This window comes from Schistocerca nitens, chromosome 1 (genome assembly GCF_023898315.1).
Source record: "Schistocerca nitens isolate TAMUIC-IGC-003100 chromosome 1, iqSchNite1.1, whole genome shotgun sequence".
NCBI lineage: Eukaryota > Metazoa > Arthropoda > Insecta > Orthoptera > Acrididae > Schistocerca > Schistocerca nitens.
The window spans coordinates 1,265,344,735-1,265,488,913 of NC_064614.1; the positions used below are offsets into that span (position 1 = coordinate 1,265,344,735).

A 144,179-nucleotide genomic window follows, 5' to 3' on the forward strand; every position below is an offset into this window, starting at 1 on the left:
GAAGAGGAGGACACAGACAGATGTGGGAGGATGAGGTGGACAGAGTGACGAAGGAAGAGGTGGAAACAGAGAAACGATGGAGGGTGGGCAGTAATATTGTGTCAAATACATATGTGGGCGAAGCTACAGGGAAAAGGCTAGTAATGAAATAAAGTTTGTCAAATCCGGAAAAAGTGACCCTGTACTATACAGGATAAACGCTTGAGAAAAGAAAGGTAGAAGCCTCTATTTTCGGCACTTGTGCATGAGTTTGATATTTAAATTACCACCAGCTGATAGCATACGCGTTCCTGCCCCAACCTAAGTGAAGCCATAGGGACATGCTCTAGCTTCATTGACCCCAATACTGTCTCTCTGCCATAGATCGACTTGCCCCCTGCAGCTCCCATCACAGATTTTTATTTAATTAATTCGTTTTTACATTATTTATTATTATTGTCAGTAATAAAACTACATAACCCACCACCAAAAATAATTAATGGGTGCTATTTTATAGAATTTTGATTTTGATTGCAACTATTCTATGCGCAGTGATACTACACTACTGGCCATTAAAGTTGCTACACAACGAAGATGATGTGCTACAGACGCGTAATTTAACCAACAGGAAGAAGATGCTGTGATATGCAAATGATTAGCTTTTCAGAGCATTCACACAAGGGTGACGCCGGTGATGACACCTACAACGTGCTGATATGAGGAAAATTTCCAACATATTTCTCATACACAAATAGCAGCTGACCGGCGTTGCCTGGTGAAACGTTGTTGTGATGCCTCGTGTAATGAGGAGAAATGCATACCATCACGTTTCCAATTTTGATAAAGGTCGGATTGCAGCCTTTCCCGATTGAGGTTTATCGTGTCGGGACATTGCTGCTCGCGTTGGTCGAGATCCAATGACTGTTAGCAGGATATGGAATCGGTGGATTCCGGAGGGTGATACGGAACGCCACGCTGGATCCCAACGGCCTCGTATCACTAGCAGTCGAGATGACAGGCATCTTATAAGCATGGCTGTAATGGCTCGTGCAGCCACGTCTCGATCCCTGAGTCAACACATGGGGACGTATCCAAGACAACAAACATCTGCACGAACAGTTCGACGACGTTTGCAGCAGCGTAGACTATGAGCTCGGAGGCCAGGGCTGCGGCTACCCTTGACCCCCTCAGCGTCTGCGATGGTGTACTCAGCGACGAACCTGGGTGCACGAATGGCAAAACGTCATTTTTTCGGATGAATACAGGTTCTGTTTACAGCATCATGATGGTCGCATCCGTGTTTGGCGGCATCGCGATGAACGCACATTGGAAGCGTGTATTCGTCATCGCTACACTGGCGTATCACCCGGCGTGATGGTATGGGGTGCCATTGGTTACACGTCTCGGTCACCTCCTGTTCGCATTGACGGCAGTTTGAACAGTGGACGTTACATTCCAGATGTATTACGACCCGTGGTTCTACCCTTCATTCGATCCCTGCGAAACCCTACATTTCAGCAGGATAATACACAACCGCAGGTCCTGTATGGGCCCTCCTGGATACAGAAAAAGTTCGACTGCTGCCCTGGCCAGCACATTCTCCAGATCTCTCGCCAATTGAAAACGTCTGCTCAATGGTGGTCGAGCAACTGGCTCGTCACAATACGCCAGTCACTACCCTCGAAGAACTGTGGTATCATGTTGGAGCTGTATGGGCAGCTGTACCTGTACACACCATCCAATCTCTGTTTAACTCAATGCCCAGTTGAATCAAGGCCGTTATTACGGCCAGAGATGGCTGTTCTGGGTACTGATTTCTCAGGATCTATGCACCCAAATTGCGTGAAAATGTAATCACATGTTAGTTCTAGTATAATATATTTGTGCAATGAATACCCGTTTATCATCTGCATTTCTACTTGGCGTAGCAATTTAAATGGCCAGTAGTGCACATTGAAGTCTACAATGGGCAGGCTACTACTATCATTCCTTTACTATTTTACTGTACTGAAACTACCGCGATTCTACTAGCACTACAGTCCCTGCAGCGTTCGAGGTTGGGCCAGGGTTCTTACAAACCGTCGCACTCCGCTTTTTCTTCCGAGTTTGCGGTCCCGGCGTGAAAGGCGGCTGATATCGCGGGCCGGTGTTTACCCGTCATTTGTCAAAGCTCGTGGCTAAGTGTGCGTCCCCACCACTGCTTACAAAGGCCGCCTGGAACGGCAAGAGTGGCCGAGGGAACAGGGCGGTAGCAGGTAAATGCGGTGCGGGGAATGGCACTTACGGAAGGTGGCAGCACTGCTGTGAATGCAAAAGCGGCGACCATTAGCGGGGCCATCAATAACAGAAACGTCAGGCCGCGGCAAGTTGCCGGCTTGGCGACCTGTTATATCGCTGCGGGGGGAGCGGGGCAGCCCAACTGCCGAGCGGCTGCTGTACGGCGGGCTGCGTGCCAGGCGCTGCTGTACCCCTCCCTCCCCCCCCGTCCACCACCCCCACCCATCCCCACCCCACCCCACCCACCGACACCACTTAGCCATCCGGCATGCTGTTAAACCGTCGCTGCCACCCTGCAGATCCTAATTAGCGGAGGAGACAGGTGCTCGCAAAACTTGCAAACACTACGGTTCGCCGCTTTATCTTCGGATCAAAACACCAGCACGAGCCTGCAGGATTCCTTCGTGCCATTTTCCACGTGCAATCCCACCACTTAGTTAGTAGCTTCCCTTTCTGACTGACCTCGACAGCGAATAGGTTGTCATTAATTTTCAGTGCAAAATGCAGCCGGTTTTCTCCAGCTGAACGTCATACAACGACTGAAAAATCTTCAACACGCACGTCTGGAATTGTCATTGCTTTGTTCCACTCTTTACTTGCTTCTCTTGAAGAATACAAGCGGACTGATATGAATGTCATAAAACATTTTTGAATACTTAAATTTTTTAATAAAGCAACATGTTTCATCTTTAGGCTACAATATGAATGCACAACATTCAACAAAAATACACATACATACTGAAGTTGTTCTTCAATCTATTTCTTCATATGAAACGGCTGTGTTCTCGTGCTGTGTTTGGGTACCCTCCATTGCTATGGTTCCTTGGTCATCTTAACCACTGTTCATGAACTTGCAATAGACATTTAAAACATGTCACAACAATCAACTCTACTCTGACGTAGGAACAGAGAGGCGGTCAAAACAAAGCTTGTTTCGATTCAAGTATCGATGTGCCGATCGTGGTGTTACGTCACTGGCAATGTCTTCTGCACATCTTGTTGCATATCCAAATGTTGGTCAACGAAGTACATACAACAAGAGAGACTGTGACAATTTAATGTTGGTAACCAGGGTAATAAAATTATTTTAATGTGATATGAACCCAATTTAATCGAATTTCAACCTAAAATCGGTTCAGTAATAGCGTGTGGCTCTTAAAGTACTTGAACACAACGGATAAAAAATTGTCGCCATTAGAGACATCAAGTTAATACCTCAATCATTGATGATGACCTTAGTTCGAAGACGAACAGAGTCCAAAATTTTCTCCAGGTGTGCCATACGCCATCGAAACTATTCACTGATTATTCAATGTGATTAAAGTAGAGTGTGATCCGGCAGCCACTGTGAATCAAAACACAAAGTAGTTAAAGACATTAGCTGCCAGTGAACATTGATTTATATCAATGAGACTAGGTGAAAACTTGTGCCGGACCAGGATTCGAACGCCCAGGGCTCCTGATTAATAGGCACAAGCGGTCACCACTACGCCATCTGGAAACAGTGGCCACCACAACTGCATGAACTACCCTAGCGTGCCTCCCGTCAAATTCAAATCGTAAACTTTTAGCACTCAGTACTGACGTGGTGCCCCTGCTCGTTACCCTCGTTACTCGCGGCGTCTCGCCGATTCCGGTAAGAGTTCGAACTTGGTGTGCGACTGCACTGAAGGGATCATTGGCCATCATCGCCATAATTATATATGTGGTATCTGTTGTTTCAGACAACTGAAATCTCACTTGCCAGGTGAAAGATTTGCTTCGAGAAACCTTCAGTATCGTCACATTGTCTCTAGACAATTTTTAAGACGTGTTACCTTCCAGACCCCCGTCCTAAATCCAAGTAACTGAGGATATCTGAAAGATCGTGTCTCTCAGTGACGTATCCAGACTCTTCCTGATCTGAGGGACAGCAGGGGAGAATGTATTGCTCAGTTTACACCAGTTATGGTGCGAGCAACTGTCGACCATGCCATGTTGCTGAGTCCGGAGACCACACTGAACATATGTTGTAACTTGTGACCATATCCTAACAAGATGCATCAGAACCACCATCATCACTTGTTTGATCGTTCTTCCATTTTTCCTGCACCAACACCACATTTTCACTGCTTATGGTGCCGCATTTTCACCTAGTGACAAAAAATGGAACTATTTTTTCAGCATTGATGAATGTACCTGCGATGTTTCAACGTCCTGCCATGTATATAATGTACACTGCAGCCACTCGGAACACCGTCAGTTTGATTATGATGAGGTCCCATACTCCGAGGAACGTAGGGTACGATGCGGGAGACCCGCACAGCTGTACTAGGCAAGTCTTAGTGGAGGTGGTTTTCCATTGCCTTTCTCCGACCGTAACGGGGATGAATGATGATGAAGACGACACAACACCCTGTCATCTCGAGGCAAGAAAACCTCCTGACCCCGCCGGAAATCGAATCAGGGACCCCGTGCGCGAGACCAAGAACTGCGGACAGTGTGGTTATAGTCACCGTCTATAATTTTATAGATACTGCAGCTGCACAGTGGACAGTGAATTGGTTTGAAAAATTGGTTATATAAGCGAAACTGGACCAAAAAATGAGATAAATCACCGTACAGATGCAGAATGGCTGCTAGTCAGGATTGTCAAGCACGAGGGAGTTATGTGAGGTAAAAGAAAGACTTTGAAAGAAAATAATGCGTGTATTGCAGATTCGGATTAAATCGAAACCTCAATGAAAGATATGGATTTCGCATATGCCAGTCACATCGGCGATATGGGAGGGTGGCCACAACTTTAGACGATTTTAAAGAAAAAGTGATACTGAGAGGGCGAAAGTTCAGTAGCACATCATCGAGGTTTAAGTGTCAGGAAGTCGTTTTTGAAAGTATTTTTATGGAGCGTAGCCATGTATGGAAATGAAACATGGACGATAAATGGTGTGGACAAGATGAGAATAGAAGCTTTCAAAACGTGGTGCTACAGAAGAATGCTGAAGATCAGATGGGTAGATCACATAACTAATGAGGAGGTATTGAATAGGATTGGGGAGAAGAGGAGTTTGTGGCATAAGTTGACTAGAAGAAGGGATCGGTTGGTAGGACATGTTCTGAGGCATCAAGGGCTCACCAATTTAGTATTGGAGGGCAGCGTGGAGGGTAAAAATCGTAGAGGGAGATTAAGAGATGAATACACTAAGCAGATTCAGAAGGATGTACGTTGCAGTAGGTACTGGGAGATGAAGAAGCTTGTACAGGATAGAGTAGCATGGAGAGCTGTATCAAACCAGTCTCAGGACTGAAGACTGCAACAACAACATGTAATATAAATTGAATAATATGGCCGGTGAAGAAAAATATATAAATTAAAAATTAGGTTTGAGGAGAAGTGGACCGTACCTTTATAAACGTCTGTCATATGAAGTTCAAACGCTAACCTGACTACCGTAAATCTAATATCTGGTACCTACGTATAGATCCATCTGTTACGTAATAGACTAAACAATATGGCCAGGCTCAAGTACTGCAAGGAGGCCATGTTTAACGCTTCTGTGACAGTGACGTTCCCAGTTATTCACCCATTGCCTATACTACTTCTGGGAAGTGTTTTCTTGAAGAGTCGCTTTGGAACACTTTGTGTTAAACAGCATTCGGCACGTTGAGAGTAGAAAACGGAGTCAATCTTAGAAGAGTGTAATATTTTTGCTGTCCGGGAGGCCGGCTGCTGAGTGATGTGCCGTATTCCGGGCTTGTTTATCGGCCGGGCTCGCAGTCGTGTGGTCGCACTAAACGTCTCGGAGGCGTCGTGACGGACAGAGATGGAGCGCCCGCCGACGTGAGCCCGGGCGCGGCGTCGCGTGCCGGAAGACCAGCCAGCGACTGGCTGCACGGCGCTACACGGCGGCAGCGTAGTGCTCCAACAGCAAGTGGCTCTGTCTCACTTCTTAGGCAACACTTTGTCTTCGCCAACGCCTTCCTTATCAGTATCAACAAAATTAAATTCTGTAGTATGAGATGTGTTCTGAAAATTCCAGAATGTTGTCCACAAAATTTGTCTACGCTTACCTTTCACTTATTGTGCATGGTCTCTTTCGACATACTCGCCTCCACAACTGGTACACCGTTCCCAACGCCGTTCCCGCTTCCGAAAGCAGGCTTGGTATGCCTTTTGCCGGATCGCGAGGAGCACCGTCTGCGAATTTTCTTTTATCTCGTATGTCGTTGCACATCTTCGTCCTTTCAACGAGTTTTTCAACTTTGGAAATAAAAAAAATGGCTGCCGGGGCCAGGTCTGGAGAGTACAGAGGATGAGGCAGCACAGTGTTTTCGTTTTCCGTGCAATAACAACGCTCCAACAGGGGTGAATGTACGGGTGCGTCATCGAGATGCAAGAGCCACGAATTGACTCGCCACATTTCAGGCCGTTTCCTTCTCACATTTTCCCCACACGTCCCGATAGTACCATCGCATGAACCGTGAATTTACTTTCAAAATCTTTTCTTAAAGAATTTACTTTAATTACTAGCGGTTCATCAAGAACATTAACACATTTAATCACACTATGTGAGCGTGGAAGTAGTTGCCAGTGGGTAACTGATGAAAACAAATTTCTTCCAACAAATGAAAATTTTATTCCTAAAAACCTTTTCTTTTTTTAAAAAAAAAAGAAAAAAAACCAGATTTAAAAATTATAATCAGAAAGCAGCCTCTAAATATCAAGTTACAATTTATTCAGGGGTATAAATATTTTTTATTTTTTTACAGTATGAGGTTTCGGGCTGAGAAGCTTGCCGCTCCCTTTTAACACGGCCGTAGTCATAACAACCTCTGAAAGACTACACTGGTGCAAATCTTTAAACACACCACATTACTTTAAACTAAAAATTTTAACAACTCACACAAACACATAAACTATGCACCACGTAAGAGGGATGGAGATGGTACAAAACACTCACATTAAAAATTATTTGCCACCGAAACTGCAACTTGTTTTTAAAAGAACTCTTACGGTGGAAGGGTGGCAACTTTATATACTAAAATGACCATTTAAATAAAATCCATGAAATGCAGTTTTACATAAAATGTACCAATATGCTCTATATTACACATATACCACCTCGCAAGATGATAAGGCAAGATAAAAACTTATTTCAGGAATTCGGCCTTTACACCTTAAGCGATAAATTCGTTAACACCGAATCCGACAAACATGACAGAGGCAGCTATTAACGTACGGCAGACCGACAGACAGACAAACTGCCTAACAAATGCGGACGAGAGACAAACGAGCAAGTTGGGGACGAGAGACTGACCAAGAAAACAAGTAGAATTTAACAACTAAATGAAACAACATATCAGCAATCACATAACTTCTAATAAACTGCGATGTCTGGCGAAGACCTGGCGCCGCACCCCCAACGCTCTCCCGAAACGTCCGCTGCCAGCCGCTCCAACGGACGCAGGAAGGCGCGCCGATCTCCCGTCTCACGGCGTCGCAGCTTACACCGGCCAGACCGATGTCGTGGGTTGACTCATGTTGCTCTCGTGTCGGCCGCGAAGTCAATACTCCTCGCTATACGGCGCGGCCCACTGGACTGACGTGGCAGCCTCACATGCGCCGACACTCAAGACGGACAAGTCATCTTGTGTCTCAATGCGCGACCGACCAACCGATCGATCCAACCGCCAATGACCATTGCCTAAACAAACTCGAGCAGACTGGTGGCCTAACCCATACTAGCACTCCAGACGACAGACAGACACTGACTTCCCCACATTGACCCGGCTGACCAACTGACTAGACTCGCCCTTATTGACCAACTGACCAAACTCGCCGCCTAGCGAGCTCATAGCGCCCCTTAGATGCACGTGAACAGGCTACCTTTCCCCTTTCCCACCAGAGGGAGACACCAAAGCTGCGGTTGCCACAGCGGCGCCACCGCCAGAAACGGAGGGCGACTGCTTCACCCTACGCGCTGCGGCGCGCTCTTGAAAACAGCGATCTTTACCACGGCTCAACCTCCGCAAGCGATACACTCGGTCGGATCCACGCCTGCAGAGGAAACATGCCCTCAGGTTACCCGACATCCCTGCCCCGGGAAGAGACCGACCTAAGACCAACAAGACGACCAACTCACAGCCATTGCTAAGCCAGCAACGAAGATAGCGAGATACACCCTCGAACTTCAACCATGCAGAAGAAACATGCCCCAGGCAATCCGACGTCTCTACACAGTAGAAGGCACCGAGCTAAGCCTCACAAGATGACCAAGGTAGAAGGGACTATTCGAAGCTGACAACCAATGAGCTACCAGAAGTTTAAGACCAGAGGGTAATGCCTGAACCTAACGGACTCGGTTGATCAACACAAAACCAGTCTAAATGTTTTTGGAACTCACCGACCTTTCCTGCCGCCGCTGCCATGTCTGTCGGAAAGGAACCAATAACTTCCGGTGAAATTTGGACCGGATAGAGCAAGGCGTCTTTTAAGTCCGCAAGCAACTCAGGAACAGTGCCTTGTTTGTTCATATTACGAATACGCAACAGGCCTATACCTGGACATTCTCTGGCCGCCATGACAACCTGAAACATGCAGCTAAACAGTCGCTTCGCCAAAGCGAAATATTACAAAATTATAAAATATGTACAACTATAATTCCATCAGTTACTCAAAGAGCAGCAGCAAGAACGCTAACCACGCTCTGCTACCAGTAATGAGCTAACCCTGCGAACTCAAAGAAAGCTATCAACATTGCTTTGACATTTGACCTGACCCGACGAGCTTCTTTTGGTCTCGGAGAACTATTTCCAAGCCATTTTGAAGACTGAACCTTGGTCTCAACATCATAAACGCAGAATCACGTCTCATCGCCACTTAAGGTTCTTTTATGGAACATACGAGGTGCGATAGTAAAGTAATGAGCCTGATGTGGGAAAAAAATATTGCTTACCGTTTTAGTCAAGTTTAGTGTTATCTCCTTCAAAGTAGATCCCTTCTGATCGCACACACTTTTCCCAGCGCTTCTGCCATTGATGGTAACATTTCTGGAACACATCTTGTCTAATATCCTCCAAGACCCTCGTCACAGCTTTTTGGACATCTTGTATTGTTTGAAAATGGTGTCCCTTCACCGCCGTTTTGAATCTTTCAAATAGAAAAAAATCGTACGGAGCGATATCTGGTGAATAACGTGGCTTTGGTACTACTGAAATTTGTTTCGAGGTTAAAAATTGCTGTACTGACAGAGCAGTATGGGATGGCGCATTATAGTGATGCAGGTATCCAATTATCAACAATGTTGGCACGGACACAAAGAACTCTTTTACGAGGTCTTTCTAAAATTTCTTTGTAGTAATATTGGTTAACTGTTTGTCCAGGAGCCACCCACTCTTTATGAACAATTCCCTTGGACACAAACACTTGTTACCTTATTACAGCACAACCCACTTATTACAGTACAGCTCACGACTGAGCAGTTGCATCGATGTGCCGCTTGGACTAGAAGCAGCTTATAGACCAAGGTCAAAGGTATTGTGCCTATGCAAGCCTGCAGGATTGCCAATCTTGCATAGAAAATCAGTCTCATTACTTTATTGTCGCACCTTGTATCGTTCTCATTTGCGCAATTCAAAAACTCTTCAAAGATGGCGGGGCGAAGGTCTTTCTGGTCTTGGCTCACGAGGCGTGGGACGAACTTGACGGCAACATGATGCATTCCAAGATACTGTGTCAGGATTTCATGACGTGATCCAACTTCTCCAATCTCTCGGTCAATCAGTCTTCGAATTCCAGACACAGTTTCGTTCACGTTCCTGACATGAACGTCATCGGTACACATCGAAGGGGTCATCTTTGACTTACGCCGGGCTATTTTTAAAGCATGCGAACAATTCTTAACACCGAGTACGGCTTAACACTAAACACTGTAAGCGTCCTGCATCATTTGGTTTGTCTCTGTAAAGGTTTTCTAGAGTTTCACGCAAAATTTAATGCAGACGCTCTGCCATCTCGAAATTCGCAAACTGTGCGACACAGCATTCTTCTCAATACAGCACTGAACAATACCTGACAGACATACAACAGTGAAGCTTCCGGTGGTTACACTTTAAACACAGGCGTGTGCAGGGATGCCAACCGCATTTCGCTTCTACACACCATTGGCGCAAAATTACGAAAGCTCCCGAATTTTTGAACAGACTTCGTATCATTATTTGTTCAGAGCCTCTTTGAACATTACATTGTGATGTGTTTTGGTATCGGTATAGTCGTAAAATCTCACATACCTTTGGAAAATAATCTATGCACAGCTATGAAATCTCGCTGAAGTTGTGTGGACTATCTGTTTCAGTTATCGATGGCGTGAGAAGCCCACAGCTAGATCATAATTAACTATTAAGTAAATATCACTGTGAAACGTTAATACTGTGCATTTAAATTTTAAATATGTCTATGTTTCTGCAAGAACCAACGCAATATTCCGTAAATTACATTAACAGTTATTTACAATGTCTTTCTGAAGCAATGGATAACATGCTGATCTTTCTTTTGTCGTTGGGTCGAGTCTCCTCAGTATGTTAACATACTTTTAATTTTCAGGGAAATTTTTCTTTGCAGTAGCTAGTTGGCATTTTATACCGTCTTAATTCAGCTACCGTCAGTTATTTGACTCTTGCGAGACTCGTCCACTCTTGTCAATGTCTGATTTCATAATCTAAATCGCTCATCATCACCAGATTTAATTTAACTACATTGCATTAGTCTAATTTTACTTTTGTCGGAGTTCATCATATGAACTCTTTTCAAGACACTGTCCACTCCACTCCACTGAACTGATCTTATTAAGTCCATTGCTGTCTCCGTCAGAATTATAATCTCTTCAGGAAAACTTAAAGTTGTCATTTCTTCTCTCTGACCTTTTCCTCCCTAGGTTTCATCAGCACTTCCTATTTCTGCTGAACGACTAATGTCCGATATAGTACGACTCCCCCATTGTAATCAAGGATCGCGACACATCATGTCTGCCTAGAGATACCTAGAACTTGGCTCTTCAGTAGCTCGTAGACACTCACTGAAGAGCGACTGAAAACCGCTATTCAACTCATTGATCTTTTAAACGTCATTTATCCACGATTTGTTTAAGTTTTCTACGGCACATGTTTCAAGTCTTTGCTTTATTTTTGAGCACTGCTGCCGTCATGTTCTGTTTTGCCATCTGTTACTGATTCCTCCATTCGAACATTTCTTGTTTTATGTAAACCCAATTAGAGCATCTGTCTAAATTTACTTCCGTTACTTATGTCTTCTTCTTCTACTTTTGCCTTTGCGAGATCGACACTTCTCGTAACCACTTTGGGTCGGATTTAAATTTCAGTAAGTTGAAATTTCCTTTTATTAATTTTCCGTCGTCCCTCCTTAATAAATATCCATAAAAATGTAGCCACCTATTTTTCATCAGTGTTGTCTGTCCTTGCTGGCTTCTGGTACATTTCTTTGTTTGACCAAACATCTTCTCTCCCTTTATTTTACAGGTCCGCCTTGATCACACAAACTTTTACACTTCAATATTACTCGTTTCGGCTACTGCCGTCTTCAGATAATAAAATATTCGGATGTAGTATCATCGCCAAACTAAACATGTAGGTACACAGTAAGTGTTGATACTACATCAGAATATTTTATGATCTGATGATGGCAGTAGCCGAAATCGGTAATAGTGATGTGTAAAAGTTTGTGTGACCAAGACGGACCTGTAAAATAATGTGCCAAATATATGATCACGGACTCATTTGATATCTTCTTCTCCATTTCTGATATGACGGAAAAACGATTGTCCGGGTATTTTCGATCATATTTTTATAATATCCTCCAATATTCTGTTTCTCGAAACAAGAACATTCTCTCCTGCATACAAGCACTTGACAACATACAAGTACTTGACTTATCACACTACAACACACTACTTGATAACTGCCAGTTAATTAATTCTGTAATTTTGATGTAATTTCTTGGACATATATGTACTTCGTTAATTCTGTTAACGTTCATTACACAAAAAATTATAATGTAATTACATAAAACTACTGGAAAACATTGTTGTGAAGCTTTGTGGTAAAAAGCGCTAGTCAAGTCAGGGAAATTCGTATTGCACAAAATCCAAAGAAAACATTTTCAACTATAGCAATAATATCATAGGGGGCGAGTGTTCGCAGAAAGAGATGGGCGGAAGGGATTTCTGGACTTTCTGGTAACTGGTGGTGAAGTATGTACGCAGTGTGGCAGCGCTCAAGGGCATAATGGAGTATGTACTGTCGAAATCGTGTTTTAAGTGTGGCAAGGTTTTCTAAATGGCTGAACGAGCACATACATGGTCACAGTACAGAGCTTGCAAGATGAACACAGTGAGGCCAAAGTCATTAGAAGTTGCTCGTTGTTGAAAGGCCTGTTGCCATGAACTATTACCACATAGTGCACTACGTGGCATCTGAAATTAAGACCGACCTAGTTAGTTTATTATTAACGTATATGCCTTGTCAGCGTCGTATATGCATTATTTGAACATTAAAGTGTTTATAGTTAAACTGTAATGAACTAGAGTATTGTTCATTACTCTACTTCACTGACTATCAGCAGCTTCATATTCTTTCACCACTAGCGTCTAGCGAGACACAAGCGAAAAAGATAAATTTTGCTGCATTTGCCAGTTAATTTAAAAACAGCCAGTTCATAAAATCATGTGCAGCAACAATCGAATGACGCTATCTGTCAGTCGTAGTGCACACATTGGTACTTATTATCAAATAAGTAAAACCAGGGTAAAGTAAAAGTAACTTTGTGCTGCAGGTAAATTAGAGTGAATATTCAATTTTTACAAAAATGTGCTTGCAAATATTACGTGTCTTTCAATTCCCACAACAATGGCGTTACCAAGGTGTTATTCCACTTGTTCCGACCTACGCTCTTGTAATTAGCACATAAGTTCATTTTATGTCAGTAGTTAACAATTATCAAGTTTGGCTCACTTTTGAGATGGCAACCGCAATTTATAACCTATAATCAGATTTCATATAATTTCATTTACGTTTTAAAAATAATGGTCAGGTTACACACAACTTCAGTTATGTTTTCACAATTATAGTGAATTACAGTTAATTATTTAATTCCTTACGAAATTTCTTTTCGATCGTTGCCATACAAGACAAGTTACAATCTTTCTTGCGTTCTTTCGGCTAGCATTATTCTTTGAAATCGACGCCTTTTCTGTAAAATACGTAACAGTAGTTAACACTGGTCATTAAATCATGCAATTACTGGAGGCGTGCTGCTGGGTTATGTACACATAATGACAAATCAGTAACCTGGTGAGGAGTTCACTGCCTTCATTATTCTTTACTTATAGTTTACCTTTATCATTCTCAAAACCGTAGACTGCTAGCTGCCTGGAACCTCCGAACCGTTGACTTAATAGTTTTATCAAAATTTCCAGTGCCAGTTTTCAGGAAACATTCAGAAATTTCTTCAGCTTGTCTCTTTCCTATTTCCTTTGTGCTCGCCTGGAAGTCAGTACCATTAATTTTCACCGGTTTCTGAAATCGAATACGTCGCAGTTTCTCTTCGTTAAATTCGTTTTCCTCAACTCTGTCAAACATTTGAGTGCATCGTCACAGTCTCTGTCTCAACATTTCTTACATTTCGTGTCTTTGATTTTGTGCAGCACGTAATCCCATTTTCCGTCCTTTCTTGGTACTGTTGATTTATTATCTCACTAAGATTCAACTTTTCCATGTCCCATTTTGATATTTTTTGTCCTCTTCGACTTTTCTTGGCTGCTGAATCTTAGTTCTTATTTTGAATTAGAGACTGTATTCACCCCATAGAAACAATCAGCTAACTTGCACTGGATGCTCGCACATAGTTCTTAGTGGGTATCTACAATTTAAATGTGTGACAACCAAAATGATTACCGATACGGCACTAGAGATTCTGTGTACTGGTAAATTTATCGATGTACTAGCTGAATACCTGGCATTGCCTTGTTATGTATTTATTCCAGTCTTCTGTTAGTCAATCCCCTCGTTCCCACTTTCTTTGACCATTTCCTCCAGCCCCCCTCTCTCCATCACCTCCAACCCCTCTCTCTATCCATCTGTTCTTCCCCTCTGTCTTTCTGCTCCTTCCCGCTCTATCCATTTCCTCATCCCCCCCTCTAAGTAATCTAAGTAAGTCTCCTCCTCCCCCTCTACCTCCTCATGACCCCCTTGAAGTCCATCTACTGCCCCCCTCTCTTTATTCATCTCCTGCACCTCCTCTCTCGTTCCATCTCCCCCTCTCTCTCTCTCTATCCATATCCTCCTCCCCACTTTCGCTGTCAGTCTCCTCCCCTCTCTCCCTATCCTCTCCTGTCTCCTTCCTCTGTCCTCTTTCTTTCCCCTGTCCCTGTTCATGTTCTCCTCTTCGCTCTCCCTGTCCATTTCATGCTCCCTCTCACTGTCCATCTCCTCTTCTTCTGTCTCATGTTGGTCTCCTCCTATTACCTATTACCTTTAACTCTCCATTTTCCCATCCCTCTCCCTGTCAGTGTCCTCCTTCCTTGTCTCTCTCTGTATCTCCTCCTCCTTCATATCCCTCTGTATCTCCTCCTCCTCCATCTCCTTATCTCCTTTGTGGTGTCACCGCTAGACACCACACTTGCTAGGTGGTAACTTAAATCGGCCGCGGTCCTGTAGTACATGTCGGACCCGCGTGTCGCCACTGGGTAATCGCAAACCTAGCGCCACCACATGGCAGGTCACAAGACACGGACATGACCTCGCCCCAGTTGTACGGACGACATTGCTTGCGACCAGAAGTACGACGCCTTCCTCTCATTTGCCGAGAGACAGATAGAATAGCCTTCAGCTTAGTCCATAGCTACTACCTAGCAAGGCGCAATTTGTATCAGTGCTTATAGCTTACTACTATTCAAGAGATGTATTCCAACAAGAGAATAAAAGTTAAGTAACATCTACGTACTTTTCTTCTTATTCATTAATAAGTCTCATGTTCCAGAACTTCAAGCCCGTCTGCGTTAGTTTAGCGTGCACCTAGCTACCTCATTGTGTCTATGCTGTAGGAGCTAGACACAACATCCTTCTCTTTCCATTCTATGTTCATCTCCTCCTCTACCCTCTCGCTTTCAATCTCCTCCTCCACCCTCTCTCTGTCATTTCCACCTACCCTCTCTTTGTGCATCTACTACTCCCCACTATCTGTGACCATAATTCATGTAGACCGTGACTCGGGGAGAAGGTCCGAGCATTTGATTTATTGTTTGAAAGATATGAAACTGGCGGTATACGCTAACTTTTGGGGAAAAAATGAAGTTTTCAGAATGAAGTGCTTCAGCGTATTCTTAAAAGCAGCAAGCATATGGCAACTTGTTACAGTAGCAGACGGCAGCAACATAAAGGAGTTTGCGAATGTTTTTATTTCATGGATGGGCACAGATAGGGTACTAGATAAGTGAGACATTGTGTTTCGATTGTCAGGGGCTGGAAGGTGCTCGATCTCTGATGGGAGGTTTCGGGGTCCACCACACAGCTGGCCACCTTACAACAGGCCAAGTATAATGATAATATAACGCTCTTAAATGTTGCTAAACCCTGCATCAACTTAGGTTTTGAGTATCTGTAGATATTTCCTGGCAATCTATCGGTTTAGAAAATATTGTGGACGAATTTAATATTATTTAATAACAACAGTTTACGCTGAAACTTTGTGACCTGTTGAGGCCTAGCATTACATCTTGCCTTTAGTCTCCCCCGTGGAGAAGAAACACCTCCTTCTCTGGACACCGAATACAATCTTAGGACAGTTTACCGGTTGTAGAGCTCCTTCCGATTTTTCTTTCAAGCACTTTTGTGGAGGCTAAATGGTGCAACAACTCTCATTTTACTGTCATTAGTGATATTACTTTCGACGTAATTGTTCTCATTCTCGTCTCAGCATCTGTTTACTTAAATTCTGTCGGATGATACTTGAATTTTTATTTTTCACTACATGGTGACAATAGACTGGTTAGTAAAACTAGCTCTATTTAGTTCTCAGAAATTTATAAGACTATTCTCGGGCTAATGCAGTCTCATTTGAACGGAAGCTGGAAGTCTCAAAGAACTACATCTACACCTACATATACATTCTGCAAACCACCATAACGTGCATGGCAGAGAGATACCCCCCACTGTACCAGTTATTAGGGTTTCTTCCTGTTCCATTCACGCATGGAGTGCGGGAAGAACGATTGTTTGAATGCCTCTGTGCGCGCAGTAATTATTGTAATCTTATCGTCACGATCTCTATGTGACAGTACGTAGAGGTTGTAGTACATTCCTAGAATCATCATTTAAAGCCGGTTCCTGAAACTTTGTTAGTAGACTTTCTCGGGACATTTTACGTCTATATTCAAGAGTCTCCCAGTTCAGTTCCTTCAGTGTCTCTGAGACACTCTCACACGGAAAAACAAAACTGTAACCATTCGTGCTGCCCTTCTCTGTATACGTTCAATATCCCTTGTTAGTCCTATCTAGTACACGTCCCACACAGTTGAGCAGTGTTCTAGAACCAGTCTCACAAGTGAATTGTGAGTAATCTCCTTCGTAGACTGATTGCACTTCTCCAGTATGCTACCAATAAACCGAAATATATCACCTGCTTTACCCACGACTGAACCTTTGTGGTCATTCCATTTCATATCCCTTCAAAGTGTTACACCCAGAGATTTGTATGAGTTGGCCGCTTCCAACAGTTACTAATTGATACTATAGTTGCAGGATATTACAATTTTTTTCGTTTTGTGAAGCGAATGATTTTGAATTTCTGAATATTTAGATCAATTTGCCAATCTCTGTACGACTTTGAAATCTCATCAAGATCGCACTGAATATTTATGCAGCTTCTTTCAGATAGTACTTTATTATAGTTAAGTTGATCATCTGCAGGTAGCACGATTTTACTGATTTTTGATTTCTGCTAAGTTCATATGGCACCAAACCGCTGAGGCCATCGTTCTCTAGGCTTACGTACTACTTAATCTAACTTAAACTGACTTACGCTAAGGATAACACACACACATGCGCGAGAGAGGACTCGAATCTCCAACGGGGGGGGGGGGGGGGCGAACAACTATGGCAAGGCGCCTCAGACAGCACGGCTACCCCGCGCGGCCCTCATTTTACTATTAATATTGTCTGCGAAGTCATTTATATGCAGCATGAGCAGCAACGGTCCCAACACACTTCCCTGGGGCACACCCGAAATTATTTCTACATCTGACGATGACTCTCCTTCCAAGATAACATGTTGCGTCCTCCCTACCAAACAGTCCTCAATATAGTCACGAATTTCACTTCATACCCCATATGATCTTACTTTTGACAATAAGCGTAGTTACGGTACTGAGTCAAATGCTTTTCGGAAATCGATTAGTACTGCATCAGCCTGATTGTCCTGATCGAAAGCATGTCATGTGAGAAAATTGCGCGTTGGGTTTCACATGATCGAAGTTTTCGAAATCCATACTTCCGTACTGGTTGCCATTGAGGAGGTCATTCTGTTCACGACACCTCATTACGTTTGAGCTCAGAATACGTTCTATGATTCTGCGACAAATCGATGTCAAAGATACTCGACGACAGTTTTGTAGATCACGTCCACTACCCTTCGTGTAGATGGGTGTGACCTGTGCCTTATTCCAAGAACTGGGCATGGTTTTTTGTTAGATGGCTGTATGATAGATTATAGTTATAAGAGGGTATAACTCACTAGCAAATTCAGTATAGAATTAACTATTTCAGCTGTTTCTCACCACTGACACTTATACTTATTTCATTTATCTTTTCAGTGGTACGGGGTTAAGTTGGGGCAATTCTCCTGGCTTTTGCTTTGTAAACGAACATTTGAAAATGTGAAAATGGAATTAAGTATTTCAGCTTTCCGTTTGCTACCCTCAATATCAGTTCCTATCTCGTTCGCTAGGGACTGGACACTAACTTGGTGCCACTAACAGTCATTACATACGACCAGAATACCTTTGGGTTCTGTGAAAGATTATTTGACAACATTCTGCTACGGTTGTCATGGAAGGCATCACGCATTCCATCTTTGTGAGATTATTGGATTGCGATTACACACACCCTGTTCTAACTTTAGTTCTTATTCCATCTTGCTGCCAGTCAAAGTATTATTCTGTATTTATTTTACGTAGGATGTATGTAACTTCGAGGTCCTGACCAAATATATCCAAATAACGTGATTTCAGCAGTTCCTGTATGCCACTGTAAACTACTGTTGACTTTTTTTCTCTAAAATACTACGGTTATACATTATTTTGACTTGATCAATTCAGGTCCAGTCGGTTATCTCAACAACAGCCAGAGTAAAAAAAAAAAAAAAAAGGTACAACGAACACAGATCTACAACCTATGTGTCAAGTGCCGATACGTGTATTATTATTTTTTTTATTTATACGATGCGATTGACGAATAAAATGAATACCTAAATTCCGAAAGGGGATCAAGAGATACAGCTGAAATTCACAGCCGAATCGTATAGTATGATTCAGGCAATTCCGCATGTATATAAATTATGGCATGTCACTAAAAAAATGTAATGAAGTCTTAAAAGTCATCCAAAGAGACATGTGACGTTTTATGAATGACCAGGAGACTACCAGACTGCTGTTGAGGGTAAATATATATTGATTGACACATTTTTATGTACATCGAACGTGAGAAAAAGTTTCCTGAAACGTTTGTTTCAACGTAGAATGTTAATTCTAGTGTGACCCAACAAAACTCACATGTTTTGGCTTATTTCCTCTGAATTAGTTATGAAATATCGTTTATGCACTAGAAAATTTTACTATTGTCTGAGAATATATAGAAAGATTCAAGTGCGACTGTTGCCGGTCGCAGTGGCCGAGTGGTTCTAGGCGCGTCAGTCTGGAACCGCTCTGCTGCTACTGTCGCAGGTTCGAATCCTGCCTCGGGCATGGATGTGTGTGAAGTCCTTAGGTTAGTTAGGTTTAAGTAGTTCTAAGTTCTAGGGGACTGATGACCCCAGATGTTAAGTCCCATAGTGCTCAGAGCCATTTGAACCATTTTTTTGAACTGACTGTTTGTTAATGGAAAAAAATTTCCTTGAAAAAAAGCTTTTCATACAAGCCATGCTAAATGAAGATAAGGGAACACTAGAAAGGTGACGCTTTTGCCGTACAGATTTGTAGGAGCAGCTCATGGAGTGAAAATGTACCAAAGAAATCACGGTCCTCGTGAAATAAGATCCATCTTTAGAGTCCAAAATCATTACAGAAGAACCATGGGCGTAATTGAGCAGTGACTGGAGTATATTTAAGGATAATTTTGGCAGGGGTTCTTTATTGACATCCTAGCCAACTAAAAATCTAGAGGCTTGTTTATTATCATCACTCACGGAAGAGGCTGCGTCCACTGACTCAGAGAGGTTAGAGTGTGGTGTTGCGCTTGAAGTTCACGCTCGGTAGCATCTCAGGTATGTGTAATAGGAGAGTCGTGAGACGACTTTTTATGATAGGTAAATATTTACGTACCTGTGGGTTGTTGATCAAACCATTTTCTGTTAATTCAAGCAAAATATTGTAGCAAATTGTGAAGCTCAACGAGAAGCTCTCCAGGACACATTGTATGTGGGGTAACGTTATTTGCCAGAAGCCTACTTTAGCAGTCTGATTGACTAAACTGTATTTCGGTTCTCGGCACTCCCTTACTGTACCATCGGCACGTACCACTTGTTTCGAAAGTTGTGTGCCGAGGCGATTATTCTCAAGCTTAATGTAATTACTATATATTGGGGCCTAGTGACGCGCAGCTGTAACAGGTTCTTGCGAGAAATGTTGACTTTTATACAGCGAAAAGGCGGTTCTGAGTGTCTTTCTTATTCCAGAATGAGATTTTCACTCTGCAGCGGTGTGTGAGCTGATATGAAACTTCCTGGCAGATTAAAACTGTGTGCCGGACTGAGACACGGACTCGGGACCTTTGCCTTTCGCAGGCAAGTGCTCCACCGACTGAGCTCCCCAAGCACGACCCACGCCCCGTCCTCAGAGCTTCAATTCTGCCAGTACCTTCCCCCCCCCCCTCTCTCTCTCTCTTTCTCTCTCTCCTCCTGCACAGGCCATGAAAGCCCAAAGGTACCGACTGGCCGCCGTGTCATCCTCAGCCCATAGGCGTCACTGGATGCGGATATGGAGGGGCATGTGGTCAGCATACCGCTCTCCCGGTTATGTGTCAGTTTCCGAGACCGGAGCCGCTGCTTCTCAGTCAAGTAGCTCCTCAGTTTGCCTCACAAGAGCTGTGTGCACCCCGCTTGCCAACAGCGCTCGGCAGACCAGATGGTCACCCATCTATGTGCTAGCCCAGCCCGACAGCGCTTAACTGCGGTGATCTGACGGGAACCGGTGTTACCACTGCGGCAAAGCCGTTGGCACCTTGTCTCCTACCTTCCAGATTTCACAGCAACTCTTCTGCGAACCTTGCAGAACTAGCACTCCTGGAGGAAAGGATATTGCGGAGACATGGCTTATCCACATCCTGGGGGATGTTTTCAGGATGACATTTTTTTTCTCTTTGAAGCGGAGTGTGCGCATATATGAGCTCGAGTCTTGGTCCGGCACACAGTTTTAATCTGCCTTCCTTACTGTCAGTTCCTTCCCCAAAAGGGGGGGATAAGAGCTGGCAGCATGATGTAGCTGCTCTTGCTGATTTTAAGATTGAAAATATACAAATGTTATTACTGAAACAGGTGGTCTATAGTTTCTAAAGTTTATATTGTGGCGTAAATCTTATGCTGGGTGATGATGGTGGTGCTCCGGAAGGGCAGCGTGAGGTTGACCACGAGAGTGATATTTGCGATTGGAGAATGCAATATATTAGGTTTTATTCCGAGGATCAGTTTGTGTGTCTGCTGAGGTATGGTAACAGACTACGGAGGACTTAGATGTGATGCTGATGTTATGACTGATGTCCTGTCAAATAAGGGTTTCAGAGCGGGAGAAAGAGGTATTATACTTGCTTGTGACAATGGCAGTGGCATTGGCATTTAGCCGAAGCACAGAAAGGGCAGTCAGCGTTAACTGCATAGGATGCTGAATGGTGGTAGAGGGTAGTTTGTAGGGCACTCATGATAAAACAGATTATACACTCCTGGAAATGGAAAAAAGAACACATTGACACCGGTGTGTCAGACCCACCATACTTGCTCCGGACACTGCGAGAGGGCTGTACAAGCAATAATCACACGCACGGCACAGCGGACACACCAGGAACCGCGGTGTTGGCCGTCGAATGGCGCTAGCTGCGCAGCATTTGTGCACCGCCGCCGTCAGTGTCAGCCAGTTTGCCGTGGCATACGGAGCTCCATCGCAGTCTTTAACACTGGTAGCATGCCGCGACAGCGTGGACGTGAACCGTATGTGCAGTTGACGGACTTTGAGCGAGGGCGTATAGTGGGCATGCGGGAGGCCGGGTGGACGTACCGCCGAATTGCTCAACACGTGGGGCGTGAGGTCTCCACAGTACATCGATGTTGTCGCCAGTGGTCGGCGGAAGGTGCACGTGCCCGTCGACCTGGGACCGGACCGCAGCGACGCACGGATGCACGCCAAGACCGTAGGATCCTACGCAGTGCCGTAGGGGACCGCACCGCCACTTCCCAGCAAATTAGGGACACTGTTGCTCCTGGGGTATCGGCGAGGACCATTCGCAACCGTCTCCATGAAGCTGGGCTACGGTCCCGCACACCGTTAGGCCGTCTTCCGCTCACGCCCCAACATCGTGCAGCCCGCCTCCAGTGGTGTCGCGACAGGCGTGAATGGCGGGACGAATGGAGACGTGTCGTCTTCAGTGATGAGAGTCGCTTCTGCCTTGGTGCCAATGATGGTCGTATGCGTGTTTGGCGCCGTGCAGGTGAGCGCCACAATCAGGACTGCATACGACCGAGGCACACAGGGCCAACACCCGGCATCATGGTGTGGGGAGCGATCTCCTACACTGGCCGTACACCACTGGTGATCGTCGAGGGGACACTGAATAGTGAACGGTACATCCAAACCGTCATCGAACCCATCGTTCTACCATTCCTAGAACGGCAAGGGGACTTGCTGTTCCAACAGGACAATGCACGTCCGCATGTATCCCGTGCCACCCAACGTGCTCTAGAAGGTGTAAGTCAACTACCCTGGCCAGCAAGATCTCCGGATCTGTCCCCCATTGAGCACGTTTGGGACTGGAAGAAGCGTCGTCTCACGCGGTCTACACGTCCAGCACGAACGCTGGTCCAACTGAGGCGCCAGGTGGAAATGGCATGGCAAGCCGTTCCACAGGACTACATCCAGCATCTCTACGATCGTCTCCATGGGAGAATAGCAGCCTGCATTGCTGCGAAAGGTGGATATACACTGTACTAGTGCCGACATTGTGCATGCTCTGTTGCCTGTGTCTATGTGCCTGTGGTTCTGTCAGTGTGATCATGTGATGTATCTGACCCCAGGAATGTGTCAATAAAGTTTTCCCTTCCTGGGACAATGAATTCACGGTGTTCTTATTTCAATTTCCAGGAGTGTATTTTCAGAGATAGGGGGAGGTACATTGGAACTTGATTGTATGGAGAGATATGTTGATGGGTGGATTGATAGTTACTTCAGGTTTTGTAAGATGTAGTGCATGGCTGCTCCGAGATACACAAACTCGGCGTAGAAGAGGAGGAAGCAGGATGTCATTGGTAATAAGGTAATCAGCGGGTGCTGGAAATTGATTAAATACACAAAGTTGGAATGTTGGGTCTAGGTCAGGGTCATCCAAGAATTGCGCCCTGCGGGCGCCATGCAGTGTAGTTGAGCGCCCCGTCCGGAACCGTGTGTCGCTAGTGTCGCCATAGGACAGAGAGAGAGAGAGAGAGAGAGAGAGAGAGAGAGAGAGAGAGCTGCGGAGCGAGTGAGACCGCACAGCACTGCTGAGCGCTGGGCTGTCGCGCGGTCAGATCCAACGCAAACAAAATAACAGAGGAGGCGCACCTCTGTAAAAGAGGCCGATGAGCGGTAAAACAAGCAAACCATTTACCGTTTAGGTAACAACTAGTGTTCGTGTGGCAGAATTACTACGAAAAGCTTTAGACAACAATATCCAAAACAAGAATCGAAGAACATCTTAGTTGTTTTCTGACCCACAGGTTCATTCTATTAGTACTGCACATGCACACTCGTCATATGTGCAATAGGCGTCTTCTGAAAAATACATGTTTCTTAAGTGAACTAGATTCATAAATATTCTATTTTAGAAATAACTTTATGTAAGCGATATAGAGTCTCATTCTTACTGTTAGCAGTTACAAGTAAATATTTTTTGTTATACTTCGAGCTACATCTTTTTGTATCCCTTTTCAGAGTTTAGAAATCGGATCCTTAGTTTGCTGTTTTGTACGTAATAATTTTAAACAACCAAGTTTGAAAACTTATTAAAAAATAGAATTAAGGTTATAAAGTTCTTTAACTCTTACAGTCAACATTGTTAAAGAAGACAATTAAAATTTTTCTTTTTCGAGGAAACGGTTTTGTCTACGTTTGGTTCAATATTCCCTGAGACTGATAACCTCAAAGAATTAGTCAAATTTTTATCGCCAAGTAAGGAACGGTTCTTAGTTTTAGCAAGCTTTAAAAGAGAGGAAAAGTGCTCACAGATATACGTGGAACCAAACATTGAGACAACTTCGGCCGCGTGCTTGTGCAAAAGAGGATATTTCTCTCGTGGAAGACAGCTGTAAAAGTCATCCAAAGTTTCACACATGAGAAAGCTGTCCTTCAGGCGGATATCGCACTGCAGGTCAATCAGTTATAGTTGACGCACTTGTGAGACGTTCTCTGCCGAAGGGAAAACGGGCGAACAAATATATCTAAGGCCGATTGAAGCTCACTTACCTCCAAAAATCGGTTTTCAAACCGTTCTTGTAATTTGCAAATGATTTCGGCGTAATCTGAAAAATCCGCATCTTCTTTAACGTTGTCTAGTGCAGGAAAGTGTCCACAATTCTTCTTGCGCAATTGTTTTTCCTGCAAAATAAGTTTTTTTTAAATGCTTGAATCGTCTGCACTAAATCAACAACACAGTGATTTTCGCGTTGGAGTGAAATTTTCAAAGTATTTAAATGACCAGTAAGGACACTCAATAACGCCAATTTCGCCACACACTTAGGATCACAAAGTAATTCTCCAGGACGTAATTTCATTTCCGAAAAGCTATTTATTTCGCCCCTCAAGGAGAAAAACCGATGAAACACCTTTCCTCTGCTCAGCCATCTTACTTCGGCGTGGTAGGGGACATCCGGGTATTCCGCTTCGATATCAACCAGAAATTCCTTTAATTGGCGATGTGTGGATCCATGCGAGCGAATATAATTAACCGTTCGAAGAACTGTGTCCATAACGTTTTTTTTATGTTGACAGTCTTCGCACAAAGTGCCTCCTGGTGTATCAGACAATGGCCTGTCGCGAATAAGGACCACCCAACCGTCGTAACCCAGGAATCCAGTGCGTATCCCTCGTAGCGCAGGGGCTCCATCCGTTGTTACACTGCTCAGGCGTTCCCATTTTAAGCCCATTGACTCTATCACGTTTTCCACGGCTAGAAAAATATCCAAGCCCGTGGTTGTGTCTTTTAATGGTACAAGATCGAGAAATTCTTCGGTGATACGCAGATTGTCGTCGACACCTCGAGTGAATATAACGAGCTGAGATATGTCCGCAACGTCCGCGGACTCGTCAAGAGCGATAGAAAGTGAAATGAAGTTTGCCGCTCTCTCCATTAATTGCTGCTCCATATCTGAGACCATATCTTCGACTCTGTGAGCACGAAGCGCTCGTACAGCGGCATGGCGAGGCTCGGCGGGCGGTCCGCACGGCCAGCTATAAAGGTACGTTGTCCAAAAGACGCGACGCACACTAGCGACTGCGAAGGGTCGCTACGTGACGTCAGAAGTTGCCCGCTGGCGCATGTGCAGTTCAGGTTTGGGATGCGACGCGCGACTGTTGCGGCAGCTGCCGCAGCACTGCACCAGTGAGCAGTGTTGCGACGGAAGTCGGACGACACAAAGACGTACGGCTGCCAGAAAGATTTCGAGCCAGTCAAGGAAAACTGAAATGAGCCACTCACAGGATGTGAAGCTCTGTGAGCTGGTCTCGCAACATCCTTGCCTTTACGATTTGAAGAACCCTAAATATAGGGACACTTTGTTCGGAGACAGAATTTGGGAAGAAATTGGTGCACAATCGAAACTGGCAGGTGAGTGAAATACACTCCTGGAAATTGAAATAAGAACACCGTGAATTCATTGTCCCAGGAAGGGGAAACTTTATTGACACATTCCTGGGGTCAGATACATCACATGATCACACTGACAGAACCACAGGCACATAGACACAGGCAACAGAGCGTGCACAATGTCGGCACTAGTACAGTGTATATCCACCTTTCGCAGCAATGCAGGCTGCTATTCTCCCATGGAGACGATCGTAGAGATGCTGGATGTAGTCCTGTGGAACGGCTTGCCATGCCATTTCCACCTGGCGCCTCAGTTGGACCAGCGTTCGTGCTGGACGTGCAGACCGCGTGAGACGACGCTTCATCCAGTCCCAAACATGCTCAATGGGGGACAGATCCGGAGATCTTGCTGGCCAGGGTAGTTGACTTACACCTTCTAGAGCACGTTGGGTGGCACGGGATACATGCGGACGTGCATTGTCCTGTTGGAACAGCAAGTTCCCTTGCCGGTCTAGGAATGGTAGAACGATGGGGTCGATGACGGTTTGGATGTACCGTGCACTATTCAGTGTCCCCTCGACGATCACCAGTGGTGTACGGCCAGTGTAGGAGATCGCTCCCCACACCATGATGCCGGGTGTTGGCCCTGTGTGCCTCGGTCGTATGCAGTCCTGATTGTGGCGCTCACCTGCACGGCGCCAAACACGCATACGACCATCATTGGCACCAAGGCAGAAGCGACTCTCATCGCTGAAGACGACACGTCTCCATTCGTCCCTCCATTCATGCCTGTCGCGACACCACTGGAGGCGGGCTGCACGATGTTGGGGCGTGAGCGGAAGACGGCCTAACGGTGTGCGGGACCGTAGCCCAGCTTCATGGAGACGGTTGCGAATGGTCCTCGCCGATACCCCAGGAGCAACAGTGTCCCTAATTTGCTGGGAAGTGGCGGTGCGGTCCCCTACGGCACTGCGTAGGATCCTACGGTCTTGGCGTGCATCCGTGCGTCGCTGCACATACGGTTCACGTCCACGCTGTCGCGGCATGCTACCAGTGTTAAAGACTGCGATGGAGCTCCGTATGCCACGGCAAACTGGCTGACACTGACGGCGGCGGTGCACAAATGCTGCGCAGCTAGCGCCATTCGACGGCCAACACCGCGGGTCCTGGTGTGTCCGCTGTGCCGTGCGTGTGATCATTGCTTGTACAGCCCTCTCGCAGTGTCCGGAGCAAGTATGGTGGGTTTGACACACCGGTGTCAATGTGTTCTTTTTTCCATTTCCAGGAGTGTAGATATTATTTTCCCATTAATGCAAATTTTTCAGTTCTGTTATGAAAATCAGTATAATCCATGCAGATGTAGAATTAGAATGACGAAAATGAACTAGCAGGTCAATTTTCGCATTACTCTTTTTTTGTGACGATAAAAATTGAAAACGGCAAGTACATTATAAAATGAACAATCTAAAGGACATGGAGAAAGTTACATTGTACAATACCTTCACTTTGAAAGTAAACGGTAGATTGGTGTCTTGATGATACCTTCCAGTTGTGAAAAACCACCACCAGATTGTTGTACAGCTTTCTGTAATCAATAGGTGTTCGTTTTTTAGGAAGGTGTTTCTCAGCAGATTGCGCAAACAGTATCCTGCAGTAAATAATTTGCCACATTCACTTCAATTCACTGGTAGAAGATGGTGCTCAAAAAACTTGTACCAAAAGTGCACAATTGTTTTACAAGGCGCTTCTGGTCCGACACAGTCCACAATTGAAATTCGTATTTTGTAAATCCAGGAGTCATCTTCTGAGTTCAGCTTGGCAAGATTAAATGTTCATGTCATCCATAACGACGAAAAACGTAAATTTTTGACATTTGTTGATTTTGTTAGGGCGTCTACTTCTACTTGGGTATCCTTGTCCAGGTTCAGAATAAAATACTAGAGGTGAGTGATTTATCCTCTTCCCAAGAATGAGAAGAAAATATATTGAAGGCAGCATGTCATTACTTTTAAGAAACCTAAATTTCGTGGCATTTTAAATGAAATTGTCAAGAGCATATGGAGAAATATTAGTAACTCATACCGGAGAAATATAAGACATAAAATGGTTTCATTAGGTCCAAATGTGTCAGCGAAACAAAACAAATGCATTCTCTATCGTGTGATGACCACGCGATTCACGTTGCGCGTCGACAGAACTGACGGCTAGTCGCGACGCTCTCGGAGATACTCGTATATGGGCCCAAATCTCGGAAACGGAGATCGATATCATTCTGATATCAACTTTAAAAATAATTTCGATATGTTAGCTTCTTTTCATTGGCAACGATGTATGACCTAACGTGGAACCATACGCAAAGTAGCCAGCGACCACATTTTTTACTGTACACTATTCAAATTTTATGCAGTACGTTACTTGTAAATTAAGTATCGGAATAACTGTGACGAATATCGGAAAAACAGACAGCTCATTTTCAAGCTGTGATGTGAAACTGTAAGATACGCAAACATCAATTTTTTTGTGCCTTTTACTTTCCTCACAATCGATAGAGAAGTAATATACAGCGAAAAAAACACGCAAAACCGGAAGAGATACTTTTCAATTTTTTAAAGTAAAAGGAGAATCTGTACCGAAAAACTAACTCTGGGAGCTGATGAAACTTTGTTCCATTAACATACAGTATTTTTTTACAGCAAGAAAATCGGAATTCTTATTTTTCTTATGTATTTGAATCCGCCGCCACCGACCAGAGCTTGGGAAACAGCGACGACTCCTGTCGTGTTGCGGCCGTGTCGCCGTCTGCCAGGGATAGAAAATTCAGAAGTATTTGTAAATGTGTGTAGCGTGGCTGGTGTTTAAAAATAACGGATGGAAATGTAAAAGTCATGCTAGCTGCTAAAAGAGGGAAGCATAGAAATAATCAGTAGCATGAAACATAATGGGTATATTTTATGGTATGAGTATAAAAGAAACATGTTTGTGTGATAATGAGTGTTGTGGTCTCGGAAATCTTCACTACTGTTTATCTGGAACACCTGTGTGAGAAGGCGACAGCAGAAAGACCGGGGAAGAGATGAAAGAAGGTCTAGGCGGACGCGGATGAGAAACAGTGACAGTGCAGTGGGCGCAAATGATAGCGACGACAGGTAGGGCGCCCCTGCCAACGGTAGCTGGCGAGGAAAGCGGGCAGCGACGCGCCCTGCAATCCGGGTGATGGCGGCGAAGGTGGTAGGCGGCGACAAGGAGAACACAGGTGAAAAATGAGTCCCCAGTGAGCGTGGAAATTTTAGCTCGTCATGAACAGTAGACCAGGAGTTCCAACTGTCGGATGGTGGTCGCTTGGTTGCTCATTTATCGATTATGCCCAGCATTAATTTAGTGTTATGCTACGTTATCGTCGCTCTCCACTGTTACAGTCTGAGTTACAAGAGCTACTAAGAAATAACTCGTCTATTGAATATCTGCAGTAAACGTAATAAGTGATTACCTGCATTAGAGATCTATTTTAAAAACCGCCAATACTGCGCGTTACTGGGAGGCCGGACCGTCATGACGTTTCATAGCAACAAGATAAATGTAAGAGTTCCATATAAATGAAGTGAATTCCAAGTAAGGCAGTTAATTTGGGAAAGGATTGAATTCGTATTCAGAATGGTGTGTCTTTAGATTTCACTACCTGCATCCTCAAACTGGAGGGTGTGAGAGGATGAAATAGTGGTCAAGAACGCGGAAAGTTTCCTCCAGTGCCTCCGTCCGGCTTAGTTAGTGTTTTATCGCTAACATTTCGACATCTGAGTCCATGTTAAACCAAGCGAGACAAATTTCAGGTGACTAGTTACATTATGACGGACAAATTTCTACAATGCAATGCACTGGTAAATAGTCGCAACACTTTGATAAGATTGTTATTTTACATGATTTTGGTGTCAGCCTCTACCTTAGTTCTTCTTTGCTTTGAGGAACAGATCTGTCTCTTATAGTCTTGCACTAGGGATGATGTCCTACTGCGTGGGTTATTCAAAGTGTACTTACTTTACAAGTCAACAAAAATGGGATATGAAGGCTTGGGAGACCAGGCATAGGTAGTAAAATAGGGAGTGTGTGAAAAGGAGAGGGAGAGAACCATAAAGACAGAGAGAGAGGGGTGAGGGAAGAGCTAGATAGATATTGAGAGAGAGAGAGAGAGAGAGAGAGAGAGAGAGAGAGGGAGGGAGGAAGGGAGGGTGGGAGGGAGGGCGAGAGAGCGAGAGAGATATATATTCAGTGGAGACGGAAACTTCAAATTGATGGATGACATGCACACTGTCTGCATTTTATTCCTCTAATGCTCTTTTCGGTTTATTACACCATCGTGAAATCATAATGACTGTGGTCTACAAAAATGATAGCGTATAATAAAACCAGCTGTAGAAACTAAAGAATACTAAGTGCATTAATGTAAGCTATTACTGTACTGTATCCTAGCATTTTTGTGGACGTTGGTCAGTTTTTATCTGGTGAAGGCGTACAAAAAAAAAAGGTTCAAATGGCTCTGAGCACTATGGGACTTAACATCTATGGTCATCAGTCCCCTAGAACTTAGAACTACTTAAACCTAACTAACCTAGGGACAGCACACAACACCCAGTCATCACGAGGCAGAGAAAATCCCTGACCCCGCCGGGAATCGAACCCGGGAACCCGGGCGTGGGAAGCGAGAACGCTACGGCACGACCACGAGCTGCGGACAAGACGTACAAAAAGCCGAAAACCTATTTGCTGGAAATAAATATTAGCAAATCAAAATGCAGGTTTTGAGCTTTCTGTATATGAATATTAAATTGTTCTACGAACGAAGGGAGTATCTATCAGCAGAAACTTAAGCTAGTACAACAGTCATCTCTGGATTATAAATTAAAAATCATAAGCTTAGAGTGATGATGAAAATGAGAATTTTATTCTTGATCGGTAATGAGTAGAGCAAAGCTATGCAAATTTCTGAAGTAATCCCGCGCTATCTCATAAAATTAACACATGTTCGCATCATGGTGCATGGCGAAATTACTGTGAACTGACCCACAATAACCTCTACGGGGATCTCCTAATAGGCTGGTGGGTCGAGTAAGATGTTTTGTGCAGTCGGCACCTTCGTCAGGCTAGCTTGGTTGATGTTTACTTCCATGAGCAGCCATACAAATAAAGTTTTATCAGAAGTTAAATCCTACCGTTCAAAGTATTCGTCAAGGTATGCAAGGTGGCAACCAACAAAATAGGCAGAAATATGATCTTCTACATTTGCTTCGACACTCTACATTACTTGTAAAGTTATGCGGTAAGGGGTACTATTTAATGAGAAGTACATTAACATTAGTGAAAATCGCAACAGTAACAAATCTATATTTGACGTAAAAGACCTTCATGCTGCAGTTTAGATACGCAACAAAACAAAATACATTAGGATTTCGGAACTATTTATACCTGTGACTTCAAAAAATCACTACGGTTTAGAACTAGTTGCTTCAATAGAAGGTATAAACTTAATACCGGAGAATCAAAGACATGTTCCTGAGGATCCTCTGTCCACACGATTGGCATGCAAGCGCACAAATCAGCAGTAGTGTTCTTTGCCGAAGACCGCAGCCAACAAACTGTCGATCAACCATATCTGATTCACACATGAAGCTAGTCCTTCAGTTTCAATAACCTACCACTGGATGTTGTTGTTGTTGTCGTCTTCAGTCCTGAGACTGGTTTGATGCAACTCTCCATGCTAATCTATCCTGTGCAAGCTCCTTCATCTCCCAGTACCTACTGCAACCTACATATTTCTGAATCTGCTTAGTGTATTCATCTCATTGTCTCCCTCTACGATTTTTACCCTCCACAATGCCCTCCAATGCTAAATTTGTGATCCCTTGATGCCTCAGGACATGTCCTACCAGCCGATCCCTTCTTCTAGTCAAGTTGTGCCGCAAACTTATCTTCTCCCCACTCCTATTCAATACCTCCTCATTAGTTACGTGATCTACCCACCTAATCTTCAACATTCTTCTGTAGCACCACATTTCAAAAGCTTCTATTCTCTTCTTGTCCAAACTATTTATCGTCCATGTTTCACTTCCATACATGGCTACACTCCATACAAATACTTTCAGAAACGACTTCCTGACACTTACATCTATACTCGATGTTAACAAATTTCTCTTCTTCATAAACGCTTTCCTTGCCATTGCCAGTCTACATTTTCTATCCTCTCTACTTCGATCATCATCAGTTATTTTGCTCCCCAAATAGCAAAACAACTGCTCTTCCAAGTCCTTTGCTGTCTCTGACAGAATTACAATGTCATCGGCGAACCTCAAAGTTTTTATTTCTTCTCCCTGGATTTTAATACCTACTCCAAATTTTTCTTTTGTTTCCTTTACTGCTTGCTCAATATACAGATTGAATAACATCGGGGAGAGGCTACAACCCTGTCTTACTCCCTTCCCAACCACTGCTTTCCTTTCATGCCTCTCGACTCTTATAACTGCCATCTGGTTTCTGTACAAATTGTAAATAGCCTTTCGCTCCCTGTATTTTACCCCTGCCACCTTTAGAATTTGAAAGAGAGTATTCCAGTCAACATTGTCAAAAGCTTTCTCTAAGTCTACAAATGCTAGAAACGTAGGTTTCCCTTTCCTTAATCTTCCTTCTAAGATAAGTCGTAAGGTCAGTTTTGCCTTACGTGTTCCAACATTTCTACGGAATCCAAACTGATCTTCCCCGAGGTCGGCTTCTACCAGTTTTTCCATTCGTCTGTAAATAATTCGCGTTAGTATTTTGCAGCTGTGACTTATTAAACTGATAGTTCGGTAATTTTCACATCTGTCAGCACCTGCTTTCTTTGGGATTGGAATTATTATATTCTTCTTGAAGTCTGAGGGTATTTCGCCTGTCTCGTACATCTTGCCCACCAGATGGTAGAGTTTTGTCAGGACTGGCTCTCTCAAGGCTGTCAGTAGTTCTAATGGAATGTCGTCTACTCCCGGGGCCTTGTTTCGACTCAGGTCTTTCAGTCCTCTGTAAAACTCTTCACGCAGTATCGTATCTCCCATTTCATCTTCATCTACATCCTCTTCCATTTTCATAATATTGTCCTCAAGAACATCGCCATTGTATAGACCCTCTATATACTCCTTCCACCTTTCTGCTTTCCCCTCTTTGCTTAGAACTGGGTTTCCAGCTGAGCTCTTAACATTCATACAAGTGGCTCTCTTTTCTCCAAAGGTCTCTTTAATTTTCCTGTAGGCTGTATCTATCTTACCCCTAGTGAAATAAGTCTCTGCATCCTTACATTTGTCCTCTAGCCATGCCTGCTTAGCCATTTTGCACTTCCCGTCGATCTCATTTTTGAGACGTTTGTATTCATTTTTGCCTGCTTCATTTACTGCATTTTTATATTTTCTCCTTTCGCACAATTAAATTCAATATTTCTTCTGTTACCCAAGGATTTCTACTAGCCCTCGTCTTTTTTCCTACTTGATCCTCTGCTGCCTTCACTACTTCATCCCTCAGAGCTACCCATTCGTCTTCAACTGTATTTCTTTCCGCCATTCCTGTCAATTGTTGCCTTACGCTCTCCTTGAAAGTCTGTACAACCTGTGGTTCTTTCAGTTTATCCAGGTCCCATCTCCTTAAATCCCCACCTTTTTGCAGTTTCTTCAGTTTTAATCTACAGTTCATAACCAATAGATTGTGGTCAGAGTCCTCATCTGCCCCTGGAAATGTCTTACAGTTTAAAACCTGGTTCCTAAATCTCTGTCTTACCATTATATAATCTATCTGATACCTTTTAGTATCTCTAGGATTCTCCCATGTATACAACCTTCTTTTATGATTCTTGAACCAAGTGTTAGCCATGATTAAGTTATGCTCTGTGCAAAATTCTACCAGAGGGCTTCCTCTTTCATTTCTTAGCCGTAATCCATATTCACCTACTATGTTTTCTTCTCTCCCTTTTCCTACTGTCGATTTCCAGCGAAGTTTGGCGTCACTACTGTTTTGAAAATTTTTCACTTGTTATTGTTAAAAAAAAGGGTAACTCAGGAATTAGCCGAAAGGTTCGTTTCTAGTAAGCGTTTAAAAGAAATAGTGTTGCGAAAAAAATGAAGTTACAAATGGTTCAAATGGCTCTGAGCACTATGGGCCTTAACTTCTGAGGTCATCTGTCCCCCAGAACTTAGAACTACTTAAACCTAACTAACCTAAGGACATCACACACATCCATGCCCGAGGCAGGATTCGAATCTGCTGCGACCGTAGCGGTCTTGCGGTTCCAGACTGTAGCGCCTAGAACCGGTCGGCCACCCCGGCCGGCATGTAGTTACAGTTGAAGGTCTTAGTTGGATAACATTTTACGATTTTCGTAAATGTGTGATTCGTCAGTAATACCTTGAATTCCTTCGTTCAACTTTCAGTACTCAGTGATCTCCAGCAATTGTCCACAGTTGTTCTGCAGAATTTCGTGATAGTGGTGCTACTGTCAGAGATGATTTTCGCGAAGGTCGACCAAAATTGCTCTATAACCGAACTCTCCGATTTGCCGTATGACGGATCCGCAAAATTTTTACGGAACAGATAGTGTGCAGCTGAACATATACATTTTTCGTAAACGGAAGTCTACTTTTTAATTACGAAAACATCAAGCGTGAATTAATTTGTATCCACTGCTTTTAGTTGCAGCAATGTTTATATTGTATTGTATTGAACCGAGGACCTAGAAACGATGGAAAGGCTTCGTCCTGCGGTAGCCCTCGGTGGTACACAACCCGACAACAGGCCGCAACATTCGATCCACCTCACCGCCACCCCCACATTGAACAGAGTTATTGTGCGGCTCGGCCCCCAGTGCATCCCCCCTCCCCCCCCCCCCCCCCCCCTCCGCACCGGGAACGTCTCATACCCGACGAGTGTAATCCCAGTACTTTGCGTGGTAGAGTAACTATGGTGTACGCGAACGTGAAGACAGTGTTTGCGCAGCAATCGCCGACGTAGCGTAACTGAGGCGGAATAAGGGGAATCTGCCCGCATTCGCCGAAGCAGATGGAAAACCGCCTTAAAAACCATCCACAGGCTGGATGACATACCGAACCTTGACAGTAATCCGCCGGACGCATTCGTGCCGGGGACCGGCACGCCTTCCCGCTCGGAAAGCAGCGCGTTAGACCGCGCGGCTAGCCGGGCGGGCAATGTTTAGATACTAACTGTAGAATGAAACTGTTAAAGTGTGGAAAGGACAGTTGGGGTTCCTGGCTGTTGTGTGGAAACTGGCCGCTGGACCGTCCGTTTCTGTACCTAGACGGTCCGTGTGTTGTCTGCGCATGTGTGGCCACAAAAAACTACCGGCCGCGACACATACTGTTCTCAAGAACGCTAGTACTTTCACTCACTCAGTTAAGTATTTAAGTACTGGCGTTTATGCTGCACTTTACAGACACTTTCTAATTCTGTCCAAAATATTAGTACGTAATTATTGACCCTAAGAACGTTAGTCATGTCGCGCGGAGTGGCCGCACGGTTTGAGGCGCCATGTCACGGATTACACGGCCCCTCCCGCCGGAGTTTCGAGTCCTCCCTCGGGCACGGGAGTGTGTGTAGTTCTTGGCATAAGTTGGTTTAAGTAGCGTGTAAGTGTAGGGACCGATTTCCTCAGCAGTTTGGTCCCTTAACAATTAACACACATCTGAACATTTGAATGTTAGTCATATTTAGTACACTGAACATTCGTAATAATCATATTACTGTTATTAACAAATAGCTATTTATGTACCTTCATTTAGATGCTATCAGAGAACTGAAACTTTTGCGTTTGGTTGATATTTCGTTATCGAGTTTTGTGGTTTTTAAAATTTTTGTAAATTTGAGACTCACTTTAAGCTGTTACGTTACACGTTGTCCAAAACACATTGAAGCCGTCCACTACATCATTAACTTCTACTCTATAGATGCATCAATAGGCATATCCAAGACTGCAGTGGAACATTCAACTGTGCGAAAGATCTTTACTGGACGGATTCCGCACGATTTGACCAAAGATTGATACTTGTATGTGAAGTACGTTAGCGGCAAGAAACTCAATGCCATCTCTGCTCGATAACAATGGAGATACTACGGAACACAGTGCTGCCAAAGCAGAATTACTAAACACAGCCTTCCGAAATGCATTCACAAAAGAAGACGAAGTAATTATTCCAGAATTTGAATCGCGAACAGCTGCCAACGTGAGTATCGTAGAAGTAAATATCCTCGGAGTAGTGAAGCAACTTAAATAACTTAATAAAAGCAAGTCTTCTGGTCCAGACTGAATATCAATTAGGTTTCTTTCGGAGTAAGCTGATGCACTAGCTCCATACTTAACAATCATATACAACCGTTTGCTCGACGAAAGATCCGTACCCATAGACCGGAAAGTTGCACAGATCACACTAATAATAAAGAAAGGTAGTAGGATTTTGGAACATATATTGTGTTCGAACATTATGAATTACCTCGAAGAAAACTGTCTAGTGACACACAGTCAATATGAGTTTAGAAAACATCGTTCCTGTGAAACACAACTAGCTCTTTATTCGTATAAAGTGTTGAGTGCTTGACAAGGGATTCCATATTTCTGGATTTCCGAAAGGCTTTTGACACAAGCAGCTTGTAGTCAAATTGCTTATGGAATATCGTCTCAGTTATGTGACTGGATTTGTGATTTCCCGTCAGAGAGGTCACAGTTGGTACTAATTGACGGAAAGTCATCGAGTAAAACAGAACCAATTTCTGGCGTTCCCCAAGGTAGTGTTATAGGTCCTTTGCTGTTCCTTATCTATATAGACGACTTGCGAGACAATCTGAGCAGCCGTCTTAGGTTGTTTGCAGATGACGCTGTCGTTTACCGACTAATAAAGTCATCAGAAGATCAAAACAAATTGCAAAACGATCTTAATGGTGCGAAAAGTGGCAGTTGACCCTAAATAACCAAAAGTGTGAGGTCATCCACATGAGTGCTAAACTGAAGCTTAGGTTACACGATAAACGAGTCTAATCTAAAACCCGGAAATTCATCTAAACACATAGGTATTACAATTCTGAACAAGTGAAATTGGAAGGAACACACAGAAAATGTTGTGGGGAAGAATAACCAAATACTGCGTTTTGTTGGCAGGACACTTGGAAAATGTAACAGATCTATTAAGGAGACTGCTTACACTACGCTTGTCTGCCTCTTTTAGAATACTGCTGCGCGGTGTGGAATCCGTACCAGATACTACTGACGGAGTACATCGAAAAAGTTCGAAGAATGGCAGCAAGTTTCGTATTATCGCGAAATATGGGAGAGAGTGTCACAGAAATGATACAGGATTTGGGCTGAACCTCATTAAAAGAAAGACTTTTTCGTTGCGACCGAATCTTATCACGAAATTCCAATCACCAACTTTCTCCTCAGAATGCGGAAATATTTTGTTGACACCGACCTACATAGGGAGAAATCATCACCATGATAAAATAAGGGAAATCAGAGCTCTTACGCAAAAATGTAAGTGTTCGTTCATACCGCGCGCTATACGAAATTGGAACAATAGAGAATTGTGAAGGTGGTTCGATGAACCCTCTCCCAGGCACTTAAATGTAGATGTAAATATAGATGTACATGTGGAAGTACAGTCGGCAGAAAACGCATGTTCTCCTGTTCGGTTAGTGTTTGTTGTAGGAAGTGTGGTCCAATTATGCAGTCTCCGAGCAGTCCTACCCATCCTGCCCAGATGTTCAACGAATAACGCTGCCGACGTCGAGATACGTGTGTTGCATTAGTGTGAGTTATGGTAGGTAAAAGCACCGTCACGGGTAAATCCAACCTCATCTACGAAGAGAATACTGCTTAAAAACAGGGGATTCAGCGTACAATGTTGTTGCACCCATTGGCAGAAATGCCTCTAGCAGGGACGTCTGCATTGTTGAGGGTGTAACCTCCCCCTCAATTATCGACCTCAATGACCGTGAAAAATTAAACCGTGTGTACCTAATGGAAATTTGAGAAAAGCAATCGTCACCGAACTTAATCTGTCGGCAAAGAGGGAGGAAAGGGTTACATCTAAATGAAAGGAAAAATGGAAATGAAATTGGTGGAAATTAATTTTGAAAAGGGGTAAAGTTAATAAAGAAAGTAGAGGTGCGGTCGTTACGTTAACAATTAACTGGCGTTAATTAGATATTTGAGATTTGGGGAAAATTACGGTCGCCAGTCCTATGGACAACTACTATAATAACTGAAAAAGAAAGGTTATTGCACATATAATTGCTGGCGTTTGAATTTTAAAGACACTTGGGTTCATTCCGGAAAAGGAAGGGACCTGCTTGGTAATGCAATTGGGACAATGAGCAAGAAAGGTTCATGCTAAGTTTCTGTAATTTTGTGAGGCAAATGCATCAATTTTAAAAGCTAAGGTCTGCCATACAGTTCTAAACCTTTACGTGCTTCCAATATTCCTTGTTGGTTGATCGAAGGTTTGAAGTCGTCGGTCGAGGAGGTGGCGACAATCACTCATTGTCGGCCGTAGCTGTTGCAGAAGCTGGATGTTGGCGCGCCTTATTCTCGACACGGTCTCCAACCGAAACGGGCTCTTGATGTGTGCCAGCTAACGCTTCCCGTCCGCGGCACCATGTCAGAAACTAACATAGCAAGTCGAGCGCAATTACATGCTGCCAAACCCCGAAAGCGCGGCAACTCGCGGGAGCGTCACACAACACACCTGCTCCACCGCTCTACTCCAGCCAGACCCCGCTCTGCTCCGGCTCCACGCGGCAGAGTCAACACTACCAAAGATCCTAAACACTGTGGTTCTCCACACCACTTATCGATGTAATCGTTCGATAGCATAGCTTTCCCTAGGAAAGACCCAGCGTAAATATAAAAATAATATTTACAAAACAAACCAATTATACATCGACATAAATGCATAAATATATATACACAAATAGTAAAACAATTACAATATATAAAGACACAGAAATGTCATATCTTCAGGTAAAAAAATAAGGAATAAATTTATAATACAATAGATGGAAATAGGAGGATATGAATTTCCGGCGTTACACGTGCCCCACTGTCTGAGGATGTTCGTGTAACCTAAACAGACTCAGAAAATGTCCAAAAAAGTGCCGGCCGCGGTGGTCTCGCGGTTCTAGGCGCGCAGTCCGGAACCGTGCGACTGCTACGGTCGCAGGTTCGAATCCTGCCTCGGGCATGGATGTGTGTGATGTCCTTAGGTTAGTTAGGTTTAAGTAGTTCTAAGTTCTAGGGGACTAATGACCACAGCAGTTAAGTCCCATAGTGCTCAGAGCCATTTGAACCATTTTGTCCAAAAAAGGAAAAAAAAACAGCGGAAATGTAGATGCTCAAAACATCAAGAAAATTTAGCATTAGGGTAATTAACCATAAACCAATTTTTAGACCATAATAATTGAGTGGAGACACTCCTAACTTTATTCCACTCTGTCATCTTACACAAAAGAAAACAGGTTGACAACATAAAAAATTCATAGAAAACATAGAAAATGGTTTAGCTATTCTAAAATCAGGAAAATTCCTGAGAGTATCAAGAAATGGAATACTATTTACAAAATTAATCAGAGGGCATGGTCATAAAAACAGGTAGATTAAAATACGCAAATTAATAATTAATTACATAGAATACACATTTCTATATAACCTTTTCATAATTATTGTTCTTGTCATGAGAGTCTACTGAACACTAAACAAAAAAAATAATATACAGCAGATCGAAAAAACACATAAATATTGACAGCAGAATTCTTTAACATCAGCTGTCCGGGAAGAAGAACAACTCCGCCTTCCGTACTCGCAAGTACAAAGAATGCCGAGAGCGGCACAAGAGCCGACAGCGGCTCCGCCTCGCCACTATTGTTGCGCCCGCCTGTGCGGCACGCTTGATCTCACTCGCCTGTGTAACGGCATTTCCAGAAAGGCCGTTTCACTGAATTCTTTCGGTAAAACTCACTCCCGAGTAATCTCAAGGAGTCCATTAACACTATCACAGTGGATAACTCAACACTGTCCATCATCACACGCATGTACTAGCCTGAAACTTAAAACACCGTCTAAGTACATCGGCAATGTCTAGTAAAACACATATTCATGAAATCTTACAGCTAGTTACAAAATCATATTTATATTCCTTAATCTACTGTGACTCAGCTGAAAACTTAAACTAGCAGCTTGGATTTTTCAATTGATTAATAATCAGTTACTCTTAAATCATTTAGTCAAAATTAATTACTTATTAATTACAACTTCTTTCGTGTCCTCTTGGTCAGGCAAAGCATGTAAATCTAGCAAATCGTTAGATCTTGCACTCTATATTTACATACTGAACAAATTACCCATTCTGTGTTATTAATCAATCCTAGGATGGTACAATTTCAAGTCTACAATGTTCCGTATACGTAATAGTTGTCACCGAGCGAGGTGGCGCAGTGGTTAGCACACTGGACTCGCATTCGGGAGGACGACGGTTCAATCCCGTCTCCGGCCATCCTGATTTAGGTTTTCCGTGATTTCCCTAAATAGTCTCAGGCAAATGCCGGGATGGTTCCTTTGAAAGGGCACGGCCGATTTCCTTCCCAATCCTTCCCTAACCCCGAGCTTGCGCTCCGTCTCTAATGACCTCGTTGTCGACGGGACGTTAAACACTAACCACCACCACCACCACCTAATAGTTTTCCAGAGCTTGGATACTCTAAGCAATAAGCATTTGCGTGAGGTATACCAATGACTTTATATGGTCCATTATAAACAAACATAAATTTCATTGGCTATCTCGCTCGATTTCTCATGAGCTTTTACAAGTACTAAGTCTCCGATTGCAAACTTAGCAAAAGGCGCTTTAGCGTCATGACGACGTATGCGAGCATCGGCTTTTAGCTTCATTATTTCTCGCAAACGATTTTTTTTTCACACCAGTATTAATGTCAATCCGTGGAGGGAATTTGATTATCTCTTCCACAAGTCCCGGTTTGTCTGAAAACACACTCTTATTCCTCATTATTACTTCATACAGGCCTCGTCTTTGTTCGTGTGTTACGTTTGACACACCGTCTACACTACTTTCCAATTCACTTTCTACACTATTGTCACTGCCGAGATTCCTGACGTTACAGCAGTTCAAATCCATGCCTACGTCAATGGCATCCGGCCAGTTAACAACGTGTATAGGCTGGTATTGCCTATGCACCCCGTCTTCTGACTCGTCAAAACTAACTACTATTGCTTTGTCTTGTGATGTACATGTCAACGTTTTGCTTTCGCAATTAATCACTGCACGGTACTTTAATAGCCAATCTAACCCGATAATTGCCGTGCGGTTCTAGGCGCTGAAGTCTGGAACCGTGAGACCGCTCCGGTCGCAGGTTCGAATCCTGCCTCGGGCATGGATGTGTGTGATGTCCTTAGGTTAGTTAGGTGTAAGTAGTTCTAAGTTCTAGGGGACTGATGACCACAGATGTTAAGTCCCATAGTGCTCAGAGCCATTTGAACCATTTAACCCGATAATTACTTTCGTAGTTAAGTCTGGCATGACGACAAACACTTGTTCAAATCGTGCCCCACGTATCTCGAAGTTGACAAAAATCTGTTTTGTGACCGGTTTACTGGCCTTCCCAGTAGCACCGATAACTTTCACTCCTGTTACTGGCATAACTACGATACCAGGTCTGTCTTTCAGTAAGTCAAATATTTTCCCACATACAGCACTCAATTCTGCACCAGTGTCAATCAACACGTTCAGTTGTAGGCCGTGCATATTAACAGACACTACTATCTGTCTACACATATCCCCGACCTTTTCTTTATTTTCCCACAATAAATCCTCGTCTATATCCAGGTCATTGCAGAAAAAACCATCCGGCTTTGATCCAAAATCCGGCTTATGTGGCGGGTTTTTCAGTCTCTGTTCACATACAGTTTTAATTTCAACACGTTTGTCCTGAGATGGCAGTTATAAGAGTCGAGGGGCATGAAAGGGAAGCAGTGGTTGGGAAGGGAGTGAGACAGGGCTGTAGCCTCTCCCCGATGTTATTCAATCTGTATATTGAGCAAGCAGTAAAGGAAACAAAAGAAAAATTCGGAGTAGGTATTAAAGTCCATGGAGAAAAAATAAAAACTTTGAGGTTCGCCGATAACATTGTAATTCTGTCAGAGACAGCAAAGGACTTGGAAGAGCAGTTGAACGGAATGGACAGTGTCTTGAAAGGAGGATATAAGATGAACATCAACAAAAGCAAAATGAGGATAATGGAATGTAGTCGAATTAAGTCGGGTGATGCTGAGGGAATTAGATTAGGAAATGAGACACTTTAAGTAGTAAAGGAGTTTTGCTATTTGGGGAGCAAAATAACTGATGATGGTCGAAGTAGAGAGGATATAAAATGTAGACTGTCAATGGCAAGGAAAGCATTTCTAAAGAAGAGAAATTTGTTAACATTGAGTATAGATTTAAGTGTCAGGAAGTCGTTTCTGAAAGTATTTGTATGGAGTGTAGCCATGTATGGAAGTGAATCGTGGACGATAAATAGTTTGGACAAGAAGAGAATAGAAGCTTTCGAAATGTGGTGCTACAGAAGAATGCTGAAGATTAGATGGTAGATCACATAACTAATGAGAAGGTATTGAATAGAACTGGGGAGAAGAGGAGTTTGTGGCACAAGTTGACTAGAAGAAGGGATCGGTTGGTAGGACATGTTCTGAGGCATTGAGGGATCACAAATTTAGCATTGGAGGGCAGCGTGGAGGGTAAAAATCGTAGAGGGAGACCAAGAGATGAATACACTAACCAGATTCAGAAGGATATAGGTTGCAATAAGTACTGGGAGATGAAGAAGCTTGCACAGGATTGAGTAGCATGGAGAGCTGCATCAAACCAGTCTCAGGACTGAAGACAACAACAACAACAACGTCCTGAGGCTTAGTCTGTAGCTTCGCCTCCAATACCGAAACCTTTTCCTGTAACTCGTCAACTAGTGAATGTTGCTTTGCTATAAATTCACTTATTGTCACTTTCGTTGATTCCTCTTTGGTCAGATTGATCCCATCTGCCAATCTACCTGGAGGAATGTGCCCAGTAGTATGTGCAATTACTTCCTCTGGATCTGCTTAACCCACACTGCTACCGTTCGACCGTATAACGTCAGCTCTAACATCATACGCGCTGTAATCTACGTGCTTTCCTACCAATCGTATCCGGCTATAACTAATATTGTCGTAATCTTTCTCCTTAATACTCTCGCAATGTTTAAACTGGAGTTTTGCGTCGGATGGGTCGGCTACTTCTACCACTATAACTTTCGGTAAGGTCTGCAGGTTAGGGCCGGAACATTCCGTTACTACTTCAACATCCAACTCCTGCGGGACGAAACACGACGAATCTTGCTCGTGCTCCCCATTAACATAAATTATTTCTGGTAAAGTCTGCCAGTTAGGGCCAGAACTTTCTATCACTTCACAAACACTATCTTCCTGCGGGACGAGATGCGGCAAATCCTGCCCGCGTTCCCCATAAACACGTCTCCCGCACAGGCCCCTATAATCTCTTAGTTCGTCGTATAAGCGACCGAACTGCCTTAACCAGACCTCATCCCTCTCTGCATACCCTCGCTCGATGACGAACGTGTTATCCGACAGCTGATCTTCTCTCAACAACTGCAAATCATTCTTAAACTCAATCTCCAGTTCCGCTGTGGGTGTTAAAGTTGCCACTTTATAATCGATTTCCGAAACACTACTTAAATTGTTCTCACTTACAGTGAATGTTTTTTCTACTACCATGTCTACAGCTGATCTACTACTTGTGGGCGCACTCCTTTCTCTTAACACTGGCACACTCTCCCGCCGTTGATTATTCCATACGGAATTTTCATAACGACGACACCTGGGTTTTCACCTGTTATTGGCCCGCCAAAATTTCTCCACGCCCGGTCGGCCCCTCACCGGCGCGGCTAATGGTTTCCCTGTCTCTTCCCAGCAGATACGCTCCCCGGATTCTGCTGAGGCGGCTGGTCACAGCCTCTGGCGTTATTACTATTCTGTGAAGCCCGAATCACGTTAGTATGACACTGGTTTCCGTCATTCCTGTTATTATTTGCATTGTCCGATTGTTATTACGGTCCGAACCATTATTGTTATTGCTGCCATGGTTGCGGTATGCATTATTCCCATGGTTATCGTTGTTGTGGTACCAGTTGTTGTTACCACGGCCTCTACCACTGTCGCGATTATTGCATTGTCCTCGTCGTCAACTCTTTCCAGGAAATCATTGATTGTCTTGTAATTGCTTCCTACGTAGCGTTTTGTATCATCTGGAAGCTTCTTGCAGAGTTCCCAGACTATTTCGGATTCCGTGCGGCGATCACGCAAATATTCCAACTTGCGGATCCAGCCCTCACAAAACTCCTTCATCGAGCCACGCGAATTCGCATCGAAAGGCTCCAATACGACAAATTCGCGTCAGGCACTTTGTTGTTTTTGATCTGACCAGTATTCAGCCAGAAACAAATTTTTAATCTCGTCAAAATTCAGGTTCGTGATGTTGAGGTTTAAGCCCCAACGCTTGACATCACCAACCAACAGCCCGCATCTCGTGGTCGTGCGGTAGCGTTCTCGCTTCCCACGCCCGGGTTCCCGGGTTCGATTCCCGGCGGGGTCAGGGATTTTCTCTGCCTCGTGATGGCTGGGTGTTGTGTGCTGTCCTTAGGTTAGTTAGGTTTAAGTAGTTCTAAGTTCTAGGGGACTTATGACCACAGCAGTTGAGTCCCATAGTGCTCAGAGCCAGCCACCAACCAACACGTCAATAACCGCATTAATTTTTCTTTCATTAGTCCATGATATGGGTAAAACTCTTTCAAAATTTTTAATAAAATCCGTTGCGTGTATACCGCCTTTTTTCAAGAGGTCGAACCGCTCCTCATTCGTCAACAATTCCGAACTATGTGCACAGATAGGCACGTAGCTCTGTTTTTCGTCAAGTTTCTTTTCTAATTCCGACACTCTCGTAGTTACTTGGCAAGTGGTTGTCGCAAGCGTTACCACTTCCCTCTTTTTCTCTTCGCAGGTATTAGCCTGCTTCCTCACTTTAGTATCTACTTCGTATATTAATGCCTTTAAAGTTTCCACCTTCTGTTGATCCTATTTTTCAATAATTGAATTTGTTCCGTCACCTTATTCTCGATGATCGGAGCAACTGCTTCTCCTACACTTCTCTCGATTCTGCTAATTTCGGAATCAAAACGAGTATTTATGCTCGCAATTTCCGCCTGAACGCCTATCATTTCCTGTTTAAGATTACCGATTTCGGTATTAATCACAACAATATCTTCTTTGATTTTATCAACTTTTGTGTTAACAACTCCAACAATGTTGTTAACAACATTAATAGCTTTGTTCTGATTGTCTAGCTTCCTGTCAATTTGTTCAAACTGAGCTTTAATTTCTGCCGATTGACTCTTGATTCTACCGGTTTTACTTCCTCTTCAATTGTCCCCCCCCCCCCTTTTCGTCATCAAGTGGTTCAGATTTGATTTTCACTTCCGATTCCGAAACATTTTCTAAAGTTTGGAATTACATTTCTGCTCTTTGTTGCGTTTCGGCGGTCGCGTCTTTCATGCTAGCCGCCTGCCCCTGAACAATGGGTTCTGCGTTGCGCGTTTCCCACTGTTCGACCGATTGTTCCGTACCCAAGTCTACCAAATTCTGGTAACTGTTGCCTTCACTCATTTTACAAATTTTCAATATAAATGACAAATCTCAAATCTAATTAGGATTCCTCCCCCTACTTATTCTCGCTGACGTAACGAACTGTTCGTAACCAGTACTTTGTTACGAGATTGCACAATGCAAAATTAGTGTCCAGAACAACCTCAAATCAGAAAATTGTCCTGTCACCAGGTCGCCACGTGTAACCTCCACCTCAATTATCAACCTTAATGACAATGAAAATTAAACCGCGTGTACCTAATGTAAATTTGGGAAAAGCAATCGTCACCGAAGTTAATCTGTCGGTAAAGAGGGAGGAAAGGGTTACATCTAAATGAAAGGAAAAAATGGAAATGAAATTGGTGGAAATTAATTTTGAAAAGGGGTAAAGTTAATAATGAAAGTAGAGGTGCGGTCGTTACGTTAGCAATTAACTGGCGTTAATTATATATTTGAGATTTGGGGAAAATTACGGTCGCCAGTCCTATGGACAACTACTATAATTTTCAAACAGCTGAGCAGGAACTGAACGTACTCAGACATTTTGCTCTTTACCTTTTCTGATCAACACTAAACTGACACACAGTATTTTTAGCGCAACGCAATCTGACTTTCAAAAATCCCCACAAAAGAATGGCCCTGACTAACAATAACCTATACCTTTCATGAATCACTTACCTCACAAAAATCTTCGTTACTCGAACTACTGCAATATAGCGAGCGCCACTACTGCCAGCTGAATCCTATACCTTTCATGAATCACTTACCTCACAAAAATCTTCGTTACTCGAACTACTGCAATACAGCGAGCGCCACTACTGCCAGCTGAATAAAAGATGCAAACTACTGAAGGCACTAACTACTGATAGGTATAATCAACAAATGAAAGATTTTGGTAGAGAAAAAACAATGTATTTACCTTAATAATGTTCCAAAGTCATCAGTTCATGATATCCAATATTACAAATTTACTGTTTCTGATGGACACACGTCCAGATCTTCCGCTCTCAAAATTCTGCCATTTCTCTCCCCACATCCACCACTGCTGGCGGCTCACCTCCAACTGCGCAACGCTACGCGCTGTTCACATCCAACTGCCCAACACTACAATGGCGAATATACCAACAATGCCAACCAGCCACAGACTGCACACAGCACAGCCAGTGATTTTCATACAGAACGCTACGTGGCGCTACCAATATAAAAACCTAAACAGCCTGTTTACAATACGTAAACAAACAGATGGACGACCCCAAACTTTGAGATACAAACGTAAATACAGCGGTGCCCAGGGGCATTTACCTAACTAGAATTAATGCGATACCTCGATAACGGTTCATTTGCCGACTTTTGTTTATAAGAGCTTTTCACCTACTTTTGGCCTGTACTTTCCATGTGTGAATTCTTGACCATCGCTCTGAAACACCCTGTACAGACGTGAGTCGGAGACTGCGACCGGGCACGCCAGTACCCAACATCAAGGTGCCTCATCTTAAATGTTTGGGGTCATGGCAACGCACAACGTACAGCGGCAGACAATTATCGAAGGCTGCTACGACAGGTTTGTGCTTCAGTGTGGTAACATGTGCTGCTTGCCACGAATATGCTACTGAGAGATACTTATAGATTTTTTGAACGATTTTTGAAGATCTATTTGACACTAAAATTGGTCAGCTCGCATACTTACTGCCCTTTCTCACTACGATCGCCTCGAGGTTACAAAAATTTTCAAATGGTTCAAATGGCTCTGAGCACTATGGGACTCAACTGCTGAGGTTATTAGTCCCCTAGAACTTAGAACTAGTTAAACCTAACTAACCTAAGGACATCACAAACATCCATGCCCGAGGCAGGATTCGAACCTGCGACCGGAGTGGTCTCACGGTTCCAGACTGCAGCGCCTACAACCGCACGGCAATTAACGGGTTAGATTGGCTATTAAAGTACCGTGCAGTGATTAATTGCGAAAGCAAAACTTTGACATGTACATCACAAGACAAAGCAATAGTAGTTAGTTTTGACGAGTCAGAAGACGGCGGTCCTGCGGTTCCAGACTGCAGCGCCTTTAACCGCACGGCCACTTCGGCCGGCAAAAATTTTTTCAAATGTGTGTGAATTCCTAAGGGACCAAACTGCTGAGGTCATCGGTCCCTAGACTTACACACTACTTAAACTAACTTAAATTATGCTAAGCACAGCACACACACACACACACACACACACACACACACACACACACACACACACACACACACACCCATGCCCGAGGGGGACTCGAACCTCCGGCTGGAGGGGCCGCACAATCCGTGACAGGGCGCCTCAAACCGCAAGGCCACTCCGCGCGGCTCGAGGTTACAACCGGCCTGAGGTTACAACCGGCCTTCGGACATTTTTTGAGTGCTGGCCTGCTATCCAAATGCGATTCGTTGACGCTACCGCCTTGGGAAAGACGCACTGGACTTGTCGACGTGCCGGGCAGAGAGCGGCGGTATTTCTTAATGCAGTGTATCTTTTGGAGGAGCGTGTGCGTTACTTTAGTGGGTGTGGTGTCACCGCCAGACACCACACTTGCTAGGTAGTAGCCTTTAAATCGGCCGCGGTCCATTAGTATACGTCGGACCCGCGTGTCGCCACTGTCAGTGATTGCAGACCGAGCGCCACCACACGGCAGGTCTAGAGAGACTTACTAGCACTCGCCCCAGTTGTACAGCCGACTTTGCTAGCGAAGCTACACTGACCAATACGCTCTCATTTGCCGAGACGATAGTTAGCTTAGCCTTCAGCTACGTCATTTGCTACGACCTAGCAAGGCGTCATTACCAGTTTATATTCAGTGTAATAATGTCTAAACAAGAGCGATGTTCTCCAATTGTGGAATGAAGTTAAGTATTCCAAGAACTACGTTCTTTTCTTTATAGGATAATTACTTTACCTTGTTCCAGACCTCACGCCAATCTGCGTGAGCTTAACGCGTGCCTTTCGGCTACCTCCGAGTGGCTTGGCTGTCTTGCTACGCCACTACAGTGGGCACAGTGACAGTCGATGCCGTCCCGCTATCCATTCGCCCAGCATTTAACATCGGCCGCATTTCATAGCCGTTCGCTTATGTCCGGGGCATAATTTTTTGTTTTGGGAATTACTTCTTCCATAAAGAATATGTTATTCAACGTTATTTATCTTTCAGTATTCCATCTAAAGAAAGTGACATGTAATGAAATTTCACCATACCACCAAGCCACGGTCGACTAACTTCCAATCGACAATCAAACCGGAAACAATTCAAAGCGCCTGAGATACTTCCTTTTGCCTCTTGCGCATGGTGGTAACTTCCGTAGGTGTTCCAACTCTGTCGTTTACAAATGCTATCTACCGTCGTAAAACTTTAAAGCATTTATGTTGTGCTCGTTAGAAGACACTATCATACATATACCAGCATACAAGGCATGTACCCATCTTTTGGTGATTCATTCTTCAGTAACAAAATGTCTAAATGAGAAACTTACAGGGTGACATTTATTGATAAAAGAAAATTAGTTACAAACTAAGGCGTACAAACACTTTATTCAACATGTAAACGTCTCTAAAGGTATTCGAATTTATGCTATGACATGTTCGATATGCCTGCCGTCATTGGCCATGATGTGGCGCAGAGGAATAGCGAAATTCAGCATAACCCGCTGAAGTGTCGGAACATCAATGCTGTCGATGACCCCTGAACGGTTGTTTTCATCTCAGCAATGGTTTTGGGGCTATTTCTTACACCTTGTATTTAATACAGCCCCACAAAAACAAGTCGCATGTGTTCAAATCCGGAGAATATGGTGGCCAATCGAGGCCCATACCATGGGCCTCTGGGTACGCCCTAGCCAGAATGCGGTCCCCGAAGTGCTCCTCCAGGACATCAAACACTCTCCTGCTTCGGTAGGGTCGAGCTCCGCCTTGCACGAATCGCATATCGTCCAAATCAGGGTCACTTTGGATAATGGAGATGAAATTGTCTTCCAAAACCTTCACGTACCGTTCGGTAGTCACAGTGTGATCAAGGAACATCGCACCGATTATTACGTGACTGGACATTGCACACCACACAGTCACCTGTTAAGAATGAAGCGACTTCTCGATCGCGAAATGCTGATTTTCAGTCCCACAAATGCTCAAATTTTCCTTATTAACGAACCCATCCAAATGAAAGTGGGCTTCGTCGCTAAACCAAACAATACAGCGCTTGCTATTTCCCATCACGTCTCGGGGCCAACGGTGCAACTTGAACGTCCCATCGCAAACTTTCAGAAGTTATCACGATATTATTTTATATAGTTCAATAATTGTCACCCTGTACATTAAAGACGTCGTCATTCGTGACAAAATAAAGTTCTGCCTGTGCAAATGTGTGACGTAAACACATACACGCACACACACAAACTGCTTACCGATTCTTTGATGTGTCAAATCTCATTCTGAACGGAGTGATCCTTCAGTAGAAAAAAAAAAAATTAATTAATGTACACGGGTTATGCATCATGTCACAGAATCTCAGGATACCGATTTTGTGGATAAGGTGTTTTCATTGTAAATCCATCATTTGCAACCAGTGACATACTTACACTGTCTCTACTCCATAACTGTGATAACATCACGCGTGACGGAAGGAGCTGTTTAACTTGAACGAATTTATGTTTCCAGCGTGTGCTGTGTTATCCTGTTTATACATGCAGATAATTTTAACTTCCTGCCGCAAGGCATTGTTGCTGTCTTGCTGCATTATGCGACAGCACGCGTCGACGCAACTCACGCGATCGTCAGCGGTTGCAGCAAATTTTACAAGACGTAATTTGCCAGACGGCGGATACGCTTTATCTCGGTAGACTGTTAGAGACGTTGCGTGCTGATCAGAAATCGACATTCATTCCGTCGAAGAGGCAGAGTCGAGCAACATCGTTAATTCATTCGTCTTACGATAAAGCTTAGCTCATTAGTTGTACCTAAATCCTGAATACCAACCAGTCACGTAACATCAAAACTGATGTCGGAAAACTGCACGAAGGTAGCGAATTACAGTACCTACTTGAAGGTGACACGTTGCACGAGCTATGCTGTAAATGTTCCTCTTCTACGTTTCGTCTATTACACGCATAACCTGAGCGATCTGCCATTCTACCTGGGTGGGAGTGTTTTGTTTGCCGAACGTAACTGGTTACCGACAGACCTAGTGATAGAAACAACCATGGATGCCATCTTTTGTTATCATTACCATCTAAACATGCATTCGGCAGTTATCCTCGGCCTCCTTATGTGCAGTGTATCACGCTGTTTCTTTAATAGCTAATGTAAGAAAGTACACTGCGGAAAGAAGGAAGGTGTTACGTATCAGGTCCGGTTCACGACGAGGTCATTAGAGATGGGTTGAATAGCTCAGGGACGGGGATGGAAATCGGCCGTGACCAACATCAAGGGACTTGAACAGTCTCTAAGGGTCTCTGCAGTCATGCAACCTACAGCGTTTTCCATAGTTTTTTAGGACTCGAGGCAGAAGATTGATCAGCTAAATAAGGAAGTACAAAAATGCTCAGGAAAAGACAGTATTCATCAACAGATATCAGTTAGGGATCAAGTAAATAGGACGTGCAGGGGAGGTAAGACGAAATGGCTTCAGGAAAAATGTGAATAAATCGAAAATGAAATGTTCGTCGGAGGGGCTGATTCAGGATTGGTTAGGTGATTTAGCAGCTGATTTGCTCGGGGGTGAACAAATTCAGTTGCAATGCGACAAAATGCGAGAATGTTGTGTGAGAACAATCCCCTCTTGCCCCTGTCTCTCCATCTTCTCTGCCCTCCACTCTCCCTGTCCTTCTCTTTCTCCTCCCCATTCACATTCTATCCATCTTCTTCTCCCTTTTCCCTCTTCCATTTCCTCTTCCTCTCTCTCAGTTCTTCCCCTCTCTCTGTCCAGCCTATATGGAAAGGGCTGGGAAACCATTGTGTGCCCCTAAGGTGTATGCCACAACACTGCAACGCAGGGTGGTAAAGCATGCCAATACTGTTCCCAAATAATCTGTGGGCTCTGGAGCGCAGCCTATATACCAGGGGCTGAAAAAAAGCACGGTCTTTCCCATACCTCCACCCTTGCTGTTATTCCCACAGTGCTGATACTCATCAGGCATTCTATTTCTGTGCCAAATTTGGTTGAAATGGATCCAGTGGTATGTGAGGAGATCCTGGATACACACACACACAAACACACACACACACACACACACACACACACACAGATATATATATATATATATATATATATATATATATATATATATATATGGCTCCGTGGTCACTTCGCTCATCACACACACACACACACACACACACACACACGTGTGTGTGTGTGTGTGTGTGTGTGTGTGTGTGTGTGTGTGATGAGCGAAGTGATCAAGGAGCCATGTGTATCTGGTTTCTTCACATCCTGGAAATATTTTTCAGTTCATTTGCAAACTATCTCTTGCAATTGGGTGTAATTTGAACATAGGACTCAAATCACCCAGTAAATGTGAGCACGCTTTCCAGCCAGATTTAAAGCTTCATGTTGTCACAGAGGCGGCTCCTTTTGGTCTTCAAAATCTGCATGCTCAGACAGCATAGGTGGTAGAACACTGGCAGTGAAACTCAAAAGAAAGGAAGACTAACTGTTTATCATCCCATCGACGACTAGGTCATTACAGGCAGAGCAGAAGCTCGGTTAGGAAAGTATGGAGAAGGATATCAGACATTTACCTTCGAAGGAACCGACCTAGCACTTGCTATAAGATATATGGGGAAACTACAGGGAAACCTAATTCGGGATGGCTGGTTGGGGAACTGTAACAGTCACCTTCCCGAATGCAAGTCAAATCTGACCACTGCGCCACGTCACTCGGTCCACGAAACGGACGTAACTGGGTTCAAATTCCGGTCCGTGACAGAACCTTCTCTGCATACGCTCTTGTCAGAGCTAGACAATTACTTTTCATGAGCCCAGTAGGACAAAGAATTTTTTTCTCCGCTGTTGATCGTTCCGTTGATCATCAGTTTGTGAATAAGACACATAGCCTCCAACATCAGCGTCACAAAGACGTGGAGGTAAAACCAGATGCGGAAAATTTGAGCCCTCTCAGTATTAACTCCAACCATACGGTACCGCAGCAAAGAGCGGCGGATTTAGTCCATAGTGGTTTCATTAATGCTAATCCGTCAAACAATGCGCTGAGTATATAAGCAGTGTTTTCAGGCCAAGCAACTGGATGCAATAAGCGTTGGAATTTATCTGTTCCGGCACTTGAAATAACATGGCGGATTCAGGTCGTAAACATAACGCTCCGCATGACGGGAATCTCTAGCTTTCCTTCATTCTCGATCCCCCGCACACCTTTCTGTCTCTCTCTTCTCTCCCCTCCCCACAAACACACGCACTCTAGAATCAATACCATCCCCCTTGTAACTACCTCGCTCCTTCCCCACCAAATGCGAATGAGCGAATGTTAAGTACTAATTAAATTGCAATTTCAGTTAGTTTTTGATGAAGGGACGTAGCACAAACATTTTTTATGACTTTTACTTGCTTCCAAACAGAAATAACAATCTAGATATATGTGACTCAGTCCAGAGTCTTACGTGTTGTGGATAAATATTCCAGACAGATGGTTCATATAAACGACTGCAAAATAATTATAATTTTGCAAGTCGTCCAAAACTAAAATTGACTTTCGGCATTTTAACAGAGTATCGCTGAATGTTCAGAGACTACAATCGCATAGTGCAGTTTATACAGAAGATTAAAATACAGCTTATTACATATTCAAAATATTAATTTAAGGAATTGTTGTAGGCAACGCTTTTACACAATTGGGAAGGAAGTCATTCCGTATAGTTAGTGACTATGTGTCTAACAAGTAGCTATGAAATAAAGTTCTACTTTTATGGGTAGAATCTTGGTTGCATAAAAATTTTTCCACTTGTTCTTGCAGACCGCCAAGAATACTCTGGACAACAAATTTTTACATTTGAGATATATCCTTAGCTAACAGGCTTTCTTAATAATATGGTAAATTTCTGGGCACAGAAAGTCCAGTTGTACGAAATAATAAAACAGAAGTTTTGAAAAGACTACAATTTAAACATTCTGTAATCCTTATGGAAACAATAATTCTGAATGAAGATGTTTCCCAAATTACATAAATTCTTCTTCACATAGAAGGAAATGGGGGCGTTCAAGAAAGGTATGTCGATCCTAAAGTAAATAGTTATTGGGGAGGCCTAAATTTTATGTGTACGTGTTATTGTAGAATCTAAATATCTGAGTAACTGCTCAAATACGTAAACACTACGCATGATTGTCACCAGTTAACTATAAACTACACTTTGAATACTGAATATTAAGTAAATACAGCTTCTGACCATTTGGTGTTATATACAGGGTACCTTACGTGAAAAATATTTGTTTGTTTTAAGTTGACTAATTGGCTGAAATGGACTAACTGCAGACAAAAAAGGTTAATCAGATTAGAGATCCTGTATTATGCATCGCACAATACTCTTGGGAAGTACTATACGAAAGACTTCATTTTATACTCACACGATCCAAAACATGACACTCAAGAAAACCTCTGTATTCTCTAAGTTACATAAGCTTCTTTTACGTGGCTGGTATCAAGCGGAATGTGGTACAATGTTCGCTCGATTATGTAGGTAATGGTTGCCATGGATTTAATTTCAAATTAATTGTGTAGGTAAAAATGCAATTAAACTCGTCACAGACTGCAGGTTCTCGATATCGCCCCGCCATTAGCTTCCAACACGAGCCAAGCCAAATAGGTTTTATCCTGAAATGAAAAACAGTTACTCTTCCAATTTGAAAATAAACACGTGGTCGGTATAATACAGGGTTAAGTTTCACCACAAACCAGTACAGACATTTATTTCGATTATAATCCAGAAATCACGATATAAGTTTTGAATAATAATTACGACCATCACTCAGTCCACGCTTATACACTTACAGAGTCCCAATACTTCATTTCTTGCTAAGAGAAATTGTCAACAGCGAGCACAATACGCATTGGCCGCAGGAAAAGATCACTGATACACAGACAATAAGATCTCTCGTCAACAGGAAAGCATTACCTCCTAATACAACACGCTATGCTGTGAAATCATACATAGCGCCACAGTTACCAAACTCGTCCATACTTTTATTTCTGTGGTCGATTGCCATACTGACAATAGGCCATAATTTATCATACGAGAGGAAGTGTGGTGCCATCTGTCTATGAGCAATTTGTTCTGTGTGTCATCGTGTTTTAACTATTGTATGTCACGTTTCTGAGGTGAGGGAAGGGAATCAGTTGGGTGTCGACCTAGATCACGGGTGCTCAACCTTTCTAGGCTTAAGACCTACTACACGAAATTTGGTCCATTTAAAGATATACTGACTCAAAAATTCGTACAGGTTTAACCATAAAACAAATGGTTCAAATGGCTCTGAGCACTATGGGACTTAACATCTGAGGTCACAGTCCCCTAGAACTTAGGAGTACTCAAACCTAACTAACATACAGGGTGTTTCAAAAATGACCGGTATATTTGAAACGGCAATAAAAACTAAACGAGCAGCGATAGAAATACACCGTTTGTTGCAATATGCTTGGGACAACAGTACATTTTCAGGCAGACAAACTTTCGAAATTACAGTAGTTACAATTTTCTACAACAGATGGCGCTGCGGTCTGGGAAACTCTATAGTACGATATTTTCCACATATCCACCATGCGTAGCAATAATATGGCGTAGTCTCTGAATGAAATTACCCGAAACCTTTGACAACGTGTCTGGCGGAATGGCTTCACATGCAGATGAGATGTACTGCTTCAGCTGTTCAATTGTTTCTGGATTCTGGCGGTACACCTGGTCTTTCAAGTGTCCCCACAGAAAGAAGTCACAGGGGTTCATGTCTGGCGAATAGGGAGGCCAATCCACGCCGCCTCATGTATGTTTCGGATAGCCCAAAGCAATCACACGATCATCGAAATATTCATTCAGGAAATTAAAGACGTCGGCCGTGCGATGTGGCCGGGCACCATCTTGCATAAACCACGAGGTGTTCGCAGTGTCGTCTAAGGCAGTTTGTACCGCCACAAATTCACGAAGAATGTCCAGATAGCGTGATGCAGTAATCGTTTCGGATCTGAAAAATGGGCCAATGATTCCTTTGGAAGAAATGGCGGCCCAGACCAGTACTTTTTGAGGATGCAGGGACGATGGGACTGCAACATGGGGCTTTTCGGTTCCCCATATGCGCCAGTTCTGTTTGTTGACGAAGCCGTCCAGGTAAAAATAAGCTTCGTCAGTAAACCAAATGCTGCCCACATGCATATCGCCGTCATCAATCCTGTGCACTATATCGTTAGCGAATGTCTCTCGTGCAGCAATGGTAGCGGCGCTGAGGGGTTGCCGCGTTTGAATTTTGTATGGATAGAGGTGTAAACTCTGGCGCATGAGACGATACGTGGACGTTGGCGTCATTTGGACCGCAGCTGCAACACGGCGAACGGAAACCCGAGGCCGCTGTTGGATCACCTGCTGCACTAGCTGCGCGTTGCCCTCTGTGGTTGCCGTACGCGGTCGCCCTACCTTTCCAGCACGTTCATCCGTCACGTTCCCAGTCCGTTGAAATTTTTCAAACAGATCCTTTATTGTATCGCTTTTCGTTCCTTTGGTTACATTAAACCTCCGTTGAAAACTTCGTCTTGTTGCAACAACACTGTGTTCTAGGCGGTGGAATTCCAACACCAGAAAAATCCTCTGTTCTAAGGAATAAACCATGTTGTCTACAGCACACTTGCACGTTGTGAACAGCACACGCTTACAGCAGAAAGACGACGTACAGAATGGCGCACCCACAGACTGCGTTGTCTTCTATATCTTTCACATCACTTGCAGCGCCATCTGTTGTTGAAAATTGTAACTACTGTAATTTCGAAAGTTTGTCCGCCTGAAAATGTACTGTTGTCCCAAGCATATTGCAACAAACGGTGTATTTCTATCGCTGCTCGTTTAGTTTTTATTGCCGTTTCAAATATACCGGTCATTTTTGAAACACCCTGTAAGAACATCACACACATCCATGCCCGAGGCAGAATTCGAACCCGCGACCGTATCGGTCGCGCGCTTCCACACTGAACCGCCTAGAACCAGTCGGCCACACCGGCCGTCTTAAGCATAAAACAACACCGTAGCCAAAATTTACCATTTTAATTACACAAAATACATAAAAGGGATTCTTTTCCTCCGTCAAAAGTTGAAGGTCTACTTCTCAGTTTTCAAGATATTACACAACTGAAAAAAATTAATACATACACCATCATAAATGTTGAAAAAGTTTAGTAAGATACTTGGATTTGCATATCGTTGGCAGGTTTACTATAACCTGGTGAATAATGTTAGGGTAGGTTTTTACTCTCTCTAATTCCCAAAAGTTATCTCGATTCTGTTCTGACTCTAAGGAAATGTCATTTTGAAATCGAATTATTTCCTATTCAAGTTCAGTCTCTCCACAAGAGAAAGGAGTGCTCATTTTACTTTAAATACCTTCTACATGAGATTTTATGGAACGGCTGCGCTATAGAAGTTAGAACAGGTCCAATTGCATTGAAATTCTAAAATCGGTTTTCAAACTCTGTCCGCATTCTGTCAGGTTGGCCGTATACTTCTTTGCAGCTTCTTGATCCAATGATGTTTCTTTATCCGACGGTTCTGACTGTATCTGAGGAAGTGTTTCACATTTAATTTCTGTAACTGGCTACACTAAGGTAAAATCTGCATGAAATATTTTATAGAAAACGTAAGAGTTGTAACAGTTTTGTTTTTCCCTTGAAGTTCTTATTTAACTCGTATAGTTTATATGTCATATCGCTTACAAATGCCAGATCCAACAACCACCTCAAATCAACGGTTGTGATTAATCTTCCTCTTTTCAGACAAAAAAGGTTTTATCGCCACCACAACTTCTCTAAATCTGTTGAGGATCTAAAGTCTACTCAGCCCATCGCACTTCGATGTGCAATAGTTGGTTCCCATACTGGCTATGCAGTTCTTCTAGTAACACTATAAACTTCCTTCTCTATAGTGACTGTGAGGGAATTGAATTCACAATTTTTGTGATAATTTTCATAAACTGTGCCATTTTCAATACATATTCGCAAAACACTAGCTGAGGCACGATACAAGGATACTTAAACAAAGGCTAGAAAGATTCGTTGTTTGCAAACAAGGTAATAAATCCTTCGTGTTTGCCTACCATTCAAAACGCTGCATCAGTAGTAATAGACCCAAGTTTCTGAATTGCCAAACCATACACAAAAACGAAGGTTTTGAACGCATTGTAAAAAATCTTCTCCTTGAGTAGTTTATCTCAAGGTCTGAACTGTAAGAAAGTCTATTACACTCAAAAGCCGAAAATATCAATCCTACAAAAATCGTAACCTGAGGTGAACCGACTCCATCTACTGACTCGTCTAACTCCAATGAAAAACACAAACAGGACTACAAATCTGTTATCAGTTGATCTTTTATGTTTATCATCATTAGTTCCACTTTTCTTGTTGGAGTAGGTTTTGAGAGAGGCATCAAGCTGATGGCTGATATTATCTTTGACCCGTTTTTGAATGTGGGAGACAAGGACTCACAAGCTTCCAGAAAGCTCTCCTTAACATCTGTGGCATCGTCAAATGGTTTTGCATCATACAATGTTCGGAGAAAGACTTTTTCGTACATCCTTTACAAGTAGCGATTGCTGTGACTAGAATTTAGTCTTAAGATTAGGAATGTTCTTCTTCCTCAACTCGCTAGTATCGGTTACCTCCGATTCGAAGTCTTTGTGAATTATTCTTAAATGGCGTTACATATTTTCCTTTTTAGGTGTGGCTAAAGTAGCATCACATATCATACATACATTAATAACTCAAAACATTATGAGCACTATGAGATTTTCACTCTGCAATGGAGTGTGCGCTGATATGAAACTTCCTAGCAGATTAAAACTGTGTGCCGGACCGAGACTCGAATTCGGGACCTTTGCCTTTCGCGGGCAAGTGCTCTACCAACGGCGGTACCCAAGCACGACTCATGCTCCGTCCTCACAGCTTTACTTCCGCCAGTACCTCGTCTCCTACTTTCCAAATTTCACAGAAGCTCTCCTGCGAACCTTGCAGAACTAGGCAAAGGTCCCGAGTTCGAGTCTCAGTCCGACACACAGTTTTAATCTGCCAGGAAGTTTCATTATGACCACTGTCCAACGCGACGTTGGATGCCGCCTGGTGGCGTTGCAGGTAAGTGAGGCGGTAACAAAAGTACGTAAGCGGAGCAGACGGACAAGGAGATTTGGGCTGCAGATGGCGAAATCCAATGAGATAAGCGACTTCGACAAAGGGCACATTATTATCACGCAGAGCCGGTAAACAGGTATCTGGAAAACGGCGAAATAGTTAAACAGTCACGTGCTACTGTCGTGAGTATCTACGGAAAGTGGTAGAATGACAGTGAAACTACCGCTAGCGGTAAATGGTTGGACGTCCACGACTCTTCACAGAACGTGGGGTTCGGAGGCTTGTCTGCTCTGTAATGTAGCATAGATGGTGATGTGCGGCATCTCTGCCGAAAGAGCACATGGCTGGTGCAGGAACAAGTGTTTCGGAGCACACTGTGCGTCTTACATTGTTGAACATGGAGATCACTCCTACGTATTCATCATGACCGAACGACATTGTCAATTACGACTGCAGTGGGACTGGACCATCGGTATTCGTTTTTCGATCACTGGAAACGTGTCGGCTCTTCGGGTGTATCACATGTTTGCTACAGTAGGTCGATGGTCGTCTCCAAAAACGCCGTCATTGGGGTGCATGGTGTCTCGAAAAGTGCAGCACACCACGGACGCAGGCTGGTGGGAATAGTGTTATGCTATGGGAGACATTTTCCTGTGCTTGTATGGGACCTGTAGTAGTAATCGAAGACGCACTGGTAGCTGCGAAACGCCTGCATCTCGAAGTGCTTTGACGAGCATCGTAGCGAACTCACGTCGATGTCTGGGCGACCAAATTCGGCTGATATAAAACAGACGGAACCCATCTTGGTCGCTATCGGGCGCCGTCACCGCGTACGCATATCAGCGGCCCGTTATTTACGTGAATTACATGACGTGTTTGTAGACATCTAATGCCACATACCTCCACAAACCTACTAGCAACTGTCGGATACCTGATACGCAGAATCAGTGACGTATTTCGTTCCAAAGACGGACAAACAACTTATTAATCAGGTCGTCTTAATGTTTGGTCTTATCAGTGTATACTCCTATCTGTATGCCTTGTGACAAATGGCTGTTCTTCCCATTCACCATGGAAGTGGTACGTTTTTCTGTATTTATCTGCCCTCACTTTTCCACAGACACTTCACCAAGCAGGAGGAATGATGTTTCTCGGCGCACGCGTTAAAGGCGGTGAAGTGCAGATCGAGATGAAAGAGACAGCGTTATCGCCTACAAATATCATGCAAAACACTCAGTGTCAATCACCCGGTATTCTACAAAAACAGCTCATTTAATCTGATTTCGAGCAAAGGTTTTGGACCATGACAGATACAGCCCTGGCAATCGACCGGACAATCGCGGTCGATGGATTGAGCAACCCGGACGTAGATGATGGAGAAAAGCCACTGCAAAAGCAATACGCAGCATGGCTAGCGTGCTAAACCAGAGGTCATTAATCGGGCGCCCGTTTGCGTTCTATGCCTCCCACACCTGGTTTCGCAAACGGGAGCACCGCACTTTAAACTGCGTGACCGGACTGTTCTATCAAATCTATCTGGGTCAGTACCTGCCTAAGGCAATCGTCCAGATACGCCAGTAAAACGCAAGTGTAATCTGAAATAATGTAACTTCAGTACTTGCGTCGACGTTGAGCTAGTAAACTAGTAACGCTTTCCGGTGCTAACATTTCAACGACGGCGTTTTTTGGGCTAACAATCTAGGTATATTTCAATGTTCGGAAAATGTCATGATTTGCCGCCAAAAGCTGCTGATAAAAATTTCTTTATTATACAACCAGTTACGTTCCATAGAAAGTCATTACGTACACACATCAAAAAAAGTTCTGCATCACTTCAGTTTCGACAGTTCCGGAACCTGTACAGAAAATTTGAATAGAGATGAACATAAACATCATTTCCGCCCATTTTATTGCTCATGAAAACCAGACATTGCATGTTGTACCATCATAAAGCGAGACCTTCAGAGGTGGTGGTCCAGACTGCTGTACACAACGGTACCTCTAACACACAGTAGCACGTCCTCTTGCATTAATTAATGCCTGTATTCGTCGTGGCGTACTATCCACAAGTTCGTCAAGGCACTGTTGGTCCAAATTGTCCCACTCCTCAACGGCGATTCGGAGTAGATTTCTCAGAGTGGTCACGTCATCTATAAACAGCCCTTTTCAATCCGTCCCAGGCATGTTCGATAGGGTTCGTGTCTGGAGAACATGCTGACCACTCTGGTCAAGCGATGTCGTTATCCTGAAAGAAGTCATTCACAAGAAGTGCACGATGGGGACGCGAATTGTCGTCCTGGCGAATGCCTCGCCAATATGCTGCCGATATGGATGCACTATCGGTCGGAGGATGGCATTCACGTATCGTACAGCCATTACGTCGCCTCCCATGACCACCAGCACCGTACGTCGGCCCCAAATAATGCCACCCCAAAAGAGCAGGGAACCTCCACCTTGCTGCAGTCGCTGGACAGTGTGTCTAAGGCGTTCAGCTTGACCTGGTTGCCTCCAAACACATCTCCGACACTCATTGGTGAAGAGAACGTGATGCCAATTATGAGCAGTCCAATCGGCATGTTGTTGGGCCCATCTGTACCGCGCTGCATGGTGTCGTGGCTGCAAAGATGGGCTTCGCCATGGATGTCGGGAGTGAAGTTGCGCATCATGCAGTCTACTGCGCACAGTTTGAGTAGTAACACGACGTCCTGTGGCTGTACAAAAAGCACTATTCAACATGATGGCGTTACTGTCAGGTTTCCTCCGAGACATAATCCGTAGGTAGCGATCATCCACTGGATTAGTAGCCCTTGGACGGCCTAAGCGAGGCATGTCATCGACACTTCCTGTCTGTCTGTATCTCATCTATGTCCGAACAACATTGCTTTGGTTCACTCCGAGACTCGTAGACACTTCCTTTGCTGGGAGCCCTTCCTGGCACAAAGTAACAATGCGGACGCGATGCAACCGCAGTATTGACCGTCTAGGCATGATTGACCTACAGACAACATGAGCCGTGTATCTGCTTCCTTGTGGAATGACTGGAACTGATCGGCTGTCGGATCCCCTCCGTCTAATAGACGCTGCTCATGCATGGTTGTGTACATCTTTGAGCAGGTTTGGTGACATGTCTGAACAGTCAAAGGGATTGTGTCTGTGATACACTATCCCCATCCAACGTCTATCTTCAGGAGCTGTGGGAACCGGGGTGATGCGAAACTTTTTTAGTTGTGTGTATGATAAAATATTTCCAATAGCATACATGACAATATAAAATCAGTGGTATCAGGTAATACACAATTTGGAAAAAAGCAACAGACTGAAGGACTGCGTTCGGTGGCACCAGGATGTAATATGTCCATACGGAGGAGTCGTAGTGTTAGTCATTCATTTGTCAGGGTCATCGACCATCAGGCTGCACTCAGGAGGTCCACCTGTGTGCCCTCTGTTTTGACTCTGCAGGCAATAACTGTGCTGAGTTTAGAGGTAAACAGTGTTTCCAACATTTATTCTAGGGTACATCCATGCCCCGCCGACGAGTACGCAGTTCTGTCGAACATTCTCATCCATTTGAAGGGGTTGGGTTGTGGGCCTGTTGGAAGAGAGACGTGTCGAAGGATTGCTGAAAGTGTTGGGCATAATATATCAGTGATGTGTCGCTGATTTCATCGTGGACCTCTACACTAAGTCTGGACATTCGAGTAGTACAGACACACGTTGCATTGTGCGAGCAGCAGTGGCCGACGGGACCTCATCCAGGGAAGAAATTGGGCCACATGCTGCTCCTATTGCGTCACCGAGGACCATGGGAGCCACCTGCTTGCAGCAGGACCAAGATCTCTTGAGCCTCTGGTCAGGCAACGACTGACACCACGACACTACCAGGCGTGACGCGTCTTGCGTCGTGAAAGAACTGACTGGACAGTGGAATGGCACTCTGTTGTGTTCAGTGATGAGTGTAGGGTCTGCCTGTATGCGAGTGGTGGACGTTCACTTGTAGAGGGTAGAGGCAGTGAGCAGCCTATTGGCCAGTGAATTCGCCCACGACACGCAGGTCCCATCCTAGGCTTCATCATCTGCGAGCTACACTGCATAGGCTGTTATTCCAATTCTACTGCCACTTCTTCGGCAGGAAGGTGTGCATGGGGGCTTAATTAAATGTATGATGCAAATAATTTTAATTTCTGCTTTAGTAGCTGCATGTCCGATTATGCAGTCTCGTAAACGGTTGGCCCTGACTCGTATTATTACGCTATCTGACTGCTTAGAACAATAACAAAGAATGAAATGGAAATTTTCATTAACACAATTAATTAATTAAGTCCCCAGCAACTATAAAAACCTACGAAACCAAAGCACAAGTGTAACTGTTCTGTGTGTGGAAGTATGACTCAACGTACGCATCTGGCACGGTTCTTCTTCAATAACACAAGAAATTTTAAATATCATTTATACTGAATTAATTAAAGAAAATAAAAATACCATAATTACTCAAGAAAACCAGAATTACACTCTAATACAACAACACAAGCCAGATGCTTTGTTGACTGAACCTGTAATGACGCATTATTTAAAACATGGAAATAATGAAAAATAAATCAAGTTTCGTTACCTTCATATATTGACCAAATCACTCTAATCATTACAATATATCTCCACACCGACTCGCTATTACCACATCTCAACAAGAACTTTTCAGCATCACATCTCAGCAAGCACTCCTTACTAGCACATCTGAACACGAACTGACTACTACGAGTCCTCGACAAGCACTGACTACTACGACATCTCAATAATCACTCCCGTGGAGGCGGCGGAACAATGCTCTCTAGCGATCTCTGTCGCTGTGGCTCAGTGTAGCCACCTTTCATATGCCCTTCCTCCACGGCTAGAATTTGATGGTATTTTTGCCAGCATTGGTGGTGAAAATACCACCAAATTCGTCAAAAAATACAGACAAAAATAAAAGATAATATTAATACGTAAATATCAAATAACTAGATAAAATTTTGGCTTTGCACTGACCTTTCAATAACCTAATATATAAAATACAGTAAGCAATACAAATTCTTTCATACATGTGACTTTACATAAGTTTACACAAGTATTATGTGGTTAAACAGTTCAGTCAATAGCGTCAGCAATGACGAATATGTGCAGGTAAGAGTCTCATAGCTTTTCACAAACAGTAATACACAAAAAATCAGTTTATACAAATATTCACATAAACGCTTTCCATAGCCCAAGAATAAGCAGTTGACAGTTCCAGCAGTAGCACCCAGCAATGGTCAACAGGTGCAAATACCAATAAGTAACATTTTTTCAATAGAAGCAGTCCATCAGTGGCACCCGCAATGTTGATCAGGTGCACACAGCAACAGGTGACTTCATTTCAGTAGAAGCAATCCATCAGTGGCACCCAGCAATTTTGAGCAGGTGCAGACACCAACAAGTAACACCATTTCAGTAGAAGCAGTCCATTATTGGCACCAGCAATGTTGATCAGGTGCACACAGCAACAGGTGACTCCATTTCAGTAGAAGCAATCCATCAGTGGCACCCAGCAATGTTGAGTAGGTGCAGACACCAACAAGTAACACCATTTCAGTAGAAGCAGTCCATTAGTGGCACCAGCAATTTTGATCAGGTGCACACAGCAACAGGTGACTTCATTTCAGTAGAAGCAATCCATCAGTGGCACCCAGCAATGTTGAGCAGGTGCAGACACCAACAAGTAACACCATTTCAGTAGAAGCAGTCCATTATTGGCACCAGCAATGTTGATCAGGTGCACACAGCAACAGGTGACTCCATTTCAGTAGAAGCAATCCATCAGTGGCACCCAGCAATGTTGAGCAGGTGCAGACATCAACAAGTAATACCATTTTAGTAGAAGCAGTCGATTAGTGGCACCAGCAATGTTGAGCAGGTGCACACAGCAACAAGTCACATTTCTCAGCAGAAGCAGTTCCATAAAATTCACTAGCACTGATCACACTGTTCATCAGAGTTTATAAGCAGAAATTAAACATGTCCTAGTGGCACCAATATTGTAGAAAAGGTACAAGTAACGGTCCATAATTTTTACAATCACTGATCACACAGTTCATCAGCAGAAATTAAACATGTCCTTGTGGCACCAATCATGTAGAAAAAGTGCAAGTAACAGTCCATACTATTCACCATAACTACTGAGACAGTTCAGTCATGAACAATAGTTTGAATGCACATACAAATTCTTTAACAAATTATTATCAATGCTCTTACACTAAACATACAAATCATAATAAACACACAAATGATATCAGGTAATTGTCACATTAACTATTACAGTACACAATAACAGTTAACCTATAATATTTATGGGTGTCAGTGCAAGCCACTACCAACAAATAAAATAATATTTAGGAGATAGGTTGGGATCACTTCTCTGGGATTATAAAAGGAAAACACACAAAACACACTCACTCATCTTTCATCCACATTATTGCTACTGTGTAATTGAAAAGTGTTAACTGTGAAAATGCAACTCTGTCCAAGATTTGATGTTCATCATGTGTACCAAGTAGTAGTGGCAGCAATGTATAACAGTCAATAATAGTTAAGTCAACGTCATAGTCATCATGTCAAGACCAATGTTTGCCAAGCCAGATCAAAATGTACTGTTGCTGAACAACTGTCAGTGAGCCAAGATGTGCAAATACTTCCTCTCTTAAAAAAAAGTGTATACTGCTTATTGATTTAACAAAGTGTGTGTGTAGGCAATCTTCTTTCTACTTGAGTGTTCTAGTCTGCCATCTTTATCCTCCTTGTTCCATATGGACCAACAAAAAAAAATATGCTCCTCATTTACTTTACCTCTTATCCACCAAAACTCCAATAATCATCAACTTAATCTCAATACTTCACTAATACCTTTTCAATACGTCGATCATCAATATCATTTATCTTACCTTTTATCCACGAAAACTCCAATAATCATCTACTTCACCTAATCTGAATACCTCAATAATACGTCGATACATATAAACCTCAGCACCAATATCATTTCACTTCCATAACAACTCTTTCCTCTAGTCAGTCTCCTCGAACAAGTACAGACAAAATCCTAGTGCAACTTCAATTCATCTCCCATACAATCCGAAGACACAGTGTCCACACACAACCTCTGTGTAATCCATCTGACCCAAATTTTCTACTCATTATAAATTATAAGATACATTTTGGTTCCTTGTCCATCATTAAATAAAAGAAATGCATACATGACCTCTAACAGACTTCAGTTCGATTAACTCTCAGTAATTAAGTACGATTACGGAGTGTGAATGATCATCATATTTCACAGTGTGTACACCACTTCAAGAATCATAGCAGAAGCAAACATGTGGAGTATTTTTGTGTCAAGTGTCACTTCCTATTTCAATTGCTCACGAAAATGCAGTGTAATACTGTCAATGGTCTAAACCTAGTTTTGGTCTGTCATGTCGTTAGCTTCCTTCCTATTAGCATAAATTTATACAGCTTCCATAAAACCTCAGCTCATGTGACTTCTATGACTTTCTTGTACTAATGTCGTTCGTCGAATTACTGCAGTTCATTTTCTTATCTTAAAAATATAAGGCACTGAGCGTATGCAAAACAAGCAATAGCGAGTAAATATACCAGTAGAGAACAGAATGTCAACAAGTGGATGCAGCACAATTCTTATAACGAGGCTCTGCCAAGCGAACAATCTATAATTAATACAATAGTGTGACCTAAACTCTATGTACGTACACAGTATATCAGCATTTCTATATACTAAATTGAAGAGTAGTTATGACAACAAAACAGAAATGTGTAAATATGCAATCCATAAGCAAGGCAGCAAATATGTTATCTATCATAATAAACAGGTCATTAGCATCATATCAGCATAAGCAAATAAATGTTTATATGTAATCTTAATAAGTAAACATGAAGGCGCAAGCAGATAAATCACAAAGTATAACTTACATATCTAACCACATCAGCACAATTAATCAGGTGACAATTATAATTTAAATAAATAAGCACAGCAGGCACATAATAGAAAAATATGACATCAGTGAAAAAGCATAGCAGCCAAGCGATGCATAATATACACAAGTAATAACACTGTTCATTAATCAATAATTGTCAAAATCAGCAAATGTACACAAGCACGTCGCTTCACAAGTAAATTCATAGAACATGAAATTTAGCACAAAGTATGAATCACGTAATCGCAAGCAGCAAATTACGTCTAAAGTACGTACCTAAGTGGAATTATGTTACCTGAAAAATAAACTCAATCAATAGTTACCCTTTTTAGTTTATTACTTTTTTTTTTTCGAAATTACATTCTTCCTGAAATTTTCTCCAAAGCAAGTCGTCTTAACGTCGGACACGCACAGAATTTACCTGAAGGTCTTAAATATTTTACACAACCGTATCCTGAAAAATACTGAACGTTAATAACATAATTTATGAAGTCATCATAGCTTTATACAGAATTTATTCGGAGAAATTAGACTGTGTATTTGTTTACGTCTGTCAGTGCATTCGCACTGAGCGCTCGATCAGCTGTAGGCGCGTGACGTAGGAAGCGATTGTTTGCGGTTAACGACTGCCTTGTGCGGCGCGCCGACTTGACTGTTGCTTTGAGTATGTGCCGCCGCCAAAACACAGCGCGGGATCCTTGTACTCTCTTCGTGTTTACATGTAGCTGTTGGTTTCTCAAAAGTAAGTCATTCCACAAAAATTTTTACGTTCGATATATGATGTATTCCCTTAGAGCGCCGAGATTTAAGAGTTTCTACTTCAACAGTGTTATCATGAATAATTTTGCGAACTCTAAATGGACCGTTATAAAGCAGAAAAAATTTGCGACACAATCCCTTTCCTTTGTGAGACAAACGATGAGACTTAATTAATACCTTCTGACCAACTGACAAAGTTTTTAAACGACCAGGACGTTTAGCTGATTTCTCTCTTCTTGCAGCCGCAGACGCAATATTTCGTAGGGCCAGGTTGACAACTTCAGAATGCCGCAGTTTTCGTGAAGGCGGAAAAGGAACGATTTCAGAAATGCGATTTGTCGGTGCTTTATTTTTTAATATCAGTGTAGGCGGTAAAGAAGTTGAATCATTAGGGAGTTCATTCAGAATATTTTGAAAAATATGAAGATACTGATCCCACGTTCTGTGATTCTGATGACAATAAAGACGACACAATTTATTGATTTCCTTCATCCATCTCTCTGAAGGATTAGATTGAGGGTGAAAAAGTGAAATGAAAATTGGTTTAATTTTACGACGCCGTAGAGTACGAAGCCAAATTTTGGAGCGAAACTGTGATCCATTATCTGATATAACCTTATCAACATGACCAACTTCCTTAAGAAAATGTTTGATGAAAGCATTAGATACTGAACGAGCTGTTGCTTTGCGTAAAGGTGTAAAACACACATATTTTGCTGTTAATTCCACTGCTACGAAAATATACGCAAAACCATTAGTAGAACGAACCACTGGACCGAACAAATCGACTGCAGCCATGTCCTTTAATTTCGCTGGAATGATAGGAAACAACGGTGCTCTGTGAGAAACTGTTGGCGGCTTAGCCTTTTGACATAATTTGCATTTGGCAAGAACAGATCGAATACGTTTTTCCATATTACTGAAGTAGCAATTTTCTCGTAATTTATGAAAGCATTTTCTGGGACCAAAGTGCGCATAACTGAAATGTGTGTACCAAATCAATTTATTGACCCACTCATCAGGAATACAAACTAACCAAACAGAGTTGTCGACCGATTTTCGTTTGAAAAGAATATCATTGCGAACTAAATAATACTGTCTGATCGCTACGCTTTCCTTTCTCCTCCACTTCTCCTTAATGTCCTTCCAGATTGGATCCTTATTTTGCTCCTTAGCGATGTCCTGGAGCGAAGACGAAATAAAGTTCTCAAACGCAACACCTTGAATGTACATCAAACAATAATGGTTTTCTTTGCCGTCCTCTTCGGCACTTTGTTTCAAACCCATAGGTGCACGTGATAAAGCATCAGCAACAATATTTGAAGATCCCTGTATGTAAACAATACTAAAATCAAATTCCTGTAGGTACAACGCCCATCGTGACAATCTGCCATGAGTTAATTTTGTCGACATAAGAAATTCCAGAGCTCGATGATCGGTGTAAACCTTAGTATGTCTGCCAAACAAAAATGTGCGAAATTTTGTGAAGGCCCATACAACAGCCAAAGCTTCAAGTTCCGTAATCGAATAATTCTTCTCTGATTTAGAGAGAACACGGCTTCCAAAGGCAACAGTTTTCTGTACTACAACGCCGTCTTCTTCTATCTCTTGGAATAAATGTGCACCTAGGCCTTTGTATGATGAGTCCGTCGCCAAACAAAAATCTTTAGATAAATCCGGATGTGAAAGAAGTGGAGCAGCAACTAAAGCATCACGAAGTTGTTCAAATTCTGATTGAGCTTCCTCATCCCAACACCAATTAGAATTTTTTCCAGATAATTCACATAAACGAGGTGTGGCCAAATTGTCCAATCTAACAAAGCGTCTAAGAAAATTACAGACACCAAGGAAACTACGAACATCACGTTTTGTGGTTGGAACAGCATAATTACGAATAGCGTCTAGTTTCTCTGGATCAGGGAGAATACCTTCTGTAGAAATAATGTGACCGAGAAATTTCACCTGAGAACGACCAAATTCTGATTTTTCCAAGTTCACTGTCATGCCAACTCGTGCAAAAATACGTAATAATGAATCCAAAATTTTGTTGTGCTCACTCCAAGAACGTTTAGCAATAAGAATATCGTCAACATATGAAGTAATATTGTCACGAAGATAAACAGGTAAAATTTCATTTAAACTACGAATGAATGCTGCAGAAGATACAGGAAGTCCAAACGGTAATTTCCGAAACTGGTAACAGTTACCAAAGGCTAAAAAGGCAGTATATTTTCTACAATCAGGGTGAAGTTCTATTTGCCAAAAACTTGCGCGCATATCAATCGTGGATAAAACTTTAATTCCATGGAAATATTGAAGTTCATCTAAATTTTGTGGACGGTCAGTTTCAGGAATAATAATATTATTTATCTGTCTGGAATCCAGAACCAAACGAATTGACCCATCCTTTTTAAGAACAACGTGTAATGGGCTGGTATAAGGGCTGACTGCTGGCTCAATAATGCCCTGATCTAACATGTATTGAAGTTCATTCTTAACCTTGGTTCTGTAAGCCAAAGGAATAGCGTACGTTTTCCCGCGAAATGGTGTGTGTTCTTTTACTTTAAATAAATATTGTAAGCCTTGTATAGTTCCTGTGTGATGACTAAACACTGTAGCATGTGAAGTCAAAATATGGTGCAGCTCTTCTCTTGCAACGTCATCTGGCACTTCAGCTTTCTTAACCTTTTCATTAATTAATTCTTCGCTATTAATTACATCATCCATCGCGTCCCTGTATCTATTGTCATTGTCATGAATAAACACACTGTCGTCATAATGCTCAACAAAAGCATCAGAAGTAAGAAACCTTAAACATTTTGTATCTGATTCAGATCTTGCTAAACACTCGAAAAATTTCAAACATTTCAGCATTCCGGCAACAGTCAAATTCACACTTCCTTCTTTAAAGTTCAAAATTGCCTTATGTGCGTTAAGAAACTCCATACCTAAAATAATCTGTGTACTGAGTAATGGAACAATAATAAAATTAGCAGAAAATTCGTATCCTTGACAAATGAAATTTAGGTTGGTCTGTTGTTTAACTTCCACACCTTTTCCAGAAATCGCTCCTCGAATTGTAGTTTTAGAAATAGGTAACACGGGACAGGCAATAGTTCTTTCACATATACGAAAAACTGATTCACTAATGACGTTCAATGGGCTCCCAGAATCTAAAACTGCAGTGAACTTATTCTTACCCACACATACTTCAATAACAGGATGTAAAAATGCGTCTACATTAGTTTCCTTTTCGTCTAACAAAATGTCTCTCATGTCTTCCAGTCGTACGTAGTGTAAAGTCGAAGTGTCATTACTTTCTGAACCGTCTATATTGCTGCCAGAAGCCGAAGCTGCTAGTCATTGTCGATTGTTTGCGTCACGTCTTTGATTATTCGCGTCATTTCGCGGATCAATTTCTACTAATTGCACTTGTCTCTCTGAAGTTCTGTCACGTGGAGGATGCCAATTAGGTCCTTCCTGTCTGTTAGATGCAAATTCTTGGTTGTGTCTGTTATTAAAATTTCTGTTTTCCTGTCTGTCTGCATAACTACTTCTTGTGTAATTTCGACTGTCACTTCTGAAATTATTGTTGTATCTACTACCCTGGTTATTTCTGTAGTAAGAATTTCTGTTATTGTATGAATAATTTCTATCTTGATGATACCGATTACTGTTTCCGTATGGTTGATCATTCCGGTAGGAATTACCGTTATTATAATTGTCTGTGTAATTTCTGTTAGAACGTCCGTTATTGTCATAAGGCTGGTATCTATTGTCCTGTCTGTTACGTCTGTCATTCTCAAAGTTACCCAAATAACGTCCGTTCCGATCACTATCCCTTTTCTCTGAAAATGTATTGTAATTACTGCTACTGAAAAAATTACAAGAAGTCCCGTCGTCGTTGTCATACTCAAGTTCTTGTAGCAAAGTCTTAAAAGTCTCAATGTCGTCTTTACATCTTCCGGCTAAAGCAATTTGTCTTATGGATTGTGGCAGCTTAGTTAAACAAATGCGAATTAATTCAGTCGGACTGTAAGGGTTGGAAAGGAACTGATTCTTTCGAATCATGTCTTCAAAATATTCTGCTGGCGTGCGGAATTCAGACTGTTTGAAATTACGCTGCATAATAAGACTGTGTTTGACTCTGTCTTGCGTGTTTTCGGACCAATATGCCGATAGAAATGCATGATAAAAATCATTCAGATTATTACAATCTCTAATGAGTGCACGCATCCGCGTCGCCGGTTCGTTTTCTAAATATCCACACATAAATTCCAGTTTGTGACTTAGTGGCCAATTTGGTGGGAGTGCATACATAAATTGATCTAACCATGCACATGGATGTATGTCATTTTTAGAATTGCGGAAGATCTTAAATTTCCGAACAGTCAAAAAGTGTTTATAGTCAAAGTTTTCGCCTCGTGGTGACAAAGACCTACCGCGTCTGTCCCAGTTTGAATGTCGATTATTGTCAAGTTCGCGCGCCTGGCGCTCTCTTGTTGCATCCGGTAAATGAAACAAATTATTGTCTTCAAACCCCTCTGCTATCTGTGATTCCAAATTTCTTTTGCTGTCTTTTCCTACAATTTCCCCTTCAATTTGTTTGACTTGCTTTCGTAATGCCTCAACTTCCCTTTTAACACGTTCATTAAATTTTCCCTGATTTTCAACATGCTTGCTTATGTTCTGGTACTCTTCGGTTTCTGCAAATGGTAATGGAGCTGTATCATCTGAATCTCTATCCCCATTTAAACTAAGACTTGTCAATTTATCTGAAATCTCCTCAACTCTTTCCGATAAGTCACCTATTTTTTCTTTCTGTTTACCTACGTCTTCCGTAAGTGTCACGACTCGGGTTTCAGTGTTGACACATTTGGTAGTTAACTGTTCATATTGTTGTGTTAGGTTATTTATTCTGTCATTTGGTACTGATTCCTCGATTCTCTCAAATATTTCTTTCTTATCGTGTGCACGTTGTAAATTTAACTCTGAAAATTTCTGTACTATCACGCGATCTCTTTCTTCCTGTTCTCTATCCTGTTCCCTTTGTCTAATCTCTACTGCAATTAATCTATTATTGTGAGAATTCAAAATCGGTTGTACTTCTTCTCTGATTTCTTTCTTTAACTCATCTTTCATATTTTTGAAACATGTCCCTATTCGTGAGTCTAACCGTGTTTCCATTGTTCCCATCTCAGTTTTAATTGTTCCTATTTGTGAGTCTAACCGTGTTTCCATTGTTCCCATCTCAGTTTTAATTGTTCCCATCTCTGTTTTAAATTCAGATCGAAAATTTAATATTGCACTCATCAACTGCTCCATATTAACTTGTTCGAAATTCTTTTCGCCCCTAACATTTCCCGCAAAACCAGGTTCCTTCGTCATCGCTGTAAAGCTATCTGTGTTCGATACTGTTCCAGAATCTTCTGTCGTTAATCTCGAATTCTGAAAATTTTCTAATTGTGAAAAGTTTTGAATTGGTTCCGGACTATTTTCCCGACTTATTACATTGTTTTCCACTTCATTATTCATCACACTGTTTTCCTCTGTTGGCGAGTTCGCCATGTTAACAATTTCGTCTTTCTCACTATTCATCATTTTTGTCTTTTTCATTGATCGCGTAATCATTTACAAAACATACAAAACTCGTCACTGTACGGAAATTACACACAATGACACTTTATCTCCAACAATACCATTCACACGAAATGTTTCCCTCAAACACGATTAATCGAACAATTGAAATAATTGCACTAAATTGTCAAACGCGTATACAAGACAACAAAATTAAATTCTGAAAAAAATACCATTATAAGAATGACAATTACCAAATCTACACATGCAAAACAGACTATAATTACTAAACTACAAATTGCTACAACAATGCTACTGTCTACTATTTTTACAATCAGAAGATTCCAAGGGACGATCCGAAGCAGTGGTCGCCACGTGCATGGGGGCTTAATTAAATGTATGATGCAAATAATTTTAATTTCTGCTTTAGTAGCTGCATGTCCGATTATGCAGTCTCGTAAACGGTTGGCCCTGACTCGTATTATTACGCTATCTGACTGCTTAGAACAATAACAAAGAATGAAATGGAAATTTTCATTAACACAATTAATTAATTAAGTCCCCAGCAACTATAAAAACCTACGAAACCAAAGCACAAGTGTAACTGTTCTGTGTGTGGAAGTATGACTCAACGTACGCATCTGGCACGGTTCTTCTTCAATAACACAAGAAATTTTAAATATCATTTATACTGAATTAATTAAAGAAAATAAAAATACCATAATTACTCAAGAAAACCAGAATTACACTCTAATACAACAACACAAGCCAGATGCTTTGTTGACTGAACCTGTAATGACGCATTATTTAAAACATGGAAATAATGAAAAATAAATCAAGTTTCGTTACCTTCATATATTGACCAAATCACTCTAATCATTACAATATATCTCCACACCGACTCGCTATTACCACATCTCAACAAGAACTTTTCAGCATCACATCTCAGCAAGCACTCCTTACTAGCACATCTGAACACGAACTGACTACTACGAGTCCTCGACAAGCACTGACTACTACGACATCTCAATAATCACTCCCGTGGAGGCGGCGGAACAATGCTCTCTAGCGATCTCTGTCGCTGTGGCTCAGTGTAGCCACCTTTCAGGTGATGTGGTTCTTCAGCAGCATACGGCTGCGGCGATGTAACGTGCTCTTCGTGGTGTACAGCTGCAGCACTGAGCAGCAAGGTCACCAGATCTCTCGCCAATTGGACGCGTATGGGGCATGATGAAGCGGGAACGTATTCGTTCTCCAGAGCCTGCAAGAAGTGCGACAAATGCCGAAATGCGACAAAAGGCGCAAGGTACATGGGGAACTCCATTGTAGAATGTCGTGCTGCACCTTTATGATGGTTTTCATGCGATAATATATGTCCGCTTCTCGCGAGAGGGGGTACACTACGAATCGACGTGTTTCGGCGCCCTTTACTGTGAAACGAGTGTTTCATTTGGTCTGACCTTATTATGACACACCCCTACAATGATGGATACCTGCAGTGTAATAAATCCGTCATCCGTTACTGTAGTCAAATAGAAATATAAATTACATAATCGGCTTGCTGTGTCAACTCTGGCCCTTCCTCAGCTATGCTCGTCGCCTCCTATGACTGGAGATGACAATAGGAAACTCCGATTTTCGGTCGAACCACACTGGACCTCACGGAACGATAAAAATTGGGAAATTTGTCGTAAGGTCTTATGGGACCAAACTGCTGAGGTCATCGGTCCCTAAGCTTACGCACTACTTACACTAACTTAAACTAACTTACACTAAGGACGACACAAACACCAATGCCCGAGGGAGGAGTCGAACCTCCGAGGGGGAGAGCCGCTCGGACCGTGACAAGGCGGGCTGGTGAGTTGCCTCGTCTTCTAACGTAGGGAACCTATTTTCGCCTGCTTCACCTACGCTACAGCAGTGCATTTTATGCTCTTCTGCTTTCTTGATCTATCTTCTTCTTGCGTTATGACGACGTTCTATACCCCACGTCCCATTTTCACTTCTTAATCCTTTGTTTTTATTTACTTTTCTTCCTTCTTCAGCACACTTTGTGCAGTTTTATTTTCTCTCCTACCTTGGCATCCTTCCACCTTTAAAACTTTTTCTCTAAAAATCTCCCTTATTCTTCTTTTATGTTATTGCTTTTCAAATCTTTCCTAACCTCTTGAACGCAGGTGGTTGTTAATTTACTTTTACCTAAGACATGTGAAGATCTGATAGGTGAATTAGCTGTCACCCATTCTGTAAATATATCGTAAAAGCAGTAAACCTTCTTTCTGAACTTTCTAATTTATTAAGTTTATTATTTCGTTCTAAACGTTCTCTAGCATACACCACAGTATTCTAGTGCTTTATTGTTAGTTTTTTAGATAAGTACTTTTGATTGTAGGTATTCTTAGTTATACCATACGCTTTTTCCGTCTTGTGTATCCTTTCCTGTAAAGAAGATTTTCCTAAACCGGTTTCTTGAAAAGTCTCCCCCAAATATTTGAATGTTTTACATTTTATGTTTGTCCAGTATATACAGTCATTTTCAGAAAGAAACAGAACACCTTGAACGATTAGAGATAGAACGTTTGTATTCACGGGTCATGTAAATTAGTATGCTCTGCGGGAGTGATTAGCATTTGACCCATGTCGACCCGTTGGCTCAAGGTTAACATAGATATCGCGGCGCAACACCACCTACCAGTAAAATGTGCCAGCCGCTCTCGTTGTCACTATAAACCGAATGTAATGGATCAGTGTGACTGGAGGAGACGTGCAGGATGCCTCGCTGACGCATGCGTGAAACGTACCGTCAAATCAGTGAGTTTGAAAGAGAGCGCATTATTGGCATGAGAGAATGTGGTGCATCCATCCAGGAAATTGCTGCTCGTGGGGGACAAACTGTTTCAGCAATGCAACGGGTGTGAGCAGAATGATTCATAGAGGCGGAAGAACATGACGAAATGGGTTAGGTCGCATCAACCCCCCCCCCCCCACCCCTCTCTCTCCCCGCCCAGAAAATCGACACCACATCTGAATGACATTGCAGGACAGATCTGCGTCCTCCTCGGCTCTGGCGTAACAATGGAACGGTGTAAGACACCCTACACTATCAGGAGTGACAGTACGTCGCCGATTGTTACTGCGCATCGTCCACTTCTCTGCCTACCTCTGACGAATGTGCAGAAATATGCTAGACGCCAATGGTGTATGGAACGACGTCACTAGGGGACAGGAATGGTATCAGGTAGTGTTTTGGAACGAATCCAGGTTCTGTTTGCTTCAAAATGATGTTCGCCTTTTGGTTCGCCGCAGACAGCAGGAGCGGCATCACAGTGACTGCATTCACACAAGGCATACAGCGCCATCTCTAGACCTTATGGTGTTGGGTGCTGCTGGGCTCAACCACAAATCACAGCTGGCGCGTGTCGAGACCTCTGTGACCAGTGTGGGCTACGTGGGTGACATCCTGCAACCGACAGCCACACCTTTTCTGCGCAACACCCCAGATGCAGTTTTTCAGCAAGGCAACCCATGACAACATGTTGCTGTGTGAACACGTGCATTCTTGGTGTCACAGGATGTCAGTCTTTTGCCCTGACCCACTACATCACTAGACTTGTCGCCAATCGAAAATGTGTGCGACACGGTGCATGGGGGCTTAATTAAAATAGAATGCAAATAATTTTAATTTTTTGATTCAGTAGCTGTCTGTTCGGTTACGAAGTCTCGTAACGGTTGGCCCTGACTAGTATTATTACGCTATCTGACTGCATAGAACAATAACAAGAATTAAATGGAAATTTTCATTAACACAGTTAGTTAATTAAGTCCCCAGCAACTATAAAACCTACGAAACCAAAGCACAAGTATAACTGTTCTGTGTGTGGAAGTATGACTCAACGTACGCATCTGGCACGGTTCTTCTTCAATAACACAAGAAATTTTAAATATCATTTATACTGAATTAATTAAAGAAAATAGAAATACCATAATTACTCAAGAAAACCAGAATTACACTCTAATACAAGAACACAAGCCAGATGCTTTGTTGACTGAACCTGTAATGACGCATTATTCAGGACATTGAAATAATGAGAAAGAAAAGAAAAGTAGTTTGTTACCTTAATTTATATTGATGAAAAGCACTCTAGACATTACAATCTCTCCACACTGACTCGCTACTATCACATCTCAACAAGAACTTTTCAGTATCACATCTCAGCAAGCACTGCCTACTAGCTCATCTCAACAAATACTCCTCACTACGACATCTCCGCACTGACTACCACGAGTTCTCCCAAAGCACTGCCCACTACGACATCTCAATAATCACTGCCAGTGGATGCGGCGGAACAATGCTCTCTAGCGATCTCTGGCGCTGTGGCTCAGTGTAGCCACCTTTCAACGGTGAAACGATGGCTGTTGCGCTGTGACCCAATGCCCTTCACGACAGATGAACTTCGGACCCAGGTGAATGCAGCATGGATGGCTATGCCACAGGACGCCATTCTCGCCTTACACACGTCGATGACGTCATGCATGGAACAAGTTATCAGGACCCATGGCGCACCCTTTGCCTACTAGGCAACAGGACACATGCTCAACCGAGGTGACTGAAACACTAATCATTTCTGCAGAACATACTAATATACATGTCCTGTGAATATGAACGTTCTATATCTAGTCGTCAAGGGTTTCTGGTCTTTTTATATTTTCATTTTTTTTAACATGAGTGTATTATTAAATGTTTTGGAGCACCTTTATATTTCACATGAAGCCTTTTTTCTCTGCGCAGAGACTCTTAACTCTGTCATGTTGGCTGTCTCTTTCATAAAATTGAATTGTGTTGCTGCACCTGTCAGGCTTGCAGAAAGTATGTCAAAATCATCCGCAAACACAAAGCTGTATACTGCGACACCTTTGTTCTTCCTCCCTAGAAACACCTGTGATATTCTGGAAACTTTCAGTTATTCATTTCACACCCTTACAATTTACTCCGTGACACAGATGAAAAGAAGTGCCTGACGCCTGTATTTATTTTGAATGATCGACATGTCTCACTCTTACATTTTTCTTTCAGGTTGTCTGTGAAAGTTTCTCAAATTAGGTCTGCCAAATTTGTTTTAATTTTTATTTAATGTTTTTTGTTTGCTATGTTTTCGTGACAGACTGCAAAGGACATGTGAGGAATTGCGTACTTTTCCTACGAGTGTTCTTCCACAAAAGAGGGAGAAACCTGAAAGAAAGCCAAAGGAGAAAGACCTTCACCGTGCAAAACTAAAAACATACATGGAAGAATTAATTTTCATTCGAGAAGCTGTTTTAATATTCATGAACTCAGGTCTATCAAATGATAAATATAGTTTGTTAGACGTTGTATAGTACTTAAAATAAATACAAAACACGTGGATAAGATGAAAAGTCATTGTGTAATGCATTCTAAATATTGCATCATGTATAGACACTACTGGCCATTAAAATTGCTACACCAAGAAGAAATGCAGATGATAAACGGGTACTCATTGGACAAAAATATTATACTAGAACTGACATGTGATAACATTTTCACGCAATTTGGGTGCATAGATCCTGAGAAATCAGTACCCAGAACAACCACCTCTGGCCGTAATAACGGCCTTGATACGCCTGGGCATTGAGTCAAACAGAGCTTGGATGGCGTGAACAGGTACAGCTGCCCATGCAGCTTCAACACGATACCACAGTTCATCAAAAGTAGTGACTGGCGTATTGTGACGAGCCAGTTGCTCGGCCACCATTGACCAGACGTTTTCAAATGGTGGGAGATCTGGATAATGTTCTGTCCAGGGCAGCAGTCGAACATTTTCTGTATCCAGAAAGGCCCGTACAGGTCCTGCGACATCCGGTCGTGTATTATCCTGCTGAAATGTAGGGTTTAGCAGGGATCGAATGAAGGGTAGAGCCATGGGTCGTAACACATCTGAAATGTAACGTCCACTGCTCAAAGTGCCGTCAATGCGAACAAGAGGTGACCGAGACGTGCAACCAATGGCACCCCATACCATCACGCCGGGTGATACGCCAGTATGGCGATGACGAATACACGCTTCCAATGTGCGTTCACCGCGATGTCGCCAAACACGGATGCGACCGTCACGATGCTGTAAAGAGAACATGGATTCATCCAAAAAAATTACGTTTTGTCATTCGTGCACCCAGGTTAGTCGTTGAGTACCCCATCGCAGGCGCTCCTGTGTGTGATACAGCGTCATGTGTAACAGCAGCCATGGTCTCCGAAAGTCCATGCTGCTGCAAACGTCGTCGAACTGTTCGTGCAGATGGTTGTTGTCTTGCAAACGTCCCCATATGTTGACTCAGGGTTCGAGACGTGGCTGCACGATCCGTTACAGCCATGCGGATAAGATGCCTGTCATCAAGACTGCTAGTGATACGTATTACCCTCATGAACCCACCGATTCCATATTCTGCTAACAGTCAAATGGTTCAAATGGCTCTGAGCACTATGGGACTCAACATCTTAGGTCATAAGTCCCGTAGAACTTAGAAATACTTAAACCTAACTAACCTAAGGACATCACACACACCTATGCCCGAGGCAGGACTCGAACCTGCGACCGTAGCAGTCCCGCGGTTCCGGACTGCAGCGCCAGAACCGCTAGACCACCGCGGCCGGCTAACAGTCATTGGATCTCGACCAAAGCGAGCAGCAATGTCGCGATACGGTAAACCGCAATCGCGATAGGCTACAATCGAACCTTTATCGAAGTCGGAAACATGATGGTACGCATTTCTCCTCGGTACATGAGGCATCCCAACAACGTTTCAATGGTACGGTTAACTGCTGTTTGTGTATGAGAAATCGGTAATAAACTTTCCTCATGTCAGCACGTTAAAGGTGTCGCCACCGGCACCAACCTTGTGTGAATCCTCTGAAAAGCTAATCATTTGCATATCACAGCATCTTCTTCTTGTCGGTTAAATTTCGCGTCTGTAGCACATCATCTTTGTGGTTTAGCAATTTTAATGGCCAGTAGTGTATATAGCATGACAAGAACAGTGTATGACGCGGAAGTGAAGGAGGAAACAAGTTGAAAATTCATTGATTGAGAAGTTATGTGATGTTATTTCAGGATTACAAAATGTAATCAACTTTGCGAAGAACTTGGCAGTACGAGGTGATTTATCAGTATGACATTGCAGCCCTCTCTGGCCTGACAGCATGCGCCGATTGTGTTGGGGAGGGTGTCATCAAGCCTTCGTATCCTCTCCTGAGGGCCACTGGCCGACAGCTGGTGTAGCTGGTCCTTGATATGCCGGATACTGTCTCTGGGATGGAGTTGACGTCCGTGTCTGTACCATACAGGCTCTCTCGTGGACAGATTTTGGTATCTTGCTGGCTATGAGTGCCCCTCATCACCACACAGACAGTTCATAGAGAAGCACGCCACGTGTAGATCAGTCGGCGCCACAGCCGTCGGTTTTTTGCGGGACATGACCTGGGCGGCAGGTTTGCTGCCAGCCCACTACATACACCGTGCTCGTTCTCAGTGTGGGGGAGAGTGAGTCACCCCCTGCGGGACTGACAGGGTTGGTGGGGGGAGGGGGAGATGCGCCCTTGGACCGAGTCCTGGGAATGCGGCAGGTGCCAACCTCGTTGAAAATGCCACCACGCTGCTATTGCATGGGAGGTAACAGATGAAATTTCCGGATATCCTTGACGTACCGCAGTGCCATCACACTTCCCTCAGTCACTGCCAACAATTATCTTGGCCCTATCCGGTGACTTCTTACACAATGACGTCAGGATTAACACCGATGAAGTTCTCCAAAGCGATGGAAGAATGGAACCTCTCCGCAGGTCACCAGCATACTCCCCAAGGATTGCCATCCTCGTTATCGCAGAACTGTGATTCAGCGCTGAACACAGTGCGTCGCCATTAGTCAGCAGTCCATGCTTGCAAGTTACAGCATCACTACAAACGCAGCTGTCTCTGTTGTGGTGTTAACGGCAGCCAATGCACTGCGCGGTAATTCCCTAGCCCTACTGCTGCTTGTCTCCCACCCATGGTGCGGAATGACAGAGAACGTTGCAGGGAGGTGTCTAGAAGAGCGTAGCGTTCCAAAAGATTGGAAAAGGGCACAGGTCTTATCCGTTTTCAAGAAGGGACGTCGAACAGATGTGCCCAACTATAGATCTATATCAACATCGATCAACTGTAGAATTTTGGAACACGTATTATGTTCGAGTATAATGATTTTCTGGAGACTGGAAGTCTACTCAGTAGGAATCAGTATGTGTTTCGAAAAAGACGATCGTGTGAAACCCAGCTCGTGCTATTCGTTCACGAGACTCAGAGGGTCATAGACACGGGTTCCCAGGTAGATGACGTGTTTCTTGACTTTCGCAAAGGAGTTTGATACGTTTTCCCACAGTCGTTTAATGAACAAAGAGCATATGGACTATCAGACCAATTGTATGATTGGACTGAAGAGTTCCTAGATAACAGAACGCAGCATGTCATTCTCAATGGGGAGAAGTCTTCCGAAGTAAGAGTGATTTCAGGTGTGCCGCAGGGGAGTGTCGTAGGACCGTTGCTATTCGCAATATATATAAATTACCTTGTGGATAATATCGGAAATTCACTGAGGCTTTTTGTAGATGATGCTGTAGTCTATCGAGAGGTTGTAACAGTGGAAACTTGTACTGAAATCGGCAACGAATTGACACATGGTGCATTGAATGGCAATTGAATCTCAATGTAGACAAGTGTAATGTGCTTCGAATACATAGTAAGTAAAATCCGTTATCATTTAGATACAATATAGAAGGTCAGTAACTGGAAGCAGTTAATTCTATAAATTATCTGGGAGTAGGCATTAAGAGTGATTTAAAATGGAATGACCATATAAAATTAATCGTCGGTAAAGCAAATGCCAGACTGAGATTCATTGGAGGAATCCTAAGGAAATGCAGTCCGGAAACAAAGGAAGTAGGTTACAGTACATTTGTTCTCCCACTTCTTGAATACTGCTCACCGGTGTGGGACCAGTACCACGTGGGGTTGATGAAAGAGATAGAGTAGATTCAGCGGAGAGCAGCGCGCTTCGTTACAGGATCATTTAGTAATCGCGAAAGCGTTACAGAGATGATAGATAAATCCAGTGGAAGACTCTGCAAGAGAGACGCTCAGTAGCTCGGTACGGGCTTTTGTTGAAGTTTCGAGAATGTACCTTCACCGAGGATTCAAGCAGTATATTGCTCCCTCCTACGTATATTTCGCGAAGAGACCATGGGGATCAAATCAGAGAGATTAGAGCCCACACAGAGGCATACCGACAATCTTTCTTTCCACGAACAATGCGAGACTGGAATAGAAGGGAGAACCGATAGAGGTACTCAAGGTACCCTCCGCCACACACCGTCAGGTGGCTTGCGGAGTATGGCTGCAGATGTAGATGTAGATGTAGAGTCCATTACTTGTTTTTACATGGCAGACACAGATGTTAAGTGGCTATGATGTGCCTGGTACATAGTGCGACAGTGCTACCCGAGACTTGACGAACAGTATTCCTGTAGTGACGTTCCCATGCAGTCCAACATCGGGTCATTGTCACACCAGAATGTCCGAAAAATCTGCCTATTGCACGATGCGACCAACCAGCCAAATGAACACCCACAATACTGCCTGTTTCAAACTCTGTCAGTTGCTGATAATGCTGTCCGACAAGAGTATGCAGCATTTCTGGACCTTTCACAGTGGTAACTCAATACCTGATATTGTCCACGCCCCTTCTGTATCGTATCGGATCTGATAAAAGTGCTAAACATGAACAACACAATTGTACTGTGGCGGGACTACTCATGATGTTAGGTAAAGGCTCCACGCATTCGCCAAAACCCAAACCCTTCTGACGGAATTCGACAAGGTACAGCATGATCCATCATCCCAGCAGTACTTTGGAATCGACGAATGATTCCTTTCGTTAATTTCGTGCGTTTTTTAAATACTACCGCCGGCAGTTCCCGGTGGTCCGAGTTTGTAGGAAGATGAGGTCTGCCTTGTCTTGACTTGGCTGCGGTTGTTTCTTCGCATTTGCATTTCACTATCTTTTCACCAAGAGTTGACTTGGGCGGATTAAGAACGGTTGACTTGTCCCCACTGTATCTGTTACTGAAGTGACATAGAGTGACTTCACCACGTTGTAAGCGACTAGGCTCTCCCGACCGACCCATTGTGTCACCGCTTCTCTGCAGGCAACACAACACTCGCCGCTTTCTTTTATTCTGGCGGGTCCGCCTCTAGTAACAGCTGCTGGTCAATGTCGCATCACATACTTTTTATCAAACAGAGTACATATTACATCCATAGAGACAAGACAATAGTACACTGAGGTTCAAAATTAAGTCAAGTAACTGCTTTTTTCGCGTCTGATGTCTAATTTACCGTATAATCATACAAACTGTCATCAGATGTCCGTACAGTCGTGTTCCGCACGGAAGATGTCATTCCGATCAACGGACATATACGTCGACCTTGACGTCAGGGCACCCGTCGAAGTGGGTAGTGTCCACTGGGTAGTCCCACAACCACAGTACACAGACGGTGCAGTATGGCACAGAGAAGACGCCTACCAGTCACTGTGCGGTGGAGAGCCGTAAGAAAAATAGCCGCGCTGGATTAGTCGAGCGGTCTAAGGCGCGGCAGTCATGCACTGTACGGCTGGTCCCGGCGGAGCTTCGAGTCCTCCCTCGGGCATGGGTGTGTGTGTTTGTCCTTAGGATAATTTAGGTTAAGTAGTGTGTAAGCTTAGCGACTGATGACCTTAGCAGTTAAGTCCCATAAGATTTCACACACATCTGAACATATCGTAAGAAAAATGGAAGCAGAACAGTCGCAAACTGATGAGACTCGATGGCTTAATGTGAATTTTTTGTTTGTTTTTTTGTTTCTTGGATGTGGCAACAATTTATAGAGACAGAAACAGTACCCCAGAGACACGGACAAGAGAGAGGATCGTTATTTGGATGCAAGGGCACGATGGTACTCCCTTAGCACTGCACTTCAACTGACATCCGACCTCGCACCACCCCCTGGGTGTGTTTTATCGAGAAGGATTCGTCAGAGTGGCATTTATTGTTGGAAACCTCCTGTATGTGATGCATCTATACAGAAGGGAACGTCTAGAATGGAGTCATCAACATGCCGCCTGGGCGAACGAACAGTGGGCCAATGTTCTTCTCGCAGATGTGTCCCGATTTGGTCTGGAGAGAGATTCTCGACGCATTCGATTCTGGAGGGAACGTGGAACACGATTTCTGGACCAAAACTTCATGGGAAGAGACCGACATCGAGGAGAATCCCTAATATTGTGGGCAGGGATTATGTTGACCACATGAACACTTCTTCATGAAATTGTATGGGTGAATCAGCAATGTTAAACTGCTGTAAGCTATCGTAACGAGGTGTTGCGACCTCATGTGCGAGATGGTGCGGGCCCAGGCTTCGAACTGAAGGATGATAATGAACGACCTCATAGAGGAAGAGCGGTTGATGTTTTCTTGGAAATGGAAGATACTGCATGCATGGTATGGCCTGCTCGCTCTCCCGATTTGAATCCCATGGAGCATGTCTGGGGTGCACTAGGTAGATGGGCTGCATCACGTCACCATCCACCAACTGCAATCAAGACTTGGGAGCAGCTCTCCAGGAAGAATGGGCGTTACTGCCTGAACATGAGATTGATGACATCATCCACAGCGTGCCCTGTGACTGCCAGACCAGCATTGCTGCCAGAGGTGGTCGCACCGCACTCTGAGCACATTAACCAGCTGTCGGAATGTGTGTAAAAATCTGTTAACTTGGAAAAGCCGAAGAACATTTTTGTCTACCGTTATGTATATTGAGGTTGTTTACGTTGTGTATTTATTTTCTACTTTACTATCACCTATTTGTATTCTGTTTTGTGGCAAAATAAACACAACCTTACAAAATTTTGGTTTGGTGCTTTAATTTTGGACACCGGTGTTGACTAACCACAGCTCGCACAGTAGTATTTGTGCATTTACATTTCCGGCGCTCCATTGGTGAACGGAATGAGAAGAAACATTTTTATGTGGTTCAATGGGAGTGCGCCCTGCCACGCACTTGAAAATCATTTGCAGAGTATATATATCGATGCAACTTCGATTTTGGGCTCAGCGAGGTGAGGCTGTGTTGACATGAACACATCCCCATCTGATCGAACAGTCGTCGGGTGCATTGCCGGTTCATAGTGTCCAATGGGAACAACACTTCGGCGGTCAGACGAGTCGCCATTGTTAGGTGCGCCGACGAACCGAGCTCCTGAGGACGGGCTGCCTACAGTACACTCGCGGACTGTTCGAGCAACAAATACGACAGAGAAACTGAAGAATCACATTCGCATCTGACCGTGACATCACCGACCAGCAGATTGATGTGCAGGGTGTACCGATGTTCAGTCGTCAGTTGATCGAATCCGCTGACCGGCTCTGCCCACTTCCTATATGACACAAAAAGTGAGGAGACATTCGAAAAAAAAAAACAGAACGAGTAAAGAGGCTTCACAACAGAGAAATCCGAATAAAAGCGCTAGTCACTCCGTGGACATTTCGTTTGGTAACGTAGGAACTCCGTGTGCCAGTCGGCGGCACAGCCGTTGCTTGTTCGCGGGACATCACTTGTGCAGCAGGCTCGCTGCCAGCCCACTACACACTCTGCTGTGCTGATCTCAATGCGGCGGAGAGTGAGTCACCGGCAGACTGCCGCGCTGTGTTGGGGCAGCAGGGTTGGTAGTGGGGGGGCCTTTGGACCGAATCCTGGGAATGCGGCAGCTGCCAACCCCCCCGGCAGGGAGCGAGCAGACAGAGGCCCTCCTACCGCCTCCAACTCCACTGTGCGGAAGGATCGCGGGGAATCGATGCGTCGCTGCCGTCGGCCGCCCGCTGCTCCTGGGAGGCCCGTTTTAATCGAATCGGCTCTCCCCTCGCATTACGACCAGCTGCGTCCAGCTCTCGCAGCAAGTTGGCGAACAAATATCGAATGTTGTGTCCGTGACGATGGTACACACCTTTTGGCCGCTATGAGCGGAGGAAAACTTGGGGCAGCGCTAAGTGGCCCCGGTGGCTGTCGCGTCAACGTACCATGGTATGGAGCCCACTAGTCCACGGAAAGTAGCGGCGCAGCTGAGCAGCTACTGTGGAGAGATACGGCCAGTGGAGGACTGATGGCGCCTGTTCTTCACACGCCTGTGGAGCACGGAGAGGGGACGAATAAGTCTCGCGTAATCACTTGGAAGATTTCCCAGGAAAATAGATATAAATTACAGGCAATGGCGAGTAATCTATACCATTACATAAAAAGAAGCCGTTGTTTAACCACGCAATGGCTGAAAATGACTTAAAAGTTCGTGGCGCCCTCCATCGGCAGTGCTGGAATTCAATATGGTGTTGGCCCACCTTTAGCCCTGATGACTGCTTCCACTCTCGCAGGCATACGTTCAATCAGGTGCTGGAAGGTTTCTTGTTGGTAGCCCATTCTTCACAGAGTGCTGCACTGAGGAGAGGTATAGATGTCGGCGTTCCAAAACATCCCAAAGGTGTTCTATAGGATTCAGGTCAGAACTCTATGCAGGTTAGTCCATTACAGGGATATTATTGTCATGTAACTACTCCGTCACAAGCCGTGGATTATAAATAGGTGATAGATCGTGTTGAAAGAAGTAGTCGCCATCCTCGAATTGCTCTTCAACAGTGGGAAGAAAAAAGGGTGCTTAAAACATCAATGTAGGATTGTGCTATGATAGTGCCACGACAACAACAATGGGGTCACTCCACACACCGTTTTTTCCAGTGTTCAGTCGTCCAGTGTTTACGCTCCTTACACCATGCGAGCTATCGTTTGGCATTTACCGGCGTGATGTGTGGCTTATGAGCAGCCGCTCGACCATGAAATCCAAGTTTTCTCACCTCCCGACTAACTGCCATGGTACTTGCAGTGGGTCCTGATGCAATTTGGAATTCCTGTGTGATGGTTTGGATAGATTTCTGCCTCTTACACATTACGACCCTCTTCTATTGTCGGCGGTCTCTGTCAGTCAACAGACGAGGTCGGCCTGTGCCCTTTTGTGCTATACGTGTCCCTTAACGGTGCCACTTCATTATCACATCGGAAACAGTGGACCTAGGGATGTTTAGGAGTGTGGAAATCTCGCGTACAGACGTATGACACAAGTGAGACCCAATCACGTGACCACGTTTGAAGTTCCCGAGTTGCCCGGAGCGCCCAATTCTGCTCTCTCACGATGTCTAATGACTAGTGAGGTCGCTGATATGGCTTACCTGGCAGTAGGTAGCAGCAAAATGCACGCAATATGAAAAACGTATGTTTTTGGGGGGTGTCCGGATACCTTTGATCACATAGTATATTTGTTACCAAAAAAGTACTTAACCGATTTTCTTCAAAAATTTTCCACGGTACTCTAATAGACATTCAGACAATCATAGGCTATAATTTAGTTTTAAATAGCAATGTATAGGTCTCCTGTTTAAACAGAAAGAAAATTCTGTGCTGTGCTCCGCTGTCAAAATGTGCGGCTTTGTTTTCTTTCCTGCAGTTAGTTTTAACTATTGTAGCAGGGCATTTAAACCATTACACAAATTGATTCTCTCATATACATTCTTCCCCATTACACAAATTGATTCTCTCTTATACATTCTTCCCCAATATAATTTTTAATAAAAAATTGTCTACGTAACAATGTGATTTCCACAAACAGCAGGAATATCGTATTTATAGCTCTTGGGCTTATGATTAGAATACTATTAGGTAATCTGATTCTGCACTATCAATAAACAAGGATCTAGGTCACAAAGAGTGAGGAAGAGGAGATGCAGGGGTGACGTAGAGAGAGGAAGGGGTGATGGACAGAGAGGGGGGGGGGGGAAGAGCGATGGACAGAGAGATGGGGTAAAAGTATATGGTCAGAGAGAGAGGCGGGGGGGGGGGGGGGAGAAGGTGATGGACGGGGACAGGCAATAGGAGAAGAACGTGGACAAAGAGAGGCAAAGAAGGAAGTGAACAGAGAGAGGGAGCAGAAGGAGATTAGAAAGTACATCCAACTTCCATAAAAATTGGGTAAGTGCAAAGTATTGCCAGTTCGCTAGTACACAACATTTACAACAATGGAGAGGGAAAAAATAAGAGCCGGCTGGAGTGGCCGTGCGGTTCTAGGCGCTACAGTCTGGAGCCGAACGATCGCTACGGTCGCAGGTTCGAATCCTGCCTCGGGCATGGATGTGTGTGATGTCCTTAGGTTAGTTAGGTTTAAAGAGTTCTAAGTTCTAGGCGACTGATGACCTTAGAAGCTAAGTCGCATAGTGCTCAGAGCCATTTTGAAAAAATAAGAATGGAAGCGCAAGAACTATTTTTAAGAAGGATGTAAGACAGGGATGCAGTATTTCGGTTGGTTTGTTGGTTTGGTGTGTCATGGGACCAAACCACAGCGTCATCAGTCCCTTGTGGTATTTCACCCTTACTGTTTAATCTATAGAGAGTGTTTTCGTAAGATTGTGCAAAAATTTAACACGACATAGAGGATGCTCCACTGAACAATTTGTGGTAGGAAACCTGGGGACGGAGAAGCCAGCTTAAGGAGATAATAGGAATTAAATCATGTTACTCTGTACTTTTTTATTTACATTAGTTAATTCCAAATACCATCATTGACACAATGAACGTGCCACTTGTACTGTATCTTACAAAATTTGCTGAAACTGATTGCCATCAACCTCAATTCAAGCATGACATAGGCGAACAAGGTTCTGACGCACCCTGACAAATATTCCTGGTGTTTTTCGAATCAAATCAAGGGCAGCTACAATTCTGGCAACTAATTCCTTCTCCGTCTCTTCTGGGGTCACGTACACAAGTGACTTTAGATATCCCCAGAGGAAATAATCACGGGGATTCAGGTCAGGTGATCTGGCAGGCCACAGAATAGGACCACACGTTCCAGTCCAGTGTAGAGGAAATACTGTACCAGCACTGCTCCACCGTATTCTACCGTACGTCTCTGAATAGCACTGAGTAATGGATGGGTCTGTCGTTGATTCACAGCACGTTATTGCATGGAATAATGCATGGAATAATGTAAATACGATACAACAGAACCACATTATGGAGACGTAAAGTGAACAAAACCTGCATCATGACTCCCTAGTAATCAGGCTCGTCCCCCGTGTTTCTTTGCAGGAAACAAAGAATGTACATTAAAAAAAAAATAGCAGAATTCGTGTAAACTTGTAAGCATGTTAGTCGTAAATAAGCTGGAAAGCAGTAATGCTAGACAAAGCGGTAGACAAGTTTATTTCAGTATCTCGTTAAGCTGGCTTCTCCTATTCCAGGTTCCCTACGTCAAATTGTTCAATGGAGCATTCTCTATGTCCTGTTAGACTTTTGCACGCTCATAGGGGAACACCCTGTACATCGAAGAAGCAGTGGCAACAATAAAAGAAAGTTTGAAGAGTGCGAATAAAATTGATTGGGAAAGGATATCAATGACAAACAGTTATGAAAAAGATAGATTGCTACTCACCGTGAATGTGACACGTTGAGTTTCAGACAAGCACAACGAAAAGACTGTTACACACTGAGCTTTCGATCAAAGACTTCCTCAGAAAAGAAAGAAAAACACACACACTTTCAGACAAGCAGGCGCACGTCACGCACATATCGCCGATGTCTCCGACCGCTCTAGCCGGATTCAGGTCCTACTCTGAGATGAAGAAGCAAAGGAAGAAGATATCAATGGTACAGTTCACTGACGACACTGCTATCTTCAGTGAAAGTGAAGAAGGATTGCAGGAGTTGTTGAATGGAATGAACAGTCTAAGGAGCACGGAATACGTATTGACAATAAGGCAAATAAAGTAAAAATGAATCAGCAGCAGCAGAAATGAGATTACTGATATGCTTAATATCAAAATTTGGGAGCACGAAGTAGACGAAGTGAATGGATTTTGCTACCTTGGAAACAAAGTAATACATGGGAGGCGAAACAATGAGGATCTAAAAAGCAGATCAATAGCGGCAAAGAGAACACTCTGGGTCATAAAATGTCTACTAGTACGAAACGGCGACCTTATTTTGAGGAGGTAACGTCTGCGAATGTAAGTTTGAAATACAACTTTGTATGACAGTGAGTCATGGACTGCGGGAAAGCCGGAAAGGAAGAGCATCTGACCGTGTCGTATGTTATACTATAGGAGGATATAGAAAATTAGGTGGACTGGTACGCCAAGAGATGAATAGGATCTTCTATGAATCGGCAACGACAGGAAAATACAGAATACACTGACTAGGTTCAAATGGTTCAAATGGCTCTGAGCACTGTGGGACTTAACATCTGTGGTCATCAGTCCCCTAGAACTTAGAACTACTTAAACCTAACCAACCTAAGGACATCACACACATCCATGCCCGAGGTAGGATTCGAACCTGCGACCGTAGCAGTCGTGCGGTTCTGGACTGAGCGCCTAGAACCACTCGGCCACCGCGGCCGGCCACTGACTAGGAAGAGGGACAATATGATGGAACGCGTATTAAGATATCAGTGAATAACTTCCATACTTCTAGAGGGTGCTGTAGACATTAACAGATGAAGGGGAAGACAGAGCTTGGAGTATATACAATAAATGATGGAAGATGCAGGGTGCAAGTGCTACACTGAGATGAGGAAGTTGGCGCAAGGAATAAGCTCTTGACTGACCACATCAAACCACTCACAATACTTATGACTAAAAGTGAATGAAATAGTTGCTTCCAAATGGGAATTGGTGAATGGGCTCGTTGTATGGACTGAGAAGTCTCTGGTTGGATGATTGATCTGTGGGAGGGGCCAGACAGCGAGGTCATCGGTCCCATCGGGTTAGCAAAGTATTGGGAAGGAACTCGTCTTTTCAAAGGAACCATCTCGGAATATGCCTGAATTGGTTTAGGGACATCGCGGAAAACCTAAATCAGGATGGCCGGACACGGGTTTGAACCATCGTCCTTGCAGTGTGCTAACCACTGCGCCACCTCGCTCGGTGAGAAGTTTCTAATGATGGGAGGGTGTGGTAGCTAGGGGGCCTGATGATGCTGTTGCCTATGTGTAAGGTCTTGATGTACTCTATTTTCAACTATAGAAGCACCGTACACGGCAACGCAACAGTATCTGCTTTGCAGAGAGCGTATGTTCCCCATTGTACACTCCTGGAAATGGAAAAAAGAACACATTGACACCGGTGTGTCAGACCCACCATACTTGCTCCGGACACTGCGAGAGGGCTGTACAAGCAATGATCACACGCACGGCACAGCGGACACACCAGGAACCGCGGTGTTGGCCGTCGAATGGCGCTAGCTGCGCAGCATTTGTGCACCGCCGCCGTCAGTGTCAGCCAGTTTGCCGTGGCATACGGAGCTCCATCGCAGTCTTTAACACTGGTAGCATGCCGCGACAGCGTGGACGTGAACCGTATGTGCAGTTGACGGACTTTGAGCGAGGGCGTATAGTGGGCATGCGGGAGGCCGGTTGGACGTACCGCCGAATTGCTCAACACGTGGGGCGTGAGGTCTCCACAGTACATCGATGTTGTCGCCAGTGGTCGGCGGAAGGTGCACGTGCCCGTCGACCTGGGACCGGACCGCAGCGACGCACGGATGCACGCCAAGACCGTAGGATCCTACGCAGTGCCGTAGGGGACCGCACCGCCACTTCCCAGCAAATTAGGGACACTGTTGCTCCTGGGGTATCGGCGAGGACCATTCGCAACCGTCTCCATGAAGCTGGGCTACGGTCCCGCACACCGTTAGGCCGTCTTCCGCTCACGCCCCAACATCGTGCAGCCCGCCTCCAGTGGTGTCGCGACAGGCGTGAATGGAGGGACGAATGGACACGTGTCGTCTTCAGCGATGAGAGTCGCTTCTGCCTTGGTGCCAATGATGGTCGTATGCGTGTTTGGCGCCGTGCAGGTGAGCGCCACAATCAGGACTGCATACGACCGAGGCACACAGGGCCAACACCCGGCATCATGGTGTGGGGAGCGATCTCCTACACTGGCCGTACACCACTGGTGATCGTCGAGGGGACACTGAATAGTGCACGGTACATCCAAACCGTCATCGAACCCATCGTTCTACCATTCCTAGACCGGCAAGGGAACTTGCTGTTGCAACAGGACAATGCACGTCCGCATGTATCCCGTGCCACCCAACGTGCTCTAGAAGGTGTAAGTCAACTACCCTGGCCAGCAAGATCTCCGGATCTGTCCCCCATTGAGCATGTTTGGGACTGGATAAAGCGTCGTCTCACGCGGTCTGCACGTCCAGCACGAACGCTGGTCCAACTGAGGCGCCAGGTGGAAATGGCATGGCAAGCCGTACCACAGGACTACATCCAGCATCTCTACGATCGTCTCCATGGGAGAATAGCAGCCTGCATTGCTGCGAAAGGTGGATATACACTGTACTAGTGCCGACATTGTGCATGCTCTGTTGCCTGTGTCTATGTGCCTGTGGTTCTGTCAGTGTGATCATGTGATGTATCTGACCCCAGGAATGTGTCAATAAAGTTTCCCCTTCCTGGGACATGAATTCACGGTGTTCTTATTTCAATTTCCAGGAGTGTATAATGATCCGCCCCACCCTTGGGACTTGAGCAAACAACTGTCACCAACGTACTGTTAATGGAAGCTACAGGATATCAAGATAGATGTTCCATATTCCTGTGGGCTAACACAAGCAACACGCCGGAAAACAACTAAATGAACTACTCTGCTGGTAAGAAAGTATGGAAAGTGTCGAAGTCTGTTACCAATAGCTCTACAGGACACGGAATTACCTTGGACTTGATGTCCATTTGATGTCTTCTTTAAAAGAGGCCTGCTGTAAAATTTCCAAACGATTTAAAAAACAGGACGGGCATCAACAGAGCAAGTTGCTGAACGACATTGGCCACAATAGCCTGTATACGAGTATACGCAGATTGATCTAAAACATGAGAGGCAGTCGGATTCACCCTCTTCAGTCCATGTAATGACACCAATCAAATTACTGTACTTCCTCGTGAAACCTCCATGTAGCCAGCGAAGTTACTGGCCATAAGGGATGTCTTTTGTAATTTAATGCAAACATTTAATTTCAGCTTGATACATATCAATTTGGAAGTAGGCTGTTTAGTTCTTTATGTTGGTGACGCCACGTAGCGCTCTGTATGAAAATCACTGGCTGTGCTGTGTGCAGTCTGTGGCTGGTTTGCATTGTTGGAATTTGCTGCTGTGGTGTTGGGCAGTTGAATGTGAACAGCGCGTAGCGTTGCGTGGTTGGAGGTGAGCCGCCAGCAGTGGTGGATGGGGGGAGAGAGATGGCGGAGTTTTGAGAGCGGAAGATCTGGACGTGTGTCCATCAGAGAGAGTAAATTTGTAAGACTGGATGTCAGGAACTGCTATATATATTATGACTTTTGAACACTATTAAGGTAAATACATTGTTTGTTCTCTATCAAAATATTTCATTTGCTAACAATGCCTATCACTAGTTAGTGCCTTCAGTAGTTTGAATCTTTTAGTTAGCTGGCAGTAGTGGCGCTCGCTGTATTGCAGTAGTTCGGGTAACGAAGATTTTTGTGATGTAAGTGATTCATGAAAGGTATAGGTTATTGTTAGTCAGGCCCATTCTTTTGTAGGTATTATTGAAAGTCAGATAGCGTTGCGCTAAAAATATTGTGTGTCAGTTTAGTGATGATCAGAATAAGTAAAGAGAGAAATGTCTGAGTACGTTCAGTTTTGCCCAGCTGTTTCAAAATCCAATAACGTAAAGGGTTTATCAGCATAGTAATTGACTGATTTTTCTAAGAGGACGTTTCAAATTCCCAAAATGTTTTGGAGAAATTGCGAAATCCAAGGTTAGACGAGAAGACTAATAGATAAATTGAAGATATATTTGAGACTGTTTCAGAACCAAGGAGAAACGACGTAGACATTTATTTGCTGCAGATACAAGTGCCCAGTCATATATAAGTTTACTACTCAGCACACCAGCACAGTTATACAGAGCAGTTCAGTCCATATATCGCGTCAAGTCGTCGAATACTAAACACTAAGCCGGCCGACAACGTGCGCGAAAACGAAGTCCACAAACGCTACTAAAATCGTTGTAAATAAGATAGCGGTTGCCGCCAGCTGAGAACAGCATTCGTTGACACAGGAACTCTCAGTTGGGTCGTGCAGTGATTGCCTGGAGGGACCTGGCGAGATTTCGCAAACAATGAAAGCGTATCATTTAGTTCCATTACAATGGACTTAGCGTACCTACGGGCAAAGTTTAAACTAGATTGTAAATCATGCTCAAGAGAAGTGTATGCGGAGGAAGTAGATTAAGGACGGAGCAATAAACTCCGTGCTTTAATAACATAAATCGGGAAAATACTGAGAGACTGTTGCACTCTAGGTTCGAAAAAGAACGTGGAAACGTCGAGAGGAAAAAGTTAGTAGAAATTCGTGAGTCTGTAAAAAGAACGATGCGCGAAGCATACACCTTCCATTGCCATACCTCAGCGAAATATCTGGCCCAGAATACGCTAAAATTCCGGTCCTATATTAAATCACTAAGCGGGTGGAAGTCTTCTATCCAGTAACCCGGCTACCAGTCAGGTGTGACAAGAGAATTTAGGAAAAGGAAAACTGAAGTTTTAAACTTCGCGTTTCAGAAATAATTCACTCCGAAAGATCGTATAAACACACAAATGATTGAGCGTACCTGAGACACCTGGAGGAGGACATAGAAATAGGCACACCTGGTGCAGAGAAGCAACCATGTTTGAACTAGAGCGACAAGGGGTGGGGGGGTGGGGGGGGGGAGAGGCGACAATCAACACGCTGGCCTCACTGTATTTTGTATCGGCGTCATTAACGGATATACACCTACATCGAGCCGGCCGAAGTGGCCGCGCGGTTCTGGCGCTGCAGTCTGGAACCGCGAGACCGCTACGGTCGCAGGTTCGAATCCTGCCTCGGGCATGGATGTGTGTGATGTCCTTAGGTTAGTTAGGTTTAACTAGTTCTAAGTTCTAGGGGACTAATGACCTCAGCAGTTGAGTCCCATAGTGCTCAGAGCCACACCTACATCGACATGGCTACTCTGAAAATCACACTTACGAGCCTGGCAGAGGGTTCATCGAACCACATTCACAATAATACTCTATTATTCTACTCTCGAACAGTGCGCGGAAAAAACGAACGCCTATATCTTTCAGTGCGAGCTATGGTTTACCGTATATTATTATGATAATCGTTTCTCCCTATGCAGCTCAGCGTCAACAAAATGTTCTCACATTCGGAGGAGAAAGTTGGTGACTTAAATTTCGTGGGGAGATCCCACCGCAACGAGAAACGCCTTTATTTAATGATGTCCGAAAGAACAGATGCCATTGGTGATTTTGCAGCTCTCGAAGAATGAAACTGCAATGAAATCCAGACCTTTAGCTGCTTGCAGGCGTTGATAAATATCAACGGGGACACTTGAAAATGTGTACCCCGACTGGGACTCGAACCCGGGATCTTTCGCTTACAAGGCAGAAGCTCTGTTCTACTATTTTTTTTAATGATTTTTTATTTTATTTTATCGCGAGCGGCCACCTTACCATTTTTTTGTCTACCATGTCCAAATTTTAACGAATAGTGGCTAATTAGAAATTAATTAAGTAAGGAAATGAATAAAATTGAAAATGTCCAAATGAAAATGACATGACGTCATCGCTGATAGTACAAATACAAAAGAAACATGCTACTCTAGCAATGAAATGAAATTCAAGTAGGGGGGGGGGGGGTACCTGCTCACCACCCGACGTTCGACAGAGCAATACAGCCATCTATCGACCCGTTCTTCAGACGGTGACGTAATACTGGGTCGTGTTCTCGAAAATAACTAACGTTCCGATAAGTGTAGCACCTGTCTGTCTCGGCTTACTTCGTCTATCTCATGTCTCACCGGTCACACCCAATCTGGCCGGAGGTTCGGTAAATGTCCGCCGCAGATAATTAGCGAAGTCTTGCCTCTATCTCTTATGCTGTTACAGCTTCGCGTGTCCATCCAGGAGAAAATGCCAAAAATCCATTTTGTCGTTTTCCGATTCGTTGTAGACGTAGCCCACAACCATTCCCCGTACCCATGTCACTGCATTTGTTTCACGGACCGGAAAATAAGATTCTTGGGAAGAAAAGGAGTGTGTCCGACGGAATTGTGTGAAGAGTGGTGCGTAACAGGAACGCCAATATCTGTCGTGCCAAGTGCCTCGCCGGAGCCGCCCCACTACATGCTAAACGATGTTCATCAATGTCCACTGTTGCACAGCTTAAACATAACGTGGTGTCTGCCAAATGAATCGCATGCCACCGCTGATTCGTTGCGAACTTCCTATTTACCATCGCATACCATATTGGGAGGTAAACGTTCCGCATAATGCGCCATATCTGTCGCCAGTTCTTGTCTGGGTACTTCTTTTCCAGGGTATTCCTGGGGCACCGGCGCAGTAAGAGTTGGTATACATCTCGCGTCGTCGGTAGTCGTGTTGTTGGGAAGGCTTCTCTGACATAAAGCTCCAAAAAGAAAAACTTCAAATGTGACATCTTCGGTGAAATATGGCCCACACTGACTGGGGGCACCATTGAAGTGGGCGCCAGGGCATCGGCCAACGCACTCGAGATACTGCGAAAATGACCGCGCCACTGTCGAAAAACCGTAGTGACGACTGACGCCCGTGCCTTTTCATATACGTTCACCAGACCAAGTCCACCCTCTCCAGGTGGTAGCGTAAGCGTTGTGTATTGGATCTTAAGCAGGTGTCCCACACTCACGTAAGTTGCGAAAGTTGCTTGTATCCGCGTTGCCATTGTGAGCTTTAAAGGCAGGACATGCTCTACGTCAGTGACTCTCAGTGCTAGGTACACGTTAACATAGGCCACCCTCTGTATCATATCCAGCGCTCTTAATTTCTGTAACAGCTCAATTGTCCGCATCAGCTTCAATATGCGTCGGTAGTTATCCGCTGCTGTCCGCTGCACATCTTAGTGGAACGTGACACCTAAACATTTTATGGTGGTAACTAACATGATCGAGCCTTCCACCTCCGGTCGTAATCCTCGACCGACATTCATGCAGCCTGACTTCTGTAGATTAAGCACGCTTCCTGCCGCCATCCCGTATCGCTGTATCCATGCCATCACCGTACGTAGTTCGTCGCCTGCCCGTGCCAGCAGCATCACATCGTCAGCGTAAGCGCGGCAATGGAAGGTCAGTTGTGGCAACGGCACTCCTTCCAGCCGTCTTCGGAGACCATATAGGCAGGCTTCCAAAGCCATCGCATACAAAAATATCGAAAGGGGGCGACCTTGGCGAACTGACCATGAAGTGACAATGTAGTCAGTGCCCCTCCCATTCACTGAGACCTTGGATCGCACGCCGTGTTACAGTCGCATGACCACTACAATGAAGGCCTGTCGGATTCCCAAACTGCCCATCACGGCGTGCAAAAAGATGTGATCCACCCTGTCGAACGCATGATAGAAGTCAATAGCGACGATTGCCCCATGCACTCGGCACGCCGCTGCTAATGCGACGATATCTCGGTCACCACCAAGCGCCGTACGGACATTACTCTTACCGCTGAGACATGTTTGATCTGTGAGAAGTCTATGAGAAATTGAAGACTTTAGGCGAGCCCCAAGGATGGCGCGAAAATCTTGTAGTCGCAGTTCAGGTGGGTTAGTGGTCTATAATCTCCTGGCCTTCTTCCACCGCGTGGTTTGGGTATTGGGATGGTAATACCCTTCGTGAATTCGACTGGTATCTCAGTCTGCGGTAACAGGAGTTCGTTATACATCTGTATCCACGCCTTTCCCATGAGGTAAAATTCATTTGGGAAGCCTCCCTGTCCTGGGAACTTGTTCGGAGCTCTCCTGGCAATTGCGTCTGTCAGCTCGTCCTCCGTTACTATCCGGAATTTCGGAGATGACATCATTTAGTGTCTCGTGGTTCACTTGTGCAGGTCCATATAACTGGCAGAAGTAGTCGGTAAACACATGCGCAATGTCACGTTGGGTCACAACTTGCTGGCCAGTTTCAGAGATTATTTCCCTGATCAATGTCCTTCATCGTCGTTGCCGTTCACGTACTACGCGGTGCATTGAGGGGGCTTCGGCAGCAACTGTGTCCGTCAATTTCGCACGGACCATTATCCCTTCCATTCTTCGTCTCGTCAGCTGTAATAACTTGGCATTTATCCTGCGCATGGCCTTGTGTCTTTCCGGCAATGGTTGTTGGGTCATTATCTCCCTCAGAGCTGTAAAATAAAAGTCAGCCGTCGTGCTGTTCCACTGCGACTTGTCCTGCCCGTATCGTATCAACGTTATCCGTAACTTTGGTTTTGCGCACTTGATCCGCCACTGGAGAACCGAGGTGTATGCCCGTTGGTGGCGAACGCAGGTCTCCCAGACCTCCTCTATCGACCGGCGACATGCAGCGCCATGTAAAAGTGCTCTGTTCATTTTCCAGTGACCCCTATTCCGCCATATCTTCTGCCGCGTTAGTGAAATCGTACAGACGTGTACCATATGATGCGTAAAAGCTGTTGGCCAGATTTCGGCATCCAGTATCGCCGTCCGTAGAGCGCGCGTCACAAACACTCTATAATGCCTAATGGCCAAGTGTCCCGTTACATACGGGTAACCCTTTCTATCGCCATACTGCAATTCCCAGGTATCCAGAATCGCCATTTCGGTAATCAAAGGGCGCAATTCGATGCATGGCACATAATGAGGTACTTCGTACTTCTGGGCGACAACACAATTAAAGTCGCCGCCCACTATACAAGGTGGTCCATTGATCGTAACCGGGCCAAATATCTCACGAAATAAGCGTCAAACGAAAAGACTACAAAGAACGAAACTTGTCTAGCTTGAAGGGGGAAACAAGATGGCGCTATATTTAGCCCGCTAGATGGTGATGACATAGGTCAAACGGATATCAACTACGATTTTTAAATAGGAAACTCCATGTTTTATTACATATTCGTGTAGTACGTAAATAAATATGAATGTTTTAGTTGGACCACTTTTTTCGCTTTGTGATAGATGGCGCTGTAATAGTCACAAACATATGGCTCACAATTTTAGACGAACAGTTGGTAAGATGTAGGTTTTTTAAATTAAAATACAGAACGTAGGTACGTTTGAACATTTTATTGCAGTTGTTCCAATGTGATACATGTACCTTCGTGAACTTATTTCTGAGAACGCATGCTGTTACAGCGTGATTACCTGTAAATACCACATTAATGCAATAAATGCTGAAATTGATGTCCGTCAACCTCATTCCCCTCAACAGCGAGTAGTTCGCCTTCCGTAATATTCGCACATGCATTGACAATGCGTTGATGCATGTTGTCAGGCGTTGTCGGTGGATCACGATAGCAAATATCCTTCAACTTTTCCCACAGAAAGAAATCCGAGGACGTCAGATCCAGTGAAAGTGCGGGCTATGGTGTGGTGCTTCCACGACCAATCCACCTGTCATGAAAGATGCTATTCAATACCGCTTCAACAGCACGCGAGCTATGTGCCGGACATCCATCATGTTGGAAGTGCATCGCCATTCTGTCATGCAATGAAACATCTTTTAGTAACATCGGTAGAACATTACATAGGAAATCAGCATACATTGCACCATTTAGATTGCCATCATACATTAACCCCCCAAGGTCGCTGATGTTCCACTTGCCGCAGCCATCGTGGATTTTCCGTTGCCCAATAGTGAATATTATGCCGGTTTACGTTACCGCTGTTGGTGAATGACGCTTCGTCGCTAAATAGAACGCGTGCAAAAAATCTGTCATCGTCCCGTAATTTCTCTTATGCCCAGTGTCAGAACCGTACAGGACGTTCAAAGTCGTCGCCATGCAATTCATGGAGCATAGAAATATGGTACGGGTGCAATCGATGTTGACGTAGCATTCTCAACACCGACGTTTTTGAGATTCCCGAATCTCGCGCAATTTGTCTGCTACTGATGTGCGGATTAGCCGCGACAGCAGATAAAACACCTACTTGGGCATCATCATTTGTTGCAGGTCGTGGTTGAAGTTTCACATGTGGCTGAACACTTCCTGTTTCCTTAAATAACGTAACTACCCGGCGAACGGTCCGGACACATGGGTGATGTCGTCCAGGATACCGAGCAGCATACATAGCACACGCCCGTTGGGCATTTTGATCACAATAGCCATACATCAACACGATATCGACCTTTTCCGCAATTGGTAAACGGTCCATTTTAACACGGGTAACGTGTCACGAAGCAAATACCGTCCGCACTGGCGGAATATTACGTGATACAACGTACTTATACGTTTGTGACTATTACAGCGCTAACGCGAATTCTTTACAGACGAATGGAAAAACTGGTAGAAGCGGACCTCTGGGAAGATCAGTTTGGATTCCGTAGAAATGTTGGAACACGTGAGGCAATACTAACCTTACGACTTATCTTAGAAGAAAGATTAAGAAAAGGCAAACCTACGTTTCTAGCATATGTAGACTTAGAGAAAGCTTTTGACAATGTTAACTGGAATAGTCTCTTTCAAATTCTGAAGGTGGCAGGGGTAAAATACAGGGAGCGAAAGGCTATTTACAATTTGTACAGAAACCAGATGGCAGTTATAAGAGTCGAGGGGCATGAAAGGGAAGCAGTGGTTGGGAAAGGAGTGAGACAGGGTTGTAGCCTCTCCCCGATGTTATTCAATCTGTATATTGAGCAGGCAGTAAAGGAAACAAAAGACAAATTCGGAGTAGGTATTAAAATTCATGGAGAAGAAGGAAAAACTTTGAGGTTCGCCGATGACATTGTAATTCTGTCAGAGACAGCAAAGGACTTGGAAGAGCAGTTGAACGGAATGGACAGTGTCTTGAAAGGAGGATATAAGATGAACATTAACAAGAGCAAAACGAGGATAATGGAATGCAGTCAAATTAAATCGCGTGATGCTGAGGGGATTAGATTAGGAAATGAGACACTTAAAGTAGTAAATGAGTTTTGCTATTTAGGGAGCAAAATAACTGATGATTGTCGAAGTAGAGGGGATATAAAATGTAGACTGGCAATGGCAAGGAAAGCGTTTCTGAAGAAGAGAAATTTGTTAACATCGAGTATAGATTTAAGTGTCAGGAAGTCTTTTCTGAAAGTATTTGTATGGAGTGTAGCCATGTATGGAAGTGAAACATGGACGATAAATAGTTTGGACAAGAAGAGAATAAAAGCTTTCGAAATGTGGTGCTACAGAAGAATGCTGAAGATTAGATGGGTAGATCACATACCTAATGCGGAGGTACTGAACAGGATTGGGGAGAAGAGGAGTTTGTGGCACAACTTGACCAGAAGAAGGGATCGGTTGGTAGGACATGTTCTGAGGCATCAAGGGATCACCAATTTAGTATTGGAGGGCAGCGTGGAGGGTAAAAATCGTAGGGGGAGACCAAGAGATGCATACACTAAGCAAATTCAGAAGGATGTAGGTTGCAGTAGGCACTGGGAGATGAAGAAGCTTGCACAGGATAGACTAGCATGGAGAGCTGCATCAAACCAGTCTCAGGACTGAAGACCACAACAACAACATCAGCGCCATCTATCACGAAGAGAAAAAAGTGGTCCAACTAAAACATTCATATTTCTTTACGTACTTCACGAAGATGTAATAAAAAATGGGGGTTCCTATTTAAAAAAACGCAGTTGATATCCGTTTGACCTACAGCAGCGCCATCTAGCGGGCCAACAATAGCGCCATCTGGTTTTCCCCTTCAAGCTAGACGAGTTTCGTTCTTTGTAGTTTTTTCGTTTGATGCTTATTTCGCTAGATATTTTGCCGGTCACGATCTATGGACCACCCTGTATAACGGTCATATCGGACGGCAAACACCGGTGCTATGTCTTCGGTGTAAAAGGTCGCTCTTTCTCTTCTTTTTCTTGAGCCATACGGCGCGTTATACATTGATGCAACGAACGCCGTCTACAGTTATCGCTATTCCACGTGCCGAAGGGAGAGACATGACTCCCTCCACTCCTATGCCTTCCCTGGTGAGGCTCGCCATACAGCTTTCACTCTCATCATGCACTGAATAATGTGCGTCGTAGCCGTAGAACTCCGGCGGCTATGTGAAACGCACCTCGTGTTGGAGTACAATATCCACGTCTGCGGCGTAAGATATCTTTCAGCATTTGAATTTTAAGTGGTGTCCGTATGCCATTAATGTTGACCGTCGCAATGCGGAACGCCTGGCGTGTATTCGTCAGTTGGAGGGGGTGGGTGTCATCAAGCGATGGTTTTGAAAACCGAACTGCTGTCGGCTGTCGGCGCCCCCGTCGCTCCTTACCACACCAAGTTGTTAAACATTCCCCGGCCGCTCTCGGCGTATGGCCCGGACTATCCTCAATCGCCGCGACCGTATCTTCATCCTGCTCCTGTTGGTCCATTTCCTACGCCCAGCCCCCATCATATTTCCAGAGCCGGCCAAAGGATGGCAGACAGCGATGCCACCGCTCTGACGTTGGACATTCGTCGTCGCCTATTCTCCCTTCCGGTCACCAGAAGGAGAATTCAGGTTGTCGTCGCTGTGCAACTCCTGCACCGTCATCTCGGTATCTGTTGAATGCACTGGTCGCAGGTCGATACTGTCGCTGTCGTCCACTGTCCCCTCGTTACTATGGCTCTCGTCATCAGAGGTCAGTCGTCGCTTCTTCTCTCCAGCTAACGCTGTTTCCGCTGTCGTCCTTCCGCGTTGGCTGTGTGGATGGCGTATCCTCCGTCTTGGGCCTGGTCTATCACGCTCACGGTGAAAGCACTGGCAGCCATCAAGACTGAGCCTGGAGCGACCTTCAGCTGCATCTCTTGTACGGGGTCTGTGTCTGCTGCGGTGGAACCGGTGGTCGGAGTTCCAGTTCGTTGGTGTCCATGTTCTCTGTAGTGTGCAGCTGCTGGCGCCCATCGGAAATCTCCCTCACTTCTTCTCTCAGGGACTTCACAAAGATCATCGGTAGTACAGTCATCTGCTGTGGCACCTGAACGTCATACAACGGTGTTTGCACTAAGCGACGCTGGAGGCATTCCGAGCGGACGTAGCCTTTCCTGCACCCTGAGCAAGTCTGAGGGTGTCCATCATATATTATAATCTCCCGACAACCCCCTACATACAAATAAGAGTGGACGTGCTTTCTCAGTTCTGTCCGTATTTGTCTCACCCCATTTAGGACGGGGTATGTGGTAAAACTCGCCCATTTTTCGGCCACATGGGATAGAACTGTACCGTATGGTCGAAAGGCGTCGATCACAAGTTCAGACGGGACCTCAAACGGAAACTCGAAGACCCGTATGATGCGTATCCCCATTCCCGCGTGATCGACCGTAACCGCACCAACATTCCCGTCGGCATGACAGAAACGCTACCCGTTCGGTGACCGTTGTAGAAGTCCTTCACAAGCCGCCTCGCCAATAAGCTTGACAGAGACTACACTTGAAACGATCGGTAAATGGATTCCCACCATTTCCCGTGAATCGATTTTAACCTCTTCTCTTAAGAAAAGTTCAATCTCGTGTGCCTTTGGTCGTGTATAGTCGTTCACAAAACTGAACTTCAAAGTCGTTTTCCTGTACGAGTGTGCCATCCCGTTCTAGAGTCATAACACAACAAACACGAAGCTGCTCCGCCGTGAACATACAGGCGAGCGCACAGCAGCGCAGCCGGAGGGCAACGCGGTCCGCACAGTGTCAGTGCTGAAGGCAGGCTGTACTCCTATATCTTTCAGTGCGAGCTATGATTTACCTTATATTATTAAGACACCCGGTCAGCGTCAGCGGCAACAAAATGTTTTCACATTCGGAGGAGAAAAGTTGGTGATTGAAATTTCGTGAGGAGATACCGCCGCAACGAGAAACGCCTTTATTTAATGATGGTATCTGTCCGAAAGAACAGATACCATTAGTGATTTGCAGCTCTCGAAGAATGAAATTAAAATGAAATCCAGACCTTTAGCTGCTTACAGGTGTTGATAAATATCAACAGGGAGAAAAAAATGGCTCTGAGCGCTATAGGACTTAACATCTGTGGTCATCAGTCCCCTAGAACTTAGAACTACTTAAACCTAACCTAAGGACATCACACACATCCATGCCCGAGGCAGGATTCGAACCTGCGACCGTAGCAGTCCACCGGTTCCGGACTGAGCGCCTAGAACCGCTAGACCACCGCGGCTGGCTTCAACCGGGAGAGTTGAAAATGTGTGCCTCGGCCGGGACTCGAACTCTAGATCTCCTGCTTACATGGGAGACGCTCTGTTCTACTGAGCCACCGAGGACACAGAGGATAGTGCGACTGCAGGGACTTATCTCTGGCACACTCCTCTCCACACACTACATTCGCAGTGCCCCTGCCCGCTATACTCATTACTAGCGGCAGTCAGTCTACCGATTCCAGTTAGGGTACGGGCAGTGTTGGGTGCACCCGCACTGAAGGAGATCATTGGCCGGTAAGCCTTATCTGTATGAAGATGGTATCTGTTCTCACGGACATGTCCGAAAGAACAGATATCCGAAATAACAAATGGTTCAAATGGCTCTGAGCACTATGGGACTCAACTGCTGTGGTTATCAGTCCCCTAGAACTTAGAACTACTTAAACCTAACTAACCTAAGGACATCACACACATCCATGCCCGAGGCAGGATTCGAACCTGCGACCGTAGCAGTCCCACGGTTCCGGACTGCGCGCCTAGAACCACGAGACCACCGCGGCCGGCTCCGAAAGAACAGATACCATCTTCATACAGATTTGGCTTACCGGCAAATGATCTTCAGTGCGGATGCACTCACGTTGCCCATACTCTAACGGGAATCCGTAGACTGACTGCCGCTAGTAATGATTATAGCGGGCAGGGGCACTGCAAATGTAGTGTGTGGACAGAAAATTGGAAGCGTGGGTCTCACCAGGAGCGTGCCAGAGATAAGTCCCCGCAGACGCACTATCCTCTGTGTCCTCGGTGGTTCAGTTGGACAGAGCGTCTGCCATATAAGCAGGAGATCCCGAGTTTGAGTCCCGGTCGGGGCTTACATTTTCAACTGTCCCTGTTGATATTTATCGACGCCTGTAAGCAGCTAAAGGTCTGGATTTCAGTTATTTAATGATGTCCATCCCAAATCCTGTATCATGTTCGTGACCCCTCTCCCTTATTTCTCGATAATACAAAACGTGCTGGCATTCTTTGAACTTTCTCGATGTAATCCGTTAATTATATCTGGTAAGTACCCCAGACCGCGCAGCAGTGCCGGCCGGAGTGGCCGTGCGGTTCCAGGCGCTACAGTCTGGAGCCGAGCGACCGCTCCGGTCGCAGGTTCGAATCCTGCCTTGGGAATGGATGTGTGTGATGTCCTTAGGTTAGTTAGGTTTAATTAGTTCTAAGTTCTAGGCGACTGATGACCTCAGAAGTTAAGTCGCATAGTGCTCAGAGCCATTGGAACCATTTGAACCGCGCATCAGTACTCTAAAAGACGACGGACAAGCACAGTGTAAGCAGTCTCTTTAGTAGATCTGTTGCATCTTCTAAGTGTTCTGCCATTAAAAAACTGCAGTCTTTGGTTTGCCTTCCCCACAACATTTTCTACGTCTTCTTCCCAAATTAAACTTGTTTGTAGTTGTATTTCCTAGGTATTTAGTTGAATTTACGGCATTCAGATATCATTTATCATATAACCCACGTTCTAGCGAATTCCTTTTAGCACTCGTGTGGATGACCTCACACTTTTCATTGTTTAGGATCTATTCCCGATTTTCGCACCATACAGATATCTTTTCCAAATCGTTTCGCAATTTTCTTTTGATCTTCTGATGACTTTAGTGGACGATAAACGACAGCATCACCTGCAATTAATGTAAGATGACTGCTCAGATTGTCTCCCAAACCATTTATACAGATAAAGAACAGCAGAGGGGCTACAACACTACCCTGGGCAACGCTGGAAACCACTTCTGTTTCACGTGACGACATTCCATCAATGACTACGAACTACGACCCTTGTGACTGGAAGTCACGAATCCAGTCTCATATCTGGGACGATATTCCATAAGCGTGCAATTTGTTCACAAGCTGCTTGTGAGGTAAAGTGCCAAAAGCCTTCTGGAAATCTAGAAATACGGAATCAATTTGAAATCTCAAGTCAATAGCACTCAACACTTCGTGTGAGTAAAGATAAAGCCGTAGGAACGTCCATCATTCGTATGAGGCTGCGACGCCAGTTCTACCATGCACATTTATTCGAATCAATCTCAGTTCTGAACATGGCTGTTACTCGGCAACCGTATACTAGTTTCAACATAGAATTATACAGCCGACTGGTAGCACATAACTGATAGGTACATTGACCTGTATTTTGACACCTACTTGGGGTGTCTTCGTCAGAATGAAATTTTCCTAAATCCTATAAAAATAATGTATAGAAAATTAGGTACGACAAGAACCACATTAAGAAGGCGACAATTTTCATGACGAATGAAGGTTACTTACGTCAAATTACATTGCTAAAAAACAACGGCGAGAGTTTAGAGATTCTTGAGTCTGATGTTGATCCCAGCTGGGGACACGTGACAAAGGCTAGAAAGTTTTATTTCACTTTTGACTTTAGCACAGCTGCTTTTAACTCTGACCATTGCCTTTTAGCGATGTAATTTTACATAAGTAACCTTTGTATGTCACGAAAATTGTCATCTTGTTTAATGTGGTTTCTGTCGTACCTATTTTTCTATGTATTATTTTATAGCATTCAGCAAAATTTCATTCTGAAGAAGACACCCCCAATAGGTGCCGAAACCTAGGTCAATGTACCTACCTGTTCCGTGCAACCGGCCGGCTGTATAATCGTATGTTGGCTCTAGTCGCTGGAAGTTATTATCAGTATCAAACTGACGAGCGTTATCTAATCATATAATATTGACGTCGACCAAGTGCAAGGATATTAATGAAAACCGGCACTGCTGTGTTGATTCACATTTATTAAGTCACGGCCGGTTGCGTGCAAAAGAACATCAGGTTACGCTGCCAACAGTCTTCATAAGAAATTCTCACAGAGTTGCGTCAATATTATGATGTAAGAAGTTTTGCTATCTTATGTAAGTCATGATATTGACACAATTATGATGAAGACTGTTGGGAGTGTAACCTGATGATGCTCAAAGCTCGTAAGTCATGCATTTTAGTGCGTATGTTTACTACACTCTTTTCCCTCCGAATGATCGTTCCTGTGACATCTCTGAATATTGACCACTGCTCCTAGGTCACCCAGTATTTACAGTGCTTCGTGGCGTATCTAGCCGCCATGTTTTCTTAGTTGCGGTGGTTCAAATGGTTCAAATGGCTCTGAGCACTATGGGACTTAACAGCTGAGGTCATCAGTCCCCTAGAACTTAGAACTACTTAAACCTAACTAACCTAAGGACATCACACACATCCATGCCCGAGGCAGGATTCGAACCTGCGACCGTAGCAGTCGCTCGGCTCCAGACTGTGGATCCTAGAACCGCTCGGCCACTCCGGCCGGCTTCTTAGCTGCGAATCTCCTATTGTGTTGCCCTTGGCGGCTGATCGGTAGTGTGAAGGTGATGGAGCTATCTGGCAGCGCCGAAACCAGTGGAAAGAGAGAAGGTAGTGATAGAGGACGAGTCCAAAGCCTTGGTGAGGAATTGCAGTACATGGACCCTATTAGCTGTGAGCGCCTGGTAGTTCCGCTGCACTACCAGTCCCATGGCTGTGTGCACGCTCATGGCACGCATCTTGTCATCAGCTCTGATCCATCGACAGGTTATTTACCTCAATGCACGGTATACTGTGTTTGTTTCCGTCCATTATGATGGTGTTACGTCCACACAGTTAAGAAATATGGGTGTTCGCATGTATAGTGTGTGTGTGTATGTTACACTGCTCCTCCTAAACCGCAGGACCGATCCCAGCCAAACTTGGTACAGAAATCTATTACTGTCTGGAAAGAATCACTGTCGGGGTAACAAACAACCACCAGTCAAGCAGCTGCAGGTGGGCGTGAAAAAGCACTGAAGCTCACGACGTGAGAATAACGACACTTCATTTGTCTAGTATGTGAGAATGTGAGTGCTTAGAGACCTGAAACAAACATTACACATAATCTCAGACCTTTGCGAAAGTTTTTCTCGCTGACGACCCCCACAATGTTGTGAAAGGAAAAATGTTTAGTGCATACTACATGTTTGCTATGCATGCAGTAAAACTGCCACATGTCGAATGACGTTTTGATTTATTAATTCTTTATAATATCTGTTTTAGTGTCAACTTTTGCAGACTGTATTCACATATTACACTGAATGTACCAGAAAGATTACATCATTCTACGACTCTCAGTTCAGGAGATACGACTTCATAAACACTGAATGCATGAAAAACTATCGCGTCATGCAAGATGATAAAATTTATTACTTCATTGTACCAACACTATTCACAACAGTTTTTGCAGACTGTATTCACTTTGTTGCTGAATGTATCTACAGAAATAAATCATTGTATGATATATAGTTCAGCAGATATGACGTCAAATACTGAGATGTGAGTAAAAACTGCTACAGCATGCACGAGTTTTGATTTATTACTTCTTTTCCGCAAACTGTATTTGCAACACATCTCGCAGACGGTATTCACATGTGGTGATGAATGTACCTACAAAAATATATCATTATACGACTCTTACTTCAGCGGATATGACATCATATACTGAGATGCGAGAAAAAAACTGCCACATCATGCCTGGCGTTTTAATTTATTACTTCTTTACTACTAACTCTATTCGCAACACATTTCGTAGATAGCATCTACATATACCGCAGAATGTATCTACATCATCATATCATTGTACAAGAAATACGTGAGGAGGTATGATGTCACAAACACTGCAATGCGACAAGAAACTGCTGCATCATGAATGACGTTTTAATTTATTACTTCTTTAGAAGTAGCTCTGTTCGCAATACATTTTGCTGACAATTTTTACATATACCGCAGGATGTACCTGCAAAATTGTGTCATTGTACAGCACGTATTTCGGGATGTACTACGTCATTAACTTTACGCTCCGTGAAAATGAAACTGCAAGGCGAAACTCCTAGAGATACAGGTGAAATATGTGCACAAAGACAAATAAAATATGTTAAATATGTGTGAAATATGAAACTTCCTGACATATTAAAACCGTGTGCCGGACAGAGACTCGAACTCGGGACCTTTGCCTTTCGCGGACAAGTGCTCTACCATCTGAGCTACCCATGCATGACTCACGTCCGGTCACTTCACTGCAGAGTGAAATTCTCATTCTGGAAACATCCCCCAGGTTGTGGCTAAGCCATGTATCCGCAATATCCTTTCATTCAGGAGTGCTAGTTCTGCAAGCTTCGCAGGAGAGCTTCTGTAAAGTTTGGAAGGTAGGAGACGACGTATTGGCAGAAGTAAAGCTGTGAGGTTGTGGCGTGAGTCGTGCTTGGGTAGCTCAGATGGTAGAACACTTGCAAGCGAAAGGCAAAGGTCCCGAGTTCGAGTCTCGGTCCGGCACACAGTTTTAATCTGCAAAGAAGTTTCATATCAGCGCACACTCCGTTGCAGAGTGAAAATCTCATTCTGGATGTGTGAAATATATTTGACATGTGCCTATGCGGGCAAAGCTACGGGTAAACAGTTCATCCTTAACCGCTGGAACGATTCCAGTCAAATTCGGTACACATGTTATTTATATCCCGGAAAGAAATGCTGTAGGGGTAGTAAACGACAGTGAGATTAACGTCGAGGGGGAAGGGAGGACGAGTAGACGGACAGACAGCAAAACGCAAGATGAAGAAAGGCAGAGGTAGGAGGAGGAGGCGGAGGAGAGGGAAGTGGAAAATGGAAAAAGGGAGGGGAGAGGAGTAGGTGGTCAGAGAGAAAGGAAAGAGGAGGAGATGGACAGATACAGTGAGAGGAAGAGAGAAGCGGAGAGACGGGGAGGAAGAGATGAACAGACAGAGGGCGAGGAGGAAATGGACAGACAGAGGGATGAGGAGGAGATGGATACAGAATAATAAGGGGATGAGATGAATAGGGAGAGGGGGACGAGGTAATGGAGAAAGAGAATAGAAGGAGAACATAGACAGAGAGGGGAAAGAGAAGATTGATAAAAGAGGGAGAGTAGGAGAGGAAATTAGAGGGGAGAGGAGGAGGTGCATAAAGAGAATGGGAGGAGGAGATGGATACAGAGAGGAGAGAGGAGGAAGTCAACTAATAGAAGACTGGAAAAAATAAATACCTGGACAACGCCTGGTTTCTCAGCTCAGTTCTTAAAGAAATGAAGGCCAAATAATAATGTCGATTTTCTGTATAAAAGTGTATTGTTTCTTAATTTCAAATGAATAGCATATTATTGTGTGTGTCTTTTGTAGCAAACTTATATCGTTGAAGAGAAATGACAACGAAATGAAATTAACATATTGTAAGTAGGCTGTTTAGGTTTTTTTTATTGGTAACGCTACGTAGCGCTCTGTATTAAATCACTGGCTGTGCTGTGTGCAGTCTGTGGCTAGATTGCATTGTTGTCTGCCATTGTAGCGTTGGGCAGTTGGCTGTTAACAGCGCGTAGCGTTGCGCAGTTGGAGGTGAGCCGCCAGCAGTGGTGGATGTGGGGAGAGAAATGGCGGAGTTTTGAAATTTGTAAGACTGGATGTCATGAACTGCTATGTATATTATGAGTTTTCAACACTATTAAGGTAAATACATTGTTTGTTCTCTATTAAAATCTTTCATTTGCTAACTATGCCTATCAGTAGTTAGTGCCTTCCGTAGTTTGAATCTCTTATTTAGCTGGCAGTAGTGGCGCTCGCTGTATTGCAGTAGTTCGAGTAACGAAGATTTTTGTGAGGTAAGTGATTTGTGAAAGGTAAAGGTTAATGTTAGTCAGGGCCATTCTTTTGTAGGGATATTTGAAAGTCAGATTGCGTTGCACTAAAAATATTGTGTGTCAGTTTAAGCACAGTGATGTATAATTGTTCAAAGGGGACGTTTCAATATTTTTTTAATTGATGAGGCGGCGCGCGGGATTGGCCGAGCGGTCTGAAGGCGCTACAGTCATGGACTGTGCGGCTGGTCCCGGCGGAGGTTCGAGTCCTCCCTTGGTCATGGGTGTGTGTGTTTGTCCTTAGGATAATTTAGGTTAAGTAGTGTGTAAGCTTAGGGACTGATGACGTTAGCAGTTAATTGATGAGGCGAAGAATATGGGGCAGCCACTGCGAAACTTGATATTTCTTACAACTTTTGTACGAAGTTTAAATTGACATCAACGGTGTATTACATGACTATTTTATTCACACGTTAAACAGAAAAGACACTGGATGTCAATGAATTTTAATTGTTTTCCTTTTCCCAAAAGGGCCAATGTCTGGTACCACTTTCTGAGCAATACTAATTCGAAATTAAACTTTAAATTTGCAGTCTGTAAGTGAACTTCTGCAGATAGATTTCGTTCTTTCCAACTGCGGGAAGAAGTTTTTCGCTCAGTTATTTACATCCAAATATCGACATAATCGAAGCTGCAAACTTGTGAATTCTTGGAAGTTTGTGATAAGGAATATTTTCACATGATTAAACAGGACTTATTTTAATACGAAATTTATCACGCAACTGCGTGTCGCACTGTAGGTTTGTAAGTTACAACTGCAGCTGGCCATCCTGCTTTGACGTCTTGTAAACTAAGGTTGATGTTTCTCACTTCGGCTTCGAATTCCCTAATACGGCCACATTGCTGATTTCCAACTGTTTACACAGAGCTACTCTTCACTTTCAGCCTTGCGCCATTAAGTACGGGTACATACAGCAGCGTCTAAGGAATCGGCGAACGTAACACACAGTCGTTCCTTTGAAGACAGAGCTCAGTTCGCCCTTTCCTTGCTCTACATCGTGACGTCTGGCTGCCCATTTTCACCGCTAGGTCTCCGTAGGCAGGCGGCGAGCGAGCGTGAGCGCTCGCCAAGCCGCCTCCTGAAAGCCGTGTCCCAGAGTAATTCTGTTTGGAAAGTGTCGCAGATAGTCCCTGGCCATTAAAATTGCTACACCAAGAAGAAATGCAGATGTAGCCCGGGTATTCATTGGACAGATATATTATTCTAGAACTGACAGGTGATTACATTTTCACGCAGTTTGGGTGCATAGATCCTGAGAAATCAGTATCCAAAACAACCACCTCTGGCCGTAATAACGGCCTTGATACGCCTGGCCATTGAGTCAAACAGAGCTAGCATGGCGTGTACAGGTACAGCTGCCCATGCAGCTTCAACACGATACCACAGTTCATCAAGAGTAGTGACTGGCGTATTGTGACGAGCCAGTTGCACGGCCACCATTGACCAGACGTTTTCAATTGGTGAGAGATCTGGACAATGTGCTGGCCAGGGCAGCAGTCAATCATTTTCTGTATCCAGAAAGGCCAGGAGAGGACCTGAGCCGGCCGCGGTGGCCGTGCGGTTCTAGGCGCTGCAGTCCGGAACCGCGGGACTGCTACGGTCGCAGGTTCGAATCCTGCCACGGGCATGGATGTGTGTGATGTCCTTAGGTTAGTTAGGTTAAAGTAGTTCTAAGTTCTAGGGGACTGATGACCTAAGATGTTAAGTCCCATAGTGCTCAGAGCCATTTTTGAACAGGACCTGCAACTTGCGGTCGTGCATTATCCTGCTGAAATGTAGGGTTTCGAAGGGATCGAATGAAGGGTAAGGCCACGGGTCGTAACACATCTGAAATGTAACGTCCACTGCTCAAAGTGCCGTCAATGTGAACAAAATGTGATCGACACGTGTAACCAATGGCACACATACCATCACGCCGGGTGATACGTCAGTATGGCGATGACGATTACACGCTTCCAATGTGCGTTCACCGCGATGTCGCCAAACACGGATGCGACCATCATGATACTGTAAACAGAACCTGTATTCATCCGAAAAAATGACGTTTTGCCATTCGTGCACCCAGGTTCGTCGTTGAGTACACCATCGCAGGTGCTTCTGTCTGTGATGCAGCGTCAAGGGTAACCACAGCCATGGTCTCCAAGCTCATAGCCCATGCTGCTGCAAACGTCGTCGAACTGTTCGTGCAGATGGTTGTTGTCTTGCAAACATCCCCATCTGTTGACTCAGGGATCGAGACGTGGCTGCACGATCCGTTACAGCCATGCAGATAACATGCCTTTCATCTCGTCTGCTAGTGATACGAGGCCGTTGGGATCCAGCGTGGCGCCGGCCGCTGGTGGCCGAGCGGTTCTGGCGCTACAGTCTGGAACCGCGCGACCTCTACGGTCGCAGGTTCGAATCCTGCCTCGGGCATGGATGTGTGTGTTGTCCTTAGGTTAGTTATGTTTAAGTAGTTCTATGTTCTAGGGGACTTATGACCTCAGCAGTTGAGTCCCATAGTGCTCAGAGCCATTTGAACTATTTTTGATCCAGCGTGGCGTTCCGTTTTACCCACGTGAACCCACCGATTCCATACTCTGATAACAGTCATTGGATATGGACCAACGCGAGCAGCAATGTCGCGATGCGATAAACCGCAATCGCGATAGCCTACAATCCGACCCTTATTAAAGTCGGAAACGTGATGGTACGCATTGCTCCTCCTTACACGAGGCATCACAACAACGTTTCACCATGCAACCGGTCAACTGCTGTTTGTGTATGAGAAATCGATAGGAAACTTTCCTCTTGTCAATGCTCTGAAAAGCTAATCATGTGCATGTCACGGCATCTTCTTCCTTTCGGTTAAATTTCGCGTCTGTACCACGTCACTTTCGTGGCGTAACAATTCTAATGGCCAGTAGTCTATATGGAATCCCTTGCAGGGAAACACTAGTAGCTATATCACTATCTGTTACAGTCCTTCATCTCCGAACTTTTCAGACCAGTACACGTTGTCAGCATTTGCTTTGTTTTGATGTGGTTCCGTCTGAAGCAGGCATGACTATGTAGCTGTATTACCTTTTATCACGTTTATTACAAGACGTAAACGAATGTTCATAACGCAGAGACAGACAGAGAGGGGTATTTCCTTAACATTTATTTTTTTTATTTTTTTTATTTTTTTTTTTAACAGCTTTATCATTCATCTGCGTCACGAGGTCACGAGATATTCGAGTACCTTCGTGAATACCGGACTGTTGCGCAGTGGAAAAAAGATACGCCAAAAATCTGATATCGCTTAGCTGTACGAAAGTTCCGTCGCGTGTCTACGTAAAGATGTAGCGTGCCGCACGGGACAAACATTCAAGGCCCTCAGATGTGTCACAAATGTCGTAATTATTTCAATTATTTCCATGACTACATTCAATGCTTTATGCCTTCTTTTTCAGATAACGCAAAGCGGAAGAGAGAGAGAGAGAGAGAGAGAGAGAGAGAGAGAGAGAAAGGAGCCATTGAAGAAACAATTAAAAAATTATTCTATAATTTTTAGATAAGTTTGCATCATTTCTCAATTCTGGTAACCGTTCTACCAGAAGTATACAGTGTGTTAATAGACAATAAATTAAAAAGCATATAGGGTGGGGAGAAAGAACTTGATAACGTCAGAGAAAGATAGCGGCCGTCGAATCGAACAAAATTGTCTCCATAACTCTATGTCGGAAACGCACCTTTGTGAATGACAGTCACAAAATTTCTGTCTTTCACCAAAGGGCCCGCGTAAGCGTGTGTGTTTGCAGTAACTCGCCCTAGCTAATACCTGTTATGCTAAAGAGCGCAGTTATGGATTGTATAACGATAGTGGTACTAGATGGACCGTCATAAGGAAGCAAACTTTAGACTGAAGGTAAAAGTTTCTAGCTTGTAAATGTATGTTACGTTCCTCTTCTACTTCTTTTCACACACTCTGCGTTTGGACCCCTTTGCGGAGATCGATAATGTAAAATGGTGCAAGGTGTTCAAAATTCTGAATAAAATAGGCGTAGGGTATAGGGAAAGAGGTATAATATACGATTTGTAGAACAACCAAGAGGGAAAAAATGAGAACAGAAGACGAAGAATGAAATGTTCGGTTTAAAAGCGGTGTAAGACAGGGATGTAGTCCTTCACACCTGTTGTTCTATGTATACACCAAAGAAGCAATGACGGATTTAAAAGAAAGTTTCAAGAGTGGGATTAAAATTCAGGACAATAACATATCAGTAATAAGCTTTGCTGATAACACTGCAATAGTCAGTGAAAATGAGGAATAACTGATGTACCTGTTAACTGAAATGAGCAGCCAAATGAATACACACTACGGATTGACAGTAAACTGTAGAAAAACTAAAATAATGAAGAGTAGCAGGAATGAGATTAGCGAAAACCTAAAATCAAATTTGGTGACCATTAAGTAGGTGATGTTAACGAACTCAGCCTCATTGGAAGCAAAATAACACATTACGGACGCAGGAAGGAGAACATAAAAAAGCAGACTAGCACTGGAGAAAAGGCCATTTCTGGCCAAGAGAAGTCTGCTAGAATAAAAATTAGACTTAATCAGAGGAAGAAATTTGTAAGTGTATACGTTTGAAGCACATCATTGTATGGTAGTGACTCATGGATTGTGGGAAAATCGCTACAGAAAAAAATCCAAGCGTTTGAGATGTGGTCCTATAAAAGGATGGTGATAAGTGGGGGGGACTGATTGCGTATGAAATGAGGACATTCGCCGGCCGCTGTGGCCGAGTGGTTCTAGGCGCTTCAGTCTTGAACCGCGCGACCGCTACGGTCGCAGGTTCGAATGCTGCCTCGGGCATGGATGTGTGTGATGCCCTTGGGTTAGTTAGGTTCAAGTAGTTCTAAATTGTAGGGGACTGATGACCTCTGATGTTAAGTCCCATAGTGCTCAGAGCCATTTGAACCATTTTTTTTAGGACATTCTCCGCAGAATCGACGAAGAAAGGAATATATGAAGACGAGGCTATTGTGAGAAGTGTACATAAATGAACTGACGGACAGGGAGAGCATCAATACACGGCTTTTAAGTTAATACACATCAGTACGAAAAACAGTCCTGTAACGTTCGAAAGAGACTTAGTAGGGTGTACCTTCACACAGCCACTTCGATTGAATATCTAGGCCTAACGTTGGGAAGCGGTATGAGCACGTCGGGCTGGTAATAGGGAAGACAAATGTTCGACTTTGTTAGGAGAATTCTAGAAAAGTGTAGCTCATACATATATAAGACGGCGCGCAGAACGCTTGTGCGATCTATTCTGGAACACTGTTCGAGTGTTTGGGATCCCCTGCCCCCCCCCCCCCCCCCCCAGGTCGGATTAGAGGAAGATATCGAAGCAATCCCGGGGCAGGCTGCTAGATTTTTTAGCGGTAGGTGCGATCAGCATGCAGATATTACCGAGACACTTCGTGAACACAAATGGGATTCCCTGCATCGAAGACGATGTTCTTTCCGCGAGACAGTATTGCCAAAACTCAGACAAACGGCATCTGAGACCCACTGCAGAACGACCTACTGTCTCCAATGTATACCGGGCGTTTCCGTAAGAGCGTGCAAAATTTTAACATGACATAGAGAATGCTCCACTGAATAATTTTAGGTAGGGAACCTGCGGTCGGAGAAGATAGCTTAAGGAGATAGGGAATTAAACTTGTCTACTGCTTTGTGTAGCATTATTGTTTCCTAGCTTATTTACAACTAACACGCGTACATGGTTACACGTTTACATGTACATTTATTATTTCCTGCATGGAAACCAGGAGGACGGACCTCATTACTAGGAAGCCAAGATGCAGGTTTTGTCTGCTTTACTTGTCCATGACGTGGCCCTGTTGTATCGTGTTTACATTGTCCCGTGACAGTAAGTGCTATGAATCAACGAGAGACCCATTCATTACACAGAGCTATTCAGAGACGTACAGTACAATACGATGGAGCAGTACCGGTACAGTTTCGCAGAACTGATTGACGTGCACACTGTATGTTGGGAAGAACGTTGCAACCATCTCGCTGTACAGGCAACGATTTCCTAACAGACTTCATCCGTCACGACGAGTGTTTATTTGTCTCTATCGATGAATGCGGGGGGACTGGTTCTTTGGAAAGAAGAAACGAGGGACCTGGCAACATGAGGACCACACCCATGATATTTGTCAGGGTGCGTCAGAATCTTGTTCGCGAATGTCATGCTTACATTAAGGCTGGTGGCTGTCAGTTTCAACACATTTTGTAACATACCGTGCAAACGGTACTTTCATTGTATCAATGATGGTATTTACAGTTAACTGTAACTAATGTATAACGGACATTCAAATGGAACCCGGCCATTAGCGTAAAGTAAAGGTAACGATTTTATTAACTCAAAAATGTAGTTATACACAGTACACATACTCAAAAACAGTTCCAAAAACTTTTGGCACATTTAACCCACTGCGACACTAGCCGATTGATTCCATAATAAAAAAAAGTACACGTTATGTGACTTTATTCCTCTTGTAAGTTAGCTTGCGTCATGGTCACTATTTGTAAGTTGCGGAAACAATTGGCGTTATGTTTAAGTTACGTGAAGCTCAGTTTGTATAAGAAAATGCTATATGACATTGAAATCAATGTAGAAGATTGGGTCGCCACGAACTCTAGCCACACGAGAAATAAAGTGTTCGACTGAATCGGAAAATTAATTAATTTAATCATAAGAAGAAAGACTCATAGGAGAACATTCATTGTACTATCACTTGTAAAGAATGTGATGTAATTACTAGTTTGGTCCAGGCATTGTTCACGTGAATAAAATATTAAAATACAGTAAATAATACGTGAACACTGTGCATAAGAGCAGCTTGCAGCAGCACTCCTGAAAACAACATGTATTCCAAAGAATTTGTTTAAAATTAAAAGGAAACACTAATTATTGGACCTGTGCGCATGGAAAAGCTATGGATGGGCTAACAAGGAAACTACAAGGTAAATGGAGTAGGTAATAGAGACGTAACATCGGTACACAGGATAAGATTGGTGGCAAAACTACAGGGTGTTTCAAAAATGACCGGTATATTTGAAACGGCAATAAAACCTAAACGAGCAGCGATAGAAATACACCGTTTGTTGCAATATGCTTGGGACAACAGTACATTTTCAGGCGGACAAACTTTGGAAATTACAGTAGTTACAATTTTCAACAACAGATGGCGCTGCAAGTGATGTGAAAGATATAGAAGACAACGCAGTCTGTGGGTGCGCCATTCTGTACGTCGTCTTTCTGCTGTAAGCGTGTGCTGTTCACAACGTGCACGTGTGCTGTAGACAACATGGTTTATTCCTTAGAACAGAGGATTTTTCTGGTGTTGGAATTCCACCGCCTAGAACACAGTGTTGTTGAAACAAGACGAAGTTTTCAACGGAGGTTTAATGTAACCAAAGGACCGAAAAGAGATACAATAAAGGATCTGTTTGAAAAATTTCAACGGACTGGGAACGTGACGGATGAACGTGCTGGAAAGGTAGGGCGACCGCGTACGGCAACCACAGAGGGCAACGCGCAGCTAGTGCAGCAGGTGATCCAACAGTGGCCTCGGGTTTCCGTTCGCCGTGTTGCAGCTGCGGTCCAAATGACGCCAACGTCCACGTATCGTCTCATGCGCCAGAGTTTACACCTCTATCCATACAAAATTCAAACACGGCAACCCCTCAGCGCCGCTACCATTGCTGCACGAGAGACATTCGCTAACGATATAGTGCACAGGATTGATGACGGCGATATGCATGTGGGCAGCATTTGATTTACTGACGAAGCTTATTTTTACCTGGACGGCTTCGTCAATAAACAGAACTGGCGCATATGGGGAACCGAAAAGCCCCATGTTGCGGTCCCATCGTCCCTGCATCCTCAAAAAGTACTGGTCTGGGCCGCCATTTCTTCCAAAGGAATCATTGGCCCATTTTTCAGATCCGAAACGATTACTGCATCACGCTATCTGGACATTCTTCGTGAATTTGTGGCGGTACAAACTGCCTTAGACGACACTGCGAACACCTCGTGGTTTATGCAAGATGGTGCCCGGCCACATCGCACGGCCGACGTCTTTAATTTCCTGAATGAATATTTCGATGATCGTGTGATTGCTTTGGGCTATCCGAAACATACATGAGGCGGCGTGGATTGGCCTCCCTATTCGCCAGACATGAACCCCTGTGACTTCTTTCTGTGGGGACACTTGAAAGACCAGGTGTACCGCTAGAATCCAGAAACAATTGAACAGCTGAAGCAGTACATCTCATCTGCATGTGAAGCCATTCCGCCAGACACGTTGTCAAAGGTTTCGGGTAATTTCATTCAGAGACTACGCCATATTATTGCTACGCATGGTGGATATGTGGAAAATATCGTACTATAGAGTTTCCCAGACCGCAGCGCCATCTGTTGTTGAAAATTGTAACTACTGTAATTTCGAAAGTTTGTCTGCCTGAAAATGTACAGTTGTCCCAAGCATATTGCAACAAACGGTTTATTTCTATCGCTGCTCGTTTAGTTTTTATTGCCGTTTCAAATATACCGGTCATTTTTGAAACACCCTGTATTTATTCCTTGCCGCGCGGGATTAGTCGAGCGGCCTAGGCACTGCAGTCATGGACTGTGCGGCTGGTCCCGGCGGAGGTTCGAGGCCTCCCTCGGGCATGGGTGTGTGTGTTCGTCCTTAGGATAATTTAGGGTAAGTAGTGCGTAAGCTTAGGGACTGATGAGCTTAGCAGTTATGTCCCATAAGATTTCACACACAATTGAACAGTATTTATTCCTTGAAACATTGATGTAAAGCATCTACACAACTGTTGTTGCCTGGTAACTAAGTACAATATCTTGTGAAACAGTACACGATTCACCGCACACTCGTATGCCCATGTGGTTTTCGGAGACACAATTCGTGCATACCGTGGCCAAGTTTTAATGACATTAAACCACGCAGCCGCGAACAATCAACATTTCTCAGAAGGCAAATTTGAATGGACAAAGGGTGATGGCAATGGGCCAACTAACTCTAATATTAAACCACGTTGATGGCTTCCAACGGACATAAGGTAAATGAGACAAAGAAAATTCACAAAGAGGTAAAATTATTAAGGTTGAGTGAAGATTAAAACGAGTACAGACGCAGTTGCAAGCAGACAAACATTCACACCGAACCGAGGGGGCACTTCTTACATATGCAACACTTCTGTGTTACGTTCTTCTTACGGATCAAAGTCTGCATTAGGAATCAAACTGAAAGTCAGCAAAAGCCTTGCATTTCTTGCTGCGACAAAGTTAAACAATCTTTATAAGACGAGACGCAGGACCAAAAGCTAAAAGCTCCCCTCTCGCTACGAGACAACGAGCCACCCGGTTAAACTAACTCATCCTCCTTCGAAGAGAGCTCGGCTGCACGCTCTCGGCGCGCTGGAAGCAGACTGACCGTCTCACACACTCCAACGCCTCCCACGCGATTCCGTGGCCAGGAAAACCCAGAGACCACCAACCAAACACTGGTAACTTTTACGCAAGGAGAGCAAACCTCTTTGCCTACCTGAAAACTACAGGGGTTGGCCATTCTGTACTACTACCGTTGATTCTCTGCAGCAGACTAAACCACCGTATAGCAACATGAAACACACCCACATTCATTCACTCACGCCTGTCAGAGAGTTTTGTATCACTGGAACGTAAATAAAATGATAATGAAAGGGGACTACAGGAACCTTTGACTATTATCTGCTTAAGCTGGCTTTTCCGACCCTCAGTTTCCTACCTCATATTGTTCTGTGGAGGATTCTCTACGCCCTGTTAAATTTTTGCACGCTCTTACGGAAACACCCTGTATTTCGCGTAGGGACCATGAAGATAAGATGCGAGAAATTATACTGAAGCTTTAAAACAGTCGTTTCTCCCTCAGTCTATTTGCGAGTGGAACAAGAGAGGAAATGACTAATAGCGGTATGAGGCATCTTCCGCCAGGCACCGTAAGGTAGTTTGCGGAGTATGTCGCGAAGTAAGCAGCTTGCAAACTGTTCTATAATTTAGTGTTTTTCATCGTTTTCAACTAGATGAGGTTCGACTGTCCAGTTGTGGACACAACAAAAATGGGTAAGGAGTGGGAGCTGGCTACAGTGCTTAGCATACCACGATCAAATGATCATTGACACTAAACGATAGATTAACAGTGGTGTATTAAACTTCTTGGCAGATTGAAACTGTGTGCCGGAACGAGACTCGAACTCGGGACCTTTGCCTTTCGCGGGCAAGTGCTCCACCACTGACGGAATTTAAAGCTGTGAGGACGGGGCGTGAGTCCTGCTTGGGTAGCTCAGTTGGTGCAGCACTTGCCCGCAAAAGGCAAACGTCCCGAGTTTGAGTCTCGGTCCGGCACACAATTTTAATCTGCCAGGAAGTTCCATATCAGCGCACACTCCGCTGTAGAGTGAAAATTTCATTCTAGTGGTGTATTCCTCAGAAAGGAATGCTCCACTGTATGTGAGCTGTTGTCGGAAAAAAAGGGGAAAAAAGTTTTCGATGAGGCGTATCGAGCTAAAATGGAAGTCTCAAGGCAGTCGATATTTTGGTGTTCAGGAAGTACTTATTGATTTATGTAACGGTGAAAAAGCCATTTTACTGTTTAATTCCGCCTCTGTCCAGCGATTCAGTCTTTCCAGAGGTAAGCGCCGTTGCCGGGAAATGCCAGCGCAGGTATTCAGAATTCCCGTTCGCTTGCGCGGGACGTTATTTCCGCGAGAGCAGTGAATGCAATAGCAGACACGGGGACTCCCCGCGGGGCCGGGGCATCCAATTTGGCGACGCGGCGGCCCCAGCGGCGCCGGCAGTCCTCGCAAGTTGATGGCGCGGCAGCGCGTCGCAGCCCGAGGCAGCTACAGGACAGCACAGTAGTTGTGGTCCAGTGGACGGCTGACGGCTCGTAGACCAGGGCAGCGACCTCTGACGGCGCTGTCCACACGCTGCGAGGCGTGGGTGCAGTGCTAGCAGTCCCCGTGCCATGATACTCGTATCGGGTCTCCAGCCAGTAGAACGTGACGTCACCTTCACACAATATTTCGGCGGTTCACCTGGTCACCATCTTCAGGTGCGTAAGCCGTCGCAATAGCTCGCCGGAACTGGAATCAAACACGCGGCGGCCGCTGTTTTATACACCGCCTGCTGGTCCAATACGCGTGCGCCAACATAACCGTCCTCTAGCGCAGAGCACGACGGAGCGCCGGCGGTGAAAACTCTCGGAAACGATAAAACGATATCAAACACTGTCGGCTCCTTTTGGTGCCCGAAACAAAGACAGTTATTTTTTAATGTAAAACGAAATAGGGTTCCAACTCTTACGAGGGCGAGTCAAATCAAAACCTTAAATATTTTTTTTAAATATTATTTATTGTGGAGAAGTGGTACAAAGCTGTATCTGGGTTTCACCGCCAGACACCACACTTGCTAGGTGATAGCCTTTAAATCGGCTGCGGTCCGTTAGTATACGTCGGACCCGCGTGTCGCCACTATCAGTGATTGCAGACCGAGCACCGCCACACGGCAGGTCTAGTCTAGACTCCCTAGCACTCGCCCCAGTTGTACAGCCGACTTTGCTAGCGATGGTTCACTGTCTTCACTGTCTGCATACGTTCTCATTTGCAGAGACGACAGTTTAGCATAGCCCTCAGCCACGTCATTTGCTACGACCTAGCAAGCCGCCATGTTCAGTTACTATTGATATTGATATTGTGAATCATTTACCTTCAAGAGCGACGTTCATCATTAGTGGATTAAAGTTAAGTTTCAAACTAATTACGTCCGCTTTCTGAATTCTAATTGATTGTCATGTTCCAGACCTCACGTCAGTATAGTCCTTCTCTCCTCACGCCAGCCTGCGTGAGCTAAAACGCGTGCATTTCGGCCTCCATTCATAACACGGTATTGGCTCTCCTGCCAACACAACAGTATCACTTTTCAACATAATCTCCGCCACGCTCAATGCAAGTCCTCCAGCGCGTACAAAGTGAGTGAATTCTTTTATAAAAAAAATTCTTTTGGTAGTCCGCGCAACCACTCCTGCACCGCGTGGCGTACCTCTTCATCAGAACGGAACTTCTTTCCTCCCGTCGCGTCTTTGAGTCGTCCAAACATATGGAAATCACTTGGGGCAAGGTCTGGTGAGTATGGTGGATGAGGAAGACACTCAAAATGCAGGTCTGTGATTGTTGCAACTGTTGTACGGGCAGTGTGGTGCCTTGCATTGTCATGTTGCAGAGGGACACATGCTGACAGCAATCCACGTCGCTTTGATTTGATTGCAAGTCGCAGATGATTTTTTTAGGAGATGTGTGTATGATGCACTGGTGACAGTGGTCCCTCTAGGCATGTAATTCTCCAAAATGACGCCTTTTTCGTCCCAAAAGAATCACCATAACCTTCCCACCTGATGGTTCGGTTCGAAACTTCCTTGGTTTTGGTGATGAGGAATGGCGCCATTCCTTGCTCGCTCTCTTCGTTTCCGATTGGTGGAAGTGAACCCAGGTTTCGTCCCCAGTAACGATTCTTGCAAGGAAGCTATCACCTTCTCGTTCAAAGCGCCGAAGAAGTTCTTCACAACCATCAACGCGTTGGACGTTCTCTCAATTCAGGAGTCAGTTGCCGTGGCACCCATCTTGAGACACTTTGTGAATCTGGAGCACATCATGCACAATGTGGTGTGCTGACCCGTGACTAATCTGTAAACATGCTGCAATGTCATTCAGTGTCACTCAGCGGTTTTCCTTCACTATGGCTTCAACTGCTGCAATGTTCTGTGGAGTCACAACTCGTTGTGCCTGACCTGGACGAGGAGCATCTTCCACTGAAGTCACACCATTTGCGAACTTCCTACTCCATTCGTAGACTTGCTGCTCTGACAAACATGCATCACCGTACTGAACCTTCATTCGTCGATGAATTTCAATAGGTTTCCCGCCTTCACTACCAAAAACCGAATAACAGAACGCTGTTCTTCCTGGTGCAAGTCGCAATTGGGGCGGCCATCTTTATACTGATGCTGTGACGGTATGTATGCATCTGCACTATGCTACCACCTATAGCCCATTCTGCACGCTGTTTGTAGCACGCTTACCAACTTACAGCATAACGGAGCGAAATTAAGGCTTGTTATTACAAATTTAAGGTTTTCATTCGACTCACATTCGTACTTAAAAAGATACCCCTTACCTCTGTTTATTACACTGTCAGACAGCCGGATTTCAATGGCTTCTTTCACTACACAGTGCCAATAACGCGACGCACGAGTAACCACTTGTGCTTAATCGTACAACATTTTATGCCTTTCAGTAAGACATTGTTCCGCAACCGCAGATTTTTCTGGCTCAAATAAAAGCGTGTGGCGACGGTGCCCTGCACATCGATCCTGGACCGTACGATTCGTTTGTCCAATACAGACTTGCCCGCAGCCGGCAGGAGTGGCCGTGCGGTTCTGGGCGTTACAGTCTGGAGCCGAGCGACCACTACGGTCGCAGGTTCGAGTCCTGCCTCGGGCATGGATGTGTGTGATGTCCTTAGGTTAGTTAGGTTTCATTAGTTCTAAGTTCTAGGCGACGGATGACCTCAGAAGTTAAGTCGCATAGTGCTCAGAGCCATTTGAACCATTTGAACTTGCCCGCAATGGCAAGGAATTTTGTAGACACGGGGCTTCCTCAAACACAAAACATCTTTCGTTGAGCCCAGTAGCGCTCTAGTCCTAGCTGGCGGACGGAACAGACTTTTAATATAAAATCTCACGATTTATCGTTTCCGCGTGTTTTCCGCTAGAGGACAGTTATGTTGGCGCACGCATTGTGGTCCGAAAGGCGGTGTGTAAAAGAGACGCGGCTGCGGTTTGATTTCAGTTCCGGCGAGTTAGTACGACGGCTTATCCAGATCAATATGGCGGCCAGGTGGACCGCTGAAATGTTGTGTCAAGATGACGTTATATTCCCGCTGGAGACCCGATATGAATATCATCAGTTACTACGACGGGAAAGTTTACGGAGCCACAATTCCCATAAGAATAGGTCATACTTGGTTACTTAAGGCTCTCAGTAACTTTTGAACCGTATATGCAATTCAGACACAGAGTAGAGGTTGTCCAAGTGTCATTTCACAAGAAAATGTCCTAAAAGTGATACAGAGGGCTGAGCGGAACCCGTGAAACATCAGCGACGAAAGGAAAATATTATTAGAGCTCAGTTATTCATTCACAATGTTTACGAGTCGGCGTTCCTCTGCAGCAGCCTCGGATGTTGCTAATCCAGCTGCGACTTGGATTCTAGCTGATGTTCGTCAGCTCAACGTTTGCTCGCCCAGGAGGTGACGTCAGCTACCCTGGCGGCGCGGCGGCTACTCAGCACAAAGTGGTTCCCGCACCAGCTGCGGAGCGTACTCGGTCCCAATCCGAATTCTACGATGACCGTCGATGACCCATCCGTGATGTACCTGGTGTCGGCAGTAATGTAGTGGGTTGGTCTCCCCCTTACCGCAGGTAGGTTTCAGCACCCGAAACCGCCTGAGTGTTGAACAGGAAACTAGACCTCAAGAGGACCTGTTGCCGGCTTCAGCATTGAAGTCCGTTATTGCCGTGTTGTCGGAAGGCAATTTCTCCATCAGCCGACGGTAGGCAGCGACCAGCATGAAGTGCATCCGGTGACGGCCATCACACATCTAAGGCTAGTTCATAGACTGTGTTGGAGCATGTAGTACACAGTTTCACTACAGTATCGTAAGCATGGAATCGAGTGCAATTACTGTTAGTGCCATCGACCACAGTAATCAACTCATGACAAGAGTTGGAGAGCTGGAGTATGTAAAGCGTATGACGCAAAGCTAGGTTCGTACTGACCGAATGTGTCCTCCTTATTGTGCTACATCCACAGGCTGTTCTGCTGTGTCGGTCCCTTGCTACGTGCTCTTATGAAATAGATACAGGTTCTTGCAACATGCCTTACGAGCTAATGAATTTCCTTATTTCGCTTCCTTTGGTTTTTGTCGTCTTTTCTGATGAATGCTTATTCCTTACTCGGCAGACAGTGACGTCGGCCTGACCCATTTGCTACATAATCGCTGGCTTCATGCTTCCGCCTCGATCTCTGGAGTGACTTGAATTTGCTTGAGACAACGTGAACGAGTTTAAAAGCTTTTTTTCTAATTTTTACTCCTTACTATACCGTGCCACAATACTAACAATAAGAAAGTTTTTGTTTCAAGTGCCATTATATTGTGACACTACATTTTATTTGTGATAATATAAGCAAATATACAGGATGAGTCATTAACTATTTCCACCAAGAATAACTCCGAAAATATGATAGGAGCTGAAACGTTTGTGGGACAAAAGTTGCATGGGATAACGGGGTCCATAATATGACGTTGGTTTTTTGTTGGTAAGTAGTTTTTTAAATGAGATGCTATAGTTTGGTACTTATTTTCTAATAGCTGTTATCGAGACGAATCCAATGATGTGTAACAGTAAGGTATTTGAATGTCAACGAAGGTCAAAAAGTGGGCATGAACGTCCATTTACAGAAGGTATTCGAAGTGATAACCATTGGTATCAATGTAGAGCTGCAATCTTCCTATCATGGACTGAGTGGCATTCCTTATCACATCGGCACTTATCGAAGCACATGTGTAAGTAGGCTGTTTAGGTATTTATGTTGGTAACGCCACGTAGCGGTCTGTATGAAAATCACTGACTGTGCTGCGTGCAGTCTGTGGCTGGTTGGCATTGTTGGAATATTCGCTATTGTAGTGTTTGGCAGTTGGATGTAAACAGCGTGTACCGTTGCGCAGTTGGAGGTGAGCCGCCAGCAGTGGTGAATTTGGGAAGAGAGATGGCAGAGTTTTGCGAGCGGACCATCTGGACGTGTGTCCGTCAGAAAAACGAAATTTGTCAGACCGGATGTCATGAACTGAGCTAACTATGCCTTCCTTTGGTTTTTGTCGTCTTTTCTAATGAATGCGTGTTCCTTACTCGGCAGACAGTGACGTCGGCCTGACCCATTTGCTACATAATCGCTTCCGCCTCGATCTCCGGAGTGACTTGAATTTGCTTGAGACAACGTGAACGAGTTTAAAAGCTTTTATTCTAATTTTTACTCCTTACTATACCGTGCCACAATACTAACAATAAGAAAGTTTTTGTTTCAAGTGCCATTATATTGTGACACTACATTTTATTTGTGATAATATAAGCAAATATACAGGATGAGTCATTAACTATTTCCACCAAGAATAACTCCGAAAATATGATAGGAGCTGAAAAGTTTGTGGGACAAAAGTTGCATGGGATAACGGGGTCCATAATATGACGTTGGTTTTTTGTTGGTAAGTAGTTTTTTAAATGAGATGCTATAGTTTGGTACTTATTTTCTAATAGCGGTTATCGAGACGAATCCAATGATGTGTAACAGTAAGGTATTTGAATGTCAACGAAGGTCAAAAAGTTGGCATGAACGTCTATTTACAGAAGGTATTCGAAGTGATAACCATTGGTATCAATGTAGTGCTGCAATCTTCCTATCATGGACTGAGTGGTATTCCTTATCACATCGGCACTTATCGAAGCACACGTGTAAGTAGGCTGTTTAGGTATTTATGTTGGTAACGCCAACGCGTCTGAGGTATGACTTTTGAGCTTTTATATATTGAGGCTCTAGTAGTTATACCACAAAGGCCTATAACGTCCCTGCCTAAAATCGTAGTACCTATGTGCACATCTTATTCCATTAGGCACAAACACAAACTCTCTATATGCATCCCTGAACTGACGAATTAAATCGTTTAGATTTGGCTTATAATACCAAAGTTCTTCAAGTACAATAACAGCCGCTGAATAATTTATTTTGTTCCCGTAGAATGTAATTGCTAATTCATCAATTCTTTCTTGATTGGTAGGAACAAGGAAGGCGAGGCGCAGGTCGTCCGGGTAATTTCTGATATGGTCCCAGTTGCCATAAAAAAATTCCAACGCAGACATTAGCTGTAAATAAAAATCTTTATTCAGAACGTTACTGTACCCTTGCGTTTACAAAAAGTCATGTACACTCTATTTGTAACAACAAATGTTACATATTTAATTTCACTTTGAACTACATCATTCTTCGCAGGTTCATCACCAGCAATTTCCAATCCAATATAAAAGGGGTTAATACCTTGAAATATTTTGTTTTTTGCTCGACATTGTGTTTCCAAATCTGTCCAAGATTTTACTTTTGACATGTCTGCACATGTCTCAGGCTTTGAATACGTTACAAACTTAAACCTATTTTTTCTACTATATTTACGCCATGGAACTCCAGCTGATCGTTCAGGTCTAAGACTAAATGGCCCAGTTTTATTACTACAAGCTATACGAACTTTCTCCAAACCACCTTGGTCTTCAAATATTTTCTTATTTGCTCTATCATGCAATGTCAAACGTTCAACTCTTACATTAATCCTATATACATACGTGACTACTTTATTAATTATTACTGATGCATACTTGTCAGCAAAAAACTTAAATTCATCTGTCATGTCATAATGTTTTAGTGTGGTAAAGTTAATAGCATTTTCATCATATTTCTCCGTGGCGCCCATCTTTCCATATTCGAACCTCACGCCATCCGACTGCGTATATTCTGTGCGCCTCCTGCACATCCGACCGAAGTATGGCCTTCAGTATTTTATGTAGCTGGCTGTATTGGCTCTCGCTGTATTGCAGCAGTTCGAGTAACGAAGATTTTTGTGAAGTAAGTGATTCATAAAAGGTATAGCTTATTGTTAGTCAGGACCATTCTTTTGTAGGGATTATTGAAAGTCAGATTGCGTTGCGCTAAAAATATTGTGTGTCAGTTTCGTGATGATCAGAATAAGTACAGAGAGAAATGTCTGAGTACGTTAAGTTTTGCTCAGCTGTTTGAAATTCAAATAACGTAAGAGGTTTACCAGCACAGTAATTCATAAATTTTTCTAAGGGGCTGTTTCACATGCTATGACCGTTCTCTCTCGCATATCTTCAGGTGTAGTTGGAACGTCTTTATAAACAGTATCTTTTATGAATCCCCACAAGAAAAAAATCCAGAGGGCTCAAGTCTGGCGAACGAGCCGGCCACGAAACATCTCCTCCGCGTCCAATCCATCGATTTGGCATTGTCTCTGCAATTCTTTTCTAGCCATCAGCGAAAAATGTGGCGACACCCATCGTGTTGATACCACATTCTGTTCCTTGTTGCTAAAGATATTTCTTGCAATAACAGACCTAGTGTTTCTTGCAGGATGTGGTGTACGTCCTACCATTAAGATTTCCTGAGAGGAAATAGGGGGCTATAATTCTGTCCTCCAGAATGTGTCATCCTTCTGAATCTTAAGTTGAGCGCATCGGCAAACGTCAATGCGACGCATACAATCCGTACCAGTTAATTCTTGGTGGAGGCTAATATGGCAAGGATGATATTTATGGCGATGCAGAACACGAACAGCACTATTCTGGCTCATGCCAGATTCCCTTGCGATATGACGCGAACTAACACAAGGATCTCGAACCACAGCGGCAAGAGTACGAAATTCCGTTTCCTCGTTAGTGACTATCCTTTCTGGATATGTTTCCGATGCGTTAAAGATCCAGTTTATCTCAATTTATCAGACACATATTTAAATGTACGACGTGTAGGGTGAGTACGTTGAGGATATCTTTCAGCATATAAGTCTCTAGCTCTCACTGAATTTCGTTTGCATTCTCCGTAAATGAGAAGCATATCGACTTGTTCTTCGAAGAAATACATCATTCATATTCGCTTGATTCGACTAAACTAGTGTTACAGTTCCTACTAGTGTTGTATTGCGAAACCGTCGAATGCTATTTGCATGTCAATGGCACGTTAGACGGATACGCCGTATTCGGTGAATATTTACTATTTGCACGATATACGAGAGAAAATTGTCAGAGCATGTACCTCGATAAGTGCCGATATGATAAGGAACACCTTTTCTAAATGGACGTTCATGTCACCTTTTTGATCTCCGTTTACCTTCAAAGACCTTACTGTTAAACATCATTGGATTCATCTCGATAGCCGCTGTCAGAAAGCAAGTACCAAACTATAACATCCCATTAAAAAAAAGAAAAAAAAAATAAATAAAAGGTTGACCTTCATATCTCTGACGCGATCCCACCTAGCAACAAAAAACCAACGTCATATTATGGCGCCGTTGTCCCATGCAACATTTTTCCCACAAACTTTTCAACTAGTACCATACTTTCGGAGTTATTCTAGGTGGCAGTAGTTAGTGACTCAGCCTGTATATAGCAGATATGTTTTACGAAGGGCGTTCAGTAAGTAATGCAGTACTAAGCAGGTTGGTTTATTCTGGTTTCATATACACCATATTTTTCCCCACTCTTTGGCTACAAAATAGTATTTTTCAATATGATTTGTATTCAGTGAGACGGCCTTACGCCGCCTTACTTGGAGAGCCTGTATGCCCGCATGGTGCCACTCTATTGATCGGTGATGGAGTCACTGTCTTACACCATCAATAACCTTCCCATCATCAGCGTACATGCTTCCCATGGAGTGCACCCTTCGTTGACCCGAGCAGATGCCGGCAGGAGTCGCCGAGTGGTTCTAGGCGCTACAGTCTGGAACAACACACGACCGCTATGGTCCCAGGTTCGAATCCTGCCTCGGGCATGGATGTGTGTTATGTCCTTAGGTTAGTTAGGTTTAAGTAGTTCCAAGTTCTAGGGGACTGATGACCTCAGAAGTTAAGTCCCATAGTGCTCAGAGCCATTTGAACCATTTTGAACCCGAGCAAATGGAAGCCAGAAGGTAAGAGATCTGGGCATTATGCTGGATGATGAAAACACTCCAGTGAAGGTTTGTTAGCTCCTCTAGGGTGCGCGGACTTGTGGGAGGCTTTTGCGTTGTTGTGGAGAAGTTAGTTTGCATTTTTGTGGCGATTGTAGCACAATACACTTTAGAGTTGATTGTTTGCATTTTTGTGGCGATTGTAGCACAATATACTTCAGAAGCTCGTTCGCATTTTTGTGGCGACTGTATCACAATACACTTCAGAAGCTCGTTTGCATTTTTGTGGCGATTTTAGCACAACACACTTCAGAGTTGATCATTGCCCAACGACTCATCCTGCTTTTCTTCGTTATCAGGTCGCCGGAGACATTCTGCAAGTTCCTATGAATATCTGGGATGCTCTGGTTTTCCTCCAAAAGAAACTCAATGACAGATCTCTACTTGGAACCAATCTTCGTTAAAGATGGCATTTTGAAGGCTACGTATAGTGTCACCACCTACTGAAACTTCATGAAATTATAGGGGCTGAAGTTGGAATCTTTCAGGATGCCCCACGGCTAATTCCGCATGTTTTCAACCGAAATTGGCCGAGAAGGAAAGTGTACTGCATTACGTATTGAATGCCCTCGTAACTAGTAGAAATGTACTCGATAAGAAGCGTTTCTTATATCTTCCAAACTTTTTTTCTTGGGTGGGGGGGGGGGGGGGGGATAAAATTAAATTCAAGCAAAAGAAGCTTTCAGTATTGGCTTCTTTTTCTTACACAACTTCATTTTGATATCAGATTCTGTAAAGATCGTTTTAGAACACCATGAGCTGTTCAGGAGGAAACGGCAACATCGTCAATAGGTCTTTCTGCTTTGCAATTGATAAACAAGACTGGAGTTTAAGATTAAATGTAGCATGATATACCTCAGACATGTTATTTTCTCATTTGAAGACACTGAAATTTTTCTGTTCTTCTGTTTCAGAGTAAGAATTTTAAAAATTACTTGAGATAAATGGGGATAAAATACTTTGATCATACTGCATATCTTACACACGTGCTTTGACAACATTGTTTCAGCAGCATATTTTAAATCAAAGAAGTCAGTCGTATGCATTTTAAATACACGAAATGGGTTCCTAACTCTAGTTACCTCAACAATGATCTGTAAATCTTGTTTACCTTTCTTCTACCATGTGTCATTTACTAATGAATGTCTGAAACCTTTCATTCATAATTTGGCACATGGAACAAGTCTGTGGAAGATGCAGCATAGGACCAATAACACAGTAGTACTTAAAATGCATTTTATGAAAATATGGCACTTAAAATGTTTGACATTACCGCTTTTATGATGTTCATTTCATCACGAATCCATGTTATATTTCACGACGAACGTACCACTATGATGATTATTATTATTTTTATTATTGGTCGTCTATGTAAAAACGTGATTCGTTCTACTGTCTCGTTTAGTGGAAGGTTAGACGAAAAGAGAGCTACGAAATTCGAAGGCAGTAGTTTGTCGCCTTAGCCAGTTGCACCTGCGCCACTGTTCAATGGCTGGTGCTCTATACTCCGATGAAAATTACACTGTCTTTGACAGGTGGCTGTGCTAGGGAGAAGAGCTGCCGGCTTGTACACAAAATGCATTCGACAGTTGCAGAGAAACATTTCGTCAACTGACCAGCCGCTGAAGACGTATTTGTGGGTGGTGGGGAGGTCAGTGTTGAGGCTGCTGCTGTTGCAGATATAGTGGTTAATACGATACCGTAACCACACGTTACAGGCGAATACCAGCGATAAGACGAGCATTCAGTCACACATATGTCGCACATTAAGGGAGGCCACTGGAGTGGGATAGTCCATGCAGGCATGTTAGCTATAGTGCTATCGACAGAGTCTGCTTTCGGCCGGTGAGCGGCGAGGACGTCTTGTTTACGTCCCGTCCGCAGAGTCGCGGTCCCGTCCGCAGAGTCGCGAGCGCGCGTAGTTTGTTTACTTCCTCGCCGCAGCTAATACTCGCGTCCGTTAACACTGAGTCGCCATGGCTCATTCGTACAGAAAAGCTACCATCAAGATCAGCTTCCAGCCCGACTACGCACGACCACGAGCCTTTGAAGTTACACGATTCATCCGTGACGAAGTTCAAATACCAACACAGCACATCATCGGTATCCACCTATCCATCACAAGTAGCGTCGTTTACGTCAAGATGATCGATGACGAGTTATGTCACGCAGTTGTGAACAGATGCGCGAACACTCTCAAGTTCAACCACTCCGATGGTCACATCGGAGAGGTTACTGTTGACCATGCTGGACTAGGATTACGCACACTAAGAGTCTTCGAACTCCCTTTCGAAGTACCACCGGACGTCGTCACCTCAGCTTTCCGCCCTTATGGGACGGTAATTAGCCACGTGGCCGAAAAATGGAACACCTTCGAGACGTACCAAGTCCTCAACGGCGTCCGACAAGTGAAAATTGAATTAAAGAAACATGTGCCGTCCTACTTAGTCATAGGTGGCTGTCGAGCAATAATAATGTACGACGGCCAACCTCGTACTTGTTCTGGTTGCGGCCAGGAGGGTCATGTGCGCTCGGCGTGTATTCAACGTCGGGTTACACAACTTCCATTGCATGACACGACACCACCTCCTACGCTCACGGCCCTCCCCCTCAATTACGCAGAGGTGTCGCGATCGACCGTCGTGACAGACGACAACCCCCCCGGCAGACAGGAAGCGTTAGAATGCGCACCTGTCGCCGGTCCTGGATTGACCAACACCATTACGGTGTCTGCAAGGGTTGAAGAACGCCGGCCATCGACTCCACATGAAGATTCGGACGAGAGAATGGAACTCGACGCTAGGGTTGTACCGACCTCTGCCTTTCTCCCTGAGGGGGATGCTATACGGGAACCACAAACTCTTTCGGACACAGAAACCCACGTCCGCAAACAAAGGTCGCCGAGAAAACATAAAAAGCGACGTCGCACACCCTCAGACTATTGCCTCCAGCGGACGTCTTCTCCAGTTGACGACCGGACGGCCGACGAAACGACGAGGAAAATGGATGACACGAGATCGCCCTCACCTGTCACTTTGTCTGATTCCGCTCTCTCGGACAAACGGATGGCCAGCACAGCGCCCGCCGTTGGTACACAACCGGAAACAACTGCGGATTTACCCTTAGTCACTCAGCCCACAAGTGTTCTACCGCAGTCACCGTTAACTTACGGACCTTGGGCGGATGACATTGAAGACGGTTCTACGGCCGCTGTGGTGGATGAGGAGAGGGGTCTCTCCTCCCACACCTCGGCCCCTCCCGAGTAGCAACAGATGACGGCGCGGACGCGGCCAGCAGATCACGGGCCCCACCTTTTACGGCGACACTGACGGCAGCCCCCACCGCAGGAGACGATCTACAAACCTATCGCTTGACGACCATCAACATTAACACCATTCGGACACGTACGAAGTTGTCGCTGCTCCAAGACATGCTCAATGCAGCAGACGTTGACATTGTCTTTCTCCAAGAAGTCTTCGTCGCCGATTTCCCGGGTATGTATGGTTATACGGCTCATGTGTCCCACGCCTCGCCAACTAACAGTGGAGTCGCCATCCTCCTCAGAGAGGGCCTCGAGGCAGACGAAGTCCGATATCTCCCCGACGCTAGAGGAATGGCCGTAACGGTGCAAGGCGTCCGGTTTATCAATGTGTACGCCCCTTCCGGAACGAATCGCCGTCGTGACCGATCGCTCTTTTTCGCAGAAGGAATAGCACCGCTTTTTCAGGGCAGGCACGATGACTTGATATTAGGGGGCGATTTCAATTGCACCCAAGCACCTAAAGATCAGCTGCCACGCCATTCACCGTGCCCCGAACTTGGGACACTCATCGGCGATCTCCAGCTAGTAGATACATGGGAACATGTCCCAGGAAATAGACCGGGATACACCCACTTCACGAGTCACTCGTCTAGTCGCCTCGATAGGATTTACGTCTCCCGTTCTCTCGCGGCAACGGTGAGTGACGCGGAGGTGTGGCCCGTAGCCTTTTCTGATCACGAGGCCTATATATGTGCCGTCACCCTTCGTCGCCAACGGGTGTGGCGCAGCCGACATCCCTGGAAATTGAACCTTGCTCATCTCGCTTCTCCGGATTGTCGACGCGCCATCGAAGACACGTGGAGTTTGTGCGTCCGCCGCCTCCCAACGTATCCTACGTCGATTAGTTGGTGGTTAACCTGCGCCAAGCCGGCCCTACGGCGAACCTTTATTACGTATGGTCGTGAGACTGCTGCTTGGAGGCGGCAGACCCTTGATTTTTATTTCACCGTCCTTCGCGAATGCGCCTCCTTGCCACCCACACCGGAACGACAGCTGACAGTTCAGCGTGCGAAAGCACAGATCGTAGCCCATATGCGCCGACACCTCGAAGGGACGATCGTCCGAGCGCGGACACAAGACAGACTCGCAACGGAACGACCCACCATGTACCACGTCATCCGAGAACGTACACTGCGAGGACGGGCGCTGATACATGCCATCACCACTGAGGACGGCCATCATCACACCACACAACGCGATATTGCTGCAGCCTTCTTCGACCATTACGCACGACTTTATTCTGCTCAATGTTCCGACCCGACGACGGTGACAGCAGTCTCACAACTGGTTTACGGCATTGTCCCACAGGATTTACAAACTGAATTATTGAACGACATTACGGAGGACGAAGTTATCGACGCCATCGGTAAAGGAGCGGCGAATAAGTCTCCTGGCCCCGACGGGCTCCCTGTGGAGTTTTACAGAACTTTCCAGTATTTACTGGCTCCCAAGTTAACAGACATCTGTCGGGAACTTATGTCCCCTGCGGTGCCGCTCCCTGCGACCTTCGTAGAAGGAATAATTATACCGGTTCACAAGCCTAAAGGTGGGGCTCGAATACAAGATTACCGCCCGCTAACACTCGTCAACTGCGACATGAAGATATTCACCAGACTATTAGCAAACCGTCTACGACCGACCCTACCTTACGTCATCTCGTCAGATCAGACTTCCCTAGCCAGGGCACGCCGCATCCCGGGAGCGCTGGCATCACTAGATTTTAGCCAAGCTTTTGATCGAGTGGATCATGCGTACCTAACGTCCGTTCTCCAGCACATGCAGTACCCACAGCAATTCACAGACGTCGTGATGCGCCTACTCCTAGGGGCGACTTCCAAAGTGCTCGTTAACGGGCGTCTCTCGCAGTCCCTCCCGATTTTCCGCTCCGTCCGTCAAGGCTGCCCCTTGTCGACGTTACTATATGCTCTGGCACTGGAACCGCTCCTCTGTGGTCTCCGTCAACGCCTCACCGGTCTTACCCTACGTGACGTCACATTTCGCTGTACAGCATATGCAGACGACCTGGTTCTCGTGTACCGCAATCGCGACGATGTCAACAGAGCACTAGAATGGATTACCACGTACGGCGTGGCTTCCGGCAGCTGTCTCAACGTCGCCAAATCGGTCGCCATGGCCATAGGAGACGGGTTGACCCCAGCGTGTGTCGAACCCCTACAGCTTCGTGGCACTATCAAATGTCTCGGAATAGAGTTTCATGACGACATACGGCGCACCGCGGCTCTTAACTACCGCCGCTTATTACAACAAATTCGGGTCCAGATCTTCAACCTTCGTCTGCGGACCCTCGACATTCTCCAAAGGACACATTTCGTCAATGTTTACCTCGCATCGCGCCTTCCACACATAGCGCGTGTTCTCCCAATACCGTTACTGATGGCTCGACGTCTATTAGCGGCATTCGGAGCCTACGTCAGTACAGGCATGCTCTTCAAAGTCAGTTATGAGTCACTGACCCTTCCCCCAGAAAGGGGAGGTCTTGGTCTAGTCCATGTCCACGACAGAGCTGTGGCCCTGTATGTCAGCTCACACATCAAGCTGTGGCGCCACCACCCGGAAAGTTTGACAGGTTTGCTGTTGGAGTCCTTAGCTCCGCCCTCCCTTATGCCCCCACTGACGGCGCAAGACATACCCCCACCCTTCTACTATTTCGGGAACTTTTACATTGAACACAGCTATGTCCGTATCGCAGTACCACCGACGAAACAGGCGTCGGCGCGGGATATATATCATGTCCTACAGCAGAGGCGCCCACCAAACATCGTGGAGACCAAAAGCCCTCAGGTTAATTGGAAGGTGGTGTGGAAGACGATTCACGCGATTCCACTGGACACAGCCGTCCGATCCACATGGTACATCACAGTCAATGGTAAACAGATCACCCGATCACGCCTCCACAAGATAAACATGGCGGAATCGCCTCTCTGCGTAGACTGCGGGATACCAGACACGGACGAACACCGTCTCACATGTGGCGCGGCAGAAGACGTATGGCGCTTGGTGCGTCAAATTTTGTCGTATTTTCTACGAGTGACTCCGGAACACATTACACCTCGGTTTCTACTATTTCCGGATCAACAGTATTTCCCGCGCGCCAAGACCAACGCTGTCACGTGGATCCGTGCGCATGCGGTACACTACTTATTTCACGATGGACCTACAGATGTATTAGACTTTTGGAACTACCTACAAGAACGTCATTGCAAGATCGTACGGAACCCAAAATACAGACAGTATTTTTCTAATTACTTAGGGAGTGCCCTACGCGACCCTCCACGCAGCTGGATCATCAACAGGTAGGAGAAGATACCCATTGAGTGAGCTGACATGACTAAGTTCGATTCTCGGTGGAACAACATGATATACGTGAAGACGTACCTGGATGATGAAGCGTAAGGAGAGTAGCGACACACCCTTCTGCATCCTGTGTGAAGCACTTTTTTTTTTTTCGTTTTCCCCATATACATTACCTCGGTGTAGGAACGTGCCGAGATATTGTTTTCTTTTTCTCAGAGCACGATGCGGTGCTAGATACATTTATTTTTGTTGTGGTATAAAGGAAAACCACATTAAGAATGTATTAAAACAGTAAATAAAAATAAATAACTAAATAATCATTCCCACAAAAGATTTCCCCTTCCCATCCCTGATTCCTTGACGGACGAGGGGGACATTGCGACCAGGCTTCGGGTTACGACCCCTGATCGCTCTGCCCTCCCCGCCCTCCCCCACCTCCTTAAAAAAAAAATCCCGCGTCCGGCAAAAAAAAAAGGTATAATGGCTGCCATTCTTGCCTAGTAATGTAGGTGACCTGGGTTCAAGTCCTATCGTGGGTACAAATTTTAATTCGTTTCTTCAGCTTCCGTCAATATTGTAGGTAAAGATGAGACCCAAATGTCTCAAGGGAAATTTAATTACATCAGAGAAAAATAACACATAGTCTAAATAAGCTGAGAAAACTGTAAAGAATGAACACAGCAGAATTTTTGGTAACAGACTATACCACTAAGAGATGCATGCCATTTATATATGCATCACTTTCACTATCGTCTGTGTAGTCACTACAACTGCTGTCAGATTTCAATGAAATAATGTTGTCCTATGCAATTTTCCACTACACAATCATTCTGCCATGCTTTCATTATTACTTCCTTCGTGTGTCTTAGAACATTATGCCAATCTGACGGTGAAGTTTGGTTTATAGCGTCCTTTGTCAATCTTTCCACTTTTGCAAGAGTACATTTTTTGTTGTTTCTTGCCGCATAACTCTTAACATGAGTCCATATGAGTAAACTGGAACTGAAATGGCAGTGATGCGATGGCGACCTGAGGACCAAATGGCCATATTGTTTGCCAGTTCATGTACAACGTATGAAAAGGTAAAAATGGTTTGTTCTAAAAATGGTTCAAATGGCTCTGAGCACTATGGGACTCAACTGCTGAGGTCATTAGTCCCCTAGAACTTAGAACTAGTTAAACCTAACTAACCTAAGAACATCACACACATCCATGCCCGAGGCAGGATTCGAACCTGCGACCGGAGCGGTCTCGCGGTTCTAGACTGCAGCGCCAGAACCGCGCGGCCACTTCGGCCGGCTGGTTTGTTCTCTACCACAAGATGCAGTAATGCACCCATTCTACAGTCTTCTGGTATGGCAATGTTTTATCGTTGTAACCAGTCGATAATTTCTTATCTTCTGGAGGATACCGTAGGCACCTTATCAAGGATAGTCGAATGATACAAAGCAATGTCCATAGGCATTATTGAAGGTTTGTACAATTTTTTATGGCTCTTTGGTATTAAGAACTGCTAGAGACCGAGTCACAGATTCCAATTCTGTATGGCATTAGCTGAGACAAATCTCCATTGCATTTTAATACAGCGATCAACTAAATCCAAGGAATAATGATGTATATGAAGTCTCAGTTTGGTACGTTTGTGGATACAGAAATAAAATAAGCAAACAGTCTATTTCATTGATCGCATTAATATGGGACATAGTTTGCTTAGAGAAGAAAAAACAGTAAGTTTAAGAAAAAATGATCTAATATGTATTTGAACTCACTACTTTTGCATTAACAGTCCAGTGCTTTGCTTTTATGTTAATGTGTCAGATAGACAACTTCGTTTCATTTAATCTTGTTACAGTATAGTGTAAATGCAATGCCAACTTAGATTGCGGTGTGATTGGTGCAATAAAATGCATAAGCAACAAAAAAGTGGGGCATGAATTCCGCATAGTGTACGTTGGTAACTTTAACTGTGGCTCACAGTGGCTTACAGGGAGCATATGAAATAGAAATTCTCCGTATCGTAGTGAGATATGGCTCTCCTTTCATCCGTAAGAACAATCTCGATAAGATGGATGCATTCCGTGTGCAGTAACATTTGACCTAAATTCCACTGAACGTAAATGGACCATATTTTCACAGCAAACTCTCCGGGTTAACTAAAGTAGGTTTCGTAATTTCAAAACATTATATAACTGTGGCCACCAAAGACAAATTATAATGTCAGACTATAAGATGCCATAGAACTGAAGCTTTCAACCAAACAATCTATGATCGTGTAGTAAAGATTGTGAATCTGACATATTTTCTTTAATATTTTGTACAGAAACTAAAACGTTACCTACGTCAAACTTCAGCAGCAGATATATTTTTCCCTTATTTCCATAAAAATATGTTGTGGCTTGGCAGGAGAGCCAACCCACGAATTTTAGAGGAAGCCGAAAGGCACGCGTTTAAGCTCACGCAGGCTGGCGTGAGGCCTGGAACAGGACAAGGAATTTAGACTTTAAAAAAAAAGGATGTAGCTGGTGGAATACTTAACTTTAATCCATTAATGTTGAACGTAGCTCTTGTCTGCACATTATTTACAATATCAATAGTAACTGAACATGGCGCCTTGCTAGGTGGTAGCAAATGACGTAGCTCAAGGCTATGCTAACTATCGTCTCGGCAAATGAGAGCGTATTTTGTCAGTGAACCATCGCTAGCAAAGTCGGTTGTACAAGTGGGCCGAGTGCTAGGAAGTCTCTCTAGACCTGCCGTGTGGCGGCGCTCGATCTGCAATCACTGATAGTGGCGACACGCGGGTCCGACGTATACTAACGGACCGCGGCCGATTTAAAGGCTACCACCTAGCAACTGCGGTGTCTGGCGGTGACCCACAAAATATTTTCATAGTGGCGCAACGCAGAAAGCATTGCGTTTCTGGCGCTCCTACCCCTCCCCACCGACCCCTCGCGGCTATCCCCACCTGGCCTCTTCCCAACCTCCGCAAGGATGTTCTAGTCAGCTAGCAAGGCTTACGCTCGGAAAACAGGCAAAAAAACGAACACATGGAGCCTGGGTCCGGGCAGTGACCGGTTGACGCGTGACACTACCAGTCGACTTACCGGGAGACAATCACAATGTAATTCTAATCAGAGTATAGTATGGTATTCAACAGACTCTTAAGACTTTGAACTTCATCTCTCGAAAACTCCTAGGATGCACATAATACGACATACAGAGTGGTAAAACTACCGTATGCTATCATATATAGAGTGGTCCATTGATAGTGACCGGGCCAAATATCTCACGAAATAAGCATCAAACGAGGAAACTACAATGAACGAAACTCGTCTAGCTTGAAGGAGGAAACCAGATGGCGCTGTGGTTGGCCCGCTAGATGCTGCTGCCATAGGTCAAACGGATAGCTGCGTTTTTCTTTTTTTTTAAATAGCAACCCCCATTTTTTATTGCATATTCGTGTAGTACGTATAGAAACATGAATGTTTTAGTTGGTCCACTTTTTTCGCTTTGTGATAGATGGCGCTGTAATGGTCACAAACTTATAAGTATGTGATATCACGTACCATTCCGCCAGTGCGGTTGGTATTTGCTTCGTGATACATTACCCGTGTTAAAATGGACCGTTTACCAATTGCGGAAAAGCTCTATATCGTGTTGATCTATGGCTATTGTGATCAAAATGCCCAACGGTAGTATGCTATGTATGCTGCTCGGTATCCTGGACGACATCATCCAAGTGTCCGGACCGTTCGCCGGATAGTTACGTTACTTAAGCAAACCGGAAGTGTTCAGTGACATGTGCTACGTCAACCACGACCTACAACGAATGATGATGCCCAAGTAGGTGTTTTAGCTGCTGTCGCTGCTAATCCGCACATCAGTAGCATACAAATTGCGCGAGAATCGGGAATCTCAAAAACGTCGGTATTGAGAATGCTACATCAACATCGATTGCACCCGTACCGTATTTCTATGCACCAGGAATTGTATTGCGGCGACTTTGAACGTCTTGTACAGTTCTGCCACTGGGAACAAGAGAAATTACGGGACGATGACAGATTTTTTGCATTCGTTCTATTTAGCGACGAAGCGTCAATCACCCACAGCCGTAACATAAACCGGCATAATATGCACTATTGGGCAACGGAAAATCCACAATGGCTGCGACAAGTGGAACATCAGCGACCTTGGCGGGTTAATGTACGGTGCCGCATTATGGGAGGAAGGATAATTGGCCCCCATTTTATCGATGGCGATCCAAATGGTGCAATGTATGCTGATTCCCTACGTAATGTTCTACCGATGTTACTACAAGATGTTTCACTGCATTAGAGAATGGCGATGTACTTCCAACATGATGGATGTCCGGCACATAACTTGCGTGCGGTTGAAGCGGTATTGAATAGCATATTTCATGACAGGTGGATTGGTCGTCGAAGCACCATACCATGACCCGCACGTTCACCGGATCTGACGTCCCCGGATTTCCTTCTGTGGGGAAAGTTGAAGGATATTTGCCATTGTGATCTACCGGCAACGCATGACAACATGCGTCAGCGCATTGTCAATCCATGTGCGAAAATTACTGAAGGCGAACTACTCGCTGATGGGAGGAATGTCGTTGCAGGTATTGCCAAACGCATTGAGGCAGACGGACATCATTTTGAGCATGTATTGCATTAATGTGGTATTTACAGGTATCCACGCTGCAACAACATGCGTTCTCAGAAATGATAACTTCACAAAGGTACATGTATCACATTGGAACAACCGAAATAAAATGTTCAAACGTACCTACGTGCTGTATTTTAGTTTAAAAAACCTACCTATTACCAACTGTTCTTCTAAAATTGTGAGCCATATGTTTGTGACTATTACAGTGCCATCTATCACAAAGCGAAAACAGTGGTCCAAGTAAAACATTCATATTTATTTACGTACTGCACGAATATGTAATAAAAATGTGGGATCCTATTTAAAAAAAACGCATTTGACTTCCGTTTGACCTATGGCAGCGCCATCTAGCGGGCCAACCATAGCGCCATGTTGTTTCCCCCTTCAAGCTAGAGAAGTTTCGTCCTTTGTAGTTTTTTTCGTTTGACGCTTATTTCGTGAGATATTTGGTCCAGTCACGATCAATCGATCACCCTGTATAAATGCAGACTACGGTAGTTTTCCTAGTACCCTTGGTCAGTTAAGATCGTCACCAAGTAACTTGTATATTCGGTGTGTTGCATATCTATTGGGTGTTACCTCATTTCCATCGCTTTGTTTCCATATGCGATCAGCGTCTTAATGGACTCTTCTAGAAACCAGAAGCAAAACTGAAACTGATAAATGTTTAATTGAGATTTAATTCGAAAATTAGTGATTTACAACATGAAACAGTGGAACGTTGTAGTAAAAATAAAGAAAAATAGAGATTTATCACATAACGCTAGAAATCACAATTTCAGAATGACGAAAAAAAAAAAAACAGTTAACCAAAACATGCCAAACTTCGCTTCAATAGTTTGTTGAGCTTATATAAAACATGTTTTGGTTATTCATAAACACCTTCCCACTTAACACTAATAAAAGTTATTTCTTCCCTTTGATCATAATTATGAAAGTTCTATGAATAAAAAATAACAACAATAATTTTATAGATTTATTTCACACATTTGTGCAGATAAACTGTGGCTGCATCGAGTGATATTGCTCTGATTACATAAAAGTGCAGAAGTTACACTATCAACTAATATTTATCACCTACAAACTGAAATTTATATTTTGTAAGGATATAAAATACACTACTGCCCATTAAAATAGCTACACCAAGAAGAAATGCAGATGATAAACGGGTAAAATTAGACAAATATATTATGCTAGAACTGACATGTGATTTCATTTTCACGGTGTTTGGGTGCATAGATTCTGAGAAATCAGTACCCAGAACAACCACCTCTGGCCCTAATTACGGCCTTGATGCGCCTGAGCATTGAGTCGAACAGAGCTTGGATGGTGTGTACAGGTACAGCTGCCCATGCAGCTTCAACACGATACCAAGTTCATCAAGAGTAGTGACTGGCGTTTTGTGACGACCCAGTTGCTCGGCCACCGTTGACCAGACGTTTGCAATTGCTGATAGGTCAGGAGAATGTGCTGGCTAGGGCAGCAGTCAAACATTTTCTATTTCCAGGAAGGCCAGTACAGGACCGGCAACATGTGGGCGTGCATTATCCTGCTGAAATGTAGGGTTTCGCAGGAATTGAATGAAGGGTAGAGCCACGGGTCGTAACACATCTGAAATGTAACGTCCACTGTTCAAAGCGCCGTCAATGTGAACAGGAGGTGACCGAGACGTGTAACCAATGGCACCCCATACCATCACGCCAGGTGATACGTCAGAATGGCGATAACGAATACACGCTTCTAATGTGCGTTCACCGCGATGTCGCCAAACACGGATGCGACCATCACGATGCTGTAAACAGAACCTGGATTCATCCGAAAAAATGACGTTTT

General features: G+C 44.2%; 1 pseudogene; it reads right to left on the reverse strand.

The window, feature by feature from the left end:
- Positions 1-20,618: 20,618 nt before the first annotated feature.
- LOC126210510 (5S ribosomal RNA) lies at positions 20,619-20,736 on the reverse strand (annotated as a pseudogene).
- Between the last annotated feature and the right edge of the window lie 123,443 nt (positions 20,737-144,179).